General features: G+C 40.8%; 13 protein-coding genes across 25 annotated transcripts; 8 read left to right on the top strand and 5 right to left on the bottom strand.

Moving 5' to 3' along the window:
- Nucleotides 1-483: 483 nt before the first annotated feature.
- On the top strand, nucleotides 484-14,502 carry Tps1 (Trehalose-6-phosphate synthase 1). Of its 2 annotated transcripts, none has more exons than XM_014357680.3 (7): nucleotides 484-677; nucleotides 7,203-7,359; nucleotides 11,683-11,847; nucleotides 11,936-13,047; nucleotides 13,462-13,789; nucleotides 13,875-14,168; nucleotides 14,249-14,502. In XM_014357680.3, the coding sequence occupies exons 1-7, from the start codon at nucleotides 559-561 to the stop codon at nucleotides 14,474-14,476; spliced, it is 2,403 nt and encodes an 800-aa protein (XP_014213166.1). In that variant the 5' UTR covers nucleotides 484-558; the 3' UTR covers nucleotides 14,477-14,502. The 2 variants fall into 2 exon arrangements, with proteins under 2 accessions (XP_014213166.1, XP_014213165.1); XM_014357679.3 differs by having other exon boundaries at nucleotides 13,872-14,168.
- Nucleotides 14,503-19,464: 4,962 nt separating this feature from the next.
- On the top strand, nucleotides 19,465-24,216 carry LOC106642803 (protein phosphatase 3 catalytic subunit alpha-like). The gene is made up of 17 exons (XM_089594219.1): nucleotides 19,465-19,540; nucleotides 19,605-19,943; nucleotides 20,394-20,704; nucleotides 20,826-21,029; nucleotides 21,105-21,229; nucleotides 21,294-21,405; nucleotides 21,498-21,643; nucleotides 21,717-21,856; nucleotides 21,924-22,092; nucleotides 22,262-22,388; nucleotides 22,480-22,551; nucleotides 22,943-23,024; nucleotides 23,093-23,190; nucleotides 23,267-23,437; nucleotides 23,504-23,728; nucleotides 23,807-23,867; nucleotides 23,967-24,216. Exons 1-16 carry the CDS (start codon nucleotides 19,500-19,502, stop codon nucleotides 23,863-23,865), a joined length of 2,421 nt encoding a protein of 806 aa, XP_089450345.1. The 5' UTR covers nucleotides 19,465-19,499; the 3' UTR covers nucleotides 23,866-23,867; nucleotides 23,967-24,216.
- Nucleotides 24,217-24,999: 783 nt separating this feature from the next.
- LOC106642775 (uncharacterized) lies at nucleotides 25,000-25,739 on the bottom strand. Its single transcript, XM_089589007.1, has 2 exons — nucleotides 25,728-25,739; nucleotides 25,000-25,509 (listed from the first exon to the last, which is right to left on the bottom strand). The coding sequence occupies exons 1-2, from the start codon at nucleotides 25,737-25,739 to the stop codon at nucleotides 25,000-25,002; spliced, it is 522 nt and encodes a 173-aa protein (XP_089445133.1).
- Nucleotides 25,740-30,612: 4,873 nt separating this feature from the next.
- LOC111643066 (uncharacterized) lies at nucleotides 30,613-31,692 on the top strand. The gene is made up of 2 exons (XM_089588998.1): nucleotides 30,613-30,624; nucleotides 31,183-31,692. The coding sequence occupies exons 1-2, from the start codon at nucleotides 30,613-30,615 to the stop codon at nucleotides 31,690-31,692; spliced, it is 522 nt and encodes a 173-aa protein (XP_089445124.1).
- An 8,581-nt stretch (nucleotides 31,693-40,273) lies between these two features.
- On the top strand, nucleotides 40,274-44,554 carry rb (adaptor related protein complex 3 subunit ruby). Of its 2 annotated transcripts, XM_089593824.1 has the most exons (9): nucleotides 40,274-40,685; nucleotides 40,784-40,859; nucleotides 40,948-41,529; nucleotides 41,608-42,172; nucleotides 42,248-43,238; nucleotides 43,308-43,339; nucleotides 43,410-43,693; nucleotides 43,782-44,146; nucleotides 44,219-44,554. In XM_089593824.1, the coding sequence occupies exons 1-9, from the start codon at nucleotides 40,525-40,527 to the stop codon at nucleotides 44,364-44,366; spliced, it is 3,204 nt and encodes a 1,067-aa protein (XP_089449950.1). In that variant the 5' UTR covers nucleotides 40,274-40,524; the 3' UTR covers nucleotides 44,367-44,554. The 2 variants fall into 2 exon arrangements, with proteins under 2 accessions (XP_089449950.1, XP_014213137.1); XM_014357651.2 differs by having other exon boundaries at nucleotides 42,248-43,339.
- Nucleotides 44,555-45,638: 1,084 nt separating this feature from the next.
- Nucleotides 45,639-54,132, top strand: LOC106642822 (C-terminal Src kinase). Of its 3 annotated transcripts, none has more exons than XM_014357706.2 (7): nucleotides 45,639-46,376; nucleotides 49,721-49,773; nucleotides 51,911-52,575; nucleotides 52,665-53,514; nucleotides 53,592-53,678; nucleotides 53,760-53,852; nucleotides 53,941-54,132. In XM_014357706.2, the coding sequence occupies exons 3-7, from the start codon at nucleotides 52,040-52,042 to the stop codon at nucleotides 54,034-54,036; spliced, it is 1,662 nt and encodes a 553-aa protein (XP_014213192.2). In that variant the 5' UTR covers nucleotides 45,639-46,376; nucleotides 49,721-49,773; nucleotides 51,911-52,039; the 3' UTR covers nucleotides 54,037-54,132. The 3 variants fall into 3 exon arrangements, with proteins under 3 accessions (XP_014213192.2, XP_089449960.1, XP_014213194.2); XM_089593834.1 differs by lacking the exon at nucleotides 45,639-46,376 and adding an exon at nucleotides 47,869-47,984; XM_014357708.2 differs by lacking the exon at nucleotides 45,639-46,376 and adding an exon at nucleotides 47,869-48,009.
- A 2,827-nt stretch (nucleotides 54,133-56,959) lies between these two features.
- LOC106642776 (uncharacterized) lies at nucleotides 56,960-58,963 on the bottom strand. Its single transcript, XM_089588966.1, is given in 6 exon segments — nucleotides 56,960-57,134; nucleotides 57,207-57,394; nucleotides 57,502-57,988; nucleotides 58,058-58,418; nucleotides 58,496-58,801; nucleotides 58,870-58,963. Coding segments are annotated over 6 exon segments (1,611 nt in total).
- Nucleotides 58,964-59,756: 793 nt separating this feature from the next.
- On the top strand, nucleotides 59,757-60,806 carry LOC106642795 (uncharacterized). The gene is made up of 2 exons (XM_014357665.2): nucleotides 59,757-60,352; nucleotides 60,420-60,806. Exons 1-2 carry the CDS (start codon nucleotides 59,805-59,807, stop codon nucleotides 60,787-60,789), a joined length of 918 nt encoding a protein of 305 aa, XP_014213151.2. The 5' UTR covers nucleotides 59,757-59,804; the 3' UTR covers nucleotides 60,790-60,806.
- Nucleotides 60,807-62,505: 1,699 nt separating this feature from the next.
- LOC106642809 (endocuticle structural glycoprotein ABD-4-like) lies at nucleotides 62,506-66,552 on the bottom strand. The gene is made up of 4 exons (XM_014357691.2): nucleotides 66,385-66,552; nucleotides 65,267-65,472; nucleotides 62,788-63,028; nucleotides 62,506-62,677 (listed from the first exon to the last, which is right to left on the bottom strand). The coding sequence occupies exons 1-4, from the start codon at nucleotides 66,415-66,417 to the stop codon at nucleotides 62,606-62,608; spliced, it is 552 nt and encodes a 183-aa protein (XP_014213177.2). The 5' UTR covers nucleotides 66,418-66,552; the 3' UTR covers nucleotides 62,506-62,605.
- Nucleotides 66,553-70,930: 4,378 nt separating this feature from the next.
- LOC106642811 (sialin) lies at nucleotides 70,931-89,173 on the bottom strand. Of its 5 annotated transcripts, none has more exons than XM_014357693.3 (12): nucleotides 88,861-89,173; nucleotides 79,563-79,657; nucleotides 78,451-78,509; nucleotides 78,157-78,362; nucleotides 77,831-78,073; nucleotides 77,305-77,389; nucleotides 74,512-74,735; nucleotides 74,299-74,448; nucleotides 74,085-74,217; nucleotides 73,847-74,002; nucleotides 73,659-73,744; nucleotides 70,931-73,546 (listed from the first exon to the last, which is right to left on the bottom strand). In XM_014357693.3, the coding sequence occupies exons 2-12, from the start codon at nucleotides 79,577-79,579 to the stop codon at nucleotides 73,310-73,312; spliced, it is 1,596 nt and encodes a 531-aa protein (XP_014213179.2). In that variant the 5' UTR covers nucleotides 79,580-79,657; nucleotides 88,861-89,173; the 3' UTR covers nucleotides 70,931-73,309. The 5 variants fall into 5 exon arrangements, with proteins under 5 accessions (XP_014213179.2, XP_014213180.2, XP_014213178.2 ...); XM_014357694.3 differs by lacking the exon at nucleotides 88,861-89,173 and adding an exon at nucleotides 86,919-87,175; XM_014357692.3 differs by lacking the exon at nucleotides 88,861-89,173 and adding an exon at nucleotides 83,798-84,021.
- A 776-nt stretch (nucleotides 89,174-89,949) lies between these two features.
- LOC106642812 (uncharacterized) lies at nucleotides 89,950-92,981 on the top strand. 4 transcript variants are annotated; one of them, XM_089590120.1, is made up of 7 exons: nucleotides 89,950-90,010; nucleotides 90,534-90,991; nucleotides 91,066-91,336; nucleotides 91,435-91,510; nucleotides 91,599-91,781; nucleotides 92,341-92,520; nucleotides 92,592-92,981. In XM_089590120.1, the coding sequence occupies exons 2-7, from the start codon at nucleotides 90,834-90,836 to the stop codon at nucleotides 92,687-92,689; spliced, it is 966 nt and encodes a 321-aa protein (XP_089446246.1). In that variant the 5' UTR covers nucleotides 89,950-90,010; nucleotides 90,534-90,833; the 3' UTR covers nucleotides 92,690-92,981. The 4 variants fall into 4 exon arrangements, with proteins under 4 accessions (XP_089446246.1, XP_023245936.2, XP_089446240.1 ...); XM_023390168.2 differs by lacking the exon at nucleotides 89,950-90,010 and adding an exon at nucleotides 90,312-90,391; XM_089590114.1 differs by lacking the exon at nucleotides 89,950-90,010 and having other exon boundaries at nucleotides 90,318-90,991.
- Nucleotides 92,982-92,994: 13 nt separating this feature from the next.
- Nucleotides 92,995-96,377, bottom strand: Ric (Ras-related protein interacting with calmodulin). 2 transcript variants are annotated; one of them, XM_014357703.3, is made up of 6 exons: nucleotides 95,972-96,377; nucleotides 95,720-95,828; nucleotides 95,581-95,637; nucleotides 95,426-95,499; nucleotides 95,123-95,320; nucleotides 92,995-95,044 (listed from the first exon to the last, which is right to left on the bottom strand). In XM_014357703.3, exons 1-6 carry the CDS (start codon nucleotides 95,999-96,001, stop codon nucleotides 94,811-94,813), a joined length of 702 nt encoding a protein of 233 aa, XP_014213189.1. In that variant the 5' UTR covers nucleotides 96,002-96,377; the 3' UTR covers nucleotides 92,995-94,810. The 2 variants fall into 2 exon arrangements, with proteins under 2 accessions (XP_014213189.1, XP_014213190.1); XM_014357704.3 differs by having other exon boundaries at nucleotides 95,123-95,293.
- Nucleotides 96,378-96,858: 481 nt separating this feature from the next.
- Nucleotides 96,859-104,084, top strand: SPG11 (spatacsin). The gene is made up of 19 exons (XM_014357702.3): nucleotides 96,859-97,398; nucleotides 97,480-97,640; nucleotides 97,724-98,071; nucleotides 98,164-98,946; nucleotides 99,032-99,204; nucleotides 99,275-99,549; nucleotides 99,624-99,800; nucleotides 99,886-100,104; nucleotides 100,176-100,367; nucleotides 100,428-100,544; nucleotides 100,613-100,787; nucleotides 100,870-101,093; nucleotides 101,151-101,630; nucleotides 101,708-101,879; nucleotides 101,955-102,317; nucleotides 102,393-102,542; nucleotides 102,622-102,878; nucleotides 102,959-103,252; nucleotides 103,331-104,084. Exons 1-19 carry the CDS (start codon nucleotides 97,111-97,113, stop codon nucleotides 103,862-103,864), a joined length of 5,382 nt encoding a protein of 1,793 aa, XP_014213188.2. The 5' UTR covers nucleotides 96,859-97,110; the 3' UTR covers nucleotides 103,865-104,084.
- The last annotated feature ends 325 nt before the right edge of the window (nucleotides 104,085-104,409 follow it).

Genomic DNA, 104,409 nt, shown 5'->3' with positions numbered 1-104,409 from the left:
GGAGGTCAAGAGGTCAAACTTACGTATGTTCGGCGAGAGACCGAGCACTGATAAGAGCCGTAATCGTGGGGGACGAGGGAAAAGCGGAGCCTGCATATAATGTGATTTCGCGCAATTTGGACCGAAGGAGGTGGTGTGCTCGTGTGCGTGAGTGCGCGGCTCGGGCAAGCTTAAGTTCGAACAAACCGCGGGCGGCTCGCTCAGTGCCGCTCCGGCGTCTTAGCTCAGCACCTCGACTGGGAACTCACATCCGAATCGTTGGGTATATATATACACTGCACCGCACCACGTTGCCCACGAAAGAAGGACACGCAGGTTCGCGGCTGTCATGGGCCTCTAGTCCATACACCTGGTGGCCGTTCCCGAGGAGCCGCTGATCATCCACTGTTTTTCTCCGTCGCACGTGCTGGAAATCTTCGCGAAGGACTGTCTTTTCATCACCCTCTTGACTCTCCGATTGACCCCCCTCGCAAAAAAAAATATATACATATATATATAAAATAAAAGCCGAGCTGTTCACTTTTTTGCTCGTATGAACGATAGTAACAACAATTAAAAATGTCTCGGACAGAGTCGAGAAGTTACACGTCTAACGGCAGCATGATCGTCGTGAGCAACAGGTTGCCCTTCGTCCTCAAGAGGAACGACGTCACGGGCAAGCTCGAACGCAAGGCCAGGTAAGCTTATTAAATTTTCTCTTAAAAATACCATGCCATTTTGGGAGTAAGTATGTTTATTATTGGTTGTGGATTTATACCAAGAGCACCTTTTGTCGTGTGCCCGCACGTTTCAAGCGCCAAGTTTGAATCGCCGCGTCGAATGTGCGTCATATCCACGTGCGTTTTCCGCGCGCACAGCTGACTCGGCCTCTCTTTCTCTCTCGCTGCCGATATGACTGGCTCTGCCGGCTTAATTCATTGACCGGCGTTTCTTTCTTTCCTTCCTTCTTGTATAAGCTAGATAAACGTGCCCTCTCTGTGTCTGCGTTATATACATATCTGATTGAGAAACGGTCAACAGCTGATTTTCAGCGGTGCTTGCTTTGGATATGCCGGAAAACAATGCTTTTTTATCGTTATTGCTATTTTTCATTTTTTTTTTTCAAACAAAAGTGTGGTATTATAAAAATAAAAAAAATGTTGCAAAGTATAATAATATGATTGTACTGGCATCTATGTCTATCACGTATTTACTTAATATCCAAGTTAACTAATTGAATTGATAACACGTTTATTATAAATGCTGTCGGGTTATAAGTACATAATATATTGTTAAAGGAATGATTTTTTACAACCAAGATAACCCAGTGCATGTTAATGATGTTATTGATCTTGGATCATGATTTTTGAATTTCGCGTTTTGTCAAACTTGTTTTAACACTAAGCTTTTTCTCGCACGAGGAAGTAAACTATTTTTTTTTTTCGTACTTGTGGATCCTTTTCAGATTGATTGTAAAAAGATACTGGCTTTGATATGTAAAATCTTAACTATGTAACGAAATAATGTTTGATTAAAAAATTAATGAGCAATAATAGGAGTTTTTTTGTAATAATATTTAAACAAATCAAGTATTTCTTTTTCTTTAATTTTAAAACTCAAAATTAATACATTTTTTGTGGAAAATGTATACATCAATAATAATCTTACGAAATTTCAGGAAATCTCTGGAGTTTGAGAAACTTATATTTTTTTTATTTGGCTTTTTTTATGACGTGTTTTTTTTCTTACTAATCTAATCATGAAATTAGCATGATTTATTATGAAAACAGTAATTTTTTTATTTTTGCCGATATCAAATTTGATTTTGTCCATCAAAATTGAGAGTTTCTCAGTATTACCACATTTATAACTAGGCAAGACAAAGAAAAAAAAAGTTTTTTTACTGATTAGATCTTTCGAAAAGCGTGAATCTTTCGTGTTAAGACTTGAATTGAGTAATGTTCGGATTTACTTATCAGCAAAGTATCAATCTTCACAATAATAAATGATATAATGAACATTGAAAAGATTTTTAACTTTGTTTTGTTTAACTACAACTGTGTTAAACGGCCAAATTGCTTATTTACTTCATGAAAACTTACTTGTCAATGACTTTTATTTTAGAGCTTCAACATTTGAAGTTAAAATTAATTTATTAATAAAATACGTACTGCCTGTTTTCAAGTATTACATTAGTAATCATTGGAAATATTTTTCCTACCTCGGGCATTTTTGGGAGGCTGGTGTGTGTACCCTCGGTAGAAAAAATATGATAAACGCCATCGCACTGCTGTATTAAATAACCACGGAGACGATGGCATTTGTCCGATGAAAGCTACCATTATTAATATATCAGCATTGTTTTTGTCTGCAACAGTAGAGCACCTCCAACAGCTGTATAGATATTAGCGAGATAAAAAAAAAGGAGAAAAATTAAGACAAAAGTATTTTGTTTTCAGAGCCTTGAATACGACACGATAAATCTCTGGTTATACTCTGTTCTTTCTTATTCCCTCTTTCTGCATCTGTTATCGGGTCTAATTGTATTTCTTCACTTTTAACTTCTTGTCTTGTACTTTATCGAGAAGTAAGAAAAAAAAAAAGAAATCAATGCGTCATGTGTGTGCGTCAAAACTTACTGATTTATTAAAAAACAGACAGCGCGCCGCCTTTCGTTTTTTTTTACAGTATCTGGCACAGACTGATACATTTTATTTTATTTTTTTAGTCACGCACACGATACTTTATTTTTCTCATTATTTTCTTTATACTTTTTATTCAAACATTATCATATTATGTGTTGAAAGAGATGATACTGAAGAAAAAAAGCAGTGAGAAAGTAACTAAATGATTATTTCGTGAAAATGTGTAAATGCTGTAACTGATTTCTTCATCATGATTTTAGAAGTCTTTTCGCAACTGCAATGAAAATTCGTCCAGCAGGTGTATTGTACAAGATACCAAATTATTATGAACATTTTAAGCCAAGTAGCATTAGAATTAAGCAAGATAAATTTTTCATTACAAGAGATTTTAGAAAATTAGAAAAAATTTCGAGTTTTTTTTCAAAAGAAAAATTAAGTCTTATTTTAATTCACTCATTTTTTTTGTGTAATAAATTTTACAATTGAAGACAAATTTATTCTCATACTTTTAAAGATACTTAAAAAAATATATTTTATTGATAGTAAAGTTTTTTGTTGCTTTTTTACGATAGGGAGCTTAATATGAAAAAAAAAATTTTTTTTTTCGATTACACCTTAGAAAAACGTATATTTTTTCAACTAGAATTTAGATAAAAGTCAAAAAAAAACTGTTCGTATTTCTGTATTCCCATAGTTTCTTTAGAATTTTATCTATTAAAAACGTAAAAACAATTTATACTTGATTATGAGAAAATAAAAATATACTTATTAGTGGACCACAGAACGTATCTTGAAAATACATACAAACAGATAAAAAGCAAATAAATAATTTAAAGAATGAATAAATTTAGGAGGGTTTTTATTCTAACATAAAAGATGAACTGTATTTAAGCACGTTAAGTTGTAAAAATAATTAAAATTATTTTAGTGTAAATATGATCTAAAATGATACTAATTGATTCGTTTGCCTTTTTCACATAAAAAATTAAACAACTATATATGGGTCGAGTCAATGTAAAATCTAATTTTTAGTTTAGTTATAAATTTTATATTTAATATTAGTTATATGTTTATTATTTAAAAATTACCTTTATATGATGAAACGTAAAATTGTTTATTATGCAGTTACAATAATAATTGCACTACATTTACAGCTTGAAAATAAGGGACAGTATAAATTTATCATAATATTACTCTTAATTGGTAATTAAATTTTAAGCTTCCTCGCAAAGACGGAAACTAAATACGCAAGCGTATACAAAAATGTACAGGATTTTTCATAATTATTTAAATCAGTTTGTGTTAGAAGGCGAAACGTGACTTGCTTATTTGCGACCATGGTTGCCGCCACTGTTATGTTATAAGAGGGAGAGAGAGATTAAAAAAAAAAACTTATCGAATCTTTGAAGAGATGCCGAACAAGGCCGGCGATACCGTGATTTGTGTGAATGTGGTCATATATGTATCCTCACAACAGCATTTTTCAAGATACATCTGTGCGATTGCTGTCCTTATTTATTGCTCGTGTGCTGTTTTCTGTCTGAACTTCTTTTATTCAACTTTAATCATACGTTTCACATATTTAGGGGGAAAAATGAGGAATGCCTCAAGCTGTATGTTGATTGGTGTAGTTTATCCAAGGCTTCTCTTACTTACTTGACTCCCATAATTTAATAAGTACGCGCTTAACTCAGCTTTGGTCAGAAAACGTCACTTTCGGCCAAGGTACGATAAAAAAACTTTATGGATTTGTATATCAGTTATTCTGAAAATTCATATTTACATTAGTACATGATTTGTAACAGCTTTGAGTGTTCAACTTTATTCAGTGATCTTTACTAGTGATGTCACAATCGATGACCCCAAAGTTGACAAACTGTCAATATTTCAAACGCTCATAACTGCATCGCTAAAACATAGCTAAAAACAATCGTTTGCATTTTTTGCGTAACATATCTTTTTATGAATTTTATTTTAAAGAAAAAAAAAATTTAACTATGTATATTATTCGTTAATAATGCAAATGTGACTTTTAACCATAAACACATAAATATATTCAGATTAATCTTCTTTTACAAGCATATTATATAAATGAAAGTTTATATAAATTTGTAGGAATTTCACTTTTGATTAAAGCACCATCATTAAAATTGCACTGAATACTTTTTGAAAAAAATGGGTCGCGTAATAAGTTATGTACAATGTTCTACCTAAACCACCATTTTTTCGTCTTGTAATTCGACCAACGCTCAGTTCGAATATTAATCTTATCAAGCAAGTAATCCTCAAGTGACGTCGAAACTTATTAGTGAAGCAAAGTATCATTTCAACAGCTCAAAAATATACTTTTACTTTCTGTACGAATTTGCGTGCTAACAAAACATTATCTAAATAGATCCGTAACGTGCTAAAATTTAGCAATCGCATGCAATAGAATAATAAAACAATAACTCTCCAGGTTACCGTAACAAATTATTTATTGCAAGACATTTTCATTTGTAACAACAATTATCATAACAACAAACGAAACAGTAAATATTCTCTTATTATGATTCTGCCAGTAATACTAGCAGACTTCTGACGTGTTACTTTCGTCAATCATTAAAATTGATTTTTATAAACATTTTTATCAAACAATCAATCGCAATCGTACTTTATTACCGGTTTTTGAGTAGACAAGTTTCTCGAGCGGACTACTCAAATCAAAGCAAACATTTAATCTAACCCACATAAATCATTCAAAACTTCCTCGCATCTCAAACTGTGAGATCCTCGTGCACACGTTGTTGCTTATTAGTGCGGCACACGACAAAAAAAAAAAAAAAAAAAAAAAAAAGATAAAACATTGGCAAACGAGACGAAACGCAAGTCTCGACGTCGACTCTGTAACCCGCAAGAGACTAGACACGGAAATACGCGTGCGGAGATTTTTTCCGATCGCGCTTTTCTTTTCATCCATAAAGGAACGCACGCAAGGTCGGTGCTCCGTCACGTGGCGTAGTGGTTGATGGAAAAATAAAAATAAAAGAAAAAAAAAGAACAATAAAACGAGTTAGACAGATAAAGCGTCGTTGTCGTCGTGACAAAATACCAGAAGCATCGTAATCGTTCGTATCATCGATCGCATGCGTGGCTGGTGTATAATAATAGTACTCCAAGTACTTGCACACTCACAGTCTGCAAAAAAGTCTTATATACGTATATGGGCATGCGTGATCCATTGGTATATAGCGTCGCCTGAGAGATACAAGCTCCGATTTTTTATTAGTAAAAGAGCCAATTTAAGTTCTGCATCAAAAAATAGTTAATACATTTGTGATGATTAAAACGCATTAATTACATTAAAATTGGACAAGTTATTGATGTTGTATAAGTTATTATATGAGTATTAACGTTAAACGAATAAGAAATAAATTAATGAATAACAATTTTGTATAATGCATCAGATTTAAAAAATTTTTAATTATTAGACTAAAAATTGTTATATTTTATTTTTCAGTAATGTAGCTCATACATGATACTTCTCTCTAAAATAAAAAGTTAAATAGTCAAGTAAACAAATAAAAATCTTAATAATAAAATGAGACAAATATCGATGATTAAGCGGGGGGAACAATATTTTCAACCCTCTAATATCAAATTATTTCAAACGTAATGGTATATTAAATTTGTTCTGAAATTATTGTCATTGCACAACAGTCCTTGACTCTAAATTATTTTTTAACTTTTATCTTTAGGTGAATGTCCGTAAATAAACTGCGGCACTTGACTTTATATGTGATTGATATTGAATTAAAAGATGCGTTGTATTGTAGTAACAATCGTTTGTGTTGCTGGTATCAATAAAGTCGAAAAAACTCCTTTGTCAATTACTCATCGTATTTCTTGATGATTAAATAATAATATCGTAAACACAATTTTTCGTTTCACTTTATTGATTCATCTGTTTATTTCGTTCTTAAAGCGTATTAACCATGCCAAAAGCACGTGATAAGTGCATGCACATGCAACGCGACTCTGTGTATTGTCAGCAGTCTATGTTTTCTTACGCGCGCGCAGACATATACTACTACATCAGCCTTTCGGAAGTGACTTATTGATGTGTTTTGCGATGTTTGATCCACGACGATAAAATCACGCGTAGTGCCTTTTTCCCCAATTATCGTTTTATCTTGTTTGGATCTATTATGAGAGTGATAGGCACGTGAGCTTTACTGACTAGACTTGACAATTGTAGAAGCAGAGTAATTATGTCGGATTATAGTGTCAATATAAATTTGAGCAATATATAACTCGTGAAAAGTACCTAATAAATAAGGTGGAAATCATTCCGATGTGATTTTTAAAATGAGCGTTATTATGGTTTAAGGCGGTACTGACATGATTTATACCATCGGAATCATACATACAATGTTTGTAATTAGTGCATCAAAGCTTGAAAAAATCGTGAATAAATTACATTTTAGTCATGGTGCACCAAAAAAATACGTATAAACATACATAACAAATTATAATGTTTGATGTTACAAGTAAAAAAAAAAAAAAAAAAAAATAGCGCCCATTGATTGTTCGTTTCAGCGCTGGTGGCCTCGTTACCGCGGTAGCGCCGGTCGTGATAAATGGAAATGGAGTGTGGGTCGGTTGGCCGGGAATGCACATGGACAACCCCGACGAGCCGATTCCCGAATCCGATCCCAACGACAGAACACCCACCGCTGGATTATCGTCCAAAAAGGTAAGAATGGCTAGCCCTGCTTCCTTTATTATTGTTTCGCGCCTTTCTGGTGGTTACTGTAGTTTTCAACTTTTGCAACGTACCAGTGACGTATATAGTTGATTTTTTAGAAAAATACACGTACTTGGGTGTCGTGAGCATATTGATTTTCCGGATGTTTACGTGGTGTACACATGCAGGTGTATTTGCAGTGTGCGGGCATCGTAGTACGACTTTGTTGTGCGCAGTATCCTTGAAAAGCTGTTGTTTCAAAAATAAAGTCAACGTGTCACAAATATCGTCTTTTTTTTATATATTGCAAAAAATTTTGAGGATGAATCTCGCAATGGCTATTATTGCTCTTTTGTCATATACACTTGTACGTATTGGTATACAAATGCAAAAAATGCAAGCGTATAATAGTAAATAAAAGTACAATACACGCATGCGTAGTATCAAGTGAGCTACAAATATACCCACAATTATTGGAATCCCGAGCGTCCCGTGACAGTCATACAGTTTCGTAAATATGATGTAGATGCGGTGTTAAAAATTTCAATGATTATTCATCAAGGTCTCTTTTGTCTTTCGATATTTTGTGGCTTGAAAAAAAAAAAAAAAAAAATGATCCAAACCTTGAGCTCGAGTTATCGTTCGTACTGATCAATCATTGTCTCTCTACGAGTGGCTCGTCAATTCGACAGGCCGATCGAAAAATAAAATAGCGATGTTACGCATACGTCTTCCTCACTAAAGTTAATTAAAACGCAGTTGGGTTCTTTCCGTACTTGCACAATTTGTTTTCACACTTCATTAATTAAATTTCGAGGATATTCTCGAGGACGTATCGTAGTTTGATCAAACATGTCATGCGCGCGCTTTACTTACAATTATACTACTATATCGCACAAACGCCGTATGATTTCTTAGTTTTTATATCACTGGAGTTGAGTTTATATTTTTAATAGCAATCGTATCTAATAGTGCACCTGCTGCCAAAACATACCTTGATCCTGTAAACACTTCGTGAATATTTTACATATTTTACTCGTACTTACTGCAGGTATTGGTTGTGAACGATACACTTAGATGGGCAATCGGCTTTCGGAGACGTGTCCAAGCCATTATTATTCCGTACTATATTGACTTCTCAAGTGAAGATGAATTTGTTGTACAGTTAACCAGTTATCATAAAAGCATGTTAATTTAACAATTTTACATAAATTAATTAATTTTTTTTTTTTTTAACTCTTGTGAACGTAATAATAATCTATTGCTTTCGATATTAATTAATCTTGATGAAAACAAATACTGTACGTGCACATATAGGTACGTGCATTATTCACTAATAAATATCATCTCCGATTACTCGTGTACTCGTGTATGTATGCGCGTGTTTCGTCTCCATCGCCTTCTCTTATGTCATATAGTTGATTGAGAGCACGTAACCATCTCAAGCTCCATACGCAAGAGAGGCGCATGGCCAAGGCGACACGCCCCTGCAGTAAATATAATATGTATGGATGTGCATGTGTGTATCATCGATTCGTAATCGAAACTCTCTCCCTCCCTCACTCTCTACTGGTAACTACAAATTTTCGGGCCTTATCTCCTTTTTCCTACACACCCTACAATATCGTGTGGACTGATGAATATACCCCATACTTATGTAGGTGTATTTTACAGGAAAACACGAGATTCAAGCTAACAAGTGTACTTGTGTGCGGTGTTTACGAGAGAGTGGTGTGTACAAGAGGGGGATAAAGGTCGCCGGGTTTATCGCGCCGACGACAGTACATAACGCCCTGAAAATATATCTCTATACAACATGGAAACGTTGCAGAGTCGTTTGCCGAAACGAGCGATTCTTACGTTGTACCGTGGATTATTATTTGGCCAGGTTCTTGATTATTGTTTACCCTTCGAGTTATGGTAATATGAGAAAATCGTCTCTTTTTTCGCAACAGTGTGGCTAAACAACTTTTGGAAGGCAATGTTGAACCTTCGACGTTACTATTTTTTACTCGTCAGGATTTACGCCAATATCCTTACGTTTCGATAGCTCGTTCATACTATGTGTTGATAGGACGAGTGAGGTGTCGAGGAGTGTTATCATAAACTTGCACTTTTTTTTTCTTTTCTCTCACTGGCGTAACAGTTGCGTAATAAAATAAAAAACATAATATATAGGTCCACCAATAATTTTTTAGGGTGTGTGAGTGATGTATCAGTAAGTAGTGTTACTTTGAATTTCATTAAATTTTATAAGAGAAAATATTAGCCAAGATGATGTGCCATATAACACGTTTGCGATTGCGAATGATTTTCGATAAGCAGCTGTGCGCGATTTTTACATTTTTGTCAATACTAAGATTAACTTGAAAACGGCTTGAAAAGTTCAGTGGGTTTCATCTCGTGCGTTCGATCCTTACGTAATAATAAATATTGAAGATTGGCTTGAGAGTGCAATATACTTGTACGTTTTTTTTTTTTTTTTTTTTCATAAAGTATTTACTTACAATATCAGCCTGTATCGATGATGAAAAATCGTATTTAGATGGTATAACGTGGAATGTATACTTGAGATAAATAAAACGGGACAAAGCGTCAAAAACAAGCGTATTGAAATTTGACGTATACGAAAAAGGTCATGATGATTCGTAGATTTTTTTCGACGCTCAAATTGTAAATCAGCATCATAATGACAAAGGACACAGTAGCCATCGCTTGCAGTCATTAACTGTAAAATATCGATCAACAGGTGCACACTGAGGGAAAAAAATAATTAAAATTATGCAGAAATTCCAGCAAAAATTACCATTACTACTTAACGTTAATATTTTTAATATTACGAAACGTTATTATTTTTAACAGTAAAAATTATCGTTTGAACAGTGAAAATTATGGTTTGAATAGTAAAAGTTATGGTTAGAGCAGTGAAAATTACCATGCTGGAACAGTAAAATGTATTAATCGATCCTTTTAAGGTTTACTGTTGCAACCGTAATTTTTACGGTAAAAATAATAATTTTTTTTTTATTTGCCAGCTTGCATCTGCTGGAATTTCTCTATAATTTTTGTTATTATTTTTTCTCAACGATAATCGAGTTTCTTCCAACGACACCTATACAGTGGGACTAATAATTAAAAACTGATGTTTTTCCCGCTTAGCAGAGTCTTGGGGTTTAATAAATCATACTCTTCACAATGACCGATTGATCAATAATTACATGAACCAAAAGTGGCGTGGAAAAAGAAAAACATCCATCCCCGTAAATCATTTGTATTGAAAAAAACAAACAAACAAACAAACAAGTATATTGTATACGTCCCGATAATTTCACGCGGGGATAAGCAATCGAAAAGAGAGCACTGCCGCGATAACACCAATTAACAGCCAATTGGAACAGCGTAAGGGGCTCGCTCGCAATTTATCTGCGTGGCATGAGCCTCGATTCGTCGGGTCGCTCGTTACAATAATAACGCTTATTGTTAAAAAAGTAAGGGAGTCGCGCAACTCAACCTCTCTCGTCCCCCGAACCCGTATATACACGCGTCACATGTGTCACTCCACCTCGAGTGGCATTACACATGTGTAACGCACATCTGTCTCCGATCCTGTTTTGGAACAGTGTATTTTGTAAAGCACCGATTCGAAATATGGGATAACCGGAACAGACGTGCAACGTCACTCGCGCGTACATGCATATACTTCCGATCGCGGCTGTAATCGTGTTATCTATATAAAGACCCTTGGACATGTACAATATATACACACTCGTGTCCCATATACGCAAGAGTATATGACTCGATTTCTTCGCTTTTTCGAGCTGTACTTGCTCACACCCGAGAGATAAAAATATATACGTTTTCTCGGAAAAACCACGATAATTTTCTCACATATTATATCTTGAACATGTCAAGGGTGCAATCGCCACATGTTTATATGTATACATAATATTATATATTATACACGTAACGCGTGAGAGCGCATACAGCGAATAGATAACGAGGAATGCAGGGTATCGAGTAATAATTGTGCGCGTATATATCTTATCTCTCTCTCTTTGGGTTTATCCCCCGTAATTTTGTGGGTGAAGAAAAGATTACATACGTATTTTTCTCTCTTCTTCTTCTTCTTCTTCATTTTATTTTACTGGGTACAGAGCGAGAGATGATACCGACGTGCGTCACGAGTAATAAGTATACAACAGTGACTTAATAAATCAATCGATTATCGAGAGGAAGGGTGTGCGCTACATTTTTTTTTTTTTTTTTTTTTTTTCCTAATGAAAACGCAAAAGTTGCAGCACAATTGAAGGATCGTTATTATATTGTAAACAGGTGGTGGCCGTGCACGTCGAGCCGTCGGTCTTTGACTCGTATTACAACGGGTGCTGCAACGGCACCTTCTGGCCGCTCTTCCACTCGATGCCCGACAGAGCGACCTTCATCGCCGACCACTGGAAGGCCTACAGCACCGTCAACGAGGAATTTGCCGCGAAAACGGTACTCAATAATCGTCAAGGGAAAAAGAAAAAAAAAAAAAAAAAAAAAATTCAAAGATTGTTTCTCACGCACACTGCACCAAAAATAGGTACGAGCCCTCGCGATGATTCACAAGGAACAGGAGGGCCAAGGTAGCGGCACGCCCCTCGTCTGGGTGCACGATTACCACCTGATGCTCGCGGCGAACTGGATACGGCAGGCGGCCGACGAGAAGAGCCTCAAACTGAAGCTCGGCTTCTTCCTGCACATCCCCTTCCCGCCCTGGGACATATTCCGGCTGTTTCCCTGGGCGGACGAGATCCTCCAGGGCATGCTCGGCTGCGACATGGTCGGCTTCCACATCCAGGACTACTGCCTGAATTTTGTCGACTGCTGCCAGCGCAGCCTCGGGTGTCGGGTCGACCGGAAGAACCTCCTGGTCGAGCATGGCGGCCGAACGGTACGCGTGAGGCCTCTACCGATCGGCATACCCTTCGACCGGTTCGTCTCGTTGGCCGAGACGGCGGCCAAGGTGATGCTCACCAATCAAAAGATCGTCCTCGGCGTTGACCGGCTCGATTACACCAAGGGCCTGGTCCACCGGCTCAAGGCCTTCGAGATGCTGCTGGAGAAGCACCCCGAGCACCGGGAACAGGTGACGATGCTCCAGATAGCCGTGCCCTCGCGCACCGACGTCCGCGAGTACCAGGACCTAAAGCTCGAGATGGACCAGCTCATAGGGTGTATAAACGGGCGCTTCACCACCCCGAATTGGTCGCCCATACGGTACATCTACGGTTGCGTCAGCCAAGACGAGCTGGCGGCGTTTTACAGGGACGCGGCCGTCGCCCTGGTCACCCCCCTCAGGGACGGCATGAACCTCGTGGCCAAGGAGTTTGTCGCCTGTCAGATCAACACGCCCCCGGGGGTGTTGATCGTCTCGCCCTTCGCCGGCGCCGGGGAGATGATGCACGAGGCCCTCATCTGCAACCCGTACGAGATCGACGAGGCGGCCGAGGTGATGCACAGGGCACTTACCATGCCCGAGGACGAGCGCACCCTGCGCATGAACCACCTGCGCCGACGGGAGCGCATATACGACGTTAACAACTGGATGAAGTCGTTCCTCCAGGTCATGGGCTCCCTCGAGGAGAGGGACTCGGTCGGCGCGACCGTCATGCAACCCGTCACCATGGACGACTTTGACGATTACCTCAGCAAGTATGTATACACCATGCAAGGGAACCTCGACGTACTATACGCTTTTTCCTCCTTCCATCCATACTTTGACCACTCTTTTTATTCATTTTTTTTTTTTTCCTCTCAAAGTAACACCATCAAATTTAATTTATTAAACACAATAATTGTCTCTATCCAGCGTTAACTTGGAAAACAAAACCAAAGCATGAGTTTGGGGGTGTAGAGGTTGTCTCAAAGACAGCTGTAAACCTCGTACATGCCTATATATTATACCGCATGTATCGTTAAAGCTAGAGGGAAGAAAAAAAAAAAATAGTCTATAGAAACAAAGTACAAAGGGGCGCGCGCGCGTGTGCGCGTGCTACTTGCGGTGTTGTTGGCCTAGACTCGTGATGAAAGCCGGGTAACGATCAAGTGATGGCGCATGTCCCCCAGGTACATCGGTGACAATCACAAGTTGGCGCTCCTGCTGGACTACGACGGCACCCTGGCGCCGATCGCCACCCACCCGGACCTGGCGGTCCTGCCCCTCGAGACGCGCAACGTGCTCCAAAGGCTGTCCAATCTGCCGGACGTGTACATAGCCATCGTGTCCGGGCGCAACGTCAACAACGTAAAATCCATGGTCGGGATAACCGGCATCACCTACGCCGGCAACCACGGCCTCGAGATCCTCCACCCCGACGGCAGCAAGTTCGTCCACCCCATGCCGTCCGTCTTCGAGAACAAAGTAGCCGGGCTCATGCAAGCCCTTCAAGACCAGGTGAGCTCTCCCCACCACCTTGAGCACAAAACAACTCGTCGTCTCCACTATGATAACTCGGAATTTAATAATCGGCCACAAGCAGCTGTGCAAGGACGGTGCCTGGGTGGAGAACAAGGGGGCCCTGCTGACCTTCCACTACCGCGAGACCCCCATGGAGCGCCGGCCGGCGATGATCGAGCAAGCCAAGAAGCTCATCGAGGAGGCGGGATTCAAGCCGTGCCCGGCGCACTGCGCCATCGAGGCCAAACCGCCCGTCGAGTGGAACAAGGGCCGTGCCTCGATCTACATACTCCGCACGGCCTTTGGCCTCGACTGGAGCGAGCGCATAAGGATCATCTACGCGGGCGACGACACCACCGACGAGGACGCCATGAAGGTTCGAGACGTTCCTCCTCCCTTTGCTCTTTCACGTGACAGAGTGAACGCATTGACCATGATTTTGTGTGATGATTGTAGGCCCTTAAAGGCATGGCGGCGACGTTCCGCGTGACCTCGTCGCACATTGTGCGCACTGCGGCCGAGCGGCGATTACCGAGCACCGATTCCGTGCTGACGATGCTCAAGTGGGTCGAGAGGCACCTCAGCCGGCGCAAACCGCGCACCAACAACGACGTCTCGTGTAAATTCCGGCGCGCCCAATCCGGCGTCACCATGGAGATGTCCTTCACCCAGCCGTCGGCGTAACGAAACCGGCACCTCTTCCCCCACCCCTCCCCCCCAACTCCTCTTGCTTCGATGCGCCACCTATACTCTGTTTTTCTTATATTATTATAACGACTTACATTAACACATAGCTTAGTTTATCCCTAGTAGGCTCCAAGATGATTGTCTCTATACGTTTAGTTTGACTGTAGAATTATTTTTCATCATTACCAAGCGAAGAGGCTGGACGTCGTCGATGATGGTGATATGCCGAATGTGAGTAGCGGTATTCATGGGAGCCGTTTTGGTGGCTTCTTTTGTTTTACCATCAATCACGACCGGTGGGATCGGTCATTTGTTGCTCATGTGGTTCCTGAAACAAAGATCTCCGGGGAAAACTTGTCGAGTTTTTTTTTTTTTTTTTTTTTTTTTTTTCTTTTTGAAACGACAACTTTTGTCACCGCACAATCCAAAGTTAAACTTACACGCGTCAGAGGAAAATAAATGAAAAAAAAGAGTCGGTTAGATTTATAATTTCATTTAATTATAAAATAAAGAAAAAAAAATATATATATATACAATGTATACGTAATTAAATATATATGATTTTTGTTTTAATAGTCCAATCGTATTAGGAAAGGATCTGATGAATAACAAATTACTAGCTCTAGCGAGCCAATCTTACTTAGGATCAAATTAACCAATAATGCAGTACTTGGATGTTAGCGTTGTTATAATTTTTATGTCGACCCGAGTCCAAGGATCTACTGACTCGACGAGACTTTCTTTTTGTTATGTTTCATTCTGCATTGTTGTGGATTTTTTTTTTTTTTTTTTTTTTTTTTTTTTTTTTTTTTTTTATAACCACAGGCACCGCGATTACTCCAAATAACGTTGTCTTTTGTAGATGTTTCTTTTACAAAGTCTGGGGAATATCGCTTCTATATTTTTTTATCGTTTGTATACGTTTTAAACGAGCTTACGGTGCCAATGCAATTGTTTGCTTTGAAGCAACGATTTTTTTCTTTTTTTTTTTTTTTTTTACGTATGCAAGGAAACAACGATAGTTACGATTGAAATCATATTTGTGCTTTCGATGGTGATGAACGAAATTTTTTAGTACGTAAGTTGTTCAACGAAAAGTTTTTTATGATATTCGTTGTGTAAGGAAAAAAAAGCAATTGAAATTTTTATATCGTACGTCGTAAGTATATCTACTATTGCAAAGATTGATAAAGTAATTGTTAAAAAAATTCTTCAAGAACTGAGTAAAGAAGTCTTGACCATTTTATAAACAAAAATTTTTGTCAAATATTTTTGTAAGGTATTGAATCATTTTTTAAATTTACCTTGAAAAACCAATTTTTTTTTTAAATTAAGTGAGGTTTAAAGTGCGCCTGTGAATTTTGTCCTTTGTTAAACAAAATACATGTACATATCCATCGAATTGCGCAAAAGTGTATGGGTCACCAATTATTCCCACAGAGGCGCACTTATTTTTCTTTATGGCTAAGCCGTGTAAACGCGCTCGCTTCTCTACGTATCTACGTAATAATATGTATGTATATGTACATGAAAAAAAAAAAAAATAAATAAATAAAAATAAAAAAAAGTCGCACGAGCGCAACATGTTTATAAATTTGAAAAGTAATTCGTATTTATTTATTACGCATCAAATGATTCAAATTTACTAAAACAAAACCAACCTGTACTTTGCACTACACTTGCTAAAATTTTATTTCATAAAAAAAATCAAACAGGTAATAGAGACTAATTTTACATGAAATTTTCTAGAGTAAGACAAAAAACTCGAAGAAAAGAATTTTGTATCAATTTTTTTTGAGATAAATTTAAAACGCTTCAAGGAAAGTGTCATCAGAAACATACATCCATGTAACTAAATGTGAGGTGCATCAAATACGCAATGAACAAAAAATTCCAAGACTTGACTGTTACCTAACTGTAAGGGCTGTTGAAAATGTTACCTTATATTATACGTATTACCTAAGAGTACATCCGAAAAATTAAACGTTCTACAACGTCACAAAAAACTATGTTAAACATTAATCTGGCTTTGTACACGTTCATGCAAAAATATCATGAAAAGTCCTTGATTGTGCTCTTAAAGAAGTTATTGGCAATACAACCACTCATTTTGAAACTTACAACTTATGGTCGCACTCTGTATTTATATTGCGAAATATGGTTAATTTATACAGAAAAAAAAAAAAAAAAAAAAAAAAAAAAAAAAAAAAAAAAAAAAAAAAAAAAAAAAACGATTACTCGTGTGAGAAAATTGAAATAGGCAGCGAAAAATATTTACCAAAGTCGTTTGTAAACTGTATCAAGATATACAATATATTTTTTAGGTATATCTACGGAAAATAATTTATTTACTTACCTTCCCTCGTAAAAAAAAATTCCCCCCCCCCTCAAACAAACACGCACAGTTTACACGAATAATCACAGCCCTTGCGTATGACCTTATCCCTTTTTCCCAGGAGCGAAGGGGGGAATTCCATATTTGAGATGCGTATCTCTACATTGTTGTATCAAAGAAAACACGTATTTCCCATAAGTTGCAACATCGTTTTTAACTCTATCTCTTCGTAATCTCCGACGATGTAACAGATACGGGCATCGACGAACACACCGCGAGGGACAAATGATAATTATTTTACCCTTTCCCGATATCCGTAAAGAAAAAAAAAAAAAAAAAAAAAAAGAAGCATATTCCATTTTTATCGTCAGTGTCGAGCGGGTACACTCCACCAAAGCAAATCCACAGGACAATGAAGGCATTCCCCATTGTGGCGCTCGTACTCTTGACGCTGCTGCTCCGGAGCTTGGCCTTCACCATCGACTGCTCCCGCCACATTCTCTTCGCCAAAATGGTCGAAAGAATAATCGGCCCGATGCGCTGCAGCCTCGTACTGTTCATCGGCCCGAGCTACTCACCACCAACGAGCCACCCTTGCGACAACCTCGACCTCGCGTGGTACACCAACTCGACCGTACTGAGGGCGTCCTACGACCGAAGCAAAAAGTTCCACAAGCCCGTACCCCTGATCAACACCGCCATCCACTGCATCGTCATGCACATTGTCGACGACTACAGCCTCAAGGGCGCCTCCTCGATCCTCGAGCTCAACAGCCTGACCTTCTACTACGACACCGAGATCGCCATCGTGTGCACGGCCGAGTGCTCCGGGGCCGGGCTGACCCGAGGCCTCGAGCCCTGGGGCATGACGACCCGCGACAACCTGCCCAACGCCTTGGTCGCCGATTATCGGGCCCAGCGCGTGCTCAAGGTATGCGCGTCCGCGAAACAGGTGGGCCCGATGGAGGCCGGCCCGGAGCCGTACGACTGCCCGGTGAACTTTCACGGCGAGACCCTGCAAATCTCCCTTACGTACAATCCACCGATGACCGTGCCCAAGAACCCGGACCTGCTGGCGAGGGACGACCCGCTGATGGCAATGCCGAGCGTCGACGAGGCCGAGGGCCTCGAGGTCGAGCTGCTGCGGGCCCTCATGTCCAGCTTCAACTTCACGGTCGTGGTCGACCAGGAGAACGTGGCCAACGTGACGTATGTCCTGAGGGGCGACACCATCGAGACCGAGGTCAGTGGCCTCGTCAGCGAGGACATACGGATCAACGGTAACGTCCACCCGGTCGAGACGATACTCAACACCAACGGGACGGCCCTGTACACGTGGCCTACCTTCAGCGAGACCTCGTGCATCATCATCGACACGCGGCTCTTTCCCAAACCGATACTCAATCTGTACGAGATATTCAGTCCCGAGGTTTACATTGGCGTCATCGTCATCCTCGTGGTCGTCACCGGGGTCTGGATAATCATCGACCGTTGCCTCAACGACAAGAGGAGCAGCTGCGGGGTCATCGTCCTCATGGTCTTTTCCATTACTCACAGCGGTGGTGCTTACAGGTATATACCGATAGGCTCTTATTACCGATTATTCTTGTAACAGCAGTGGGAAAAAAGAGAGAAACAATTGTTTTTCAGGCCGTTGCGCACGAGTTCGGAGCGAATCCTGGTGTCGGTCTTTTTGTTCTACAACTTTGTGATACTGAGCGTGTTCCAGGACAACCTGATAAACGTGTTCAACAAGTTGGATGAGTTCAAGGATTACAAGACCCTGGAGTCGTTCATCGAGTCGGGGATCCCGGTGTTGCCGTTTCGTCACGAGGTGGCCAAGTTCTACTCGTTGTACAAGCACTTGAACCACACGACGACCAAGGACTACCTGGACCTAACCGATCGGATCGAGCAGGCCCTCGAAATGGCCAACTTTACGGACAAGCCGTACTTCACCACGGACTTTGCCCGCTACACGAGCGAGGGCTACGCCGTGATGTCCACCGTGTCGCTGGCCAAGCGCAAGGTCGCCGAGAGCGTGAAACTGAACAACGGCACGACCACCCTGCACATACTCAACATCATTCCCGTGCCGGCGCACATGAACCTCGTCGTCCACCGGCAGCTAAAGTTCCATCCCCAGATCAACAAGCGCATCCTTCACCTAACCGCGGGCGATCTGTTTGCCGTGTGGCAGCAGCGCTCGGTCAACGACTACAACGTCCAAATGATATCCAAGTACAAGAAGAGCAAGGACATACACACCCTCGACCTAACCGAGCTACAGATGTGCTTCTTCCTCTACGTCTACGGCGTCCTGTTTTGCGTGCTCGTCTTCGCCATCGAGATGATTTATTGGTACTACTGTACCAAGCTCCTGGCGAAACGCAAAACCTGTTGAATAACCAATGTTTTCATATCATGTGTACCGTATATTGAGTATACCCGCATGGGTGTGTTGTCGATAATAAATATCGGGGGAGAGGAAAAGCTGTGTTTTCATTACATACGTATACATTATACCCTACACGCACGCACGTGTTTATATATATATACAAACAGCGAGTAAACCAATCGGAGCTCAATTCTTGATTTGAAAATTTTGGACTGGTCCCCACAAAATTGCGCAGTAGTTTTAGCGTGGCTTTTGGCTTTTCAGTAGTTGGTCGCGAGCTGGACACGATGGAAAAACAAACGTCGAACGAAGAGCCGCGGAGCACTGGGTGAGCGAGGCGTCAGCGCTTGCGTCTGGATTTGTCTATTTGTAAATATATATATTCGAAACAGTTGTAGCAGCGAGGTTGGGCAAGTCTCGCCTCGGTCGCCGCCCCCGCCACCGCCACCGTCGCCGTACCCCGAGAAAACCTACGTGTCGGATCTCACGTTGCTACTGATGAATTCGAGCGGCAGCGGCTTGGCATGGACCTACAGGGACACCTCGCGCGCTGCAGCCGTTGGCTCCGAGAATGAGGAGATGGCTGAGGTGGCTGGGATAGCCGAGGACACCGGGTACGAGGAGATGAGCGGGGAGACCGTGCGCGACGACCCGCAGCTCGGCAGGATGATCGCCGATATGAGCAAACTCGGCATCGACGAGGACAAGCTCGACGAACGCCACGAGGAAAGGTACAACTCTTTTTCCCCTCCCCCTCTCCCATGTACCTTCGTCCGGGGTCTTTGACTTTCGCTGCAAAGTCGATTTTCTAACGTATACTTGTACGACCTTTCGTACGCTTTGTTGACAAACACGAGCACCTTGTTCGTATTCACGATTTTGAGCGTTTGGCGATCCTGTACTTCTGGTACACTATACATACCTCGTTCTTTTCAACAAAACACGCCTCGATTTCTGTACAAGCGCGTTATTTTCAACTTCTATGGTAATGAGAAAGTGTCGAATCAACCGCGTGACGATGTTTTTCAAAAATCAGCTCACGAAACGGGTCAAACGAAATTTTCCGCAGTACTTTGCAGCCTTCTTACTTTAGCCCAAAAAGTTTTGCTCAATATACTCAAACATCAATAATATTCAAACTCTCTGCTCGTAAAAAAAAAAAAAAAAAAAAAAAAAAATAGCTTCGCACTAGGTAACGTGTCGCGTGACAGCGACGTCGTGTTCGAGGGTGCGATATTACCTGAGCTCGAGCGCACGATATACTTGTCGAGCGGTGGGGACACACCGACCGATTTCCGGAAGAGTCGCGAGTCTCCCGATGACGACGATGTGTTTGCTGGCGAGCCCTCGGGGGAACTGGAGGAGTCCCTGTACGTCACGACTTGCGAAGACACCTCCGTAGAATTCCACTCGATCTTGGAGAGCAACCGGAGCATCGAGGTGGTCGAGGAAACCGTTCAGGAGCTCAGCACGACCAACCGCATCATCAAAGGTGTGTGTGTGTGTATAGCCATGCTTTCGATACTTTTATTTCAATGAATAAAAAAAAAAAAAATTAAAAAATGATAATAACAACCATACGTGCGTGTGGTGTTCAATTTGGAAAATACCAGACGTACCTCATCCGGCCAAGAGCAAGCTCGGGAGGTCCGAGGTCTTCGACGAGGTGACCGAACTCCCGAGGCTCGACCGACTGAGGGAACACTTTGTCGCTGAAGGCCGACTCGAGGAGAGAGTCGCCCTCGACATTATCACCAGAGGAGCCCAGCTCCTTCGCAAGGAACCCAATCTGATCAATATCAGTGGACCTGTCACTAGTACGTTTTTTTTTTTTTTTCTTTTCTTTTCTTCGATTTGAATAGTTTGGTTCACTCACTTGCGCGATTGTCCAGTTTGCGGTGACATTCACGGGCAGTACTACGATTTCGTGAAGCTGCTCCTACTCGGCGGCCCTCCCAGCTCTACCACGTACCTATTTCTGGGTGACTACGTCGACAGGGGTTACTTCGGAATAGAGGTTTTTGCTTTTTTTCCTTTTTTTTTCCCCCTCATCGTTACAATGTTCACATTTGCCCTTGCAGTGCATACTACACCTGTTGGCCCTCAAGATTTCCTACCCGAACACGTTCATCCTGCTACGGGGTAACCACGAGTGCCGTCATCTCACGGAGCACTTTACGTTCAAGCAGGAGTGTAATTGTTTTTTTTTTTTTTTTTTTTTTTTTTTTTCGTTTATGTTTATTTATTTATTTCAATAAAGTGCAAATCGTCCGATTGATTTTCAGGCCTCACCAAGTACTCGGAGGCGACATACAAGGCTTGCATGACGGCTTTCGATTGCCTTCCGCTCGCGGCTATTGTGGACGGAAAAATATTCTGCGTTCACGGCGGCCTCTCGCCCACGATCAGGCACCTCGATGACATTTACAGAGTACGCGAGCTTTTACGTTACCCGTTACCTTTGTGCTTTTTTTAAGGGTATTTTATGACTACGGCATTTGCAGATGAATCGGTTCCGGGAGCCACCCACGTGCGGTCAAATGTGCGATTTGCTGTGGTCGGATCCCACCGAGGATTTCGGCCACGAAAAGGTAGTAGACTTTTTTCGGCACAACGAGGTTCGCGGCTGCTCGTATCTCTACAGGTACACAACTATAAACTTGAACGTAAATTGGGATATCGTGACGCACTGGTTGGCCCTTTGTTTGCAGCTACAGCGCCTGCTGTCGTTTCATCGAGGAGAACGATTTGCTTACCATAGTGCGGGCTCACGAAGCCCAGGATCTGGGCTACAAGATGTATCGGCTGAGCAAACACAACTTCCCGGCGCTCATCACCATTTTCAGTGCTCCCAATTACTTGGACGTCTACAACAACAAGGTATATATAATACGTCTGTGGGAAAGCGAACCTTTACCGCCCTGGTGGTGAAGGATGTATCCACTTTCTTTCCGTCCGCAGACAATTTTGTATATTGTGTATTATTGATTGTGTATGCAAACAAAAAGAGACACGCTTACGTTGTACGTGATTTTTGTGAAAAAAAAAGGCAGCGATAATTAGATTCGACGGGGAAACTCTCAACATAAAGCAGTTCAACGCTTCGCCTCATCCGTTTTGGCTGCCCGAATTCATGGACGTGTTCACCTGGTCCCTGCCATTCGTCGCTCAAAAGGGTGACTTGAATTTCGATTTTCTTAACTTTTACGAGCTTAAGAATACTTTTTTTTTCTCAAATTTCTTTTCGTTTGTCATTGTTTCCAACAGTTACGCAAATGTTGGTCGGTATCTTGAACATTTGCTCGGACCATGAAATCAAGGAGGAAGAGGATGAGGAGAGTAAGCCAGTTACCGTATCGTATACCTATTTTCAGACTCGGGCACGGATATTTTTTTTTAACCTTTTTTTTTTAATTCAATTTTTAGCTAGGAATCTAACACTTAACCATTAAAAAAAAAAATAGCCAAAGAGTTTGAAAAGGTAACGAAACGTTTTATTTCAAAAACTTGACCATAGCCTTTCCATACCTAAAAAGTATTACTGCACTTGTCTGCCGGAACAAAAAATGTTTTCATCAACACTCTGTGTTTTAAAATCCCTAAAATAATCGTACCAGAGTCTGCCTACTGTTTTTTTAGTAACTACACTCTAATCTTTAATTATTAAATTACATACGTACACAATAAACGTACGAAGATTCGAACTGATTATTCGTCAAATAAATTATAGAAACGAGCGTAGATCGCAACAAAGTCATTCGCAGCAAAGTCCAAGCGGTCAGCAAAATGTCGCGGCATTACAGTATACTCACGTAAGCAAAAATCAATTTTCATCCAAATACGTAAGCGAAAATTGTTGTTTAATCACTTTGACCTTCAGAGACGAGCGGGAGACAGTGCTCAAGTTGAAGGGACTGTCACCGGACGGCCGACTGCCCAGGGGCTTACTGTCGCAAGGAAAGCGCGCCCTGCGCGATGGTACGTACTGCAGATCTTTTCTACATTCCTCGTGAGCCACTTACATGGAGATGATTTTTATGTTTGACACGTGCAGCGCTGAAGAGGCGTCTCTCGTTCGACGAGGCGAAGCTCATGGACGCCGAGAACGAAAAAATGCCAGTCGCGCGCAACGATACCGATCCGGCACAGGAGAGCAAAGAGACGCAGCTCCCGGAGGCAGTGGGGGCAAAAAAGTCCAACAAAGTCCCGCAGTCTCGTAGTTTAGGTGCTTTATAGTTTGGTTCCGAGTGGGAGGGATGGATTTTCATGAATTGCGTTTTTTCCTCTTCAGACAAGGTGTCCAAGCAACCAGAGTTGCTAGCCCAGACTCGGCCGTGCTCCGTGAAGCTGGAGAAAATGGACATTCATGCCCCACCGAGACGGTTGACCAGGTCCAAAAGCGTCAGTTTGGAAAGATTGGCCAGAGGAGCGGGTGGACAGCACGGCTTGACTTCCTCGGGGCGGTTAACCAGGTCGCGCAGTTGTACCGAGAAAAAAGTGGATTCCAAGCAGTCAGGTATTGTTGAGGTTTCGCATAATTTTGGCAGACGAGATTGTTCGATGATACGGGGACATTTGATTTTTGTTGGGGCAGAAGGTGAGGCGTCGGTCATCAAGTTGCGCAGGCATTGCAGTGGGCTGATCAAATGCTGAAGGTACCTACTCTCGTGATGCGGGTGCTTTTTCCATTTACTTTTTTTTTGGTGCATACTTGAATATCAAGATTAAAATTAAATGTTTTTTTTTGGTTTTAGAAAATGATCGCAGTTAGAGAAAGTGGAGTCGAGTTTTATGGATAATTGTTTTTCTATTGTTTGAAACTTGAAAGTTTATTTTTTTATTGTTTAATTATTTTCTCCAACGAATTGTTAATTTTACGAAATGGCATTTTTACATTTAATGTACATGTTTATAATTGTCGATATTAATTTAATTGATGATGTTGGAACATCGATAAAAATTTACGCTCGTATATTTTGTAATAAATATGATTATTCCTGATAATTTTATGCGTTACTTACTTGGGGATTTTATGTAATAATAGCTAGAGTCAATTTTGGACTTCCTATTTAGTATGAAATAAAAGTATGGCATATTTTACGAGTAATTTTTTTTTCACAATTGCTCCTTGGTGAGTATTGATATTTATTTTATACAGATAATTTTTTTTAACTTTCACACGGTTTTACCGAGGTTTTACTCGGGTTTTACTTTAGCAAAGCTTAATTTGCAATTGTTTTTACAATTTAACACTCAGCTAGCCTCGAAAATTTATGAAATATAGAACGTTTAAAAAACAAAAGCAATTTTTTATAAGAAACCGTAAATATATATTAGACTTGCCATACGGCTTTTTACAATAAAAATCAAATTTCTTAAAAACAATAAACACAGATTGAGAGGAATTATTCAAGTGCCGTTTATGATAAACAATATCTAAAGAGTAAAGTCAACGAGTAATAAAATTTTCATAACAAATGTAAATATCTTAGTGATTTATATTCCACAAAGTAAGGAAAGGTAGAGGATGGAATGAACAAAATACAGAAATATCCAAATGTTGGTTTGAATTGAAAAAAAGTTACATTCTATCTTTATTGATGAGACGTGTATATGCATGTACAGTGCCAATGCGCAGCGATAGAAAATAATTTACAAAAGAGCTTCTAATGTACATAGTGCTTATGTCTAATGAAAAGTATACGTATTACCTACAAGTATACATAATTAAAACAGTGGAATGAAACTTATTGGTATCGTAGTTGGGGGGGGGGGGGTGTGAGCCGTTTACCATCCGTAGCTGAAGGCAGGGGCGGAGTAGCTCATGTGGGAGACGGCGACCGCCGGGGAGTAGGCGATGGCTGCGGGGGCGGGTGCGTGAGCCAAGGGCGCCGAGTAGGCCAAGGCGGGGGCGGGGGCGGCGTAGACCGGGGCAGTGTGGGCGTAGACCGCGGGGTTGGTGACGGTGGTCACTTGCTTGTTGGACGAGGAGAAGGGGGTGGCGATGCTCTTTGAGTGGGTCGACACGGTGTTCAAGTTACCCTCGGAACGGTACACGTTCTGGCTGGTCGCGCTCACCGATGGGGCAGAGTAGGTGGCGTAGGCCGCGGGGGCATAGCTGGCATAGGCAGCTGGTGCCGAGTAGCTGGCGTACGCCGCTGGTGCAGGGGCGTAGCTGGCGTAGGCCGTGGGGGCATAGCTGGCATAGGCAGCTGGTGCTGCGTAGCTGGTGTAGGCCGCCGGGGCGCCGATGATACCCGCGCGGGCAACTGCGATCACGCAAGCGATTACTGCGATCTGAAAATCAAAAAAATATTATAATAGTTAACGTATGGGTATAGCTTGCATTTGCATGTTGGTTTATAGAAATGCAATCAAAATAATTATTTTCCAGTCGCATCATTGTAAATTCAAAAAACAATCGAGTGTTAAGGGAATTAGTCAAGAAAAACATGATGGATTCTCAAACTGCAATGAATTTGAAGCAAAAATTATCGGTTAAAAACAAATTATACCTTGGCGAACATGGTTACGATTGTAGTTGGTGGCTTGGTACACTTGGGAGGAGCTACTGTGAGAGATCGAGTGAGTCTGTGCCGGAGTCCTGGCCACGGGTATCTTTTATACCCCTTTCGAGAGAGACTACCACTCCCGGAGAAAGAAAGAAATATAAAAAAATAATAAAAAAGAGAGAGGGAGAAGGACAGGCACCATATACGCACGCATATGTTACACGCACGACATACATACATATATATTATACTTACGTGGCTCTCTGTGTCTGGCGAAAGTGGGCAAAAAGCCTTTTCCTTCGAGTAAGTAGGTAGTATACGTTACGTGCGTACATTGTGTATCGCCTATACCTACACCCATTCACGAAAACACACAAGATATCGCGCGCGCTCGGGTGTTGCCGGGATATAGATGTATACGTGTTTAAGCTATTGGGACAGCCTTGGTCCAGATTAAATTGCCCCGAAGGATATGGCCCGCTCGCGAGTTCGCCCTGGGGCCAATAGACACACATGGGCCTTCGCTGTATACATATATACACACAGAGTAGGTACTCGGATGGTGTTACCGATGGAGTTTGCAAGCCCCCGCTCTTACTGAAATTTCATCGATTGTCCGTTGATGTGGTGCCTTTTCTCTCTCTCTCTCTCTCTCTTTAAATATCTCTCTATAAATGATACTCTCTGCTTCAGTACAACTGACGTCATGTTTCATAACACCGAGCGAAGTGGATTATCATTTCTTTTCACTTGCAGATTAGACTGTTTCGGGCATTCCATGCACAAGTAGTAACAGCTAGTTGATGGTAAGACTGTCCGACCACACTGTTAATTGAACTGTAGGTATTAACGTTTGTACTTGAAAACTCTGATGTTTTCTACCGTACGGATGACGCCTGATTGACTTTTTGCAAAATTGTCAAACTCAAAAAACCCCCAGGATAATCAACGGTGGCCTTCGTTCGTGGACAGACGCGGGACTTGCTCCCGCGATTCCATGCGGACAAAAAGGTCTCGACAAGTAATCGGCCTAATTACGTAATTTTCCTTCCTTGGCGAACCAACGAATCGGCCGGTAAAAACAAACCAAAAATGCGCCGGCGGACGGAGAGCAGAGAAGCAAGGGTATATCCCTTTCCCTTTGCCCCATTCGACTGCGGGCAAACGGGCGGAGCTCAATTTCCAAGGCAAATAGCTTTGTTCTCCTTTTGTTGGCAATTGATGAAAGGGACCCCCAAACTCATTGTACTCGTCTAGTTGTATAATGCATGTACCGATACAATTGTTGTTGTTGGAGCTAATTCGGTAGAGGGGGGGGGGGTGAAAACTAAGTGTATGAGCGTAAAAGACTGATATGTAGTAGTATGGTTGGCGATCGATGGTGTGAAGAAAAATTCAAGTCCGGATGTTGCCAGTGCGTGGCAACAAACGCGTCGATCGAACAACGACGGTAAATTAATTTTCGCGAATCGAGTGGTGCGTGGATTTTTACGGTTGCAAAGTTTTGCGAGAGTCGACGGTGACCCCCTTTTGTTCTCAAGGTGGCCGTGGTAACTTTGCCGACCACTGCATAACATGGGGGGAAAAAGGCGTGTGCTCGCCTGATGGGCGAAAAGAAAAGAAAAAAAGAAAAAATAACATGCGCCGGTGCACTGTGCACAAGTGTATAATGTCATACGATAGATCCCCACGGCGAGATGCTTTTGCGAAGGACCTTTCAATGCTGACTGACACGCGAACCCCTTTTTCCTTTGTGAAAGCTCCGTTTTTTTTTCTTGTTTTTTTAATTTACCATTTGTGTTTTATTTTTTTAAAAGATATCGAGTATTTGCGAAAAATAAAAAATGAGGTCAAGTACGCACGTAAAGAGAAATACTTTTGGTTAATTCGACCAACTAATTGTTGCTACAGTCGCAGCAAAAGTGATATTTGTTGGAATTATTTTATCGTTGGAAAACGATGGTTGAGTGTAATTATGTATAGCTTACAGGGGTTGAAGAAACTGTAGGGTTGTACGAGGAAACCAACAACCATGTTTATAGGCATCCCTGCTCCAGATGATCGTCTTAAATTATCAGTGGTTAAAAAAATGTCACTGCTCATAAATCATCTGTATTGTTGAGAAAAATAATTTTTTTAAGTTAAATGTGCAACAGGTCCCCTTATTTTACGTTTTGTTGCACATAAAACTATTTTTTATCCAAGTTTTCCGTAGTTGCACTTTTTTCTTTAGTGATGCAAATGTATCGTATGCAGAGGTAGTTTCATTTGTTACTTGTCTACATTTTTTACGTCTTTTTTCATATAGCACTCCGATCAAGCAGTTTATAATAGAGTTTTCGTAAAAATTTCTAATCCATTCGGTCCACTTTGAAATGAACATCATACATCATCATCCGCCTTGTAGGGGTGCTAACGTCTAAAGGTTGTACATCAAGTACTAGCAGAAAAAAAGGCTGTTGAGTGATGATAAATGCATCGCGAACTAGCGAACGATTCAAGGTCACGTTGAAGTCGAGAACAGCTGCAGCCATAATGTCAAGGTTGTCGGCCGGCCGTTCCACAAACCTTTCTCCTTTCGACAATTTAGCTATACCTACAAATGCAATTACTTCGATGCGGTAACTCTTATACCCAAGTAAAAGTTACCATTTACTCATACGTAATACGCATAATATAAATGTACACTGCACACCGTAAGAGCACGTGAATCGTTGGATAAATTATTAATTAATAATTATACTTTTAGTCAGTGAGGACTAATCTGCTTTTTTTTTTTTTTTTTTTTTTTTGTTACATCATTTTCATCAGTAATTATATATTTCGTGATGTACATATAATGGATGTGTGATCCTTACGGATTGTCTCAAAAAAGTTCACACGTTTCACATTGATTTTTGTTATTTTTTGTGAATTTTAAAAAAATTTTTCTACAATTTGTTGTACGCGACCATTACGTAAGATCATTGACTGCTTTACTACTGATGATTTTTCGAACAATAAAAAACTGAACCCTTTTTCTTTTTTTATATTAATTTTTATGTAATCGATTAAAAATTTTGTAACACGTTGTCGGAAAGTTTGCATTCACGCAACGTACTCTCAGCAGTTCACTTTTCACAATACAATATATATGTACAAACGTGGATCTAATCAACGTGCAGTGTGAAGAAGAGAAAAAGTACGCGGTGTAAAAAAAAAAAAAAAAAAAAAATCAAGGAAAGTACAAGATCACACGTGCAAGTACACGCGGGATGGAGGTCGACAAACTCGATCAATGTTATTACACAACAACCGAAAATTCGCTACCTTCGCACAATTTACTCACGTATTACGTTAAAAAACATCAGATATTGTAATTTTTGCATAATATTATCTAATTGCGTTTGTCTGATTGAACGTAAAGTAATAATAGTTAAACAAGTAAAAAATTGTACTGCGTGGATATATGTTTGAACATATTATTATAAATGGCACATGGAGTTACCATTTCTCGTTTTTTGTGCGCACAACATGTATACTTGGATATATAATATTTGAATGAAACTATTACCATTGTAGTTTTTGAACCAGACAAACAGACGTACGAGAAAAAAAAGTTGGGCGTATTGATTTAAAATCATAGTTTAAAATATTTTGCTCGCATTTATGAAAGTTTGTCACGAGTGTGCTTAAAGTGGATTAAAGCAGTAGCGGACAGACAGACTCGGTTCGAAAACCATCTTGCGAAACTTTTGGGAGAAAAAAAAGAAATTATAATGCAAGAATAATAATGACAATAATGACGCTGCAAGGCGTGGTTCGGGTACATATAATGTTCGCAGCATTACGATCGTCGCCCGCGAGAATAAAAAGTGAAGAAAAAAAAGTCGAGCATTGGCTTGCGCAAGAGCACAGATTGATCGGTGCCCGAGGCACCCTGTACACTTACATGAATTTTTGAAGCCCAAAGTTCGCGGCCCCTGTCACTAATATACCTCACTGCTTATAGATTTTTACGAAAATAAGACTCGCGCGTCTATAGAAAATTTCGAGCTGTATCGATGATATCGATGATAAATATATGTAGACGTACGCTCGCGCGAAACTGACAACTGGATCAGTGGGTGGGAAAAAAAAAGGTTTGGACTTTCTTTTATGCTAATCGCCACGCGGACCGAGTATTCGGTACTTGTACATCCATATCTATACCGTTGTTTTTGTTTCTCGCGCCAACTTTTGATCGACATTCGACCGGATTTTCGAAATACCACCCCAAACTCCACCCCATGAGGGATGGTTCGACGAAGCAAATGAGGTTTCGATAGAATTTAGCAGGTCGGGCCCTTCATGTGGCAACAGGTGGCCGTGCCGCGTCCTCGAGTGCACCGGCTGGTGCTTCAAGGTCACTTTGCCGCCAAAAGATACAACAGGTCCGATAATACGTTGCTGCCCCGCGCGCGGGTGCAACGCCTGTACTTTCTCTCCGCACTCCGCCCCGTCATTGGTGCAAACTTCTCTCTTTCCTTCTCAAGCTCGACAATGCGTTACGATGATACATATACGTACATTTATAATGTTAACTAATAGTAAACCGATTTTTTTTTTTTTTTTTTTTTTTTTTTTTTCAAATAAATGTACATTATACTACGTGTAAGTTAGGTGTAAGAGAAGGGAGGAGTCCGGTCGCTAGCGGCACGCGAAGGAGCATTGAAGAAAGTATATTTTTCATACGCCGGTTATACATGAGACTGCTGTCCCCCACTTTTTTTTTCTTCGTTCCCATCAGGGGTTTCGGGCTTTCGGTTTGCGAGTATAAAAGACCCCTGCCTACTGCAGAAACGCCAAAGTGATCTCCTTCGATCAACAAATACAGATCGTAGCGTCAGTACCACACACACCTGCAACCATGTTCGCCAAGGTAAGGTTTTACAATTTATTTTCAATTCGTTTATTACAACAAGTTTTCAACAACTAACTTATACGGTTATTTAACAATTGAAATTGTCTCACTGGAAAGAGCAGTGAAATTTACTTTATTCGCTTCCGTAGAAGAAAATATGAGAAAACATTTATTCATACATATAATCATCAGTCATATCTTAGATGTATGTCAATCGATTTTGGTTTTACAGGGTTTTATGTGTATCAATTTGCTTCTTTATTGAGACCAAACAGACGGTACGATTGGGCCCCTCCGATTGAAAAAGCCTCTTATTAGTAATGTACATCAGCCACTAGGCTGGAATATTAAATATGCGATGCGCACAGCACTAGTTGAGAGCATGATTTGCATTAAATTATTTTTAAAAAAGCTTTGCTTGTTGTACCATAGGACACTAGATTATCAAAAAGTTTTTGATTGGGGGAGCGTTTTGTGACTCGCTCAGATAATTTAGAGTACAATAAAAAACAAATGTATGAGAAGCCAATTAAAAAAAATCTAACACTAAAACGATAATATTTTTTTGATTTGCAGATCGCAGTAATCGCTTGCGTGATCGCAGTTGCCCGCGCGGGTATCATCGGCGCCCCGGCGGCCTACACCAGCTACGCGGCACCAGCTGCCTATGCCAGCTATGCCCCCACGGCCTACGCCAGCTACGCCCCTGCACCAGCGGCGTACGCCAGCTACTCGGCACCAGCTGCCTATGCCAGCTATGCCCCCGCGGCCTACGCCACCTACTCTGCCCCATCGGTGAGCGCGACCAGCCAGAACGTGTACCGCTCCGAGGGTAACTTGAACACCGTGTCGACCCACTCAAAGAGCATCGCCACCCCCTTCTCCTCGTCCAACAAGCAAGTGACCACCGTCACCAACCCCGCGGTCTACGCCCACACTGCCCCGGTCTACGCCGCCCCCGCCCCCGCCTTGGCCTACTCGGCGCCCTTGGCTCACGCACCCGCCCCCGCAGCCATCGCCTACTCCCCGGCGGTCGCCGTCTCCCACATGAGCTACTCCGCCCCTGCCTTCAGCTACGGATGGTAAACGGCTCACACCCCCCCAACTACGATACCAATAAGTTTCATTCCACTGTTTTTATTATGTATACTTGTAGGTAATACGTATACTTTTCATTAGACATAAGCACTATGTACATTAGAAGCTCTTTTGTAAATTATTTTCTATCGCTGCGCATTGGCACTGTACATGCATATACACGTCTCATCAATAAAGATAGAATGTAACTTTTTTTTCAATTCAAACCAACATTTGGATATTTGTGTATTTTGTTCATTCCATCCTCTACCTTTCCTTACTTTGTGGAATATAAATCACTAAGATATTTACATTTGTTATGAAAATTTTATTACTCGTTGACTTTACTCTTTAGATATTGTTTATCATAAAGATAACAATTTGATCATTTATTCTAAACTTGATTTTAAAAAATTTTAATTAATGTAAGGTTTATTTCACTCATTGTAACGTTCACTACAGCAAATTTTCTTTAAAATATTTTGTTATTTAGTAAACGTTAGAAAGCAATTACTTATATACAAAATCTTTTAAAAAGCCAACAAAATACATTTATGTTTGTGTTAACAAATGTTTTTAATTTTCCACAGACACATTTTTTCGATTTTTAAGGGTTTTCCAAGGAGCTCGAGCAGCTCATCTTGCTGATATGCAACCAAAATTTTTTTCATCTTCTACACAACTATCAAAGTATACTTAAATAAAAAAACTAATAACCAAAATTTTTAGTGAAAAAATACAAAAAAACCTACCAAAAATCAAGCAACAAAATTTAAAAAACATACAGTTTGTGAATAGAAAGCTTTATTGGATTACAAAATATTATCAATTTCCTGAAAAAATAAAAGTTTACGGTTGAGAAAATAAAAATGTGACCACTTATTAGGATAAAAAAATAGACGAGCGTGCAACTAAAGCGACGAATGGTAATGGTATTATAAAAAAAAACCGTGGAAAAAATTGTAGTGGATCAAAAAGAGAGATTTATTTCTCAATTCTCGGACAAATAATCAAATTGGCACATAAAAATTAAGAGCACATGAAATGTTCGTAACCTTAAAGAAGATTCAAAATATAGTTAACTTAGCGACAGTTTAATAATAGCCGATCCTATTGACCAGGCCATAAGGAGCGCGGCCGACATGAGTCGAAATGGGAGGTACTGCGTAAGACGAGACCACTGGAAGACCATGTCCGTAAACCGGTGCCACGATCGATCTACCGATGCTCGGGGCGACGATCGATTGGGGTATCGAGTGTCCAATCGAGCCGATAAATTGACGAGGGATGGCACCGATCAGGGGATGAGCCGCGGTTGGGCTGCCGATCGAGTTGACATAGACTCGATTGATCGGGATGCCGTAGTTGAAGATTCCACCCGGAAGTCCGAGATTTTCGGCGCTGCCCGCTGCGAGGATGCAAGCGAGGATTGCGAGCTGCAGGGAAAAAATATGAGTTTTTAACGTGAACATTTTTTATCATCCAACACTCTTGGTTTATTTCCTTCTGATGAGACCCTTTTTACGATACATTTGCAAGCACGTGATTAAATATTTCTAAGAGCGGTGTTCATTTTACTTGCTCTTTGGAAAAAAAAACTGTAAATGTGACATAATTAAAATTGTTCAGTTTGACAAAGTTGTTTCAAATCAATAATTAATGAAATGGGTTTTGTCAATTAACGTAAGTTAAAATGGTACATTTGTATTAACAGCGTAATACATTTCAGCAGACGAGTGTGGAACGATAGAAAAATAGCAATGCTGATTACTTACTTTATCGACAAACATGGTGATTTGGGCTGTTGAAGCTTCGGTGGCCAATTGATAAAACGTCCTCCGACACCTTGCCGGATAGCTTTTATATTGAACGGTGACCAAAATCTGCTGCTTGGCAAAAGTAGGCATGAATGTACCAAACCAGACACCGGTCGCGACACCCATGGTGATTGCGATTCTCTATTCTCTAATTACATTCGAGTGCAATGATCCATGTATGGGCAAACTGGTTTTATTAATTTATTTGTTTTTGATTCGTTGCGCGTGTTTATTAATTTTTATTGAAATTATGTGGATAACGTATTATGTAACAGATTGGTAGATTAGGTTATTCGATGAGCTTGACAATTAAAAGTTTTATTCGCTTTGAGCTGCGTATTCTACTTTTGTAAATATTTTTTTATTAACCCTTTGTTTGTTGTTGGAAAAGTTGTAGAAAAGAAATTTTTGAATCTCCGATATCAAGAAAAACTTAAGCTTAGTTTTTGCAATCGAGCTTCCGTCACTTTATATTTGTATAAAACATCAATTCGTGTTTTTCATGGATAAGTCGTTTTTTCTGAAACCGTCAGTACTTAAAATACTATTATGACGGACTTTTCAACTTCAAGTATTTCCGAAAATTTAAATTTTGTGACTTTTTTTTTTTTGCTGATATCTGGTAGTGTATTTTCTTATTAATAATACAAAAAAAAAAAAAAAAAAAATGTTCTGCGACTATCAAATCATTTGTTAATGTATGGTTTACACAAATTCCCGAGATTAGTCTATTTAAATCCCGAAACAATATTATTTGTTTCCATGAGATCATGCACAGTTTCATGAAAGATTTAAGATTTTTAGTACACACAAAAATTGAGTGTGACCAGAATTTTCCAACAACACTTTAACAACGTATAAAATGTCTATTGTGTCCAGTCTGTTGAATCCTTAAAATAAATTTCAGTTAGTTGGACTAAAACAAAGCCGATACTTAACAGAAAAAAAGTAATGCTTTTCGTGGTACGTGTATTACTACAGAACTCGCAGGCTTCGAGTCACGCACTTATTTACCAGAAAATACCAATTGATACACGTTAGCTGGAAGAATAACTACCAATTTTAGGTGTAATAAATGCTTTGACGAATGTATCGGACTTTATTTTTAAATCACAAAATTTACTCATGTATAGTTATATCATTTGTTTATTTTCATTGCTTTATATTACACTCAATTAACCCAAATCATTTCATTGCTTAGCCCACTTTTCCAATATCTCTTTTACCTCTTACCACCACGACATTGTTAGGACTACAGGTGAGACGGATATAAATATTATTACTCATGAATTTAAATAACACGTCCATCCAAACAATTAATTGAAGCTTTATCCAACTAATGATGAAATTTGTTTTTTTAAGAACACCGATGTATAGATGTGTCATAATTATATATTATACAAATAAATAAATAAAAAAATAAAAAAAACTATATACCATACACTTTCCAACGCAATTTTAATTTAAAATATTCAAAATGCAAAATGTGTATCGATCAAAATGAAACATTAATGGAGTACCAGCTATAATTGACACTCGTTATGTGTCTATTCTGAGACTATTCTCAACGTACTCTACGAAACCCAAATTTTCGTCAACAGAGAGACAGATATTTCCAAAGTCCTTTTTTATTATAGGCACGAGTGACAGTCGTACAAACGCTCGCCGAGGTAGGTGCGGCGAGAAATCAATCTCCCAGTCTCGTTAAGAGCTATAGATCGGCTTTCTTTGCTGTGCGATGTAAAGCTTGAATTCGTAATACAATATTAAAACGTATACGTATATACCATTATCGAATTTGAGCGGTACCACGCGTTCGGTATTATTACGAAATTCGCGTAGGGATTATGTGTTATGTAATTTTTAGTTTCGCTTCGTACTTCTCGTTGATACAGTTACCTGTTATTACGAGGTATTTGGTAACTGAAATTAATTAAATTTTCTCAACGTCGACGATCTTAACCCATTATTGGTGTTATATAGTTACGGCCAGGGACTCGAAAACCGTATAAAGTGTAATTCGCTTGTTGTTGAATGTTTCTTTTCAAAACATATAAAAAAGAAGAACACGTATAATTAACTTATAAAAATACTCTGCATTCTTATGAATTATGAGAAATAATTTCCAACTATTTTTTAATTATAAAAAAAGGACTTTTATCATTTTAATACTTTAAGTTTTGCTTGAATAGTAATAAATTCTTACAGTATGACCAAATGATAGAAAAAAATGAAGTTGTCAATGATGAAAAAATATTTCAAGTGATTTTTGATGATTTAAAACTTCAGTAAGCATACTTGGTATCACAAAAAACAGTATGAATGTGTTCAGGTACATGCACCTAATTAAAAATAATTATGGTATGGTATGATATATCAATACTCGCCATTAAGGTAAGCATATACGTTAAAAACTATTATTTAATTTCAATTATTTCATACTTATGTTTATGTTAGCAAGTTGATGAGGAAAATGATACAAAAATGATAAAGAAGAAAAAAACTTTTATTTTCACATATTTAACGCATTTCAAATACATTGTGTGTAGAAAAGGCCGTAGTACTAAAATTAAAAATTTTACAATTATTTTAAGTCTATGGTCTATATTTTTATTTCTTTCCAAACAAATAAATGAACTGACAACCTGACACTCTTTTCATTAGTAAAAAATTGAAGATTCCAATCAATACATATTTTGAGATGGTCATTAAATATATTTATTAGAAATGAAATTAAGTAATGATGGACATTACTGTAATTTTTTTTCTCTGCGTATCAATCAATATAAAGAACTCTCTCAACTCTCGAACGGAAATAATTTCGTTTTTAAAAGTAACCAAAGTGATTTAACAATTTCTCATATGCACCTACAGCATCAAAAGTAATTTGTTCAATTTTCCTCACAGATTTGCGTACATCATTTCTGATATGAAGCTGTAAATTCTTATTTCTTTCTTTGTAATGAGTTATCATATACCTCATGCGCATTAGGAGTCTACGAAATTCGCGTCTCACATTCATGTCCAATGACTTAGCCTTTTCGAAATCATCGTAATTGCGAAAACCTTCCGTTTTTAGGTGTTGCGTTAATATTCCTTTAGCTCTCTGGCATATGTTCCAGTAACGTCTGAAGAATACAACGTTATTATCATATATTCTCATCAATCTTGCTTGCTGTTGCTGCAATAAAAATTAAATTAAATTGAAATTGATTTAAAAAAAATATATTTTCCAAACTTACAATAAACTAACAATAACCAGAATTTACGAATAAGATGGATTTGTGATGAATAAAATACGTGTTTTACCTCGACTGTTTGAAAAACCTTTCTTTTCATGGCTGATTCAACCAAAAAAAGGTTGGTACTCAAGAGAAAAAAAATGAGTACTTTTACGTGAGTCGTTGCGATATGCATTGTTAGAATGCTTGAATTCAACTGTGGATTAGAACGGCTAGCTTGTTTAATTGAAGAACATAAGTGAAGATAACGAGCGACTTGAACAGAAATTATCTCATTAGACATTAATGAGGTACGTATCAAATTTTATTTTTAAATTCCTATACTATTTGACTAACTGCTTTTTAAGTCCCATTAAATTTTTGTTCATGTCTTTTTTTTCCTAATGAACAAGACCTTGTTAATACAAGGTTACAACATTTCGGCAAATGCAGTAAAGACGATTAGAATCATTGTTAACAATAGTTTGTAGGTTTTTTGACAGGACCAAACAGTATGACCCCTCCTTTACCAGTAAACATTTTAAAGTACAAGTTATAACATCAACCTACAAATTCGGAAATTGAAAGTTAACAAAGATACGCATTTTTCTAGTGTAAAATTCTTATAGCTAGATACTGATAACGCCTTTGTATAATGTGCATATCGTCACTTGGAAAAGAAAAGCTAATAAGCCAAACAGTGGCATAAAAAAAAGACTGTAATTTTTGACAAAAAGTCACATAAGGCTCCATATGAATTTTGACTTAATTTTTTTTTATGTATCATAAGCAAAATCGTTGGCTTCCATTATCCTACGCACCTCTCATTAACTGCTTCGATACGCTTAAAATAGTACACTACACACCTAAGGAGAAAAAATAAAGCCAAAAATTGCAAACACAAAATTTGAGGCCTCATTACCTGCTTTCGTGGTGACAACATGATTTTATGTACTGCGCCACGTCAAGGATGACATATTTGCCTCGAAGGCATGAAAAAACCGTTTCTATCCCTACATTTTTCTCCACATAGGTATCATCCATGGGTACTCAATAAGTTACCTTTTGGGATCTGATCAGTGTTGTTACCTTTTAACTTAACGCCTGAATGGATACGTTGTATTATCTCATCTGAGTCCATGACGTTAGTTCATTTACATATTGCACAAACATTAACTCTTATCTTGATATTCTATGACGTAGGGTAATGACAAAAAGGAATAATCAAATAATAAACAAAAACTTTTGTGTGAACGTAAAATTCTATCAAAGTGTTATGTCAAACATAACGTTTGTGTAAAAAGTACTTATGCAAAGATTCTTGAGTTTTTGGCGTTTTCACGAGATTGAAAAACAATTCGTGACTGTCAACTGTATGTGACAAATAAAAACAGTTTGGGCATAAGACATGAATGAAAAAAATATTTTACAATATTCGCAAACTAAATCGCAAAATCGTATAGCCTCGACTTTTGTTCTACAATACAATGTACACACTGGCTACATGATATCATGTTCTAAAACTCGTAGTAATTAGGCATGGATAAAAGTAGTATTTCTTTGAAGGAATCAAAGGAATTGTAAGGAAAAATTATTAATTACGTTTGATTTGTTATTTTATAGCAGCACACGTCAGAACATTTTTAGATTATACAAAAAGTGCTCTAAATTCTAATAATATTGTTGATGAAAATATTGTTGAAGCTCACAATTGGTTTTTTGATAAATTAAAAATAAAAAAATTAAATGGATTAAGAGCAACGAAAACTGTCATCGAGGAAACAAAAATAATCAACAAGGTTGAACCAACTATCTTTGTCGTCGGTCACAAATATTTTTGAATCAACTTCATCCGTATTTTCAAAAATTATTTTCTCTTTGTTCAGCTGTCGGTTGCGGCTTTTTTTAATTCTCATTGAACATTTTTTTACATATATATTTACGAGAAACCATTACCACAATACATCACTTTACAACAATGCCTGTCAAGTTCATACTCATCGTTATTTTTGGGTTGGCTTTGGTTTTAGTAAGTATTCGAGTTGTACCCCATTGTCACAAATATCATTAGGAATTGAGATTTTTTAAATTATACACCGATAATTTACATAACAGGCCGAGCCAATTCCAGATGCGGCTGTTCAAACAAACATTTTGGTAAAACTAATTTCGTCGTAAATTATGTTAACTAGCCCAAGTCCACAACGATAAGCATAAAAATGTTAATTTGATTAATCGATTACAGGCCACAGCGATATCCACGACAAATTTTAAAAATGACGACTCCAGGAGTAATTTTGAGGTGATAAATAAATTAAAAAAAAAAAAAAAAAAAAAAACAAATTACTTCCCGAAGAAGTCAACTGACGAAATGTGTAAAAAAGACTTGATTAATATGAATCTTGATTGCAGAGCTTCATGAGGTCCATAGAGGTCGAATTGCAAGCCGAAGAGCAAACAGACCTTATCGACGCTAATTCAGAGCGAAGTCTCGAGGACACGTGGATGAAGTTGAGGCGAAAATGGGAATCCATAATCAACAAGGCGAAAGCGAGGGTGCACGACTTCGTCGCCAAGGGCAAAAATGTTTACCAAATCGTCACGAAACATCTCCCGAAACTCAAAGTGAAAATGGTCAAACTGATCGATGACGTGAAAAAAACGTACCGAGAAATCGTTATCGAGGGAAAAGACGCTGGGGTTGAGATGAAAAGTTTTTACGAAACTCTAAAAGAGGCGTACGAAGAGTTGAAACTGCCGGCGCTCCAAGTTTACGATGAGTTCAGGGATTTTGTCAAAGACATCCGAAGGGTCATTGAAATAATACACGCGACAGTGGGTGCCATCAAGTACATCGGATGATTTTTTTCATTGATGTATACACGTATTTTGTTAATAAACACTATTTCATTTTCTTTTGTTATACACGAATTTTTTTTATCGATTTTCTTCCTCTTTTTATGTCAAAGTTTATTTTGGTGTACTTTGCATGTGTGTTCGGGAACTGGGAAGAATTTGTTGCACAAACACGGTATACTCATTTCATTTTGAGTTATAAAAACCCTTCAATTTTTTAATATTAACATGTAACAATTATGAAAAATCGTTAAGAACTAAAAGTCACGTACAAAAAACTGTAAGGAAAATTTATTTTTATAACCATATGATATTTGCTCGGAAAATGCGTTGTTAAAATTATTTTATATATACTTTGTGCCACTATTGAAGTTTTTTTATAATAATCACAGTGATTATCATGTGCATTACGTCAATGTTCATTGACCCAAGTTTATTTACTTGGAAAATTGTATTTTTTGGAGCTTTTTTTCGTTTATCTTGTATGCACGTCAACGGGGAAAAATTGATAATTAAAAACGACACGAAAATGTTGTGAACGAAAATTCATGCGGTAAAACTCAATTGTTACCGTTTTGACAATTTAGGTATATATGCTGTATATCTATACAGTATCTACATCTACATAACATAGCATAGTGTAAAATACATCAAATGCATCCTCGTCTTAAAGTGCTTCTTAAGATGTGAAATGGCTTTTTGCATGTAATGCCATGTTTGTTGGTATACGGTTACGGTTCTACAGTAGTCTTCGTCCGACAGATTGATAGTACACTGTCGTAATCTGGTCGTTAAATAATATTTATACAACTTGCACACCTAGTGGCAAATAGTTTTTGAGGTTAAGTTGAGAGAAATCGTTGGCTGTCAAAACGTGCCACGTCGTAGCAGGCGCGGGCCACTGGCTCCCTTCGTCGGTCTCGTCTTCAACGTCGTCCAACAGAATCATGCTGACCGCGGCGGCGACCTCGTTGTCGAGCAACGGTGGCAACTCGTCCTACGGCAACAACGAGCGGACGTCCACCGTTGGAGCGGCTGCCGCTGCTACGGAGGCTGAGCTTGCCACTGACTGTGCGTCTGGTGGTCTCTTTCACACAGATTACAAAAAGTAATGTTTTCATTAATTTCTAGCTTACGTATGGGTGCACGCAGTTGTTGTTTTCAACCGATTATTGATAAATAAAAAGAATGCTTGATGTTTTACAGGCATGATGATTTGAAACAAATGTTGGACAGTAACAAAGACGGGCTTAAGCTCGAAGCTATGAAGAGAATCATTGGGGTAAGTCGATTCAATGGTTTTGTGATCGTATTTTTTGTTTGTGAGCATCTAATGCCTCGATAATTTACATTATTTTAACTTTGTCCAGATGGTAGCCAAGGGCAGAGATGCATCGGATCTCTTTCCAGCAGTTGTGAAGAACGTCGTTTCTAAAAATATCGAAGTTAAAAAATTAGTTTACGTGTATTTGGTCAGGTACGCTGAAGATCAGCAGGATCTCGCTTTATTGTCGATTTCTACGTTTCAACGCGCATTGAAAGATCCGAACCAGTTAATAAGAGCAAGTGCCCTGAGAGTTCTTTCAAGTATCAGAGTATCGATGATTGTTCCGATTGTGATGCTTGCCATAAAAGATTCGGCAAGTGATATGTCACCTTATGTAAGAAAGACTGCAGCTCATGCTATTCCAAAGTTGTACTCTTTAGATCCAGAGCAAAAAGAAGAGCTTATCATTGTTTTAGAAAAATTACTGTCCGACAAGACTACTTTGGTAGTGGGATCTGCAGTAATGGCTTTCGATGAAGTTTGTCCTGATCGTATCGATCTTATACACAAAAATTATAGAAAGTTGTGTAATTTATTAGTTGATGTTGACGAATGGGGACAAGTTGTTATTGTTAATATGTTGACAAGGTATGCAAGGACTCATTTCTTAAACCCTAATGCTGATGTAAGTTACTTTTTACTTATTAACGTCAGTATGTACGAAATGTCTGAAATATTTATTAAAAGTTCTAAATATTTTTAGGAATCGGAAGATGAGGAACAGCGTCCGTTTTATGACTCGGATTCAGAATCATCTAGCACAAAGAAACCAAAGTTTACCTTGGATCATGATCATAGGTTGCTTTTACGTAATACAAAACCGCTGTTGCAAAGTAGAAATTCTGCTGTGGTAATGGCAGTAGCTCAATTGTATCATCACACTGCACCCAGGAGTGAAGCAGTAGTCGCCGCAAGGGCTCTGATAAGGCTGCTCAGAGGTTACAGGGAAGTTCAGAGTGTGGTGCTTCATAGCATAGCTAGTATTTCACTCAAAAGAAAGGGCATGTTTGAGCCATTTTTGAAATCGTTTTTCGTGAGAACGTCGGACCCAACTCACATTAAATTATTAAAATTGGATATTTTAACGAATTTAGCAACTGAAACCAACATTAGCGTAATTTTACGAGAATTCCAAACTTATATTTCAAGCAGTGATAAGGAATTTGTTGGCGCTAGTATTCAAGCTATTGGAAGATGTGCTAGCAATATTAAAGAAGTCACTGACACCTGTTTAAGTGGGCTAGTATCATTACTAAGTAATAGAGATGGTAAGCAAATGGTTAGAGATATTTTGTTGGTCGATTGTCTTTAATTTGCATGTATAATTTTCTTTTATTTTGTAGAGGCCATTGTAGCAGAAAGTGTAGTAGTAATTAAAAAGTTACTGCAGACTCAGCCAAATGAACACAAGGACATAATAGCTCACATGGCCAAGCTTATGGACTTTATAACAGTACCACAAGCACGTGCTTCCATTCTTTGGCTACTTGGTGAGTACTCGAACCGAGTACCCAAAATAGCTCCTGACGTCTTGAGAAAAATGGCCAAAACTTTCATAAACGAGGAGGACATTGTTAAACTTCAAACTCTCAATCTAGCTGTCAAGCTATATCTGAGCAATGCTGAGCAAACGCGCAAGATCTGCCAGTACGTTTTCCAACTAGCAAAGTACGATCAGAACTACGACATTCGAGATCGAGCGCGGTTTCTTAAATTTTTTATATTTGATGGAGAAGATAAGCCTGATAAGAAACTACCCCAGTATGCTAAGAGGATCTTTTTGGCACATAAGCCCGCACCAACGCTGACTTCGAGGTTCAAGGATTCGCAGTTTCAGCTGGGCACTTTGTCGCATTACCTGAACATGCCTTGTACGGGTTACCGTCCGTTGCCTCCTTTTCCCGATGTACAGCCCGATCCTTCTGTACGCGATGTACCTGATGCTACAAGTACCCTGGATTCAAAGAAAACCAAGCACTGCCTGAAAAAAGACAAAAAGGAAAAGAAAGAGAGCTTTTATGACGACGACAGCTCCCCCCAGGAAAATTCGAACAGTGAAGAGTCAGACAGTAAGTCAGACTCGGACAGTGACTCGTCTGAAGACAGTAGCAATTCATCAAACGAGAAATCATCGGCTTCAGAAAAATCTAAAACCAAAGTAAAGAAGATTGTAAATAGCAAGAAAGTTAAACAAGAAGAATCGGATGATGATGAGGGTAGTGAAGATGAGAGTGCAAGTAGTAGTGGTAGCGACTCGGAGGATTCCGACAGTGACGAGTCATCTTCCGACAAATCAGAGTCTGACAGTGAGTCAGATAAAGAAGTTCCAAAGAAGCAGTCCTTGTCAGCTGTCAGCAAACCTACAGATGACGCTAAGAAAGAAAAGAAAAACGAGCAGAGAAGTAATCTCGATTTACTTCTGGATCTTGATGATGGTAAGAAAAAAATTTTTTTTTTTTTATTATTAGTATAACTTTATTCATTTTATTGAACGTAAATTTTCAGTAGTGCCAATGACACCTATAATGACGCCCAGCTTGGGTGGTTTCCTTACGCCTATCGTGCCAACTCCAGCTTTAGCTATGTCAGATGGTATTAGTGAAGTTTCGCCTTCGTTCATTCCAATAAAGAAATTTGAATTATTTAACAAAGTTAGCGGTCGTGGCTTAAAAATGGAATACAGATTTACTAGATCGCAGCATTTAATTAGCTCTGCCATGGTCAACATCGAATTAACATTTTCTAATGAAGGCACTGAAACGATTCAGAATATTCGTGTTGGAAATAAGGTGCGTTATAAAAATTGTTTCACTTTCTCGTATTTATTTTAATAGTTAACATTATGGTGACATTAAAAGTAAAACCATTATATTATAGAATCTTCCAAGTGGGATGTCCATTCACGACTTTTCACCAATACCGATTTTAGAACCAAACACCTCTGTACCCAGTAGCATAGGGATCAATTTCAATGACTCCACTCAACCCGCGGTGTTTAACGTTGATTTTACGATTAAAGATGAATCGGTTTCCCGCAATGTTAATGTGAAGGCGCCTATAGGAGAAATCGTTAGATCAGTCTTTTTACCTGAGACTTTATTTTTTTCTGAAAAGGATAAGCTCAAAGGCATGAATGAGCATGCCGGTAAAATGAATTATTCCTGTGAAAGAAAGAACTTGACTCAAAAAGTACTTGAAGCCGCTAACTTTGCTGTTATATCCAATGATAATGAGACTATTAGGTACAACATCCAAATTTTTATAGAATGTTCTACAAATCTGTGTTCATAATAATAATCGTCTCTCTTTTTTAGGTTTGCTGCACATACTCTTGCTTCTAAATCTTTAGTGTTGGTGACATTAAAACTAGAGGAGGGAAATGCTCTGGAAATTTGTGTTAACTGCGAAAAAATGGTGATTGGTTCAATGCTGCTTAATGAACTCAAAACTAATTTTAAGTAATCAAAAATTTCGAACAAAATGTGATCAAATTTATTATTGTACAAAGTTTTAAAGCCAATTGTGCATAATATGACCCAATGAAACAACACTGTAAAATAAGCAACTATTATAAAGTATAAAACTAAAAGTAAGTTAAATCCTAAGTCGTACAAAATTTTAATATGATAAAATTTCAGGCTAACAACTGTATACAGCAAATAGTATTCATTAATTTCCATGAAACTGTATTATTTTTATGTTATTGCTAAAGGTGCTTTTTTCACTGTATTCCTAGTTTTTTTTTTTTTTTTTTTTTTTTTAATATAAAATATTAGTACGAAGAAAAAATACAAAATATGGTTTTATTAAAAAATAATCAACTCGTAAAGTACAAAAATTAATTGTTTTAATAAAATATTAAAACTACGTTTTATTTTCACGTTTCATTAAATTACTTTTGCTACAAAAGTACGACAGTATCTGAATAATTATTAGAATTATTTAAACACAAAACTATTTTAATTAACTATATTTAACAGATTCATTATTTGTGCTACTTTCCTTTTATAAAAGTAAAAACACTTGATAGAGAAGTCGCGATCTAATAATTGTAGAGGCGTTAAACTTAAAATATGCATACTAAAAAGGAGAAACTTGAAGAGGTAAAAACAAGCTATTAAATTCTTTCGACTTAAAAGTTCGCCTTGACGGTAAATATAACGTTAGTTGCAAAAAGTTTTCAGTGGCCTCTAAAAAGGAAAAAAATAAACGGAAAACTCAAACACGAAAGACAATTTTACGGGTCTAAGCTGGCTATGCTGTCTAATGTGTCCGTAAGTCTGAAAGAAAGACAATAATTATTCTGTCGACGCGCTCTACAAAACGATTTTAACACGTAAATCGCTGCACCGGACCGGACAAGGGTTATTTTACCTACTATCTTTGCGATCTGCAACTGCATTCCAGCACTTTTTTTTTTTTTTTTTTCTAATCAATCAAATCATTGAAATGGAACTGGAGTGAGTGAGTATGAGTGATCTGTAGATATATTATAAGGGAAAACACTCGATATACCTATCGGAACACTCGCTCACCGTATGTCGGTAATTCATCAACCATCAGCTACTGCAACTCCATCTCCGCGTAAGTATACCTTGTGCTCCGATTGCTCCGAAAAGTAAAAAAAAATGCAAAATCCATCTGATACACCGTATAAACATACCTATATATACAAATGTACATTTTCAGCAAAGTACATGGTTGGTATGGCAGTGCGCGCAAAATGGCCGCCCGCGCGAGATGAAATCCTACAGCACGTCGGACCGGAGAGCAGTAACATACCCCAAGAAGTAACTTAGTTAATAGCAGTAGTGCGCGCGTGATGGTGCATCGTGTGTGCATGGTGCATGTCATTCTTATACGAGTGCAGCTGTCGCCGTCGTCTTGACTCTTCCGAGAGTGGACGAGAAGAAGAAAAAAAACCACCTCATTGCGGAGCAGTGAAGCATTTACTTACAACAAAAATAAAATAACAGTGCCGTTCGTTACGCGAATGCATCTGCAATCAAGTATTATACCCATACACTTGTACCTACAATATAATCTCTAGTGTGTGCTCTTTGATCCTGATGATTAAACATGGATGAATAAATAATAACGTCAAGTGCAGGTTTGCACCTTCGTTTTTATTTCCTGATAGGGAATATATTAAGTGCACCTATAATACACACGTCACCCCGGCACGGCACGCGCGGGAGTGCAGGCTAATCATCTGTGTGCAAAAATAGTGAGTTTTGTTCCTCTGTTGGAGCATAAGTAATTTAAAAGTGTTGGCAATAGAGCAAGAGGCTGTGTTGTGGCCAAGTAAATCCTCTGCTGGGCTTCAGGGTCCATCTGTCCGTCCCAGGTGTGTCAGTCCTCTCGGTGTGTGTGTCGCGATTGTATACGCATAGGCGCCACGCGGCGCACACCTTCCTCTCGAAGACGGCGCCCTTTTTATTCTCTCATTAATTCATCGAACGCCAAATCCAGGTGAGTTGATCAAATAGTTTTCGTTTACGTAGGTACTTACCATTATATTTATACTTACTCACTTGTGTGCCAAATGTCTATGGGCATGGTATGTAAAGAATGTGTGGTGCAAATGTGAGCGCGGGCGGGAGTGGCGATTGTTTATGCGAAGGGTTGGAATGTGTACTTGAATATAAATATAAGTATATACTTACGTTTCAGGGAGCATTTGGCTCAGAGCGCGCGGGCGGTGCTCCGAATTTCTCGTTCCATTTTTCGTCTCTCTTTAACACCTCTAACCCTCTCTCTCTTGCATGGAGCATGTGATATACACCTTTCTCTCTCTCTCTTTTATGTACACACATTTAATACCTGCTCTCTTTTTTAATATGTATTTTCCTTTCTTTTTTCCTCCCCATTCATATCTGCTCGATTCTGAAAATACTCGGTTTGCCTGCAGCAGACGATCTGGCATGTGTATTTATTTATTTACCGAATCGTATACATGCATATACGAGAAATATAACGTGTGAGGGTGACTCGTATTTTAATTTTTTGAAAGCTGCACCGAGCTCTACTTTTCCATTGAACTTGCCTTGTTTTTTTTACTCATTAAAATTTAGTCTGTACACGTAACTATTGCATGGTCATACGTACATGTATAACGTGCTCATATGAATTCTGGATTCACGTTACATGCACGAACTTTTACGTAGTAGGCACAGAAACGATCGAGGGCTCCAGTACTTACAGACATTCTTATTATGCACTGAGCACTTTTCTGTCGGTCGAATCATTCGAACGTCGATGAGTTTCATTTCTTTTTTTTTTTTTTTTTTTTTTTTTCGCACTACCAACGTAGGTAGACCTCATTAAAAAATAAAAGTAGTTTCAGAATACGTGTCTATGTGTGTGTTTTTGCAATTACAATTCACGTGCTGATATCCAAACATGTGTTTTCTGACTTTAGATTGTATACTTAGTAGTGTATTTTTTGTTTACGCAGCTGATTATTTTCGCAAGAGCTCGGACTCTCCGCGCACCATCCCCCTCTTTTCCTCTCTCTCTCTCTCACACGCCGTGACTCATCTTTAAAAACTTTCTGTTCCCATTCGTCTGTTTATACTTTTTATTTATGCAGCGAGATTATTTAAAATTTATTTCCCGTGAAAATACAAGTATCTGTCCATTACAGACACGTATACGTGTATGAAAACGTTCCACTTATAACGCGGAGTGAACGAGTTTCGTTAATTATGCCGCAGCTGCAGCTGCTGCTCCGAAATATCTTCGTGTAAGGAGAAAAAAAAAAAAATCTAAAAATAGTGGAGTGTCTCGATACTCTTTTTGGGAAAGCTAACGCGGAAAAGTTGTGCCTTGAACGATTCTATTAAGGTGATTGTGAGGAAATCATATGTCACTGCGACCGAGAGCCTAACCTAAAATTTATAAGTAGTCTGGTAGACAGGTGTATTTTTAAAACAGTTTCTAAGTATCTCTCGAGTATAATTATGCGGAGACAAACGTGTTAGCGCGATGTTAGATACATTATAGGATGACAAAAAATGTTTTAAAAAATCGTTAACCGTCACGCGTTTCTCTTTAATCGGAAGTGAAATCGATACTGTGGTAATTGTCTTTTGAAGATTATCAGGTGTGCATATTTGTGAATAAATGTTGAAAGAAAACATTCTGCAGTTACTTCTACTATCATCTATGCTCATCCAACACTTTTGTTTGTTAAATTATGGAGTAGCCAAGCTGAGTGAGATTAATTTGATCACATTCAATTCATTTATTGAAGTCATTTCCCTCAGTAACAGCAACTAGGTCAATTTACTGTCGATAAAATGTTCTTGTAAAACTTTTCAAACATCGTATTCAAATTTTTTAATTGCCGATAAAATAATTTTCTCCAAACAACCTTTATTTTATATTTAAACGGAATTCTGGTTGTACAAATGATTTGTCGATTGATAAATGAAAATTGAATCATAAAAATTATGACGAATAGATGATAATGGGGCTTGAAACGAAAAAAGCTCAATTTTGAGAGATGAAAAGTAAAGAAAAGCTACTTGAAAAAAACTCGGGACTTTCCTCGCGACACGACCTATATACTAAGACACGATTTTCCACTTCGTGAATAAGTCGCCGCGCGTATCAAAATTATAATAATCACCTCGGCACAATTAACGATATAGAGACGCAAAAGGGGAGCGCCTGGTACTTACCTGCTTCTATTTTTGTACAAAACCACCCGGCCCGGCAACAACAACTCTCGGCTCTAATCGGGTAATATATAAGTACACGTCGATGATACATATACACTTACCATCAGCAGACGTGGGTATTGCGCGCAATTAGATTTTCAACGCTTCTTCTACTGCTTGACTCCAAAAACGGACGGGACTACGCGGCCGTATGTATACATGCGTTTATCAAGTCTGCAATGCTATGTGATGACGAGTCAGAGGCTGTTACGTGCGTATGCGCGTACATGTGACTCTCGCGGCATCTTGATTTCGTCGAGTTTAGAGATCTGGTGCACTTCAGCACTTAAATAGTTTTCCGCGAATCAAGTGTAATTTTCATCTTCTCACAGAGCACGCAGTTAGTTTTTTTTTTTTTATGCGTATTAGAATAGTGCGCTTTCAAAGATACGGACAAACTCGTGACTGTCTCTGATTTTAAAACCTTTTTTTTTTTTTTTTTACAACATCCCACCAAACTGTTATAATGTTTAAACGTCACGCGTCATCAATTCGAATATGTGCGTGTTTGTTAATGGTGAGGAATTTCAGCAGAAAAGCACAGAAACCACCTGCAGAAAGAAGTCGACTCGCGAAAATCCATCGCGCGTCCGAGATAAATACATACTTATTTAACACGTACAAGTGCCTAAAGTACATCATATATACCTATACCCATCGAGATGAAGAACGACGACGTAACGGCGTTGGGGGCGCGAAGCATCGACCCGCACGCAAATGTATATATATATATATATATATATATATATATATATATATATATATATATATATATATATATATATATATATACGGCAAGAGGCTAAATTTAAAGTTCCTCCCGATGTATATATATACGCTCCCCTTCTTCCTCCTCTCGGCACGCGTATATATGTACGTACATCGCGGGCCCACTCTCGGCGGCCCCTTGTTGGCATCCAAAAAAAAAAAAAAAAGAAAAGAAAAGAAAATCGGACTTGTCTGCATGTCGCGCGGTGTGTGTATTTTTACACGAATGCCTGATGGGTCTGTTTTGCCGCGCGTGTAATAATAGAACAATCCAGTCGGAAATATCTGAAATTTTTTTTTTTTTCTTCATTCTTCTTTTTTCAGGCTGAGCATCCGCAGAGACAAAAAAAATGGAATCTGAGAAGTCCTAAGCTGAGGTACCTCGTAAAACGTTTGCTTAATATACGAAACATAATATATATTTATTTATTATCCACACACACGCACGAAAGCAAAAGGAGGAGGAGGAGGGGAAACTGCATAATGTCTGTAAACACTAGATTCTCGTGCAATAATTTAGAAAACCGGCATTTGCATAAGTTTCTTCTTCGCCGATGCCACATGCCTTTGGCATATTTTTGTGTGCATATATACATGTACGTGTCTGCTGCTCCAAAACCTCGAAGAATGCGAGGTTCCTTTTTTTTTCATTCATTCTTCCTTCTATTTTTTGTCTTCCCTTCCTTGTACATTTGTATACGTATACGTACTGGCGCATAAACGCGACACGCATCATCGCACCATCATCGTATTGTAGTATAAAAAAAAAAAAAAAAAATTAATATACACAATCATTCGGATATCGGTAATCACTTGATACAGTTAAAAATCGACTCACGTGTGTGTAAAATTAATGCCAATGACCGACAATAATAGTATATATATATATGTACCATTATTTACCTCGTTATCGTACAAATGTCTCTTGATAAACAAACGCTTTCCGCGAATCATCAAGGCGTCATTGTACGTGAGAAACCGATAACGCACGATCGTCAATGACTCGTATTTTCCACCACTATTACGATTAGTTGCCCAAATCTATAAATTACCACCAGATAAACCTAATAATTCACTCCATCCCCGCTCTCTCCGTCATCCGTACAACAGCGTGTACACTCATGTGTATATACATGTATTTTTTTTTTTTTTTTTTCGACTACCACGATCGCGTCGTGATTCACCCATGGCAAAGGAACTCGTCTGTTTAGAATTTTTATCCCCATCGGCCTTGACTGAAACCACGTGTGATGTCACCCTCTCCTCTTCCTCCTCTCTTTTTCAACCTTCTCTCTCTCTCTCTTTTCACGCGCGCACTCCCATATCCGCACCAAACTAACCGATACGTATAGTATATGACGTATACTTATTTATATACACACCGATCGTTTCACCCACACGCGTATACACGACGTGTAATGTATATATCTGTATATATTATGCACATATATGCCAGCATATACGCAGTACGGTACAGATACAATATATACATACAATTCGCCGTGCCCACGATATTCTTTTTCAAGGGTCTCTATCTCGAGTGAATGTGTATTCTTTATTTTGTTTTTCTCTCTCTCTCTCTCTCTCTTCCTTTTCTCCATTGACTCGGAGCTGCGCCACACCGAGAGCATCGGCTCGTTACCGGCGTGTAATAGAAGTAGCGGACGAAACTACCGGAGCGTGGCGGGATCATTTTTTTTTTGCTCTTTCATTTTGCGCACACAACACCTTTTGAATTTTAAAAGGATATATTTGAAAAAAAAGACGCACGCGAGCGCTCTGTGTGTTACTAGCTACTTTATGCTAATTGTCATGCCACTACTGTAACGAGTCTTGATATCAACTAAGCCACACGTGCGTGTGTGTGTGTGTACGACGACATTGCATTCGTTCGTGAGTTGTAGCAATTAATTCTCGACGCGGTGTTTATTATAGGTGTATTATGTATTGTCGAGCGCTTTGTTGTCGTTTCGTTTTTTTTTTTTTTTTTTATGTACACACTGTCTCGCACTGTATGGTATACGAGGAGACATACTCGCCTTATCTTTATATACTTATGTATCCGGCACTTGTGATTTGGGTGATAAAACGAGGTGACAAGCGGTTATCGTTTAGACAATCAAATCGCGTATCCGTAGCCGGTGCATCGACAGGGACAGCTTATCCGAGAATCCATGATACATGCACAAGAATCAGATAATGAAAAATCGGCCCCTAAAAATATGTGAAATGTTTGGCATGTAATTATTTATCAAACCACGTGTGTTACAAGTATACGTGCGAGCTACAGGTCTGTTTGATCAAAAACACACAACAGCTGTAGTACACGAGGTAGTACACATTACGTAACGCGAGCAATAATCCTTTCGAACAATGTGAGCACACAACACATCCGTCAGATATCTAATAAGATATGATAAGCAAAACACTCCTCCTTCTCTTGTGTGGTGTTGGCTTATACTTTTTAAGACTTGATTTTAATGTGTAAACCATCATCTCTTTGAATTGTTGCAGAAAACAGTGTTAAAATAGAGTTTAGCACCTGCAAGAGCAACAACAATAAAAAAAAAAACAACAACAACAACCGCAACGACAATAGAGCGAGCGATCAGCGCCCGAAAGCTGGCAGGGGGCAGCTTAGTGATGCCAACGTACTACAATGCCAGCTGCGGCTATCCCAATTTATCGGCAGCGGCCGCCCGTCATCCCGTCACCAGCGTCCACAAGCTCGACGGCACCCGACTGCACCATCACACCTCGACCCATCACCTGCCACCCCATCATCTCCACCACAGCACCATACCCTCGCACATAGCCGCTGCCGCGCTCACCGCCTCCCACATAGTCTGTCCGCCCTTGGAGCGGCACTCCACGTCCTCCTCGGCCAACAACGCCACCAACAACAGCAACACTGGCAACAGCAACAGCATCATCATTGCCACTGCAACGAGCAACAACAGCAGCAGCAGCGTCAACAGCAATAGCAATAACAACCATCATCACCATCATCAGCAGCAGCAGCAGCATCAGCATCACCACTCGAGCAGCAGCGGCAGCAGCAGCAACAACGAGTCGCCGTCGACGCAGAGCACCGTCACCAGCATCGCCACCTCGACAACCAGCGCCGTGCCGACCATGACGAGCATGAACAAGCTTGAGGTCAAGCTCAACGCCATGCCGTCCGTAATTTTTTTTTCGTTTTACACGCAGCCCCCTTACTCTCCTGTTTTTACCACTCATCGTTCACGCGTTTGTTTGTTCGTTACAGCTGGTTTCACGGGAAGATATCGCGGGAGACGGCCGAACGACTGCTGCGGCCGCGCGAAGACGGTCTCTTCCTTGTGCGCGAGTCGACCAATTTTCCGGGTGACTACACGCTGTGCGTCTGCTATCAGGGAAAGGTCCAGCACTACCGGGTCAAGTACAAAAACAACCAGCTGACGATTGACGACGAGGAGTTCTTTGAGAACTTGGCTCTCCTCGTCGAGCACTACGAGCAGGACGCGGACGGGCTGTGTACCCAGCTGACAAAGTCTCTGCCAAAGCAGGGCAAGCAGGACTTTTGCGTCGACTTCCAGGCATTCGTTGAGGCCGGCTGGGTCATTCAGACGCACGAACTCGAGCTCCGAGAGTGCATCGGCAAGGGGGAGTTTGGGGACGTGCTGCTCGGCGTCTACAGGGGCGAGCGCGTCGCCGTTAAGATGCTCAAGGACAACAGCGAAGCTGCCCAGCGCTTCCTTGCCGAGGCCAGTCTCATGACTTCGCTCATTCACGATAATCTCGTCAAGCTGCTCGGGCTCGTCTTTAACAATCAGCACATGTACCTCGTCACCGAGTACATGAGCAAAGGCTCGCTTGTGGATTATTTGAGGTCGAGGGGCCGCTTGCACGTCTCCAAGCGGGATCAGATCAACTTTGCTTACGACACGTGCGCGGGCATGGCCTATTTGGAGTCGAGGCACGTCGTGCACAGGGATCTCGCGGCGAGGAACGTCTTGGTGGCGGAGGACAACTCGGCCAAGGTCTCCGATTTTGGGTTGGCGCGAGACGAGAACTTCTCGCTCGAGGGTGGTAAGCTGCCCATCAAGTGGACCGCGCCAGAGGCTCTCAAACAGAATGTAAGACTCGTGTGACTGGACTATGGAAAAATCTTGTGGTATTTGTCTTTGATCTAATATTGGAATACTCTTTGCAGAAATTTTCCAATAAATCCGACATGTGGAGCTTTGGCATACTCCTTTGGGAAATATACTCGTTTGGCCGTGTACCTTATCCCAGAATAGTGAGTTATTGGCATGATATTTGCGTCTAAACTAGCTTTATGGAGGATTCCAAGTTGAAATTTTATTCTTTTTCATTTTAGCAACTGGTAGATGTAGTGAAATGCGTGGAAAAAGGGTACAAAATGGAACCACCTGAAGGATGTCCAGCCGAAGTCTACGACATCATGAGACAGGTAAACCATTTTTGTTTTTCTTGAAGCTTGGATTTTGGGCATGTTTTTATGATTTTTTCATCAATTTTTTTTTTTTTTTTTAAATCAGGCATGGGACCTGAATCCAGAGAAGCGACCGACCTTCTATGACGTAAGAATCAAGCTTGCGCAGCTGAAAATAGAATACACCAAAGGTGTCAATTAACACTAATCTCGCGCGTTTAATTAACGCCGGAAGCAGAACGTATGGCCTAGTCCGGAGTATCGTAACATTTGAAAACTTTTTTTTTTTTTTTTTTTTCTAATAGCAATAAATCTGCTTGCAGCTTTAAAGAATACTCCGACAAACACACATACCCACACACACGTTAGAAGACGAATATGTATTCTAATATTATTATTTCTTTCTTCGATGTACATTAGTTGGACGTTAGAAACGTCGGCGTGTTTTATTTTGTATTTATTGTATATCAATTTTATTTCTCTATGGGCCTAACTAGCGCCAAAGCTACTTGAAAATAAGGATGTGAAGGGGCTCCGTTGTACTTATAGATACGTTGTCGAACAATGTCATTCCACAGTTAGAGATGAACAGAAGCAAACTCATTCATGTTTTGGGATCAATTTTTTTTGTGTCGAGCGTGAACAGAAAAAATTGTTTCATAACTTTTATTGCAAGAAACTTTAATTTCATTACGGCACTTGTAGGTTTTAAAAGTTCAGGGTCAGTATTAAATTTTTGGAAATTTCAATACTTTGGTAAATTTTGAAAATTTTCATAGTTATTCACGACTGACACGTAATAACGTTACTAAAAATAAGAGTACCTAACATTAATACTTCTTCTATAAAATAATTACAATGCACTCAAATAAGAAGTATGTCATGACTTTGTTGACCCTCTCTATAATGATCGTTAGCTGGATATATCTAAGAGCACTGCTGATTTACAACGTGCCTTCTTTTAAGCGTTATTCAAATAATAGATTATGCATTATACTAATCGCAATGACTCTAAACGTGGAAAGCTGTATCGAATGATGAGGTATTTATGTGTATTTTCATTCCAAGTTCTAATCAAATTTTACAAACGAATTTCAATAATTATTGCGTAATCGGAAAAAATTAAAGACAAACGCCGCGTTGGCAGGATAGTTTTGTTGATTAAAGATTTGTTATTCTGTTGCTTTAAACTAAATTATTTCGTACCTAGTAGAGAAAAGGTTATTTGTTTAGATTTAAAAAAAAAAAATTTTTTTTTTAACAAAGATAAGTTTGCTTTTAAAAATGTACATGTACTATTGTAAATATTCTTGTATATATTAATTTTGTCGGAAAATTTTTTGTTTCGAATGAAGGAAACAATAACAAATGTGGATAAGAGTCTTTAACAGATTGAGATAAGTGAGAAGAAACAGTCCATGTTCTAATTCTAAGTATTCGAACGATATCTTTAAAAAGAATAAAAAAGTTAAATACATAAGTGGTAGATAACACTCACGATCACGAAGAAAAATGCGACTGAGTTATCTTACTGCAGTCACAAGATACAAATTTAAGAGCCCACACACAAATTATATTTATAATAAAAGCGCAAATTCGAATTATATTATATCTTGTTCAAATTTTAAAGTATAAATCTGCAGTAACTGAAAATAAATAAATAAGAAACGGAAAGTATGCCTTGCACGTGAGCGCATGCATGGGATGTGGACATATACATATATAATGTGCGGGCACTCAGAAGCGCGTGTGTAAAGAATAAACAAAGTATAAAAAAGGCAAAGTAGTAACTAAACAAAAGATTGAACGTAATAGTGTTGTAATTGAGCGAAACCACCGGCGTAGTTTGGTAGATGATAACCAAAAAGAAGTGTTGGGATAAGAACATCAGTAGAACTCTGGGAAGTTGCAAGAAGCGAACAATCAATATGGGAGCTTGGCTACTTGTTACTTAGTCTAGACGTTTGATGATGAAAATAAAAGCATTCTGGTTTTTTTCTTTTTTTATTATTAAAGTGGGTAATACTTTATCGTTAATTTATTTCGATAGTCCGAGCTTGATATTTGTCAATTTTACAACGTTGTTTACGAAAGACTGTCTGTGAAGTAATAATCAACTAACAACAGTCTGCTTGATAAATGTGATAAGCGTTTATTGAACCACAGAATCTCATAAAGAGTTGAAGATCTTTTTATAATAGTGTACTTCAAATTAGTATCCAAAATTTATACGTCTTTTGCACTTGTTTGTAAGAAAAACAATAAGATTTTTTAATTCATGTTAGGATATAACACGGCGTGCTCGGACTAAAAAACAAGGGCCTTCCGAACATTTGAAATCTTTTATTGAATATTGCTGGATGAGCATCAAAATAAAAATTGCGTACTAATAAAAATGGTACTATTTGATTTTCTCAAGTGCGATTTTTATTTCGGTACTCATCCAATGAAAACAATTAGCAAACGGTGAGCGACAATGATAACGTACGCTCATGTAATAAATTTTTCCATTAGAGCAGCTAATTTAATAGGCCAAACGAAATTTTAGCACGACGAAATACACAAAATTCACCTACGATTAGTCATTAATGTTGTTTATTTGTTTTTCTAAATAAATGTTTAGACTACGAGAGACTAAAGTGTTGTAGATATATACTCGTGTGGGTACGAAGAAAACTAACAAAGGCAGCTAACGAAATACTCGAAACGGGAAAAAAAGGGCGAAACTAAAGATTTCCGAAATACTTTGAAAAAAAAAAAAAGTATACACAAAGAAATGCATTTTAGCTGATTATTTGGCAATGATCACACGATTCCACTACTATTTGTAATTATCACCTATACTTCTAACGAAATGGATTAAAGTCACGAACGAACGTTGCGGACAAAAACGGAGAAAAATCGACTTTGGAATTGTACATCTAATTTAGATTATAAGAAGTGTTTATTTATTATAAAAACTTTTATTCTACACGATTGAAAAAAAAAAAAAGGAAAATCCGTCGAGTTATTAAATGTTGTTTATTTTAATTTCATTGATACGATGGCAATGAGTTTTGTTACACATTAAAATTACTATAATACCTAGTACAAAAAAAAAAAAAAAAAAAAAAAAAAAGCCTTGTTCATTTATCATTGCTACCATCCTCGTACTCGTCCACGTCCGTCATATCCGCATTATCAGCCGAATCTGGTCCACCCGGACCTTTGGCAACTTCCTCGCAGTCCCGCATCCGACACTGGCACTCTGACTCATTCGCATCTCCCGAGTCCTCCCCAGCCCCGCTCTCCTTATTGCCACTGAAACGCGAAATCGACCGTATCGGCAACAACCCACTTACCGATCTTATACCGATTTTCACACACACACACCTCGCTGCAGCTCCTCCGACCCGCTGCTTCGAACACACCGTCGCAGACTCGTCGGGCTTTCGGTAAGTCGTCTCCGGACTACCAACGTGGGGCTTGAGGATCAGCCTCTTGGGACTCGCGACGCGGTACGCCACGAAAGGATCCGGGGAGTCGTAGCGCTCGGGCAAAGGTACCGGCGAACTGTGGCGCTGCAAGACCCCCACGCTACGGCTCCAGTCCGTGTACTCGTTACCCTGAGACACAAATAACCAGCTTTCACGTCGCATATAGACTCTCGCGATCAAGGGCGCGTTACGTTATAGTAGGTATATGGGAGTGCGTTCAAGTACTAGGACCGTCAACAAGAAATTACGTCGCGCCTGCGCCGCATTTCTCGGTCGAGCTGTTGGATCTTCCTCTGGACGTTGGCGAGCCTCGACTCGGCGATCAGCTGCTGGGCGTTGTTGGCCGCGAAGCTCATGTTGCAGCGCTCCTCGCACTCCTTTTCCCTGAGGGTGGCCAACAACTCCCTTACCTCGTCGTCCGACTTGAGCTCGAGCAACAGCGGGTCCAATTGCTCGGGGGCCTCCGCCCCGCACCCCTGGTTCTCCGCGATCTTTGCGTTGATCAGACCCTCGACCAGCGCCTTCAGCAAGTTCGTCTTCAGCTGGGCCGTCGTCAGGACGGGTATGACGCGCGCGAGGGTCGACTGGGCCGTGAGGAAGAGCCCCAGCAGGGAGTTGAGCTGCTGGCAGCTCTTGGACTCGTGCAACAGTTGCTCCTTGGTCATCTGCTTCAGGCACCTACATCGCGATAATGACGCGTGAGACGAGACGATGGAAAAAAGGGGCGTATACCTATATATACGTTACCTCGTAGCCACGGCCATGACTTCGTCGAGGGACTCCTTGACGTTGGCTCCGGGGATCTGGCGCAATAGCAACCGCGTGACCGCGGCACTTACGGTACCCTGGACCCCGAGCATCTGCGAGATCATGGCTTGCAGCTGTATCTTGGCCGGGCAGTTTTTTCTCGCGCACATGGTCCCGTCCGTGGTCTCCTGGCACTGGTGTCTCGACCACGAGTCGCTGTTGCCCTCGTTTTTCAACGAGAATCCACCCCCGTGGCTCTTCTCCCAGCTGTCGTTTAGCTCGTTGGTTGAGTGGGACGACCTGTCTCTACCGTTCGAGCATTTGCACTCGTGGCTCGGGGCCTTTTGCTGCTGTGGCTGCCCTGTTTTTGCCAACCACCACGTATAAACTTATGTGTCGTTAATTTGGTATGTATAAATGTGTTATGTGTGGACTCACCGCAAGGTGGGTATATGGCCATGGGCATCGGGTAAGGTATGCAGGTGGGAGCAGGGATCGGTTGGCAGGTAGCCATGGGGTTCGGCTGCTGGCTGGGTAGTATGAAAATCGGCGAGGCCGATTGCAGGCCGCACGCTCGCAGGTGCTCGATTATATTTTGGGGTAGCGTCGGGCCGTATCCGGGCATCATCTGGCTCGGGGCGTTTGTCTGGGGGTAGTACGCGTAGTAGGGAGTCCCTTGGGGGTTGTTGGGAGCTGCGGGTGCCTGCTGGAACGGCTGATGCTGGACGCCAAATGTGCCGCCCACTGCGTCAAAAGGGGGATGGGAGAGTGAACCAGTTGTTTTGGACGAACGTGGTGCTCGGTGTACGTACTCTGCTGGGAAAATTGGCCAATTGGCTTCGTTGGCATCGGCTGGTCGCAGGTCTGCATTGACATTGGCTCGCCGAGGCTTGGGAACTGCGTCATGGTTTTTACTGTTTTTTTTTTTTTGCTTGTTTGTTTTTACTTTTTACTATTAGATTTTTTTTTTTTTTTTTCTATTTGTTAGTTTGATGTTGTGTGCAAATTTGGAAAGAAAAGCTTTGTTGGTTCACTGAAAATTTTGAAGGTTGTAATTCACCGTCCGAAGTTTGTTGCACAGTTATATTGTACGTAAGCTGTACGAAAAAAGGAAAACACGTATTGTTTAACAATTAGTAAAGTCACATGTGATACATAAAAAAAAAAAAAATACGTTATTTGCCGCAACTGTTGCTTATTTATACAGACTACTAGGGCAAGAAAAGAATTGCTTTCTCCTTCATGAAATGCATTTTCTTTTTTTTTATGTATCACTATGTTCAAAATACAACATTAAAAAAAAGAAAATTCTTTTTAAAATACTTTGACTATTGTTTTTAATCACATTTTTCGATTTCTAATGCATTGTTTTTGTTGTAAGTAGTAATTGAAATAAAAAAAAAAAAAAAAATGCATAACAACTTAAGCAAAATAATTATATTGTTGAAAAAACTGAAATTCTATGCTCAAATGTACAAGTACGTATTACGCAACAAGTATACGCAGATCACGTCTCTGTATAGGGAACAGCTGTCGGTCGTTCTTCTTCTCTGGTTCACTTATAATCATACACTTTATCTGCGTACGCATAACACGCGAGCAAGTGGTAAAGGGAGGGGGGGGGCGTTTAATCAGCCCGGTCGTCGCTCTTCCTCCGTCAACTGCGCAGTAGTTCCGACGTACCACGCTCGCGAGTATGAATTATAGTCCACGGCGTTACTAATTCCATCGTTAGCAACAACCGAAAATGAGCTCACCTCGCGAACGGGACACAAAGTTCATCGAAGAGGATCTGGTGCCGGAGTTGGTGTCCGACCGGTGCTTCTGCGAGTCCAACTCGCGCGAGTTCGTCGAACTCGAGAGCGTCGCTGCCGAGCCACTACTCGACCACCACGTGCTCTACCGAGCGACGATCGTCATCCGATTTTCCGACGTGCCCACCACGTTCCGTGTACTGATAAAACTCCTACCCGCTGACTCCAATGACTACGGCGGTTTCCTCAACGAGGAGATGATCTGGAACAAGGGCACCCTGCAATACGGCAAAACGGACTTTTTCCCCCGGTTCTACGCCGCCGACATGGGCCGGTACGCCGGCAGAGCGATCGTCGTGGTCGAGGACCTCCGGAGTCGAGGCTTCCGACGCGCGATCGGCAGGCACTTTGACAACGACGAGGCTCGGCTCGCCGTCCGGTTCATCGGGCGCTTCCACGCCCGGGGCCTCCAACTCAGGCGCGACAAGTTCCCGGTCTTCCGCGAGTTCTACGCCAAGTTCGAGGATACGTTGCCGGTCCGGTGAGTTCAATTTCGTTGTTTCTCGGTGCAGGTTTTGGCATTTATGTTATCCGATCGGCACGTATAGGCGCGCCGATCTGTGCCAATCGGCGGAGGATAAGGAGGCGGGGCTGGAGAGGTGGCCGAGTTGCACCATCTGCCAAGGTCTGATGACGCGGGAGAACCTTTGGTTCAGGAGGGACCCGGACACCGGTGAGCCGGTCGAGGTGCGGCCGCTCGATTGGCAGAGGGTCCGCCTGGGACCCGGGGTCATCGACTTGGAGACGCTTCTGGCTTGGTGCAGCGACGACGACAGGGAAGCTCTGCGCAACCTCTACGTGGACGTTGTGCGCGAGGAAGTGCCCGAGATCGGCAGGGAGGAGCTGTTGCGCGACTCTGACGGCGTTGGAAAGACGTACGCGGACATCGCCCACCGGCTTGGAGGATCTTTGGATTGATGTTTTTTTTTTTTTTTTTTCTTTTTCCATCAACTACGAGTCTTATAAATATACAGGACGATATCTATCGCTTATAATATCAGTCGCTCGTTTTCCCACCCAATCATCAGTCTCAATGGGTATGCGAGACGCAATACTCCGTAAGATTTAGGGCACAGGTGCAGGTTACTTGGTTTGCCACTAAAATTACGTCAGCCTAATTGGATGCTCGACCGAATGAAGAAAGAACGAGAGCGCGCCCACGCGTTCATTGTAACGTATACACACGTATTATGATAATATAGTATATGTATACTTGACGAAAAATAATAATTAATTGGCAGTGTATCCAATATGTACCTTGGGCGGTGATGCGGGCTATTGTTCGAATCGCACGATTCATTCTCCGTCGATGCAAGTATATGAGGTATGCGCGGGTAACTGCATATGATTTTCCCATAACTCGTACACAAGGTGTACCCATATACGTATAAAATATCATCCAAATGGCGCGTTTGTCGTTTTCTTAACTACGCGATTTGCATACCAACCATTTTTCTGTGGTATTTTAACTCGTCGTTTATGCACGAATATCCACACAACAAAGGACCACCGTAAACGCTTGTAATATCACGCGTGCGTTTATGCAATTGTACAAATCGAAAGAGGGAGCACGTAATTATTATCAACTAGTGCAAATCATCGTGGTTGTAAAAGTATTAAAATGATGGTCCCGTTGTGTCTGTGTGGTACCCATACATATACTCTCCGCGCCTCCTCGTTTTCGTCATCATCATCATCATCATCATCGTTATTGGCACAATGGCAATTTGCTAAACACGCGATGTTGCGCAAACTGTAAATAAGCGAGTATACATACTGGCCTGTCGAACCGATGTAAATGAGCATATATAGGAACCAAAAAGCACATCGTATATCTTTACCCGTAAATTATTATTATATACATATATACCCAACAGAAGCACCGTAATGAACGAAAGGGAGCTCGAGAGTTGGTTTAGATCTATTATCGACAAAATGTATTGTACATCTTATACGTGTATTATTTTATTCCTGACAATGGGCGAGGTCCCACAGTGCTTTTCGCTATCTGATGTAAAATGCGCGCCATACCTATATACACACATTGGACGGCTCTCTCGGGCTATTGTGCGAGAAGGCGGGGGCGGCCCCTTCGGTGCGAAAGATCGTTATCCCGGCCATTCGTAATTGGTGGGATGACTTTGTTTGCGCGGATCACGCGTGCTTTGTAACAAGTACACGCGAGTGGGTCGAAGGATGTGCTCTTGGACTGATCCGATTGGCCTACTTTCATGCTGTTCTATGTTTTTGGAAAAATAATCTTACCGATCTATAAATAACCATAGACGTTTCGTTGTTTTTTTTTTTCAAACCATTTCTTTTTTTTTTTTCAATACAAGATAAATATACAATAAGCACTCGTTGCTGGTTTTGTTACATGAAGCGGATGGTTATACAAGACATTAAAATTGATACCGCACTTTCCATTTGAATCGTATTGTGTGAAAATCTAAGGCGATCGATCGGCAAACGAAATCGAGTTCCGTTGTACAGGTATGCAAAATAAAAAAAGCCCAGCGCTTCCAAACATTAAAACGGTTATCATCATTATTATTATTATTATTATTATTATTATTATTAATATTATTATACAATGCACGTATCGTTGGTATATGTATATACTAATATTGAGCGGGAAAAATTACATTGTTGAGGTACGTATGATATGATATATTATTTATACATATTGTGAGTAATAAGTAATATCCATGTCGTGGAAAGTAGTTGACGAGTCCTACTGGTTGTACCTGTTGGGCCTGTAATTGAGCTGTAAGCTGCCGGGGGAGTAGTCGCCGTTGTCCTCCTCCTGAAACGGTAGGAAAAAAAAAAAAAAAAAAGAAAAAAGACAAAAGTAAGTAACGAGTTGAGCAGTTTTTTTTGGTAAAAAGAGTTGGACTAATATGGTTGGAGGCAAACCGGGTGAGCCAAATTGTAGGCGAGCGCCCTTTGGATCGCAGGCGGAATCGGGGGCGGAGTGGGCAGGGCGTTCCCTTCTGCCTTGAAGCCGTTCTCGTCGGCCACGTAGCGCACGACTATGGCCTGGCCGTCCGGTGCGGTGTAGCTGTACTGGCCCTGCACCGTCTCGACGGCGCCGAGGCCGCCTTTGCCCACTGGTCTGCCCTGCTCTGCCACGGAGATCCCGTTCTCGGTGTCGTAGCTGTAGGTTACCGCGAATTTCGAGTGGTCAACATTCAAGCAATTTTATCTTTAACTTTAAGCGTACTTGTAACATACGATAGTAGTATAGGTGAGACTCTACGCTCCTTCTCCTCAAACCTCATAACGAGGGGCCCTAGGGGGCCAAGGGAAGGGAAGTGCGAGCAAGGAGAGAGTCTATTCGGGGAGTACACGACGAGCCTTTGAAGGGAACACACGCTCTATCTTGCCTATGATTACGGTATCTTGAATAAAGGTCCTTGAAATAATAAGTGTTGATCATTCTCGCGAAGCACCTCCTTACCAATATCTTCCCTACGTAACAATATGTTTTGAACGACTAATTTTCAATTCCCGTATTCCAAGATCTTTTTTTTTTTTTTTTTTTGATTCTCCAAAAATTTTGGATACAGCTGCCGTGAGCGCTGTCTGAGTTGGTTCGATGATTACAGAAAAATGGTACTTTGGTGTCAATCTCTTGCGTCATTTGATAACCTTGAAATAAGACCTCTGGTGGCCCAAATGATTTTTCCTAATGTAATAATAACGAATCGTGTAATTCGAGTAATTGTCCGGATCCTTTGTTATTTGACAGGCAAGACGATTCGGTTCACGCGCGCGAGCTGACGGTGCGATGATATACCGGAAGAGAGTAAGTATATATACAAACCGAATCAGTGCTGAGGATCGAAAAGGTGAAACAGGTGTAACACCAAACAGCCGCGCGAGTACACGTAATATGTTATTCACTCTGTTATTAATTATTTCCTTCGTTTTTTTTTTGTTTCCCATATTTCGTAGATGAACAGATCCATCAGTCCAGCGATAACAATGAAAAAAAACAATTCCTACGTGGGTACATCTTTTTTTTCGTTATCATCGCGATCTTCTCTTAAAAATCTCGGACGTCCCCGTCTTGTTGAACGCTTCGTTGCTGCCTAGTGTATGCGTGAGGTGTTGAAACCCGTTGTATATATACGCGAATCTTGCCCTTCGTGCACGACGGACGGTACACAAGTTGCACGTCAATGTCAGACAGGTTACAAGCTGATGGTGCTCTTGTCGGACGTTTTGAAATCCGTGTACCATTCTTTTTAGCGCCTCGGGCCGGGAATAATGGGTTCTTTTTTTTTCCTCTCCTCTCATTGGTTCATTTGAATATGGTGTGTTGTATACGCAGCGTAGCGTGATTTATGAAGCTATACGGGGTTCTGTTTTTTCTCGTTGAATTTTTAAATTAAAAATTCGTACTTTAGATGGATGTTCAGACTTGTTCAATATTTTGGGATTGAAATCAATCTCGTGGGTAGCTTTGAAATTTGGCGGCATCAACTTTATTTTTTTTTCTGTGCATATTAACGCGAATCGTAAAGATTTATCTTTACCCTTCGAAAAATCTGTAGAGCAACTCAATCTATAGGGTCAAAGATAGACTTAGGGACGGATACTTTTCCAATTTTTAGCTAATATAGTGTATAATACATTACGAGTGTTGAAATATACATATTTTTTTTATAATTACTATTTATTTAATACACTGTTCAATAAAATTTTTTCCATAGACAAAAAATTGGAAAGAAAAAAAAATTTATAAGAAAAATTGGTCAAACTATTTGAAAAAAAATTTTGATTTTAACTGCACTATTTTCAAAACATTTTTCTTAATATTATGTTGTGAATGGAGAAAAATACGTAGTTTTCCAGCGAAAGTAAATGAACTTTGCTCAGGAAACAAAGTTTAAATTATTTATCATTAAATCCAGAAAGTAGTCGTGCCCGAGACTTAAAAACACCAGGAATGCACCTATGAATCTCTCAAAAATCGCAATTTCTGTGAATGGACAGGAACAAAAAAAAAAAAAAAAAAAAAAAAAAAAAAAAAAAACCCCTGGGTGCGACTAAGAAAGAAAAAATACAACAGAATAGTATATTTTTCTCGGCAAAAGTATTGTTCTACTAACTATTTTGAAAGAATTTAACTACGTAGCGTAGGATCTACCCATATTGGACGGTGCGCGTAACACACAATGTTTTCCCAATTTAATTGTCAATACAACGCTTACACAACGGGGAAACACAATACCCGTACAGATGGATACTTCGTAAACTCCGACGTGGTAATTTGCATTAAATAATAGTGGTAAGAAACGAATTCATACGCGCGTGTGCCTAAAATGGGAAACAATTAAGGCGCTATACACGACATAACATGGACATATGTAATATTGCGAGCTCGTACCTGAAATCGTAGGAGCCATCGATGTCCTGGACGTGGTTTTGGCGCAGAATGGCGACGGGCCGGCCGTAGTAGCTGTTGGGCTGGACCACGCCGGGGTTGTACGCCGGGATGGGCCGGGGCTGCTGCTGTTGGCGCTGGGGGTTGAACGGGAACTGCGGCCTGGCGCTCACTCGGGGAGCGCAGATCGAGAGCCCCGCCAACACTACCTGGAGGATTTACACGACCAACGGAAACAGACAAGATATTGTTTATTTTATCGAAACAACTGGTGGTTGTTTTTTTTTTTTTTTTCTTTTCTTCCTTTTTTCCAATTGTCGTTACGGCTACGTGAGCGTGGGGCTCCGCGCATTAACCACCGCCGCGATGTGCCTCCTGTGTTTGAGAAAGAGGCGAGGAAGACCTTGTCTCGTCTTCGCACGTATACAATGTGATGCATATCTCTATCTCTCTTTCTTTTATTTATTTTATCTCTTTCCGGACATACTTATTTATATACGTGTACTTGCACTGTGAGATTATTGCACGTGCATCACAAGATTAAGTGCTTATATTATAATATGTATACGTGGAGGATTCGCGTTGCGACATGGAATCTCATGGGATTGGGTTTGCGTTATCCGAAAAATTTCAATTACTTTTCTTTCAAAGGCATTATTTAGCGGTTTCATTGAGTTCAAGAATTAAAATTCATGAAAAAGTTGCTTACAGGATATATACATATAACACAATAAATCCTAATTTATTACCATCGTACATTCGTTACGTGAAGCATACAAACACATACGCGTGGGTAAGACAGTATAGCGCTCATTAAGAATAGCCACAAGTTATATAACACACGCACATAATTGTTATTATTATTATTATTATTATTATTATTATTATTATTATTTGTGCGCTAATGATGTAGTTCAGGTGTGACTGATGAGTATAATATTTTCAAGAAATATGAAAAAAAAAATGAATCATGCGATTGAAACCCATGCATTAAGTTTAAAAAAAATTTTTGTACGTCCCAATGAAAAATTCGAAACTCGTGGACCTACACCCCCACGGGCTGTAAATATACGTATAAGCTTCGAAAGAGAAGCAATGGTAAAAAATCACGCGAAACTTACAAAAGCAACTCTAAGCTTCATTGCTGTGGTCATCTCTCGCACAAGTCACAAATTAAAAATCTCTCGGATCGTCTAGCTGTGCGCGTAAGAATGAAAAAAAAAACAAAAAAAATAAATAAAAACTCTTTGAATCCTCACTCGAATCACCAAAACCGAACCTGCACCGGCTTCCTACGGCGCATTGTACCCGCCAAGTGGATCCCGCGCGAATTTATAGCGACGCGCCACGAATGGCGCTTCACCATTAGACACACGGGGGGGGGGGAGGGATGATAATGATGATCGGCTCAACTCATCGGCGTGCGTGAGTCTACACACACAACGCACATCTGTCTCTCTCTCTCTCTCTCTATTTTTCTCCACCCGGTACCTCCCTTTTTTTTGTATTGTCAAGGATCGTTTTGAAGAATTAAAAAAAAAAAAAAAAAAAATCATCGAGCTTGCGTTTTGTTTGAAAGAATGAATAAGCCGGAGGTGGTGGTGGTGGAATGTTTGAATTCATTACGACAGTCGTGGCACTGCACAGTCGATCGGTTGAGGTACGGAGGATGGAATCTTAATTGGTGCGAACAATCAAGTTGACTGACGACGAGGAGAAAATAACGCTTCGGGAGCAAAGGGAACCTTGAGGTGCACTGACCGACGACATTACGTTGTATTTTTATATATAATATATAGGTTCGATCACCCGTGGAGATATTGGCATTGTTGACATTTTCTGTACGAGTAATTTTCAGCAAAATCAAATACATTGATGGATGTAATTTCATTTTTTAAATTCGGTGTTCGTAATTTTTGTGGTATCCCAAAACTCTATTTTGCCATTGTGGGCTATACCGTTTAAGAAATATTTTTAGAAATAATTAGGGTATACTGGCTCCATACACTGCTAAAAGTAGTAGAGTTTTCTTCAACGAACAAATTGTGGCAATTAACGTTAAACCTCACAGTTTTTACATTTTGACAGTTTTTGCCCGAGGAAAGCAAAACACTGCACCGCTCTTTTGTCGCACACCTGTACAAAGACAAAACGTGTACAGATTTAAAAAATTTTTTTTTTTTATTAAAAAACACCGTCGGCTTTGCCTCGAGCGATACTCTATACACGCTGACAGGAATGCGCTACTTTTCTCTGCCTCGTTTGGCGTGGTATTTTATAAGAGGTACCTATACGGGATGGATTAAAATAAATCCCCGTACCTTAACAATTTACGGCACTATAGATTACATTGTGCATCTCTAATGATGTAAGCCAAAATAATCACAGTTCTTATTGCTCTGGTAAACGCTGCATCAGCTAACTATTTTGCCCAAATGTAGCAAATAGTTGCGTTTGAATTCCGAAACATACCTAAATGTGTATCGGGGAAAAATTACGCAATAAGGATATATTTTACGCGTATTTTTTTTGTTTATTACTCAAAAACTGTTTCGATATTGTTAGGGTGGGAGATGATTATATTGCACGTCCCGATGTTTGTTCTCGGCCGAAATTAAAAAAAAAAAAAAAAAAAAAAACAGACATACCAGGTAGGGTGTAGGAAGCACGTGTCAGATCGGCCCGTGTATTATCATCTCCCGGTTTCGCAACCCACGCCAAAAGTATTGTACGCGGCCTTTCATCAGCTGGCGATACGCGGTACAGCAAGAGATGCACGATGGAATGAAAAAAAAAGAGAATATCCCGAGAAATTTATCGAGGCGATCAAAAAATGCCCCCTCCCCGCGCTCGTTGTTGCGGCTATACGCGCGAATCGGCTGCCGGTGTTTGGCCCGGAAAAATATTTTTCTCTCGTCCATTGTTCGACCGAGTGTACACGCAATTTTCGCTCGCGGGGCTCGACATTTTGTCTACGCCACTCTCGCGTACGTTTATTTTATAAAGATCAAATACCCCCACCTCCCGCTCCACCTGCTTTAAATTATCAATCTTACAAAATTTACTTATTGTTTTCTCTTTTTTTTTATGTTTTATCCACATAATCGTGTATTTTGGCTCCTCTCGTGCACTCGCGCGTTTATTGGGCATTATGCGGTTTGCTCGTTGCAAACAAAAGTCAAAAGGTCGTTAGGCACATTTTGATCCTACGATCGTGGAATGCGCCGTGAATTAAAAAAAAAAAAAAAAAAAGGGGGAAAGATCGTTTGCTGCAACAGTGCGGTGGGTATGGCAATACGAAATACGAGGTACTTATACGAGAAAGCTCCACCTCCGCGCTGTAGGCCGTACATTAGTTTTCGTCAGGAATGAAAAAATGATTTTCAAAACCCGATGATTTTTTTTTTTTTTTTTTTTTTTCTGTAAAGCTTACAATATACCATACGTATACATACGAGGCGCGCATAGATTTTTCCTTCCTCTCCCCACACACACCATGTGGTGTGCTTCTAATAGATCCATTCTTCTGCGATTCATAAGTCATTTGCAAAAGTCGATGTCTATTGCATTATTGTTTTTTTCCCCCTCCTATTGTAAAGCCATGTAAATTTATGTGCCTTGTGTGTTTGTGCGTGCGACACGCTACGTGCCCCGAATAATCCTTTTTTCCTTAAAATCGCGCACCTGTAATTAATCCTTGAAAATTGGTATAAAGTATAATACCCAAGAGTGTCTAATGATGACGCGAAGAATCGTATATATGATTGAAAACTATACCACGGCAAAAAGTAGATGGAGGGAGAGAATTAAGAAACAACAACTGTATGGGATAGGAGCGCAGCAAATACAATGGCCATAGTCCAGCCCACAATAAGAATAACGTTATGGCTGAAGAATCGCGAGCACGAGCGCGTGCGGGGGTACCTATCACGATATGATGCTGTAAGTGGCGCAAGCAAAAGTTTGCATGTATATACACATAATTACATCCATACAGCGCCAATTGGAATGTTTGCGTATATTATATGTGTACGTACATCTTGCGCCTTTCTCATAAGTATAGGTATACGGACCACATCGATGTATATATTGTATACGCACTGCACGCGTGTAGGTATACAAGGTATGCACGGAGATAAAGGCGACGAAGACGGTGATGATGATGATGATGATGGCGATCTCAGGGCGTGTTCCTTTCACTACTTTCGTATTGCATTTATTCGTCCGTGTTGGATAATACATATTATATCTGTACATCAAGCGGTTCTATTCTGCGTGCGTGAGTTTTTTTTTTTTTTTTTTTTTTTTCACAATGCCGCGTTGTAGGTATACGCACACGCGCATCATAATAGAACACACAACACCTTCCTCCGGTCCGTTTGCACATAGGTACGTGTAATAGTACACAAGCGTGCCTATTTTACAAAACAGGGAGTTGCCGGTATAGGCGTAACCCTCGCCGGCGGATTATTGTCGGGATGCTAATGTACCTATACCTACCCACAGCCTTTTCTTTTCTTTTTTTTTTTCTCTCGCGATTGTTCTTTTTTTTTTTCGTCAGTGGCCCTCCCGGGTTTTTCTCCCGTTGCAATTGGTTTTCGATCGGGCGCCTCGCGTTTGGAGAGCGTTGGTTGCGAAATCGATGCACCGAAAGATGATGGATCAAGTGCGCCTGAAGTCACGACCGTATAGGCTTTCGCGCTGAATTTGCCAATCCCCGAAATTATTAAGCTTTTTTCTCTCCGCAGCTGCGAATCCATAGGTGGTTTATGTATATGTACATGATACGAAAATACGATGAATCGTACAATATAATGTTGCTTAATCGATCAGTGACCAATTATATACGATCCGACGTTGGCTCGGCGCATTTGTCAAATCCGGCTCGTAAACAATAATTTTTACGTCTTCCCTATAAATGCATATGAGTGGGTATCTCCGATAATTAATTCATAAACGCGAGCGTCGACGATATAATTACTTTGAAAAAAGAAGAAAAAAAAAAAATCACCCATAGTTTTCCGATCAAAAACTCCTATGCCATCGGTCCTTGATTTCAAAGGTCGGAGCTGCACACAATATCCTCTTTGGCGCGACGCGTGTGGTTACGCGAGTATACTTGAAAAACTGTACGAGTTTTGAAAAATCCTTCGCAGACACTTCTCGTTTAGTCCCGTATAATGCACGAAATAATTGTATGTTTTCTCGCGCGATTGCGCGTCATAATCGCGATCGGCCGATAAATTTCAGCTGCTATCGCGCAATTGATTGATCGCGCTTGTATAATGCGCTCGGGTATTTTATCTCCCGTCCGCGCCATTTTGTCGGACTTTAACTCGCGCGCTGATAAATCATCGATCATCTCTCGCTATTATACCTTGAGCTCTTGGGTTTATCGGTAAAAGATCTTTATAAGTAGTCGTTGGCAAAAAAAAATCGGTTTCGTAAAATTGATCACTCGTTTTTAGCGGCCGGTATCTAGAGTTGTCATTTGATCTGCGTCAGTTTGATATCCATAATTTTAAATTGTGGCGGCGAACAACGCTGTGGTCGATCTGGTGATCCGAAAAATCGCTCCACCGCGTGAAGTTGCTCAAACAACAATGTAAGAGTTTTGGATCTTTTTTTTTATTTATTTATTTTTTTTTTTTCAAGTTCCAAATAATCTCGCAAGAGGTGTTTATTTTAGGATAAAGTTTTAATGAACATTTGGTGTTTTGCGAGCGCTGTGTAAGCTTATGTACTTGTCTGCAATTATCGAGCGAAGATGATTGACAGGATTCGTTGCCTCGAAGGAGGATGCAGGTAATATGTATGGAGTAACTGCTTTTATGGGATAATTATACACCAAAAGAGGCTCTGCTCACGTGTTTTTATGAATATTGATGCAATAATTTATTTATCATTTTGCTCAAGTAGAATTATTTCGAATTTTTTTTTTTTTTTTTTTTTTTTTGTAACACATGAATGAACTTTCACACATATCATAGTATTATGTACAGAGACGCGTTTTACATTCACGTGTAGATTTGTGAACCATTTGTTTTTGCTTTCATCTCTACATTTTCTTCTTTTTTTTATTTTACATCTGCTTTTGTTTTTGATAATCTCTTTGCATGTAATTTTTTTTTTCATTCACAGAAATAATAGGCTAAACATTTTTTTTGTTGTTTTTTTTTTGTTAAATTGTCATCAACTTTTTTGGTCCACAAGGCACTGACACTATACATGATGATTATTTATACAATATATAAATACATATTTCTCTTGTATAAAAAGACGAGAAAATAAACATCAATGCTTTCGTAAAAAGTATTTAAAAATATAATACTTAAAAATATTTTAGATAATATATTATGTATAAACGTTACAGAGCGCATACATTTCAAGTTTTTCTCACTGACAGCAGTTTACAAAAAAAAAAAATATTTTTTTATCTAAGATAGGGCAAGTACGAGGCGCGATTAACAAAGTACACGAAAAACAATCATCATCCATTGGATTAAAAAAATTTTTTTTTTTTTCGCATGAGATCTATAATTGTCCGTGCAGTGTGTAGTTAAGGTATATACCTTTAGATTATTTTTTTTTAGACAAAGTACTGTTTCTAATTGTACGAATTTCTTGGACCTGAAATATACAAATGACAACGATTCAGCATTCCAAGACTGTGAAATGCAACGCACTAAAGTATTAGGTACAATTAAAATAAAAAAGAAAACAATGACATAAATTCGACGCGTCGTTCTGACGTTTCGCGGATCTTTGCTCGTCTCTCCCCGTGAGACTTTTAAGCAAACAAGTGGCTGTACCTCTTGTACTTGTCCAAATAAAAAAATGTACAGTATTACTATGTGCAAGACGAACTGGTTATCCTCGCAGAGGAAAAATACTTAACGAATACGTATATCCATACGGTTTTGTAAAAATATATTATGTATATAAATATAGCGTGCGTGGAATAAAAAACACATACACGTAATGAAAAAAAAGGGGTCGGGGGGAGGATTCTTTAGACAGATCTAGACTTTTCACTTTCCAACAAGAGTTTAAGTATCTGCGCGCTTCCTTCGCTAATCAATGCTTTACACGAGTGCACAAACCGTAGCCTCCTCGTGAGTAACAGTGACTCTTGAAATCATATTGTATTAAGCCTCTTTATCGGTAATAACGAATAACCCTTTACGATACACAATTTTCATAAGTACGAAAAAGTTAAATTTAGAAATGGGCCACGTTGAACATTGTACGAATACCAGCGGCGAGCGCTCAATGTCCTACTCGAAGAAATCCGAGGCATATAGTTGACGCCGTGTCGAAATGTCTAAAATCGAGAGCACGTGCATATAAGATATATACAAACAGCCAACACCGTGTTCTCGCTCCGCTTAGCATGTAACCAGCAGCCAACAGGGGCGAGAACACCTTATGGGAGGCACCCCACACCTTCAGGGCAGCTCGTTAAGATTCAAGGAAATGAGACAAATAATACAGTACACGCCCTCATCGATGATTATTTAGCTGAACCAGTTCTCGGAATGATAGTAAGTTTTAATGGTTTTTTTTTTTTTTTTTTTTTTTTTTTTTTTTTTTTTTTTTTTTCAAAGTACATTTTTCGCGTGGCTCGACAGAACTGCGGCCGGAAAAAGAAGTTGAGGAGTCTTATCTCGGTTCAGCCCTCCACCGAAAACTCCTCGCGCGTTTGGGACACACAAACATACACGCGTACAGGTGGACGCCGATTATCACGCACCAATATCGATGTACCCGACACGAATTCCTTCACACACACACACACACACACCATTTTCCGTACCATAGTCTTGTAAGTACAAGGTACATATAGGATAGATGGATTTTTTGTGCACAACGCACCATGAGTACACGGTGTACTCGAGCGTGCAGTTGTTACAGTAGATGTCGAGAGAAGTGGAACAACAATTAAGCATGCATGTCATCGATGCGAATCTCGCGAGTGCAATTTCTCAAATCTCGCTTTCGAAGGGTAAACAAAAGGAGGTCCGGGGGGGTGGGGGTGTATGCGCGTTAGACCCCGGCGGAATGGTTGTTTTTCGGTTTCTTGGCGACGATACTCGGCTGCCTGTGAGTCGGCGAGTCGCTGAGCGGCTGCGAATCCTCGGCCGACGATTGGGGGTACTTTTTTTGATCGGGGTAGTTCCAGGGCTGGATCTCCGCGGTCCCGAAGATCTGGTAGACGACGTAGGTGCCGCAGGCCACGCACGCCGTCACGCTGAACACCCGCTGCCACGCGTCCAGCGATTGCTGACGTAACCAAAATCACAATTAGTTTTCGACTAATATTATAGACAATCGATCAGAGTATGTTGTTTGCATCTTGTTTTTTTTTTTTTTTTTTTTTTTTTTTTCAACTTACGCTCTCCTGGGTGAGCCAGCCGGCAGCCAGAGGTGAGAGGAAACTGGCCGTCATGTGAATGGTTTGTGCAAATGCCAGCACGGGCCCTGATCAAGAGAGAATTTTATTTTTTTACCATCAATATAAATATAAGATTGTCTAGAGAGAGAGAGAGAGAGAGAGAGAGAGAGAGAGCAGTTTGTGCTTACCGGCGAAATTCGGGGCGATGTCGACGATGTTGGCCATCGCTCCGGCGTACGCGGCTGTGATGAGAGTCACGGCGACGAACCACACGGTCAGCGCCAGGACTATGTTGCAGCCCAGGTAACCGATGAACACAACTAGAATCCCAGGAATGACTTGAGCTGAAAGCAAAAGGACCAAGTAAACAATTAAAACCATCGTCACGTGAACGACCAAATGTATATAGTCAAGTACGATACTTACACATGGCGGTGAATATTTTACGGACGTTGGTCAGCGAGAGCAGTTGTTTAGTGACCAGTAGATCGGCGATGTAACAAAACACGACGGAGCCAAAGTAGCTGCAGATGAAGGGTGCACCGGACAGCACGCCGTTCTGTGGTTGGACGATGAGAGAAAAAATTTTTTTTTGATTGTTACTGTGTGGTATAACATGTGTATTGTGCTTTTTACTAACAGCTTGAATGCCGAGTCCGAGAACGGTCTTGATGTACATGGGCCCGGTGATGATGAACACGTAGTGGACCCAGATCCGCCCGAAAGTCGTGATACCGATAGACCAGGCCGGCCACGAGGTGAGGATCGATCGCCACGGCACTGACACTCCCTGCGAGCGATATCGTTGCACGTTATAATGATGAACAAAGAAAAAAAAAAGAATTGGGTGTACCTCTTTGTTGTCGCTGGTGACTCCGCTGATGCTGCCCTGAATGTACTGGAACTCCTCGGTGGAAATGCGGGGGTGGGAGCTCGGCGAGTCGAAGGCGAAAAAGTACCAAAAGACGCACCAAACGAGGCCTATACCGCCGGTCGTGTAGAACACCAGGCGCCAGCCGTAATTCGCTATGATGAAGCCAGCCAGGGGGTAAGTGATGCCGATGCCGAAACTGAAGCCTGCGCAGCCAAACAGAACCGAAAACATCCGGAGCGTTAAGGGAGGACGAGAGCACCGGTGCCTGTAGCACTCTCACCCCCTTCATCATCTCTCTCTATGAATTTTCATATTTTCTTTTTTCTTTTCCATTATTATTATTATTTTTTTTTTTTTTTTTTTTTTTTTGCTCATCGGGGGGTACATTACATCGATTTTCTTTTATTATTCATACGTTTTTGTTTTCATTCCATCGCAATTTAGATTTTTTTTTTTTTTTTTTTTTTTTTGTGGTGTCTGTGTTTTCGGCTCTGCGCTCTCGCGTGGTGTCGATGCTCGGCGCCAGTGTCCAGCAGCAGCAGTAGTTTCGATAAGCGATGATGATTGTGGATTGTGGATTTTGGGGGTGGTGATCAGAGACACACGCACTTGTGATCGACTGACTGAGAGAGAGACTGTCGGAGTATATGATCTAAGCCCCGCAGCCGGAGAAGAAGAAGAAGAGGAGGGCGGCGCAGTCTGCAATGGCCGGTTGAAAATGAAACAACAAAACAGGGCTGTATTAGTCTCTCGCCGCTTCAACCTTTCTTTCTTTTGTTTGTTCCTATCTTTGTTTCTTTCACGTGTATGCGTGTTTTTTGGATTTTACTGTGTATATGATTGAATACGTGGGTGTTTTTTTTTTTTTTTTTTTTTTTTTGTTTTTTTACATTTACTCTCGCTCTTTCACGCTTAGATTGAACAAAAACAAAAAAAAAATTACTTTTTTTTTTCAATTTAAACGTAATTATTGATGGTTAGTTGTGAAGTTGAATGATCACTTTTTTTGGATACAGTTTTATTCGTGATGAAAAAAATCAAAGTGATCATTCATATTATTGATTTCGGCTGTTGAGGAAATTGTGTGCGAGGAAAATCGGTGGAATGGTGTGAGTGGGACAATGAAACTTCTATACCTGTAAATAACGATTTCCAACTTTGTTAGACTCGATAGATCTCATCCTGTGTCTATTTAAGCGTTAGAATTTTGAATTTTTTTAAAACATAAATTTAAAAAAAGAAAGTAATAAATACCTGCGTGAAAATATTAATAGCCCAAGTGTAGCAATGTTGATTTACATACGCACATGATAAACTCTAAATTTGAATTGATTAGTTGTTTTATCATTGTGTAGAACAACTTTTATGAAACAGATTATAAAAAAATAAATTAATTTTCATATCGACCGTTAGATAAAAATACAGTGATAAAAGATCGACTAACGATTGCATAAGCACTGCATTACTAATTCAAATTTAGAGAGTCACATGGTTGAAGAGCGAATAGGAGTGAAAAACGAAATTATTATTAAAAAAAAAAAAAAAAATTTGAAACGGTATAGAAAATTTTAGATGCAATGCACACGCCATGATAAGTATTAAATTGGATGTTAAAGTATACTCGGCCTTTCTCATGCTGTTGAGTGGTCACTGATGAGTATACCTTGAACTTGAACTTGGTCACTTCGTATGGCTGCCGCCTATTTTTTGTGTTTTTATGTTTGTCGCACTCTCTTTCTCTGCCTCTCTACACGTGTACTCGGGCACTCACACTCACTGTCGTCGGCTAATTCTAATGAAACTTTGTTTCCGCACAAAAGGAAAATTAAAAATATTTCAAATATTTCCTTGAAATCGAGAAAGAAAAAACATGAATTTGCATTAAAGTTATTCAAATTTAAAGGATTATTAATTGTTGTTGAGATAAATGTTTTGCATTATTTTTGTTAGTTTTTTTTTATGTTAAATATCATTTATGAAATTATTTCGTTTGCATGTATAGTAATATAAAAGAAATATTATTAATATTGCATTGATATAATTACACTGGTTTTTACAGCTGATGAAGAAAAATAAAGCATTTTAGTAAATTGTCAACATATATTTTTTAGGTAAAACAGCATTTGCGTTAGATAAAGTGAGAAAATGATTTATTTAGAAAAAAAAAAAAATCAATATTTTAAAATATCGTAGCCAGACTGAAATTTAAAAAATCGTAATAATTATTATTAAGACATAAATTTCACTTTTCTCCCTTTATCTTGCTAAAACTAAACTTATAACGACACAAAGTGCCTCCTCGTATTGTTAAAAAATTTTTTCACATTATTCACACATAAATATTATTACTCGTCTCAAGCGGCAAGCTGAAAGTAAACTCAAATATGTCAAATAATCGTGGCTATAGAAAAAAAAGTACCTAAACATCTGAAAATACTTTGCGAGATTTGGAAAAATTAATAAATCATACGAGAGTCATGGTTGAAATTAAAGACTAAAATCATGAGAGATTCATATGGCGGGGTTTTGTGTGAGAGTGTACCAATTTTGTATTTATATTAAAATAATTTATAGTAGTATATTTTTTTGATAAAAATTAGAAAATTAATGATAGTATGGTAATTATTATAAGTATTGAAGTTTCACTGTAACACACGAAATTTTTTTTTAGCTTAACCAATAATATAAATAAGTATAGAAAAAAAGAAAATCATTCGGATGTTTACAATACATGTATCATATTTTCATGTTATACTATGAAATTTCAATTACCTTGAAATGACGACATAAATCTGGAACGTTCGACTGCGGGTATCCATAATCCAACAATTGCGTACATGGCCGGCCACGTCAGTCCCTGCATAGTTTAATATTTTTTATTATTTTTATATACCTTCAATGACGCATGAAAATTTTCTTTGAATTACTGAGTCGTAGATGATAAGTCACGAAAGGTCGACAATTTATAAGTCGAGCTCAAAGTATTTTTTTCATCGATAAAACGCAATTATCGAGTTACGGCGTGAAATCAGTCCATTCACACATTGTTTTAAAATGTAACTCGATCCACCGGGCGCTCGGAAAGATATCGTGAAAAGCCATACCGCTCAATTGAAAATCAATAAGTTTCATCACGACAAAGCGAGCCAGGAAATTTTTTCAGTTTTTTTTTTTTCCCCCATGGACATTCACTTTGAAAAATTCACTCCGATAAGCTACAGCTATTTAAAATAATTTAAAAAAAAAAATCAACTCCCACGACGTTCATGTAAATGTACATAACAAATAATAAACTCACACTAGCGATCCCCTGAACGCTGCGGAGGGCGATAATAGCGCCGTAGTGAAATTCGGCGGCAGTTGGTATGAGCAAGCTGCAGATGGCCGTGATGAGCTGCGAGCCACCGAACACGGTCTTGGTGCCGAGGTACTGGGTCAACACGCCCCCGACCACTTGAGACAGGATGTAACACCAGTAAAACGAGCCGATCATCGTCGACTGGATGGCTGGGCTCCAGTCGAATTCGCCCTCGTCTTCGGCCTGTATACGTGCACAATCAAGGGTTTTTTTTTTTTTTTTATTTATTTATTTTTTTTTTTAAATAAATTGGGGCAACCTTGTACCTTGGCTGGTAAACTGACGTTCTCGAATGTTTCCTGCGTCGCGTTGACCGGCGCGGCGTTGCAGCTTATGGACAACGAGAGGTTGTTGGCCGATTGGTACTTGACCATCGACACCATGGCGATATTTATGTCCATTCGCATCATGAACGAGACGACGAAGCCCGAAAAGGATAGCATGTACAGGACTACGCGGGCTGGTACCATGTCTACAGTGTTAACGGTGATAAATGATTGATGCTTTCGTGGCAATGAGCAATGATTGTTGTTCGTTGTTTTGAAAATGTAACAAATTACCTGCAAATCTGCGCACGTAGTAAGCCGGTGGTGTTTTGTACGCGGGCGATTCCTCGTACCTGAAATCAAAACGCACACGGGACCTATTGAATTGCAATTAACCTATGCGTGCACGGGATGTGTTTAACCTATAAGTTTTTTTTTAGTTTATGATAAAAAATCAAATAGTTAAGTAATTGCAAACACGCGATGCGGCTGAATGTGTTTATTGTGTCAATTATTCAATGTAGCCTCGTTTCGATCATACCTAACTAATCGAAGAATTTTTTCCTTCCCCGATCAGCGATGACCAACATTTAATTTTAATTGCTCGGTTGCGTGAATTTTATGGAAAAAAAAAAAAAAAAAAACGGAGCGGAAAACTTTATTGACGACTAACAGGTGCGGCATACACGCGAGTTTAATACATTATCGTGCTGTGTGAGCCCAACATTTTACTGGATCCAGATTTTATTTTTTCCGGCCAAACGAAAGAGAAAAAAATTACAACGGCCTACAGTCACATGGAAGATTCGCGAGAAAATTTACATAAATAATTGAAACCGTACGAGCAAACGTGCAATAGTTGCACCACCCAGTCGAGAGGTGGAAAAGCGCATTTATTGAAATTTCAAAAAATCCATCTCGATTCAATAAAAAGTGATTCCTCGTGCGCCGACGCGAGGATTACGCAACTCAAAGAGGTATCAAATGATTGGCCGCGGTTGAGGATAAAAATACGCAATTACAGTTTAACCGGAGCATGCATATTAAGTTTGCACTGCGACTTCGGACAAGTGACTAGAAGGAAATAGAAGGAGAAAAAAAAAAAACATCTGGTTCATCTAATTATAAATGAGCTCGACTACTCTACCGCTGAAAGCTTATCCGTCTTTGTTTCAAAATCTGGCTGGTTTTCACTATATATATACTGTCCGCGTGCAGTGTTCCAGTCGAGGGAATTCGATGGGACGCGATAATGCGTTTTGATGCCAAAAAACTCGTGCCAATAGTGCGACACGAATTTGTACGAAAAAAAAAAAAAAAAAAAAAAAAAAAAAAAAAAAAATCCTTCCGAAAGCATATGCACAAAATTTCAAATATTCACCAAATTGGCATCCAATAACACTGACCTTTCGGAGCTCTCCATTTTAGCTGGTGGCTGTTGGTTGGGTTCTTTTTGGGCTGACCTCTACTTCACCAAGTACATCCAAAATCACCTCAAATTCTGCAACAAAAATATTCAACGATTTTTTTCCATCAGTTGCTTCATTTTTCCCCTCAACTTTGGGACGATGCTTTCAAATTCACCGCAATGTTGTATTACTGTTTTTATATAAAAAATGACATGGTTACGCTCAATTTTATCGTATCATCGTAAATTCTATTAATTTCTTCGACTCAACGTGGTACATGCATAGTTCAACTAATAATTTGAGATCGTGACTCGTAAAAAAAGATGCAGCGTTGCTCAACGAGGAAACACAAAAAAACATCCTTACGACAATCAACAAAACTTTCAAGTTTTTCTTCACTCGTATAGTACAATTGAGACATAAAATTTTCCCTCGACACACTGTAAGTATAATCGATTCCGCAATTAAGACGTTCACGTTATTTTTCCACTGGTGGGCTGTAAACATTTAAAACCCCTCAACTCCTCGAAGATCGTGGATGCATGTCGCAACACTTGAAAAAATACCCGCAAAGTCGTGAAAACTGATCCATGTATAGATTGTGCACACAAGCTAACGCAAAAGGGGGGGGGGGGATCCCTGATTGTCTGTCTCGAAAAAAAAAGCCTCGAACAATAATTACATACAATCCGACAAATTGCCTCTCCCTCTGCGCTACACCGGCTGGTGGTGGAGTACATTCATGAACCGAACTTGCTGCTGATGTCTTTTTTTTGCAAGCGCATCATTGCGTAATCGGACAATACTACAATGTAACTCCCCGCCTCGTTTTTTTTTTTTTTTTTTTTTTTTCTTCAAAGCAGAATCGCAATAAAATAAATTTACATTGGCGATCGATACTTATTCGTATATACACATACACGACAAATCGCGATAATATAACGCGTGTGTATACATCTGACGAGAAATTCATTGTGCATTGTTAAAAGTGACGCTCGGCGTCAAAGCTCGGTTAAATAAATTTATAGTAATCCACTGGATCCCCCTCCCCCCCCCTCCTAGTGCGATTTGCTGATTTGTTTGATTAGAGGGGTATATTAATTGTGCATTGTCATGTGGCGCGATATTTTTTTTTTCCACAGCGCGTGTGCACAGCGATCGACTTTTGACGATTTCCATGAAATAACAAGAGGCCCCATTGTTTGATGGAGATACCAGCAAAGTTGCATCGGGTCGATGCGTGTGTATTTTTGTGTCTAGCCACCGGGTTTCTGTCCAAGTGTGTAATACGTATATAGATACGCGCGTGTACTTGTAATTGCGAGAAACACGAAAATAATGCAAAAATCGTCACAATAATTTCCGAGTAAAGTCTCTTACGAGCGCCGGACGGACGTACAGGCTATCACGCGAAAAGAAGAAAAAAACATTGTCCGCCGATCTGAAGGCTACTGCGGTGCTCTCAGCGCGCGAGCGACAAAGCGATTAGATGGCCTAATTCAAGATATTGCGGGCATTAGTCGGCTATTTTTTTTTTCCTTTCCAAGTTTTACTGAATTGCACCGGAGAGCCGATGAAATTGTTTTTCAAGCAAATTAATGACAGAGGGAGGAACAAAAAATGGTGCTGCAGTCGCCGTGAGGTAATTCTGTAAATATACTTATCGAGAGTACACGCACCTCGAAAACAAATGTTTCGCCCCGACAATCGAAATGTATGAGTCACGAGCGCGCGTACAATCGCGAGTAAGCGCCTTTGGCGAAATAATAATTTGAAACTAATAAAAGCTTCATTGCACGCGACTGTTGTAAGTGTTGTACTTTAAATTGGTCGTGGAACGAAAATACTCGTGGCACGTGATTATATGTATATCTCGACATGTGTTACGCGAAACGCTTCATCAGCTCGACACTCCCCTGTATACACTAGATATACACGCCAAAGCTCTCGATCGTGATTGTTACGAAAAATTCCTACCAGCGGCTAACTCGTTGATTTACGCGAAAACGTGCAAAGCGTGTCGCATAATGGTTTCGCGATATTGCTGCCAACAATTATTTTTAATATTGCATCATGTATTGTCACATGTGACTCATTTTACCATAATACACTTATAGCCTTTGCGGACAGTTGTATTGTTTATCGAAAAAATGCTTGTTGATCTACCGATGAAGATTTTGGCTCTTGGATTCTCAACAGCATAGTACCTTTCGTCTACTTGTGCAATTTATAAATTGTCCGTACGAATAGACGATTAATAGTGCAACTTATGTTTTCCAGTGTGAAAAAAAAAAAAAAAAACCAATTAATCCATTGTAAAAACGAAGCGCAATAAAAGCATTAAATAAAGCACGCATGGTTAGCTACAACTTTTTTCTGGTTTATACTCGTATAATTTATCGTACAAATAAATAAGTAAAAGTGAGACTACAAAGCCGTCGTCGTGAATCATTGTATCAAGTGCATCGGCGTATATTATAGAGTCGCATCAGAGTTGCTAATGCCGTACAAACACGTACGTGGATAGTCATTTAAAATTCGATTAACACGATGACACGAATCGTTCGTAAAACGTGGCTCTAAAATGTAATTTTAATTTTCGTGTGTATAGAAGCGAAAAATCAATGTCTCCTGCTCGAACGAATGAAATATATCATTTGAGCGACGCGATGCAATGGAAACGTGAATTTTTTTTTTTTCTTCTTCTCTCAATTCACGAATAATTTTTCACCTCGATAACCAACAATGGCTTTTCCCACATGATCAAGGTGACGCCCCCCTTTTTTTAACAACCTCGATTAAAAAGCTCCGCGAGCTTCAAGTTTTTTCCAAGTTTAAATACAGTGCGACACTACGCGCGTCAAGCTGACGCGATCTTGTACGCTCGTGATATTCCATTACAATGAAAATAGTACCCATACCCATCCAAGACTCGGGGGACAATGAATATTTATGACCCTTACTATTGTACCCCCCCATTGGAATTCCTTTTGATGTATAAGTTACACGGGGTCGTAATTTCTAAGCCTTTGAGAATTCAACGAGTTTCTTAGGATCGATGCGACCCGAATTCACGGAATTCTGAAATCGAAGGAAGAACTTTTATGAAAAATTCCAGCCCTGCCCGCAATTGTCCTTTTCCCCTTGATTCCATCGCAGAGGTCCATGTGTGACGCATATGTTATACTCCGGCACAATTGTCCCTTGCCTACCCGGGGGAGTTGTGGTGCTTCGTCGAAAGAATTTCATTTATATACTTATACCCTTATAATCAGACCTCTGCCTGTTATTCTAGACTATATACTTGTATTATGTATACATATATAAAAACTTGGTTTGTCCTCGGTGTGTCACGTTATGATCTATACAGACCTAATCCATTGACGGCACTTCAAATATCCGTGATGATTCAGCTGAATTTTCGTCACGTCGACGGCACTGTTACCCGCGAACCCTTTGATATTCGGAGCCATTACAGCTATTACAATAAAATATCCGATTATTTTCAAAATCAACCGTACCTGCACACGTGCGATCGGTAACGCATCGTATATGGTCACTGCTCGCGACAACGATATATGGCACTTATAACTGCAAGGTTTCACAAACGAAAAAATTTATACATGCAAGTAGGCGTTGTATAAGTACCTAAAGGGTATGTGATGTGTACACGGTATGAAGTTCGGGTAGATCGATACCGCCTATGTATACTAAGCGCACCTTGCACGTGTATCGATCGCGCTCCAACATGCTATGCACACGACGCTGCAGCTTATTGAAATCACACGTATGTATAAAACGTGTAATTTTCATCACATCAATTTGCGTGTACTAGAACGCCCATGGACTTTACCTCGGAGCGATAGAGATCATAGAGATTCATGGAATCAACGAAGAAAAATTCAATGGCGACCGTATTTATGCTACCGATTTGCCGTCATTTCGACCTCCACGGTGTATATAGTGCATTTTAGCATTGTGTGTATAATATGTGAGTAAAGCGTCAAATGTATAATATGTGCATGCAGCCCACGAGTATCGGAGGAAAATTATTATGGTCAAGTTCGCGGTATCGATCGCTATACGCCGTTATTGCACAACAAACGAGCACACGCGCAAGGTATAAATTCCGTTATACTTACACCTGTAGAAAAAGCAAGCTCGTTCGTTCGAAAATTCGGTACTACAAAAAGTGCATTGTTAAAATAAAACAACAACACCCTCGCACTTACTGATCGGCGGTGAGTATAGTCGGAGCGACGCATGTAACCGTATATTATGTGTATGATCGTTAATCTCGCAACGTTAAAGGCTGGGTGAAGTGCGAAAATCGGCCGGGGATCGTTGACGGTTGCAGCAGCGGCGGCAACAACAGCATGACCCGAACGGACCGACAGCGCAGAGCGAAGAAAACAAACGCAAGTATCGTCCGTAGGTTGCGGCCGAATCGGTTCGACTGAAAAGCCGGACTGTGGTCTCTCTGGAGTCGACGAGGAGTTGTCGTCGCGCTCGTACATGTATACGTATATTTATGTATATACCGCGACTGGCTAGTGATACGCAGAACCATGCACGGGTGCCACCTTCTTCCTGTATATTACCCAAGATAATATTATATACATACCACTCTCTCACGCCTGCCATTGCGTAATGTGTATGAATGACATACATTTCGAACGTTTTTTTTTTTTTTAATTTTCTCTTTTATTTTTCGAGTAAGAAGGCGACGATGTTTATGTATAGTTATCCGTACACGCGTGAACCAATTTGTTACAGTTGTCATGATATCATTGAGCACATGCAGCTAAGTACGTGTACTCTATTTTACAATGAGGAGGAAACGAGCGATGGAAAGAAAAGGGGCGTCTGGCTCGTTCTCCTTGGGGTTCACGATCGATCAATCGATTAAAACGCGCCGCGGCGAAGTATATACACTTCTCTATTCTAATTACCCGCCGTCCGTGATGCGCATCGGCTTTCACGGCGTGTTTATTGTTTCGAGCTATACACGATTAAGCTATATATGTATGTTATGTATATACATCGACGGTACGCTGGGGGGGGGAGGGCGAGACGCCATGAGAATTCAGTATTATGCGTGTATGTACGTATATGAACTCTGATTGTTATCGGATATTGAAATTGGCGCGCGCTCTTGCGTAATTCCTTCGGAGGAGGATTCGAACATATGCGGGTGGCCTCTCCATCTGAAAAAACAGAGGTAATTAACCAAAGTTCGATCAAGTGGTCGTTTGATTCGAGAGATTATTTTGCCTTTTTGTTACCAATCGGGGGATATCACCGAGTGCGTCTCCGAGGGCGCGCATTGTCTCGGCAAGGCTTACGCAACGCCGAAGCGCGTACATACAATACACATTTGTACACGTTGATTATCGCGTGTAAGTGTTTAGTTTCCGAGATCGGCTCTCACGCGATATGTACCTACTTGTGTACGCATCGGGCTCATCCTTGTTTTTCTCTTATCCCTCTCCTCCATCAGGGGCTCATTTCAATGGAGATCGGCGTCTCGTTCGCCTGCACGTCTAGAAAAACGTCGAAAATATCGCGTTACGCGCTGACCGGTACATCATGGGTTTAAATGTTAATGGCCAATGATGGAATCGACTGTGTATATATGTTTGGTAAGCGGAGCGCGTGATACGAGTCACTTGACCCTTTTTGATGGTGATGATGATGATTCGACGGCACGTGATGTTTATTATGAGGTGTACGATTGTGTGCGTTATACATATACACAAAAGTGAGCATTGGAAATGACTTGAGTGAGCGTTTGATGCTCGTATATACAAATTGGCAACTCTGATTTCCTCGTTCAAGCGCGCCCATCACATTTTCACTTAATGTGAATTTCTTTTTTTTCTTCTATTAGGTACTTTTCTTAATTCGTTTTGTTCGTTCGCTTATGAATTTTGTTTTTTCACTTCCCGATAAGTAGTGACCCAAAAATTTTATTTGTGTTTTTTATCGTCTGTTTTTGTATTAATATTTTTTTAAAACGGTTTTTTCGTTTTGTTACATAAGTTTTTTCACAAAAAATGCATGATTTCAATTACCGCTTTTTAACAGATGTTTCGATTAGAGCATCAAAAAATTTTTTTTAAAATGTGATGTTTTGTCGGAAAGTAATCATAAAAATGATAACGTTACTTTGTCATTTAACGTAGTTGAACTACTGAATAAAAAAAAAGTGACTTGGTATTAGAAATGAGAGTTTAAATTAGATGAATTGTTTCTTCAATTACTGGACACATGCATATTACTATATTTAAACTGGAAATTCGTGGCAACACTTAAAGTTTTTCAACGGCCTATCTCCATTGTTTAAGCAGTGAAAATGATATAAATATTTACAATCAGTGGATATTTGATACATAAATGTCGAAAATAGTTCGAGAAAGCGTCGTGTCGGCCCATTGTCATACTATTATTGTGTATACAATGTGGCAAAAGATATACTTGAAAGTTATTTTAACGCAACCCTGATTTCTCTCAATCAACAGAGCTCATTCCTGTTTGTAATGAAAAAAAAATCGCTTTGGAACCTTCACTTGTTTAAATCGATAACTTTTGATTTCGTTTAACATAAATTCCAGAAAGCAACTCCGTGATGTTTTTCACCGAGTCGAAGAGAAATTTTCACGCCCATAGGCTACATTTGTTTTTCCAATCGTCTCGCGGATGAAAAAACTTATCAGACGCGCGTATATTAATCCCGTAAGTCCAAGTTTCCATGGGCAGTACATTGAAACCGAGAAAAGAAGCGGTCATTGGGCGCAAACATTGACTTTCGGCGACTGTGCTTGAGGAGGACAAACAACACAAGCTTCGTTATTTATTCCCTCGTACCGTTCACAAGGTATAATATTTTCCACGCAAATGGAAGGAAGACTCCGATATATATATTTACTCAGTGGATCAAATGTTTCGTTATCTGTATGAAAAAAAACCACAGCTACACACACACACGTGTGCTTTGTTGGTCATCGTCATGCGGAATAACTATTTGACCAAGCTCTACTATCGTGCTCCAGTAGCGCTATCTTTTAGATAACACTAGAAAAAAAAAAAAAAAAGAAAAAAAAAAAGAACTATTATCGTGTTTGCCGACTTTCTCTTTGTCGCCCCGGACATTCCGTGCCCGATGGGTTCGGGAGAGACATTATACACGTGTCTCTAAAAATGTCCATCCCTAGCGAACCGTCGTTTGGGACCCCACGTGCACTCAAGGGCCCTTCGCTCTCCCGTAGTTTTTCCCCTTCTCTTAACCTCCATCGTCGGTCCGGAGACGGAAGTTCGCACAAGTGTTGGAGAAAGCGCTCGTGCGGGACTTACCTCTCGAAGCTCGACGCCAGCACGCGAAGGTCGAGCCCAAGGGTACACAGGCCGATGGAAGCCGCGAGCGGGTCCTGGGACGTCAAGGTACAACTTATAGGAGGAGAGACGGCCCACGCGACAATATTATACGTAGTATACTGAGTTCCCTCTTCCTCCGGCCCCTGCGGCGGCTTTTCGATTTTATACATATATACAAGCACGTGGTGGTGGCGACAGTACGACTAAGACGGAGCCGGGAAACGATGCGCCTAATGGGTATCGAAAACTATCTACGTTTGTTGGTAATTTACGTGGGTTTATCAGAGCAATAGATAAAAACGGGCACTTTCATTGGCTAGTCAGTTTGATGTTAATTATTGAAAATCCAACCAGATGTTGGGATAAATTGTCCGAGGTTCAAAGGTTCTTTTGCACGTTAAACGTTATATACACGGGTCATTGCATTGCTCGTTTCTTATCATACGCTTACATTTTCTCGTCTCGACAGTTTTTTCATCAATTTAGTTATCTGCATGTACGTGTTTTTTCAAGCTATACGCTAATCTTTGAATTACAGTTTTTTTTTTTTTATCCAGTTTTATGTAATATGATGAAATCAACATTATTTGAAGATCCCAGCTATAGGCTCTATGCAATAGTTCGTAACAGTATATACACAGCTTATTTTATTAAAACTTGACTGATTCAACGGCTATTAACAAAAAGAAGCTATAAATAACGTATACCTCACTCCAAATTAATTTTCCGGTTAAAGAGATTTAAATCGTTTCTCGTTTTTCTCAAGCTATTGTGTGCCAAGTATTGCACGCAATAACGAGGAGGCCAAATGTATCGCTTAAATGTTAAACAGAGTGTTAACCTTCGACCGAACGACGGAGCGAAACCGGCATCATAATACAAGTGACCTGCACGTGACTTGTAAAAAAAAAAAAAAAAAAAAATAGCTAGCCACGTGTAAAGAAAGGCTTTTTTTCACTCATTTGAATACCGTCCGAAAAAGCAAATCATAATTTAGGGGCTTCCTATTGGACGCATCGACTCGCTTGCATAATCGCCCGCCTCCTATTTAGGTATACTTCTCGCGTCACGTGGAACGAGATACACATAATTTTAGCGCTTCGAGAAAGATCAAGATTCGGTGGCGAAAACCGCAGCTGCGCTGCCCAAAAGATAGTTACTACTTATCCCAAAACGAAAGAATTGCGTTATTTTTTTTGCATTGCATAATGCGATTAGTGATGGCTCTATAGTTTTTTGGAACCGCTGAGTATACTGAATGTATCGGGCAGTTTCTAAACAAACTGATTCATATAAAATTGTACCAAAGTATGGGTAACGCCAAAATTTCCTTTTTACTCGTTCGCAGTTTGCAGTAACAATTCGGCATCCAAGACCTCAGCGCGTTCAAGCCGAGCTGCAAGCTCTCCCGTTTATATTTCGGCCCCTCGAGCCTAAAAAAAACCCCAAGTGTCTCTGTTCCCTAAAATTGAAAACCCTTGCCTCCGGCTAATTTACGTTGCTCTAGCTTTGCGTCACGCGAGTGAGAAAGAAAAAAAAAAAAAAAAAAAAAAACGAAACAACGCAAGGACGTCAGTTAAGATGACTAACGCCTCTGCAGAGCTGCAGTTTCAGCGCTATACAATAACTCCAGATATAGGGGAGTATTAACGATCGAAAAAGCACATGCCTCCTATACAACTAAACGGCAATCTCTCGATATCTCCTACGCCTCGTGTATACATAAGATTTGAGAGTAGTGTCACGTAGGGAAGGGCGCAAGCGCACAAACTACCGTGAGGGTATACATATTGTTGTACTTGCAGCGTGGACTGCTTCATAATTTACGAGTCGAGTGTGGCAAAAAACAAAAAAAAAATAAAGGGTGGGTGTCACTGTGCGTGAAAGGAAAAAAAAAAAAAAAAAAAGAAGAGTCCCCTACCAGACAGGGATTCCGGGACGCGATTCCGGCGAGCCTCCACAGCTGCTGGGCCCTTGGCTTCGCTGACATACTTATAGTTCCGGAAAAACTACACCCCAAGCACGACCACACGAGAGCTGCCACCGCTCCTTTTCCACGCCCTACCGCTCGATCGTGGAATTTTCCATGGTCCACCCTCGCGGCTCTGTCCTGTCACCAAAGCTCGTCGCGACAGCTTTTTTTTTTTTTTTTTTTTTTCCACCTCGAGCCTCGAGATGCGCGACTTTGGCCGTCTCTTTAGGTGGCGTTTGTATACAGGGCAGCGCGAGCTTTCGCGGATACGTCCCGACGTTAACTGACAGAGAGATTGCCGAGCTCGTGTGTGTATACGCGGTTGTATCTACGACCACCCGTGCGTGGTGGACATCTGCGCCGGCGACTCGGAAGAGAGCAGAGCCCTGCAGAACCAGTCGCTGCGAATATAATACGTGCACACACACATTATATATTGTGAGCTTTGGTTGACCGGCTTTGTTGCGACGGTAACCGTATACGGGCCAACCGATGGCTAATCCACCCTATAGACCATGGTAATACCGTTAGTTGTCGGTTGGGGCTCTCGTTTCTCTGGTTGATGATCCGTACTGTTTTACTCGCGCTCGATCGACCACTTTTTTCGCCGATTCCTCTCTGTCTGTCTGGCACGACTTGATTTTTTTTTTTTTCTGCGGCCAATCTCTCTGATATACTTACCTCTAGGTAACGATTGCCTTGGACTTTTACTCGAGCAACATGGGGAATATCGATTAATTTATTGTTTATTTTTTTTTCTCTCGGTATACGATTCCGATATTTCCGAAACAAGATATTTCATCTCGTACGGGAAAATTCAAAGGCTTACAAAAAAATACGCGTATATATTATATACGCACGTTTCTTACTCGAATTCTTAAATACGTGTAGCCGCGGCCAAGCTGTTTTACATCATTTCGGATGATTTCCCTGAAATTTCCTCACCTCATTTACGTAACCAGTTTTTCGATAATTTTGGGCTCTGTTACCTTACACCGCGACTCTATACGTCATACTTTGTATATATTAGGTACTCTCGGGAGAGAGGATTAGTATTATCATCTCGTCAGTCCGAAATGTTCATCGAAATCTAACGCAGGTACTTGAAGCCACTAATTTTTTTTTTTTTTTTTTAATACTTTGATCTAAATTAACATTGCACGATATGTGAATTACGAAAAAAAAAAAAAAAAAAAAAAAAAAAAAAAGAATGTATCTATGTGCAATTGAAACCCCGTTTAAATGAACGTAACAACCGCGCGTCGATACGGAATTACGAACGAGGAGGGACGGAGAAAGAGAGGAAACATATATATAAGTATATCTCTCGCACCGACGCTTCGTACAATATTATATACTTACACACAACTCAGTGCAATCGCAACATTTGAGCAATAAGAAAAAGTGCCGCGTCGACGAGTTGAACAACCGTTTTCCCTTTGACAGTTGTCTGCCCACGTCAGCGTTAAACGCCCCAGCTGTTTGCGATATTCTTTTTTTTTTCTTCCTTTTCTTTCTACGCGTTTGATACATTTAAAGAGTACAATATCAGGCGTGTAGTATATAACCATTTAATCCGCGCGTATATGCGGCAATAAAATTGTGAATCATGTTTACTGCAGCATCAGTGGAGTCGATCGAATGAAGGGGAGCCGATGTGCCTCGACTCGCCGATGCCCCAACTGTCGGTGCTCAAGGTCCCGAGTTCCTGACCAACGTGGACGATGCGCACTGCCACAAAGTGCGGTTGAGGTGCGATAAAAATCAAATAATTCCCAAACTTGTGGGCAATGCTGGTCCTGGAGTGCTGTTGTTAAAGCGGTGTTTCGAGTGTACCGGGAGTGGAAGGAAGGATAAATCATATAAACGGGACCAGGGGTGTGTTCTGGGCGATTAGTTCCCCGGACGGAGAAAATCGAGGAATGGTTATAATGGTCGGTGGGGGACGCTGTCCTCCGCTCCTAGTGGGTGGACTCGTCATAGCGTGTATAATGATGGTTTGCAACTGGTGGACCCTGTCGTCGGCGAATCTCGAGCTGGTCAGGCAGATAGACGAGCTCAACGAGCAGATAAAGATCTGGTGAGAGGCGCATTTGCTTAACATAATTTACGGTGGTTTTTTGTTTTTGGTGTTAATTTTTTTTTTTTGCATAGCGTGGAAGAAAGGGATCTGTGCGTGACGCAGAAGGAAGAGACCAAGAAGCAACTGGACGCTTCCCAGGACGATGCGAGGACCGCACACGTCAAACTGTCGCAGGTCGAGGATACCCTGACGACCTGCAACACCGAGCTCAAGTCGTTTCAGCAGAACGAAGTTTCCAAGACTGTTACCCTGGAGGCTTTGAGGGTTGCCAAAAACACCGTTACTGCGAGGTTAAACGCACAAATAGAGGAGAACAAGAAGTTGGAGGAGGAGTTGAGCAAAGTAAGGGTTCATATCTTTTTTTTTTTTTTTTTTTCTTTTTTTTAAGTTAAGAAAAGAAAAAAAAAAGAAAAAAGGTGACCGATTACTGATCGTTGTAGGCTAAAGATGAACTGGAAAAGGCCAAGCTGTCGATGAATGCGCCCCAGCCGAAGCCAGTCCCGGTGTTGCCCATGGGTAAGACACAGAAATTGAAATTGTTGAAGAAAAAAAAAAAAAAAAAAAAAAAATGAAATTCAAATTGGACGATAATTTTTGGACCCAGCCAATCCAGCTAGGCTCGAGCAGCCCACACCCAATCCCCATTTGGAACCGGTAAAACTATCGGCAATCGAGGTTTCCGTTCCTGGACAGAGAGGCATGAAATTTCATGGCGTGCCCATACTGCCTCGTGATCCACCTGGTGCAGTGCGCCTGGCGCCACGTTATTCCGTTACCAAGATAAAACGTTAGCTTTGTTGGATTTTTTTTTTTTTTTTTTTTTTTTTTTTTTTTTCTCATAACCAAAACGGCCTACCCTTTACTAATTTGTCTCGTTGTGTGGAAATTCTACTTCTCGGGGATTTGGTGTTCACCTGCATATTAAACATATTAGTCCACATGCCGATCATTAGAATATAGAGCAGCCACTTATCCTCCCTCTATAAAATAATATTGCACACAAAAATAATATATAACATGTCACTAGGTGGTTTATCATGATTCATCAAGTATATTATTAAAACATTTCCGACGAATACCATTCATTTTTACACATTTAATCTCCTGTATCACATACAAGTGGAGTACCTTTTGGTATTACTGATTTGAGAATAGATTTATAGATTTGAGTATGATTATACGAAAGTGAACTGTGACGGTAAATACGGATAACGTTAAGTGTGTAAACTTGATGGTATTCTTCGTAAATGATATTTACGTTCGAGGCATATTCATTACTAACATATCTATTGAAAAAACTCACCAATACCATAAAAGTTGAAAGTAATGAATTATTTGTATTTCAGCAAGATATTTGGAAAAGTCTGAAAACAAAATGGTAAACATTGGAGGAAGTCAAGGAAACCTAGTAATCAATAAGACAGCAAGTTCTGGAAATCAAGTACCAAATCCACAAATGAAACCTCCTCCGAATGCAGAAAACGTTGATGCTCCGGATGGCCAAGAAAAAGATAACAGTAAAATAGGTAATAATTAATACGCATGTTTGTTAAAATTTTTCGATGTAAAAGTAATAATGACTATTGTACACCCATAGACAATGCGGCAGAAGTTCACGGAGACAATGGCCAAGAGTCCGAATTCAATTTTAATTTGATGTCTGATATGAAAAATAGAGATAATCAAAATAAATAAGTCAGTGGTACGCGCAGATTATCACGAAAAATCTCATTATTTAAAAGTACGAATCAAAAAAGTTGCGAAAAATTGTTACAATATTTCGTATTTTTACGTGGCACAAAGTGCATACCTCATGATATTTGTGAATGTTAATCAGAGTGAGTCAGAGGAACGTGTTATGTGAGAAAAAAAAAAAGTTAAAATTGTGTTACAAGTCTTTTCGTACCGTGTCATGTAAATTAGAGCGATCATATCGTTATTGTTTAGGATATAAGGCAGATGAATAAAGTATACTCTAAGAATTTTACACATGTCTTGTTTATGTTTCTCATTTTTGTTGCTGCAGTTGTATATTCAACACAATACGATGAATAATATATAAATTTGTTTTCCTAGCGAGGTCTACAATCTAAAAGGTTGTTCCCAGTGAGGTACCATTATTGCTTACATTTTTTCTTTTTTTTTTTCACATTAATAATTAACTACAGCCATTGGATTGTGGATCAGGCAGCTGATTGATTATGGAACATTTTAATGCTACCACTGCACAAGGAGCGCATTCGATATTGTCAACACATATTAATAAATTTGAACATTAAAACTAAGTTTACGTAACATTTTTTTTTTTTTTTTTCAAGTGGAACAACGTACTTTTAAATAAAATATGATTATTTTTTTCCATAACTGATAGTAACATTACTTTATAGACCGTAGATTCATTTAAAATATAATATTATATGGAAAGAAAACCTTGTATTTCTCTTCAACGTAGAATTAACAAAAACGTTTGTAAATATATACAATCTCTGGCTTTTCAATTTTCATCTGCTAGCCTACAAAAACGTCATTGCTCGTGAAATAACTTAAATTTACAATAAACCTTATAAATATTTAGTTAATTGTAAAATTCATATAAAAATTTATACTCGAAATTTTTATCACCTTCATTTCTTCTTAATAAACTAAATTCAGAATTTACATAACAATCCATGTTAAAGTATTTCTTAAAAATCATCAATAAATATATATATATAGTTTTTTAAAACCGGCAAAAAATACGGGTATAAAAAATTTTCATAGTCTCAATAAATAATCCTTGGATCGCGAACAATAATTGAACAATCGCATAAAAACAAAAAGCAATGTGTGTGTGTTTTTCAAGTCGGTGGACCATCCAATTTTCTTTGGTTCGTCTAAAATAAAAATGCAACTGTTGACTAGGACACGTTTACAGTAGTAGCGACTAGATACTATTACTCGTTATTATTACTTTATGACTCGTTTTGGTACTGAGGATCTATAAATGTAAAGGATATCTAAAATGTTGCGCGACAATCGTTTATACGCGTGTACAATTGAAGGCCGATTGTTTTTTTTGTTCACTATGGAAGTTGACACAAACATTATACACGTATAGGCGGATAACAATCATCCCTTAGCAGAAAATACTTTCTGGGCTTTCTTACGCTAGTGTAGAACCGTAGTAAAATAATCCCTGTACGATCAATAAAAAAAAAAAATAAAAAAAAAATTTCAAAGTTTAAACTTGCAAAGTAAAAATGATGATTCAGCCAACACTCGGCCGGACGTATATCTACATTTTCAACGTTTCACGTATCGTGTTTTCAACACTTGTAATTTTATTACTCTCGATAAGTTTTTTTTTTTTTTTTTTGTTTTTTTTCGAAAAATATTCCAAATTTACCGATCTCATCGGTAAATTTCCGTCATTGCATGTACACGCAACACCATGTATTGTACACACATAAAATCTGAAAAAATTCAACGAACGTAGTATACTGTAAATTTGTCGTCAACGTAAAATCGCGGTGCCAGCACCCAAATGACAAACTAATAACACTTACGTGACCAAAACCTTTGGGAACCGCACATCGTACGCTTCATAATTGTATGTACTTGTAATATATCGTATACTCACTACTTTTACTTGGGAAGACTCACTCGAGTTCGTTGTGTACATGTACTCGCGTTCACATGGGTATACATGCAGGTATCGTATTATAGGACGTGTACATCATTATTCATATACACTATAGGCTCGCTTTGCGTGGATGATTATCTAAGTGTGGGTGTGCTTTTTTTTTTTTTTTTTTTATTATTTTTTTCTTCTCCCTTTCAGGGGGACCTCGGCGGGTTGGGTCTTCGTCTCCGGAATATAAACGCAAAGATGGATCGCAGCCTCCTCCAGCGCCGACGGCCACCTCTGGCCGGCTGGGCCCGTTCCTTTTCGCGGATCTGCCGCACCAGAGAATAAAACGCGTCGTCGATGAACTGACGAAAGGCCGCTGACGTCTCGAAGAACGGACAGCCCAGGTGGTCCGACAGGGTTTTGCCCTCCTCCGTGCTGACCTGCAATATACAGACAAGGGCGTGATTATATGCGTTGGACGGGGATGAGCATCGGGGAGCGACGGAGCAATGACGTGCCTCGCGCCGATTTTGAAGGTCGCACTTGTTGCCGACCAACACCATGGGCGGGGCGAAGCCATCGTTGGCGCGGAATCGTAAGATGCAGTTGCGGTACTCGAGCACCTCCTGGAACGAGTGCCGATCCGTGACGGAGTAGCACAGCATGAAACCCTCGCCGCAGCGCATGTACTGCTCTCGCATAGCCGTGAATTCGATCTGCAATCGTGATGTTTCATTGTTTTCTTTTTTTTTTTTTTTTTTTTTTTATTCACACCCTTGTAGCTACACGTGAATGGAAGTTGAAGTCAAAGCACTATATACCTGACCGGCTGTGTCCAGAATGTCGAGCTGAGCCGATTCGCCGTCAATGACCGCCTGCTGCTGGTACGAGTCCTCTGAAAAAAAAACCCCCATAAATCCAAAAAGTTACACCGATCGGTACGTATTATATATATACGGAGTTGACGTGAACTCACCGATCGTCGGATCGTGGTCTATTAAAAAACTGTGGCTGACAAACTGCAAGGTGATGGCTGAAACCAAGACAATAATCACGTTGTACGTTGTGCCGATTTCGTTTGTACATAGGGTATAAGGACGTGCACGTGTGTTTACCTGATTTGCCGACGCCTCCTTCCCCGAGCACGACGATCTTGTACACCCTGACGCCACGTCTCGTGGCCGGGCCCGGCAGCGCACCAACGTCACTCTTGGCGTCTGAAGACTGCAAAGGAAAGTAACAGTAAATACAACAGTGCGTTTACTACGTTACGAGGGCAGTAAGTATACAATGGTCGTTGTCGGAGGGAGGTGGGCCGATCGAGACAGCCTTGCAAAAAGGAGGAAAAAAAAAAAAAAAAAACTCACCAGATGGGCAGCGGTGCCCCTGTCCGTCATAGCTCCTCCTCCGCCGCGTGCCACTTAGCACAATACCCGGCCGATTTTCAACTGACGGCTCGTCCGAGCCCATGCTAATGACACGCGACTGTGCGCCCGTTGACGACAAACTCCTCCTCGTCTCCCGAGCAATCCTCGTCGACCGCGTCGCTCATGCTTGTCCCGTCCTCGCTTCGTCGACCGATAACTCGAGATTATAATGCATCACTAGCGCGACGTCACCACCACCACCACCACGTCGACGCACACCGCTCCGATCGAAGGTCCTCCACCTGGAGCTACCCGGGCATACTTGACACCGCGACGTCCCGCGTGGAAGTAACAAATATAGGAGCCAGCGCTGCTACACCGAGGGATATACGAGCTTTCGAGCGCCCAGCCGATGGCAATGAGCTTAAATAACAGAGAAGAGGAGCTTCGTTCCCTTGACTCATATACGCGCGGATGTGCACGTAGACATATAGGTGTATAAGTACCTGGGTTGATGCGCGCGGCGGTCACTCCGTTTTCGGAGCGCGCTCGATATACTTATATTTGCTGTTATGATTGTTTTCAAACCTATGGAGAGCGCGCGGTCGGTAAGTAAGACGAGCACGAAACACGCCGATCGATCAACTGCTGGCGAAAAAGGGGGACACAACAAAATCAGCTGATCGCCGCGTTGTGTATAACTATGTGTGGTGACGACGACACACGAAAACACACACACACGGTGTCGCGGGGGCGTGTATTTACAAACGTACAAAGCCACGCTTTCCTTGGGATACGGATATATTTATATATATATATATATATATATATTTTTTTTTATTTCGTTTCGTTTACTCTCCCTTATCTTATCCGGGGAGCGACAACAACTCGTTCCTGTAATCTACATACTTTTGCTCGTCTTCGTACTCTCGTTTTTTTTTTTTATCGCCTCCTCCTCCTACTCGGTCCACGGATCATGTGTCATTGGGTCAACGGTAGCTGACTCATGTGCTGTGTATTTTTATTACCCGTGTCGGACTACTCCGTCGCGGACAATGTTTCGGTGTAGGGAACAATAGTCGATTGTGTTGTTACTTAGTGGCAGCGTGTCAGTGCTCGATGAGACTTTGGCGGGGAGCATGGCGCACTCGTCTTCCCCGGCTGCAACGGTCGTTCCCGTGGAGGGTCTCACCGGTCAGTTGGCCGGGGTCTGGTCAGGCTGGGAGGGCCTGGGCGACAGGGAGATCGTCCGCGAGGCCTCGGCCAAGGGCCTGCACCTCAAACTCGCCCACAAGTTCCTCGAGAGGAGGCGGCACTGCTCCCACCAGGAGGCCAAGGAGTACTTTGCCAGCGAGGTCGACATCTGGGTCTCCGGGCTGCTCAACAAAAAGATGATCCACAGGGCTTCCCACATACTCAACAACGTGGTAAGTGCTTCGTTGATCATGGGGTTTTTGTTTTTTTTTTTTTTTTTTGTTGAGATGTGTAACACGCGTTATGTGCGACAGGGAAAAGTGCCAGCCGATTACATCAGGGCTACCTGCCTCAAGTGCAAGGAGCCCTCGCTGAGGGATTACCTGGCCCAGCACGTGGAGTCGTCCCTCAACGACGAGGAGAGACAAGCCTGGCAACTGGTCAAGCTGCTCGCCAAACACGAGGAGAAACTCGGGTGAGTCATCGGAGATATCGTTGCCGCAGGGGGAAAACAATAGCACAATAGAGGACCCTTTTTTTGTTTTGTTTTTGCCTCAGACTCCGAAACGAACTGATATCCCACAAGTGCCTCGAGGAGATAATACAATTGCCACCGGGTGTCAGAGACGCGCTGTTTACGGAGTTGTATTTTTATACGCGCGAGCCAACTGCCGTCGCTTACCTAAAGACCGACGTTGTTTGGAGTTACTTGCTGACGAACAACAGACTTGACCTGATCAAGCTCTGGATCGATGTTGCGTTTGGACGTGCAATCGGTAACGCTTTCAACGACGGTGTTGGCGCGTTGTTCGAACATTGGAATATAACCGACGAGATGGTCGCCGCGGTGGAGTCGTCCCACGGGATGCGCCATGTCAACGACTTGGTTCTCGGTCACTTGTCCAGGTGAGCGAAGTTTTTTTTTCTTTTTTTTTTTTTTCGAGATACCCATATCGGCGCCAAACGCACGGTTTCAATCGCCGACCTTATCTTTCCAGATACGGCGTGTTCTCAGCCAAAGAGTGTAGCGACAGCAAACTGATACTGGCCCGGCTTTTTGGGGAGTGCACGACTCGCTCGGACATCACGGGAATCCTGTCCAAGGCGTCGTGCAACGTTGACCGGGAGAAATTTTTCTCCGAACTCGACGTCGTTGAGTTTTCGAGGAACTATGGCGAGGATGCCGAGTCCCGGAAAATGAACGCAAAGGCCAAGGGTCTGTACGATTGTTTGACGGCCGTGTGCAGTGCCAACGGTGATTACGAGGACTTCCTGGAGCTCGGGATCGTCGAGACAGTCGGCTATTTGTGCGACGACCCTGTGCGATTTTTCGACCAGAACCCGATCGTACTGTTTGCTCTGGTGTTTCTTCGCTACTTCAAGCTCAAGCGGTTGTCCAAGGACACCACCTTGGACGACGTTTTACGCAACGAGGAGGGTTTAGTGGTGAGGTCGCTGACCTTGTCGAGGGAAGTTTTGGATTCCATTGTGGTGCGTTTGCCGTATCTGAAACTCAAGGTTGGCCGGAGGCTGCCGGAAAACGAGGTGTCGATGTACCAACTTGTCGATGGATGCGAAAAGTTGAACGCGACGGTGTTTTTCAAGTGGAGGTCGAAGAACGCGGCGATGCCGACGTTTCAGAGCGAGCATTTGGTCAAAAAGTTCGGGCACAGGGAAAAACTGAGCTACGTCAATTTCTTGAAGGAGGCGCGTCCCGGTATGGCGGCCAGTGTTTTCTACCACGATCAGGAGAAGCTGTTTGGCAGTGTGTCGTCGAAAGCGTAAGAACAATTTTCTCGATACATTGTAATCAATCCTTTACTTCGTACAAATAGCGAGGAATGAACTTTAAGTTGAATGTCTCAGAAAATCTCGGGCCTCCCTTTGCACGCACGTTTTCGCGCTGCGCCACTCGAAAAATCTGGAAATTGTCAGTGGCTGCGTGTCGTTTTTAGAAATCCTCGGAGTCAATTCGGAAAACTTGAGGCTTCACGTCACGGTCGCGCAAATTGTAGAAAACCACTTGGGCGTGTCCATAGGTTCGTGTATAACATGTAATCTCGAAACGCGTGATCCAGAACTAAAATTTTTCCACTCAATCGTTTGCAGAAAAATTGCTGGAATCCATAGTTTACAACAACGAGAAAGACTTGAGGCTGGTGCTGAGTTACTTGGAACGAAGTTTTGATTCTCACTTGAACGCAGAAACGATCGAAGATAAGGACCGATTTTTCCAAGCGCTGCGCACGTGGGACTTGGTCGTGCGATTCGCCGGGGCCCACAAAACCTCGTTGCCAACGTCCCTCTTGAAATTCCTGGCTCGCCACGACTGCTGGTTCGAGTTTGTACTTGTTGGTCAAATTTTTGCATACCCTGCCCATCAGGTAAACCAGTCTTTCCACCATTCCACGCTTTGAACCAACTCATATACTAATTGTGTGTTTTCATACGTCGAAAGATGATAGACTGCGCCCAGTACTTTGACAACGCTAGCTTGAGGGAGCACTTGTTGCTAGCGTTGAGCAATTCTCGGCTGGGAAATTCATCGAGCGAACGTCAAAACTCGAGGGAAGATAAGGTTCTAAAAAAAGCCGCTCGACCAACTCTATCGAACGAAATCAGCGGAGAACGCGGTGTCAGTGTTGCAATACCAATTTTACAACGTACATTATTCGAAGCCATGTTGATCAATAAATTTTTCATTCTCTGTACTTGTGCAGCGTTTATCACGGCCAAGTCTGCCGCAGCTCTTTGACCCATCCACGAAGCAGAGCGGCACAACAAACCCAAGTCCAATTACCGACGACTCCGCTCTTGCCGACGATCTCTGGCTTGTCATCCTCAAGTGCCACGACAGCCCGGATCCTCCGGGTGCACTGCTCAAAGCCTCGCAGACTCACAAATCCCCGATTCTCACTGTACTGGCCACTTTTTACGAGGTAAGCCAATGCATATACTTTCGCTTATTACATTGCGTACATTTTCCTCTACATCCCATTTGACGTTGCAGCCATCGTCCATATCCTCGTACTGCTACTCTTGGCTCGTCGTGTCCGTCGAGAGCGCGGATTTCGCGAGACAGTACAACGAATGCCTCGACAACCAGATTTGGACAGCCAGCGAGGTATCGAGTCTGTTTCTCGGTATGGTGTCGCGAGGGTCCGTCGGCGCGCTCCACCGAGGCTTTCAGATTTTTTTGCCGGTAAGAGAACCAAAGGCCCCTCGTTGGGTGCTTCGATTGATCGCGTTTCCGTTTTTGCAGGAGAATCCCTTGAGGCTGTTTTTCCAATTTCTCGAGCAGTGTCTGGAGTACGGCCATTTCAGGGATTTCACCTGCTTGACCGACTTTGCGACAGCTTGCTCCAACTACAAATGCAACGTAAGCACCGAAACTCGGTTGAACGTGTTTTTTTTATTTTATTTTTCAACGTCCACATTTTTTCCCAGAGACTGATAAACTGGGAGTGCAGCGACGCGACGTACCTGGAAAACGCTTGCTGGATCCAGACGATCGCCGTGAAATGCATCCTCGCTGCCCTGGACGGTGCCTCGCGGAGCACGCGCGCCCAGATGGAGCTTCTTGGTGCTCTGATAGAGTGCCATTTTCGCGACAAGCTCATAGGTGCGTACAACGCGATCCCTCCTCCCTCCCAACTGTGAGTCACGCGTGTGCTGATCCAATTTTCGTCTGTCCGTCCAAACAGTGGATTCCCCGGATTTCGAGTCTCTGCTCGAGTACACGAGGATACTGGCGGAGACGAGGGTGAGGTTGAACTACCACTGCTTCGACACGACCGATAAGGTAAACGAGTCCGAAGCGGAGGTAGAAAAGTGCGCGAACGAGCTGATCGACGCGGAGGACTACGGCAGCGCTCTGGAGCTGTCCAAAGCAGCTGGTTTGAGAACGTCCAAGATCATACTAGCCCAAGTAAGTATGCATTGAAGGAAAAACAAAAGGCGTTTAATCCTCGATGATCGTTGTCAGTATCGCGGCGAGTTCAAGCGCCAGGCCGACAGAGACGGCGCGGTGGATCTCCGATTTTGGAGCCAATGTTCGGGGGACTTTGTAAAGTACGAGGTCTGCCGGGAGAGGGCCGTCGAGTTTTTCGTCGAGCACGCGGAGAAGGCCAAGTCGCACAGGGAGAGGTACGAGATCCTGAGGCTGGCCTTCGAGCTGCTCGAGGCTAATCCTCGGGAGCGCAGGAGCCGCGACACCGTGGAAATGGCCATGTGGAAGTCGTGCATCCTCGCGGGGCCGGAGAACATCGAGATAACGGCACGGACGGGCGTTTTTGGCAAACTCAGGACCGAATTGCTGTCGAGCATTGGCGAGCTGCGGGCCACTTGCTCGCTCACCGAACCCCAAGAGAAGCTCGCGGTCGAGGCTCTGATCGAACGGCTGTTGGACGCTGGCAGGTTGGAAACGGCACTTCGCATCGGTGCCATATTCAATTGCAGGAACAGGGTATATAAATGGCTTATTCCCCTTTGAGCCGATGTTGGATGTAATAGCGCAGATAAAGTATTGTTCGTCGCTCGCAGGAACTCCAAGTCCTGATGCTGTGCTTGAGCCTGGCCGAGGGTGAGATATCGCCCTATCATCTGACGAGCCAACAGAGGTCACTGATTACGGAACCAAACGGACAGCCGAGGCAGAAGAACAACACGCTGCGAAGCATAGGCAGACTTCCGCGCATGCCGTCGTCGTCTTCGCGTAACTACATCCTTCTCATTTTTTTTGTAAACGTGTAATTCACGTACAGTGGTGATTTTACATACCGTTTCGCAGTGAGCTTGTCTTCGTCCACGAACTTGTCCGAGGTGGCGAGCGCAGCGCTCGTCATGGAACAGCAAGAACAACTGGACTGCCTGGCTCTTCTGACCAACTTGGTGGCAACGCTGAACCACGGCGTCGACATAGGGATAAGAATACTCCTGTGTTACCGGCTGGCCCTGCAACTGGGCAAACGGTACCACGTGCTGCTGACGCTGAGCAATCCGATGCAGCTGCTCCGCGAAACCGTCAGCGGACCGTCCGACAGGCGGCTCGAGATCGCTCGGGACATCATTACCGCCTACCAGATCGAGAACGAGAGCATAGCCAACTTCCTCTCCGAAGAGATAGTTGCTCACATCACGCAAGTTATCGAGGGTACAAGGGATATTTATTTTTTACCGTTTTCATCGGTACACGGACTCGTGTTGTGAGCCGTTGGTTATTTTTCAGACAACCTGAACGAGCCGACGAACGCTTGGAACTACAACATGAACCTGCAGTCCGTGATAGAGCTGTGCAAGGACACGTCCCTGTTGGGGCTGAAACTACTCGGCATGGCCCACAAGCTGCTGGGCAACTCCAACGGGGAGAAGAGAAATCGTAATATTTTTTTTCTTTTTTTGTTTTTCTTACTCGTACGATTAGATAAGAATCATTGAATTATATGGTCTCTCGACAGTTGTGACTCTGAAAATCATAGTCGAGCTCTTGATTCGGTCCCACGACTGCTTCACCGCGGCCTGCAACATGGAAGGCATCGCCTCGGTCCTGAGAAAGTGCCAGCAGCTCGCCCACTCCCTGCGAAACTTGAAACACTGGAGCTTGCTCGTACGCCTCGTTACGGGGGTAGGCCGGTTCACGGAGATGAATTACATCTTTCAGATACTCAAGGAGCACGACCACTTTGAATTCCTACTCGGCAGGGGATTGGTCAAAGTAATTGGGACAATGAAATCACTGCAACGGCTTGCAATTATAATTCAATGTATGGTTACAGTTTCATTGAAATTTTCCAGGTGCCCGGGTTGAGAATGGCGCTGCTGGATTTTCTCAAACGAAACTGCCCGGACAACAAGGACCTGTTCAACATCGTGGCCCTGCACTTCCGGTTGTACAACGAGATAGCCCTCACGTGGGAAAACGAGGCGAAAGGCGTGATAAGCGATCTCGTGAAGGAAGCCAAAAGGGAGTGTGGCAGAAACGCTTCCAACCCACGGGTGGAAATTAAGCTCGTGAGAAACGACGCGACGGAGAAGAAGCTACAACTGGCGATCACGAATCTGACGCACGCCACCCAGTATTTCCTTCAGGTGTGTTTCCATATATAGCTGTGGAAACATATGATCGGTATCAACGATTTTATGCACAAAACCTGTTTGCTTTTGCAGGACAACAAGTTGATTTTGGCCAGCCGGTGTTCCCACCAGGCGCAGCTGGTGGCCCTGCAGATTTCCCTGTTGATGGGAGTCCATCCGAGCCAGCACTTCCCGTGTTTGTTGAATCTCACCTGCGACGAGGTCAACAGGGCGATATGCCGCTACCTGAACTTCACCCAGGCGCTTATAATAGCCCGCGCGTACAACGTCCACGTGGACTGGGCGAGTGCCATTTACTCGCACTATCTGCTCAACAACGAGACCAAGTACTTTCGGGACTTTGTCACGTCGAAGCTCCTCACAGCGTCGGTGGCGGTGGATTGCGCTCGTAAGTTCAGGCTCGAGAAGAGCATCACGCTCGTCATGGCCGAAAACATGCGGGCCCTCGTCGACAAGCTCGGCGACGTCGAGTGCAAGTACGTCCTGGCCAGCCAGTTGGGCTTTAGGTCGATCGTCGAGCAGATGCTGGACGATCCGGCTGCCGAAGCTTACCTCAAGGACACCGTCTTCAAGAGGGGCTTTGTCGCCTCGGAGTTTGTTGGATAACCCTTGGCCGGACGTTTTTTTTTTTTTCTTTTACCCTGTCACGTGTGTATACAAGTTTATTTTTTATTTTTGTTTTTTCACGCAGAATATTGTCACCGCGTGTACTCAATTACCTTGCGTTGTTCATTTGGATTTCTATATAACTTGTTATCATTGGCACAGTTTTTTATACCCGTTGTACACTTTTATATAGTTTATGTATCTCTCGTTTGATCGTCGTCTCGGTGCAATATATATATATGTATATATATGTATGTATATACATATGGGTGATCGGCCAATTACATGTGATTAGTATAAGGATAAGTAACTGTATAAGAATGAGTAATTGTCTATACTACTCGTTTTCTATTGAAGGAAATTGCGACAAATAGAGCGATCAAATCGATTGACTGCCGAGTCGAATGTTGTATAATACTCTGAACTGCGTGTACTGTATACATACATAACGTATTATTGCGCGAATTAATATGATATAGCGTCTAAGAAAAGAGTATGGAATCGATGGCAGTGTTTTTTTCGAGCCCATTGATTAACAATTAGTT

The sequence above is a fragment of the Copidosoma floridanum genome, unplaced genomic scaffold (genome assembly GCF_036245765.1).
Source record: "Copidosoma floridanum isolate Cflo_tuat_1 unplaced genomic scaffold, Cflo_Japanese_pri ptg000001l, whole genome shotgun sequence".
Classification (NCBI taxonomy): Eukaryota; Metazoa; Arthropoda; class Insecta; order Hymenoptera; family Encyrtidae; genus Copidosoma; species Copidosoma floridanum.
The sequence above is the reverse complement of the archived record's forward strand: the minus strand, read 5'-3'. Positions and strand labels throughout refer to the sequence as shown.

Excerpts from the sequence above, each read along its gene's own strand:
- LOC106642822 (XM_014357706.2), top strand. The coding sequence starts at position 52,040 with ATGCCAACGTACTACAATGCCAGCTGCGGCTATCCCAATTTATCGGCA. Across the intron at positions 52,576-52,664 it reads GTCAAGCTCAACGCCATGCC|CTGGTTTCACGGGAAGATAT; the intron begins GTCCGTAATTTT and ends TGTTCGTTACAG. Across the intron at positions 53,679-53,759 it reads GTGTACCTTATCCCAGAATA|CAACTGGTAGATGTAGTGAA; the intron begins GTGAGTTATTGG and ends TTTTCATTTTAG.
- LOC106642809 (XM_014357691.2), bottom strand. The coding sequence starts at position 66,417 with ATGACCACAGCAATGAAGCTTAGAGTTGCTTTT. Across the intron at positions 63,029-65,266 it reads GATGGCTCCTACGATTTCAG|CTACGACACCGAGAACGGGA; the intron begins GTACGAGCTCGC and ends GGTAACCTACAG. Across the intron at positions 62,678-62,787 it reads CCTACAATTTGGCTCACCCG|GAGGAGGACAACGGCGACTA; the intron begins GTTTGCCTCCAA and ends CTACCGTTTCAG.
- LOC106642803 (XM_089594219.1), top strand. The coding sequence starts at position 19,500 with ATGGAAAAACAAACGTCGAACGAAGAGCCGCGGAGCACTGG. Across the intron at positions 19,541-19,604 it reads GAAGAGCCGCGGAGCACTGG|TTGTAGCAGCGAGGTTGGGC; the intron begins GTGAGCGAGGCG and ends TATTCGAAACAG. Across the intron at positions 23,729-23,806 it reads AGTGGATTCCAAGCAGTCAG|AAGGTGAGGCGTCGGTCATC; the intron begins GTATTGTTGAGG and ends TTGTTGGGGCAG.
- LOC106642795 (XM_014357665.2), top strand. The coding sequence starts at position 59,805 with ATGAGCTCACCTCGCGAACGGGACACAAAGTTCATCGAAGAGGATCTG. Across the intron at positions 60,353-60,419 it reads GAGGATACGTTGCCGGTCCG|GCGCGCCGATCTGTGCCAAT; the intron begins GTGAGTTCAATT and ends CGGCACGTATAG.
- Ric (XM_014357703.3), bottom strand. The coding sequence starts at position 96,001 with ATGACGGACAGGGGCACCGCTGCCCATCTG. Across the intron at positions 95,321-95,425 it reads TTCTGGACACAGCCGGTCAG|ATCGAATTCACGGCTATGCG; the intron begins GTATATAGTGCT and ends TCACGATTGCAG. Across the intron at positions 95,045-95,122 it reads ACCTTCAAAATCGGCGCGAG|GTCAGCACGGAGGAGGGCAA; the intron begins GCACGTCATTGC and ends TGTATATTGCAG.
- rb (XM_014357651.2), top strand. The coding sequence starts at position 40,525 with ATGCTGACCGCGGCGGCGACCTCGTTGTCGAGCAACGGTGGCAACTCG. Across the intron at positions 40,860-40,947 it reads CTATGAAGAGAATCATTGGG|ATGGTAGCCAAGGGCAGAGA; the intron begins GTAAGTCGATTC and ends AACTTTGTCCAG. Across the intron at positions 44,147-44,218 it reads AATGATAATGAGACTATTAG|GTTTGCTGCACATACTCTTG; the intron begins GTACAACATCCA and ends TCTCTTTTTTAG.
- LOC106642812 (XM_089590120.1), top strand. The coding sequence starts at position 90,834 with ATGGTTATAATGGTCGGTGGGGGACGCTGTCCTCCGCTCCTAGTGGGT. Across the intron at positions 91,511-91,598 it reads AGTCCCGGTGTTGCCCATGG|CCAATCCAGCTAGGCTCGAG; the intron begins GTAAGACACAGA and ends TTTTGGACCCAG. Across the intron at positions 91,782-92,340 it reads TTCCGTTACCAAGATAAAAC|CAAGATATTTGGAAAAGTCT; the intron begins GTTAGCTTTGTT and ends TTTGTATTTCAG.
- Tps1 (XM_014357679.3), top strand. The coding sequence starts at position 559 with ATGTCTCGGACAGAGTCGAGAAGTTACACGTCTAACGGCAGCATGATC. Across the intron at positions 11,848-11,935 it reads AGGAATTTGCCGCGAAAACG|GTACGAGCCCTCGCGATGAT; the intron begins GTACTCAATAAT and ends CACCAAAAATAG. Across the intron at positions 13,048-13,461 it reads TTTGACGATTACCTCAGCAA|GTACATCGGTGACAATCACA; the intron begins GTATGTATACAC and ends CATGTCCCCCAG.
- SPG11 (XM_014357702.3), top strand. The coding sequence starts at position 97,111 with ATGGCGCACTCGTCTTCCCCGGCTGCAACGGTCGTTCCCGTGGAGGGT. Across the intron at positions 100,105-100,175 it reads TACTGGCCACTTTTTACGAG|CCATCGTCCATATCCTCGTA; the intron begins GTAAGCCAATGC and ends TTGACGTTGCAG. Across the intron at positions 100,788-100,869 it reads TTTTCGCGACAAGCTCATAG|TGGATTCCCCGGATTTCGAG; the intron begins GTGCGTACAACG and ends CCGTCCAAACAG.
- LOC106642811 (XM_014357693.3), bottom strand. Across the intron at positions 74,736-77,304 it reads ATTTATGTCGTCATTTCAAG|GCTTCAGTTTCGGCATCGGC; the intron begins GTAATTGAAATT and ends TTGGCTGCGCAG. Across the intron at positions 74,449-74,511 it reads TCACCAGCGACAACAAAGAG|GGAGTGTCAGTGCCGTGGCG; the intron begins GTACACCCAATT and ends TATCGCTCGCAG.